This window comes from Polypterus senegalus, chromosome 1 (genome assembly GCF_016835505.1).
Source record: "Polypterus senegalus isolate Bchr_013 chromosome 1, ASM1683550v1, whole genome shotgun sequence".
Classification (NCBI taxonomy): Eukaryota; Metazoa; Chordata; class Cladistia; order Polypteriformes; family Polypteridae; genus Polypterus; species Polypterus senegalus.
In genome coordinates, this window is record NC_053154.1 from 110,159,165 (window position 1) to 110,303,343 (window position 144,179).

Consider the following 144,179-nt stretch of genomic DNA (forward strand, 5'->3'; position numbering starts at 1 on the left):
TTCAAGACCAGAGAATGATTTTTACACTACAGCTCAGAATTAACCACTGTAGCCTGAAGTCATGTCAAGGTCAGTTGTATCATTAGAATACTTTAATAAATAAAGTGAAATATATCTATCTATCTATCTATCTATCTATCTATCTATCTATCTATCTATCTATCTATCTATCTATCTATCTATCTATCTATCTATCTATCTATCTATCATATAGTGTCTTAATCTATCTATCTATCTATCTATCTATCTATCTATCTATCTATCTATCTATCTATCTATCTATCTATCATATAGTGTCTTAATCTATCTATCTATCTATCTATCTATCTATCTATCTATCTATCTATCTATCTATCTATCATATAGTGTCTTAATCTATCTATCTATCTATCTATCTATCTATCTATCTATCTATCTATCTATCTATCTATCTATCTATCTATCTATCTATTTACTGTATCTAAACAGGAATATCTATAATTATCTGTGTGAAAGATATAGAGACCAAGGAATTAGCTTAAGACTAAGCCTTTTTACCTTTGAAGTAATTTAACTCTTATACCAGTTGATTATATTAAGTCAGAATATTAAACAAGGGAGATGTAATAATTTGCTTAATAGTATGTATTAAGTACATGTAGATCAGTCAGGGTCAGATGTGAAGAACAAATGTTTACATACTTTTCATATATATATATATAGTCACAAAAACGAAACATAGACAGATAAAGGTTTGGGGAAGCCACCCGTGTAATATGGGATCCTGGCTGCGAAAGTCATTTTTATTACAATAACCAGCACTGAAATGCATACAACGGAGTCCAAAACAAGACTGAGGGAAAAGGGAAAAGGGGCAGGTTTTTAAAGGGGGAGACAGGAAGTGAGGTCATAAGGATTGAGCACGTGGTCTTCAACCATTGGATCACAGCCGGACATGACATCAGAGGGGCCGGAGCTGGTGAGCTCGACTTTCATTGGCTCGGTCCCGGAAGTGATGTCAATGAAGCCAGGTGGAATCCCCCGGGAATGGTCTACAGGCAAGGGAGAAAAACAGTCAGTGTACTCTGCCACATTCTGGCATACCTCCGAACTGCCTTCACTCAAGCCCTTTAGCTGCCTCCAATGAGCACGTGTGTGACAGTGGTTTTATATATATATATATATATATATATATATATATATATATATATATATATATATATATATATATATATATGTGTGTGTGTGTGTGTGTGTGTGTGTAAATAAATAAATACATAATTCCTAGCAAACCAGAGGTGGCACAAGTTAAATTAAAGACCACATTAACTCATGGTGAAAAATGTCAAGGGAGACCTGTGTTTTCCTTTAGAATTTTGCTAATGATTTGTAGAAGGTGGTCACCACTGACCCTAAAAATTCTCCACAAGTTGAAAATCATTAGAAAAAGCTACATTTTAATATGATTAAGATTTAATGTTTACCTTGTACTTGTAACTAAACAAATATACTGTGGTTTCAGCCAAAATTGCAAGATAGGCAAAAGGGAGCGTAATATGAATTGTAGCTTTTCAGTACTATTACTGTACATCCCTACTTTTGCACCTTCATCCCAAAGACATATACCGTAGCCTTCGAGGTAGCCTGGCATGAGTAAGTGTTCCCTGCAACGGAGTTGCCTTTGCCTGGCTCCTACCTTTTACATAATAGTGGTACTTCCTGAGACCCTTGTATTAGAGAAATGTGTTATATGATTGTGTCCCCCATGGATGTGTGTTTGTTTAGCCCACTTCTGTTCACTTTGCCAAAAAATTATTGTACTGTGATGTAAAGCTCTACCAGCATTATCAAGTTTGCTGACAGAACAATAGTAGTGGGTCTCATCAACAATGATAATGAGACAACATGCAGAATGGAAGTGGAGCAGCTGGTGCAAGTGTAACAACCTATCTCTCAGTGTTGATGATCATGGAGGAAGGCCCACTTTGCTCACACTCCACTTTAAATCAAGAGTTCTGTGGTAGAAAGAGTGACAATCATTAAATTCCTTGGTGTACATCTAGCAGCAGACCTGACATGGTCTATTAATACCTCCTCCTTGACCAGGAAATCACAGCAGTGAGTTCACTTTTATGCTGGCTCAAGATGGCAAGCCTTCTATGCCAAGTGTTCTCCATATTCTATACCGCTGAAGGCATCATGAGCAGTTGGATTACTGTCTGATATCCAGTCACGAGTTCATACAACAGATAGTATGCCCTGCGGAGACTATCATTGGGACTTCTCTTCCTTTCATCATGGATATGTTCACAAGTCACTCTATCCATGAGGCCTCCATCCCTCCCACAAAGAAGATATCAGAGTCTATTGACCAGCAATACAGGAGTGAACTACAGCCTCTTCCCATAGGCAGTCAGGCTTCTGAAGACAATGTTACGCCCTGTCCCTGCATGTGCCCCCTCATCATTGGCTCTTATCTAATTACTGCTCTGTTCTGCTATCCTTTGTATCCCTTGTCCACTGTACATCTCTTGTCATCAATGATTGCTGTTTGTCATGATGTCGATCTGTGCAGATGTTGTTCCTTGTTCTATATCCTCTTATGTAAAATTGCCCACCCTCTGTATTGTTATATTGTCATATTTAATGTTTAAATATTGCACTTTTGTAACTTCATACTACTTTGTAATACATCATGGTGTGTGTGTGTGTGGAAGGTTTGACAATAATGCCCACTTGACTTATAAATCACCACACACAATTTTATACAACTACTTTATTAGGAACGTAGTTGTCCACAATCTTTATTTAACTATTATTTAACAATTTGTAAACTAGGTAAAAAAGACCATAAATAAATTACATAAGTTATATGTACCTACAATTAAAAAATAAAATAAAAAATGAAGGTATGTCTAGCTTCTATGTAGCAAACCACAACAAAAAGAAACAAAAAAACAAAACAGTTTGTTAGGAACCAGTGTTAACCCAGAATTAAAAGCAGTCATACAGTACATTCTATTTTTTATTTCATAGTCTTTGCATATTACAATCACATTGGTAAAGAAGTGTTGGGACTAAAAAAAAACAGCTGTGACCTGGCGTTCAGGACAGGCAACGTTTAAAAATGTGAAAATGAACGCATCAATGTGACGGTCAGGTTGGAAGGTGACTTTGAAGACATTTGGCTTAAACACAAGCAACACCCGAGGTTTCTCCCTGATCCCCCCAGTCCACTTGAAGTGGTTTACTTGAGCACCCTGTCCTCCCAGCCTCCCTGTTCCCCAGCCATCTTGCTAATCCTGGCGCTTTGTCTGCCTACCAGCTGTATAAAACAAGTAGGCACTGTAGGTGCTTTCCATGAAGAGTTGGCACACAAAGGGAAGGAGGCAGGGAAGCTTTAGATCCATTCCAATTGAATCAGTCTGAAGGCAGATGAAGCACTAATAATGTTGTATTGATCCACACACACATCAAGGCTTCGTTTTTATTTAATAATGGCACAAACTGACTTGATAATTCCAAGGAAGGTTTTATCAATGCAGCATAAATGACTGTTTTCTTTTCCTTGAAACTAACAGTCATGACACATCTTCAAAAAAAAAAAAAGGCGCATTGACATGCAAAGAAACTGACACAAGAGAAAAACCAGTGAAGTTTGCAATGTTTTCTTTCTTTTGTGTTACATTCCTCTGGTGCAATTTCTAAAATAGACACTGAACTTTAGATACAATTTTTTCTTTCTTTTTTTTTTTTTTTAGTTTCTTTCCTGAACTTTGGCTCTTTGGGGATTCTTGCTGTTAGCTTGCTAGTGCCGCCCCAGGATCCAAAAGTCAAGCTGGCTCCTTTGGGGTAAGACATGCTTTGCTTTTATCATTTTGCTCTTGATTTATATATTCCCTTTAAGAAAAAGGAAAAAAAAAGAAAAAAAAAAAAAGAAAACTGCATCAAATGGGGGGCTCTGGAGTCGATAGGCCCAGGCAGTTGGATTAGTGTTCCTGCAAGAAAAGAAGCAGAAGACAAAAGAATCCATTAGGCCTTACTGTACAGAAAGTCAAGCGTTGGAATGATTTCTACAACAGAAGGACGAGGAAGAAACCGGACACTGGAAAGCAATAAGCGCTTTGAACGAGTGGCATAATTCAGGTCAGAACCTCAGTGCTAGAGGGCTGTGCGGGTTTTCGATGCTATCAGACTCTTAATCATGTCTCTGTATGAGCTGCCTTTGCTTTTTTGTTGCTTCAAGATCACCAGACAGTGTGGGTTTTCTTTTTAAGGTATTTTAGCACCTCTTAAGAAATACATGGCAATTAGTGGAATTTAGTGGTTCTATGCTAAAAGGAGCAGATAAGATGGTGAAAACACACCAGTAAGAACAGCAGTGGATTCATTTGATGTGCCTAGGGTTTCAAATTATGTGAGGGCACGTTATCACTTGTATGTGCCATTTTTATTGTGGACACCACAGGTTAGGTGTCCTTTCTGTCCTGGAGATAAAGTGTGACGGCTTTATATTTTTACAGTAAATGGATATGGGACAAAGCTTCCTGTCTAGTAAATGTGCAGCATTTGCCAAGATCAGAGGCTGATGCTGTAAAAGGACCACCAGTTTTAGCATAAAACAATTCCTTATTACTGTAATAGTAGTAGATGTTAACTTTTCTAATTTCATTATCCATCCATAGCCCTCTTTCACTCATTTCCTAACCTGCTTATCCAGTTCAGGTCTCTAGGGAGCTGATGACTACTCTGCCAGCGCTAAGCTGGGCACAAACTGTGGATTCTGTGCAAATCTCTCATAATTTAAACACACACACACACACATTCAGATCATAAGTAATGATAGTAGCACTTTCAATTATAATATCAAAATAGAGTTTAACATCCTTGTGTGATGCTCATTGCACCCTTCGCTGCTACACCCCTGTTAAGAAGTGGGAATCTTTTTTGCCAGCAACTGCCAGCGGTTTTTATGGTAAACCAAATGAGCATTTAAAGATATCTCATAATGTATTTTAAGAAATGCATTAAATTAATTTTAAGATGTCTTTAAATTAATTACAGATATGAGATAATACATCTTAAATGGTTTTTTAGAGATATATTTCTAGAGATCTTAAAATGACACTCTGCTCATTTTGAGGCATGTCAAATGCAGTTTAAGATATCTCAAAAAATATCCTGAAAAAAAAAAAAAACCCAGTGAATTTTGAAATATCTCAGTCTGATTGGAAGACATCTTAAAATAAATCCAAGTCAAGAGAACTCCTCTAAAAGAGGGCTGCATGGTGGCATTGGCATGTTCTCCTCATGTCTGTGTGGGTCTCCTCCAGATGCTTTGATTTCCTCCCACAGTCTTAAGACATGCAGGTTAAGTGGATTGCTGATACTAAATTTCCCCTAGTGTGTGTTTGTGTGTGTGTGAGTGTGTTCACCCTGCAATGGACTGGCACCCTGTCCAGGGTTTGCACCCTATGATGGATGGGATAGGCTCCAACACCCTCTGCGACCTTGTTCTGGACTAAGCAGGTTAGGAAATGACTGACTGACTGGCATCTTGTAAATGTCCTGTGTTTTTAAATAAGATTTCCTGTAATTTAAAGATATTATGAATTACATTTGTGATAACTTAAATACACAGAATGTTACTGTATTTAAGATATATCAAAATGAAATTTCTAGATATCTAGAAATGTAATCAAGATATCTTAACATACGAGGTATGTCTATTAAATAACGAGACTGTGATACCACCGAGTAAACAAAGCAGTCAGAACCGGTTATAACTGCATGCGTGGTGACCTTGTCACATGTCTGAACCTGCATGACAACTCTATGACATTCAGTTGATTTTGAGTCGCCATTTAGTTTGGTTGTGTTTTCTGTAGTGTGCCAAAAAATACTAAGTTTAAAAAGTCAATGCACTGGAAAACACCATCATCACCAAGAATGAAAAGAGCTTGTCAAAGCGAGTCAAAATTCAAAGCAATGCTCATTGTGCTTTTCGATATCAAGGGTGTAATTTTGGAAGAATGGGTTCCAGAAGGCACAACAGTTAACCAGCATTATTATAAGGAAGTTTTGATAACGCTGAGAGAAAAAGTCAGAAAAAAATGGGAAAATGAATTCTTCACCAGGACAATGCGCCTGCTCACACAGCACTTTCTGTAAAGCAGATTTTGACCGGCAAGCACATTACTACACTTGAACATCCTCCATATTCGGCCGATTTAGCACCGTGTGACTTTTATCTTCTCCCAAAAGTTAAATCAGTGCTTAAAGGGACACGTTTTGAGTCAGTTGATGCTGTAAAGAAGAAAATGGCGGATGTGTTAAAACAGCTGACAGAAATTGATTTGCTCCATGCCTTCAACCAGTGGAAAACAAGACTGCAGCAATGCATTAGTGCAAATGGGGAGTATATTGAAGGGGACAAGCATTACATTTGTAATACACATAAATAAAAGTGAGTTATTTAATCAGTCTCGTTATTTAATAGACACAACTCATACATTTGCGATATGTTCAAATTGACTCATGTTTGATCTAAAGGGTACATTTCCTCAAAAACACCTTCTGCTATCTTAAAATGAACTTCTCCTCTACTGAATATACTTTAAAAATGTATTTCATGATATTTCAAATTTGATTTCAAGATATCAGAACTACATTTTGAGATATCTTTAAAAAGACAGGAAGTTATTTCAAGGTGTCTGAATTTCATTTTAACAAAGGGTTTCAGAATGCTCACAAACAGCTTCATGTCTGTTCAAGAAATCTTAAAGCCAATTCCAGGTGTCAAAAGCCATTAAGAAGGCTAACAGAATGTTACGATGTGTGGAGTACAAGTCCAAGGAGGTTATGCTCAACCTTTATAATGCACTGGTGAGGCCTCATCTTGAGTACTGTGTGCAGTTTTGGTCTCCAGGCTACAAAAAGGACATAGCAGCGCTAGAAAAGGTCCAGAGAAGAGCGACTAGGCTGATTCCAGGGCTACAGGGGATGAATTATGAGGAAAGATTAAAAGAGCTGAGCCTTTACAGTTTAAACAAAAGAAGATTAAGAGGTGACATGATTGAAGTGTTTAAAATTATGAAGGGAATTAGTACAGTGGATCGAGACTGTTACTTTAAAATGAGTTCAACAACAACATGGAGACACAGATGGAAATTTGTTAATGGTAAACTTTGCAAAAACATTAGGATTTTTTTCCTTACACAAAGAACCACAGATACATGGAATAAGCTACCAAGTAATATTGAAGACAGTCTTTTAAAACTGGACTTGATGTTTTTTTAGAAGAATTAACTGGATAGAACTAGTGAGCTTTGTTGGGCTGAATGGCCTGTTCTCGTGGAGTATAAACAAATGTTCTACAATGGCACTTTGCTTTACTGGGTTGTGTGTTCCCACACAAAACCACTGCTTGACCAAAGACCATTTCATTTAGGGAAGGGGTGTTTGCATATGAAATTGGTTCTTTTGACTTTGAAAATGTCCCTAATATGTTGAAAAGTAAGAAATATATAATGTATTGTGGGTTTCCACCAGGATACTGATAGATCAAGAAGACCTGAACTTAACCTCTGTTATTGTATGCTGGACGAGTCCTTTGATAAATCAGGAACCCGTTGGTATTTCTCAAATATTTTATAATCCATTCATTGTTAAATACTGAACCTGTTACAGATCTAAATACATAAAGGTTCTTTCTGGATCTTTCATGTGGTTCCTGTATGGCGTTACTCTGAAGAATCACTTTATTTTTTAGAGAGTACAGCCATTGTTTCAAAGTATAGTCCCGGGGGGCCACTTTGCCTGCAAGTTATTTATTTCACCAATTTCACAAACACCACATCATTCTTTGTTTTTATTGATCTCATTGTTCAGTCAACTGTCCATTTGTATTCCCTTATTTTACAAAAATAAGAAATATTTTTTTATTTTTGTCAAAACTTGAAATAATAAGAGTCCATTCCCATTTTGTGTACAATTTGCCCTTTCTGCAAAATTTTCTCCCTAAACTGGGTTCAAATTCTGATAATCCTGAATGCTGAAGAGGAGCGACTACTTTAGTGGCACATTCACTTGTCTGCTCATTTGGAAGACATGTTTTGTGAAGTAATTGCTGCCCTATCACATTTAATTTTATCATTACCTGTATCTGCTGTGCTTATTGCTAATGATTAGCACTTGAGTACAATTAAAGGAACAAACTACAGAAAAAGATAATTCAAAAGATAAAAGCAAAAGAAACTTTAGCACTTAAAGCTACGACAAACGAATATTTATGAAAGTTGTAGAAATAATTCAGGCTAGGTAACAATGAAATCAATAGAAAGAAAAAATGATTGACTAATTGTGAAATTTGTTTTTAGTGAAAACCTGCAGCCTTAGGAGTTTGAAAACAACTGCATTACAAATATCTCAACAAGTTTGCAGATATATGACTGGCTTATTTAGAGATAACAAGAAAGCTGAACGGCATTTTAAGTTCTCTGAAATTCTTAATCCAGCTTGACATATTATCCACTTAAGTTTATTTATTTATTGCACTCTTATGCTCTATGGTTCTTAAATGGCACTTTCCTGGGTTGTGTGATTCCTCATATACCCACTTCATTCTGTTAAGGGTTCATTGCATATGAAATTGGGGCTTTCAAATAGTTCTTACTATGTGGAGAAAACAGTAACCTTTAACACATAGTAGGGAACGTAGAAGGGTATGACAGATCATAAAAACCTAAACTTAGCCTCTGCTACTATATGCCACAAGAGTCCTTTTAAAATCAGGAACATATGAGTATTTCACAAATCTGTTGTTTTCAATCCGTGATTATTTATTGAACCTGTTACAATTCTAAGTAAACAAAGGTTCTTTCTAGAACCTTCAAGTGGATGACTCGCATTGAAGAACCACTCTGGCACCTTTATTTTTAGAAATGTAGAAGGCACTTAAATGTGAACAGCAGCTCCTGATGCTGCCTGCTTCATGCAATATTATATTGCTAGTCATTCATTAGTTTACTAAACAAGCAAATCTATAGTTTAGAATATCAAGAAGCCATACCCTTATTAGAGTACAGCATCAGGATCAAAGTGTCTCAGTATTGCTTACATATTTCTATTCACATTAAAAAAAACATACAGCACACCTCTAAAATGGACAAAGTGGGCATATACTACTAGCAGAGCTAAGCCGAAAGCGGTAGAAAGTGTAAAATCCTCTGTGGGCTCGGTTTCCCACAACACATCCTGTGAAAATCTGTCTTGATGACAGTGATTGGATGCATGTCATGTATTTTTATGTATCTAATTTTCTTTGAAATCTGTGGATGACAGTTTCAACAATCCACGTCCGTCAATGGATCTTACGATTTGTAAAAAATACACATGAAAAGGCGATTATTCTGACTCAAAATTATGAAAGGCAGTACAACCTAGGGAGAAGAAAATCTCGAGACAACACAGTGTCCTTTTTAGGATATTGTTTTATTTATTTTTTTTTTCCCAATTCCCCAGTTGTCGATTACCTGTATTGATTCATATAACCCATCATTTCCACATCTCATTCATCTCCTCAAAGTACTGAATCCACTAAGCTACTGACCAGTAGATGAAATCCTGCTGCCATAGCGGTTCACCCAGTTGTATACCATTTTAGTGGCATATTTAGTGGGTAATTTTAATCTCGAAAGAACTGCCTGATGTGAAATTTAATGCCAGTTGTGAACATCAAAAATGTGCTGGAAACTCTTTACAAAACTGAAACAGATGACGTATAACAAAGCAACACCCTAGTTAACAGAGTATGCATTTAAACGATTAAACCTAACTGATCAATGGGATTCTGAAGCTGCCTCGTTCGGTACTGCGAGGAGTGGTCTAGCTTGGAATTCATTTAAGACAATGGCAATAACACTAAATAAATTTAGCTCTGGATCAGAAGGTATTTAACTGAGAATTCTAGCCATTAAGAGCTTCTTGGTTGATCTTCCCTGTCAAGTTACTAAACCAACTTTAAACACCACTCCCTACGCCCAGTCTTAATGGATCTCTCAGCTGTAATCCATTCAAGGAGCCTGCGCTGGTTCACCGCAGTCAGTATATTTATTTTTAATTATTTGGCTGACAATTTTATCCAAGGTGACTTACAACATTTGAAATACAACTGGTTACATTTGCTTTGTTTTCCAATTATAGCACAAGTGGGTGAAGTGAATGGCTAATGACCACACAGTGTCAGTAGTGGGATTTGAGCCCACAAATTCAACCTTATTTATTATGTCACATTGCCATTGAAATACAGAAAATGAAGACGCATGGAAAAAAAAAAAAAATCACATCTTTCAAGTAAAAGTTTGTCTTCTACATTTTGTAAAGTGCCTTGTGCCAGAATATGTATGGCACTATTTAATAGAGAATGAGCAATCAAAATATTTTGGATAAATTAGCTCTTGGTAGTTTTGTAGGTTGCCTGCTGTAATGAGTGGTAAACAGAATTAAAAATGGTTAACAGTTTGTCTAATTTGCTTCTAGATATTCTCTCATGAAATTATGCAATAGATTTTCTACTAAAGGCACTATAATAATAATACATTTTATTTATATAGCACCCCGTCTCATGCTCAAAGTACTTACTATATAAAATACAATTTGAATTAAAGTATATTATTCAATGTATTTGTTCATTTCTGTTAACTGGTTGTGTAGAAACACTCTATTAGCAGCCAAATCATCCGCGCTTCAGAACTGGTCAACCACCTGCTGCTAAGAGTGATCAGGCCCGGCCAGTACTTGGATGGGGGATCATGTACGAAAGCTAGGGTCACTGCTGGAAGAGGTGTTAGTGATGCCGCTAGGGGGTGCTTACCCTGTGATCTGTGTGTGGATCCCAATGCCCCAGTGCAGTAATGGAGACACTGTGCTTTACATTTGGCACAGTCCTTTGGACAAGTTTCATAATCGACATCCTGACTCTCTGTGGTCATAAAAGATGCCTGGGCATCATTCAAAAAGAATAGGGTTTCCAACAATGTCCTGGCTACACTGGCCATTGTCTATTCTGGCCCCCTAATCATCCCTTGTCTCTACTTTGCTCTCTTTAATCCCTTCATCATCCAGTAGACAATGTGTGGTGAATGTATTAGTGGATTAATGGCTGCTGTTGCTGTATCATCCAAGTGGTGCTGCACACTTGCGGTAGTTGAAATGATTACCCTATCTATATAAAACGCTTTGAGAAGCAAGGAAAGTGCCATATAAATGCAATTAATAATAATTATTATTATTAATAAATAATGCAAAAGAGTGCTCTTTTGGTTGACATTCATTAATCACCATAATAATGCACCAAAATAATGATATTGCATGGACTGTGAAAGGTGCTATAAAAAATAAAGGCCTTTTAAAATAATTTGATTGAATTTTTCTTTTTGGAAAAAAACATGATGTTGCTTACTGTGAAAAGCATTATATAAAACAGAGTTTGAGTAATTTGGTTTCTAGTGCATTTGCAACCATCTGTCTTTTCCTCTTAAAATTATCATTTATGCCGTGTGTTTATTACTCTCTACTTTAAATAAACAAAATGCATATAAAAAAACCAAAAACATCTAAATAAAGGACTCCAACTCTTTATTCATCTGTTTTTAAAAAATAACAGACTCAATGGCTGTCGTACATTTTTTTTTTTTTACACTTCATGAACGAGAGCCTTGGTGTAAATGAAATTATGGACCTGTACAAAAAATAATAAAATAATAAAATACATGTATCGCTTTCTGTAAAAAGAACCAAACATTTTTTTCTTCATTCTGTACCATTACTCAAATGCAAAGACAAGTGTTGTCAAAGAATAAATAAACTTTTTGCTTTTGAATTCCACAAAACAATATAACAAAAGAATGTACATTACATGATATCAAATATTATTCATTATTGGCTTCTCTGGAGATTGTGTATTAAACACTGCATAAATATTAATGGTTCCAGTAAAAATAATCAGTAATTCAAAAATCTATTCTGTACACACTACTTTACAAACGTATTTCTCATGGAAACTGCTCTAACGCACCCTCATCACTTGCAGCCTTTTCCCAACATCCCTCGGGATGTGAAGTAGGGGGTACTCCATCCAATGAGGAATCCTGACAAGTCCCAGTTTTAGTAGACAATGTGCTGAAGACCTTTGAGTTTCTGTGGCCTTCAGTGTGTGTACTGCAAAAACAAAGTGGGAAGCCCGTCGAAAACAGAATCAGTATAAGATGCACTCTTTGAGTGCAAACTGTTCTGAGGTTAAAGGGACAGTCAAAGAAGAGTTACTGACTGGACAGCAGATCAGAGAAGTGACCAACCCACTAAATGCAGTCTGTTAGAGCAGGTGTTCATTCCCGTACCTATCAGTTACCTGACATAAACTCACCATTCACATATTTTAGAGATTCTTGAAAAAAATCAAATCGAGAAAGACAATTTTAACAGTTAACATTTCATCTGACCTCCGAGGTCAAGATGCTGGGTGTGGCTACCACCACTAATTTCCTAGGGAGTTTTCTTTTTCAAAATAGGTGTACTTCACCTAAATGTTGGGTGTACCTTCTCTCCGTATGCCTATGGTGTGCGTGAAAAGTGTACAGGATGCCCTAGAGCTCACCTTCTCATCTTATAATAAGGACGGTACTTTGCGATTTCAGTGCCAAGCTATCCAGTCAGCAGGGGTTTGAACGTGCAGGCCACAAGCAGATGGATGGCTTTGACCTTTGTGATGTCCAACAAATGTTCTTTCACAAAGGGTACCCGGCTGCTTCCCACATGTTTCAAGCTTCTCTTTCTGTCTATAAAGAGTTTTTTTTTTTTGTTTTATTACATTCCATAAGCCAAGTTAATCCAACTCCACCACAGGGAAAACGGCAAAGGACTTGAAGCCAGGCGGTAAGACTTTTCTGAATGTCCTGAGGAAATGCTTTTCATTCTAGAAACGTGCTGGAGCTTCTGTTCCAAATAAGAAAAATAAAAAAAATCAATCGTGTTTTAAAGTTCTGTGAAACACAACGTATGGCAGCAAAGCAGAAATAAACATTTACAAATAATGTTCATGGTTGGTTCACCAAAACACAACGACAAGCTGACGAGAATGCTGTCCCTGCTTCCACCATTAAGCTGTAGGTTCACCCAGCGCTGTGGCCCTTGAAGGAGAAACCTCCATTTGCTTGCCCATCAGGCAGAGAGATTAAAAAAAAATCCTCGTAATTCAAAGGGCCAAGGTGAAGAGTTAAAAGTGCCATATCCTTTCTTTTGATATTCAATTTAAAGTGCATGGATGAGGTAAACTAATTTTTTTTCTTTTTAATATTATTATTTTCTTGAGAGAGTTTTGAGTTTTTTCAGCAGCAGTTCAAACAGGAACCATCCGGCCTTGCATCTGTTGCATTTGGCTCCTCATTCCTTGAACGCTATTCAGAATCATGCTCTGTTGTGTTGCCGCCGTGATTCCAATTCTGGCCAGGTCACTAAAGAGTAAAAGAAAAAAAAAATAGCAGTTAAAACTCTGTGAAGGATTCTACCTCACCCCATCCACTGCTTTCAAGTACAACTTCATACTGACTGAAATAATAAACAGGTCTAAATGACATTTGTAAGCAGGGCTAACACCAGACTAAACAGGGACTGCAATACTTACTCTTGGTTCATTAGCACCACAGCCTCTAGACTAGTGTACCCGGCTGCCGTGAAGTTGTCTTGATACCTTTCCATGCTGATAGCCTGCAGCCATTCTGCCACAGTGCCTACTGAAGAAAATTCAGGACTGCTGGGGTCGAGAAGAGTTGTGTTCGGCCTGCAAAGAGAATAATAACAAAACAATAAAACACCAAATTTCACCACATCAGCATTAGCCCGATAATCAACTTCACTGACTCACTACTATAGCCACTTTTCAAATCTGTTTATTCCAGTGTAGAGTCATGCATCTGTTCAGGCATCACCAGGCTCAAGGCAGAGATACATTTACACAACCTTGCACTTCACACAGCAAGAACACAGAGTCACCAGTCAATCTGGCCTTCTTGCCTTTAGAATGTGGAGAAAATTGGAGCTCCTGGTAGAATCCTGCACATGCAAACTTTAAAGAGACCAGTAACCAGACCGGAACCTGAATTCACATATGTATTGTTGTGAAGCTATAGCACTAACTATGTTGCAAGAATGCCAACCCAATTTACTACAGTATTAGTAATATATAATCCCTTCTGCTACCAGCTGATCTTTAAATGCTTTCCAAAATTTTTGGACTTCCCTTTTATGTTCCCCTCTATTCCATTATAACAAATAATTATGATATAGACCTGGTATTTACATAAAGATTGGTGTTTATGAGGGGAAATTAGTCACCTGGTGTTTTCCATCAGCGACTTCTGTCTAAAGGCGTCTAGCTTGTATCTAATCCCCTGAAACAACGGAAAGCAACTGCTCCAATGTTTTGGCTTCAATGCTGGCCTGATAGCTTCTGTTTATTGTCAGGAGTCTTTTATTTACATTGAAGTCAAGTCTCAGAGGCTGGCTTGGAACCAGACCTTCCTTGGATCCGGTTTCTATTTCTGAACACTAGCTGGTCTTTTTTCAAGTTACATCAATCTGTATACTTTTTATTTTACTCATGACTTGTCTTGCATGTAATTGCAATAGCTAGCTACTGACTGAATAACAAAACAATGGGCAGTTGTTACCTGGGATATACAGTAGTAATGTTAACACAGACAGACACACAGACAGATAGATAGACTTATTTTGTCCCCAAGTGAAAATTTGGCCTTTTACAGAAGCTCATTAAATAAATATACACACACAATATGGTATAAATACACATAACAGAGACAAAATGGAAGAAAATTAAAAAAGAAAGGAAAATGTCTGACTTGGCAGTCACGGTGAGGCATTACACAGGTATATTGCTGTTCATATAAAGGAGTCCCAGTAGTTTCCTGACACACCTATGCTGAATAATTCATTGGCTGAAAGTACTCGGTATTAGTATATCAGAAAGAGGATGTGCAGCTTGTTTGTAGTTACACTCAGTTTTTTTCTTTTATTCACACCTTCACTACTACCTCCAGGGAGTCCAGAGAACATCCCACAGCTGAGCCTGCCCTTTCAAATAGCTTGTTGATTCGGTAGGCCTCTTTTGAGGCGATGTTATCAGCCCAGTATTGAACTAGTAAATTATTTCTGCAATTATATAAAATTCCAAAGGGCAGGCAAAGATTCCAAATAGTTACCCATCCTCCCAATGTTTCAATTTGCTATCTCCACTCCAGGGTCATGAGCAGGATGTGCCCATCCCAGAAGAAATGGGGGGCAAAGCAGTAACTAGGTTAAATTGTTCCAAGTGAACCTAATATGTACATGCTTGCGATGTGACTGGAAAGCAGTCTCATGGACAGAACATTCTCACCACACACTGAACCTAGGAACCTACAGCTGTGAGGCAATGGTACTAAATACTCGGCCAATGTGCTGTCTGCTAAACATCCAAGTTGCTACTAAATGCAAACTGCTAAAATATCTTCAACAGCAATTCCAAGTTAAATTGCATTGTAAGCACTAATTTATTAAAAAAAATACATATACTGTAACTATATAAAAAATATAGTAGTACATAAAAAAATAAAAAGACTTCTTTGATCTATAATGAGGGTAGGGTAATGTCATCACTAAGACATTTCAATTTGAAGTCTGAAGGTTTAAGGTGCTACATTTGAGTGATCTGCTTGTCCTTCAAGTTAACAAAAAGGAATTTAAACAACAGTAACACCTCTTGATCTTGTAAGTTGCCTTCAATAAAGCTAACAGCTAAATACACAATAGTAAAAAGATATCAAAAGAAAAACATCTTTAGAAAACCTTTAGAGAAGAAAAACCCACTATATACAGTAGATCCTTTTTTGGGATTACAGAGACAGAGAGAAGCAGCCTGTCTAAATAAGACGTACAGTTAACAACATTGTCCTCAAATGAAACAAAACCCACTTCACTGTGGAACTCCAGAACTAGCACTGCCTACACTGATTCAGTTATTAAAGTGCTTAAGATATGATTTTGTATCTTCGCCTTCATGTTCATGTTGTTACTGTGGTACGTAGGTCCTTGCCTTGTACAAGAATACTATAAGGATAGCATTCAGTCCCTCAAATATAAATCTGGATTAAATACGTTCAGTAATTTGGTTGGATTGATGAAATGTATTAAAAAAAAACTATTAAGTAGTCACACCCTGCGGTTGGCTGGCGCCCTGCCCGGGGTTTGTTTCCTGCCTTGCACCCTTTGTTGGCTGGGATTGGCTCTAGCAGACCCCCGTGACCCTATAGTTAGGATATAGCGGGTTGGATAATGGATGGATGGATGGATTAAGTAGATACTATGGCAACATATCAGACAGCCCAGCACAGATTTTACTGTAGAATGCCCAGGAGGGTTGGAGAGCCAGTTGGCCAAGACCTCCTGGATTATAAATTTGTCTGACTTTGTCTTCTGCATATGATGGAGAAAGCATGTTCAAATAATGGATAAATGATTGATTAGCAGTACCCACTAAAAGGCCCAGAACTGGGCAAATACTGGATACATAAATCAGCTTTAAAAAGTGCAAACTATTTATTTTCAATGGTTTTGTGATTGTACACTGCTGACTTTCCTTTAGCCCATCATTGCTTTGTCTCCATTACCTCAGCACTCATTGGTTTGGACCAGAAGACAGAATGTTCTCAATCAGAATTGATAAATTACTGTTTTTATTATTGTGACTGTATCTAAGAGTGATAGTCTGGCAGCTATTGCTCTTTTTATGGTCTATCTCCTGTTGACTCTATTGGCTAAAGAATTTTGAAAAGGGATCGATAGCTTAGATTCTCATTATTAGGAGTGGTTATTATATTAATTAATTAACTCTTATTTGAAAATTGTTTAAAAACAGATATATTCTAGTTGAATATCTAAGAATTAAAATAAGTGTGCCATATTTAAAAATAATTACAATGGAAATTGAGGCAAACAGGCTGATTTATGGAGCCTTAAAGCATCTTATGTTTTTTTCTTTTTATTCTCACTAAATGTCCCAATTACTTTCATTGATCAGATTTTTTCCCCAGCCTTTTTTTCTGGCAGGCTTACAAAAGTAAACCATTTCTCAAACTGATCAAGTATTCCTTGATCTGATATGAATTTATTTTTTTTAATGTCAGGCATTCTGTCACAAGGGCGCGTTTTTTATGTATGTTTACAATGATTATTTCTCATACAACAAGTAATTTATTTTTCCAACATAACAAACATAAATCCAGTATCTGACTAGAGTGGTCTTTACATTTACATCAATAAAATGCAATTTATTTAATTAACTGAATAGAAAAGTCCAAGAGCAGATAGCCTCAGCAAAACCTGTGTACTGCCTGGGCATTGGTAAGGAATCAATGCAATGTTTTCTCTGGTCAAGTTAACTGCGGCTTTCAGACACTATAACTTACTTAATCTCACAAATAATGTCTCAGCTACAGATCTGTTGATGCCTGTTTTATTGATGGGGTCTGATCTGGCTCAACAGTTCTTAGTTACAATGTAAAAGTACTTTACAACACATAATGTATCACTCCATTAAATATTTAGAATAAGTACAGTTCACAGGGCAGTGGGAGCATCTGACAGGGTCAAGCTATGTGACTTTCTCTTTAACGATTTAACAAACTCAATGCATATTTAGTAATCTAAAATTCCTGTTCTGTTATAAAGACACTAAAAAAAATTGGTACTTTCCTGGATCCATTTGTGCTGCAAACAGTCAAAACCAAGTTGTATAGAAGTACAACTGACATTAGTGTCTGGTTATTACAATTAAAATTAACCCTACAGTGTAAAGCACTAGACCTCAAACCTTACAATTACCAGATCATATCACACTGTCAGATATAAAAAATATATTTAAAATTTGTATTATAGTTCAGCAAATTTCTAATGTGTTGTGAATTTACATTTTCTACTATAATGCACGGGCGGCACGGTGGCGCAGTGGTAGCTTGGAGAGGTAGTTAGGAGACCCGGGTTCGCTTCCCGTGTCCTCCCTACGTGGAGTTTGCATGTTCTCCCCGTGTCTGCGTGGGTTTCCTCTGGGCACTCCTGTTTCCTCCCACAGTCCAAAGACATGCAGGTTAGGTGGATTGGTGATTCTAAATTGGCCCTAGTGTGTGCTTGGTGTGTGGGTGTGTTTGTGTGTGTCCTGCGGTGGGTTGGCACCCTGCCCAGGATTGGTTCCTGCCTTGTGCCCTGTGTTGGCTGGGATTGGCTCCAGCAGACACCCATGACCCTGTGTTCAGATTCAGCGGGTTGGAAACTGGATGGATGGACTATAATGCACTACATCGATTGTTTCAATGTATAAGAAAATTACTTTTTTTTAAATAAAATATAGCCATAAAGTTTTGTTTACATAACAACATTTTATATAAAAAACTATGTTTTAACAGTATTTATTTAACTTCTTTCAAACTTGCAGGGAAGGTTTGGGGGTTGGGTTGACACTCCGTAAAGAAAAAACCTGTGTTCCAGTGTGGTGCTGAGGTGTCACCCACTGCACTCAGGTCCCAATCCAGGTTGTTTGTTGTGTGGTGGGTGTGGCAATGCGCTATCAGCGCATGCTCATAACCTCTCTTCCAAATACTAACTGAGCAACATAATGATCTGTAGTTATTGCTGCTTCAGGGATCAACGTTCAGTTCTCTTTGGAGTCTGCATATTGTTCCCATGGCTCTCCTCTGGGTAATCCTGTTTCCTTCCACATTTCAAAGATATTTCTGCTGGCTTAAATGGTCACTCTAAATTGTAATCATATGAGTGAAAGTATGTGTATGCTTGTCTGCATGTGAGGATGCTTGACTATACCTTGTGGTAAAATCCATGTGGGCTCCCAGTTTTGTTCTAATGCCCCAAAACCCTATACAAGGAATAGATTGTTTCAGAAAATAAAGAGGTGATACAAAAATAAATAAATAAATAAATAAACTATAACAAAGTTCTTGGAGGGTTTTCAAAAAGCATTCTTGAACTAGTAGCTTCCCCTTTTAGGAATCATATCTAAAACTGGGTGCAACTTTGCAATCTGGTAAGTAATGCAACAGATTTTATAAACAGAGCAATTTAGAAACATTGTCACATCTCATCCACACTCTAATACATCACAGTTAGCACACTGTCCTGATAGTGACCTTGTGTTCTCGGCACCCGTCCTCTTCAGGCTATTAGGGTTGCGGATCAGTTTGTCCAGCATGTTGACAATTTGCCCAAACTTAGGTCTATCACTTCGCTCCTTCTGCCAGCAATCCAACATCAGTTGATGTAAAGCCACGGGGCAGTCCATGGGGGGAGGGAGACGGTAGCCTTCCTCTATTGCTTTAATTACCTGTGGGCAAAATAAATAAACAGCCTCAGACACATATTCTCAGTACAACAGTTAGCAATGTGCACTGCATTAAAAATTAGACATTGAAAGCAACTCTCATTACAAGTGGTATTATTAACAGAACATCTGATGTATGCTTCCTTCTTGGCAGCACAAAAACAAAACTCTTGATAAATCCTGCAGTGCTTTTTAATTTCCTAATTTGTGAAGAGGCAAGAAAAAGGGCTAAAACAACGAAAATTTTACTTAACAACCAATAATCAAGCACACACGTCTCTTTTTCTCTTCCATTCAAATATACTGAACAAGTGTTAATAAACAGTCACAGGCATTAAAACTTAAAAATATTATTGTGGCTTTCTGTTCATGTTTCCTCATTATTACCTGTGCCTTTATGCATATGTTTTAAGTTTTCTTTAATTGTCACTTCTACAGTATGTAGTACTAAGCCTCTCATTCATTTTCTTATTAGCTTTACCCTAACATTTCCTTTCACCCTCAAAATCTTTCCTAATTATTATTTTTCCAAAAATATAGTCACCAGTATCATACTAGCCTGTTCTAGCTATATAACCTGTTTAAACATGCATCCACTTAAAGATATCAAATGGTAGAATTTATAAAGAATACTTGATTGAATGAATCATTGTTATTTATAGTAGTTTACACAATGAACATCACAAAGCAAACACAAGCACAACATAGTGAGGTATATTATACAATCATTCAAACACTTCCACAAAACCCTTCACTGACTAGCTGTAAATTTCATATTTCTTTAATAATTCTCCTGTTTTTGTACTTCTTCCCTCATGACTACTCCTTTTCACTCTTAGCTACAAGACTAAGGCTCCATAGTAGTGCAGTAAATGTGTGCTTAGTGTATGCTGGGACTAGCAAACTATATTAAACAAGGACCATTCATAACATTGAGCAAATCATTAGCATCCAGGCAAGTCAAATGGCAATATTTTTCTAAGAAAGTAGGCACAACAAAGAACACAAAAAGGCTACCAAAAAAGCTGCATTACTACTATATACATTTACTGTATGTAAATGTGTATTCTGATGTAAGTATTTCAATATAAACAAAATTAAACAGAAAGCTAGAAAGATCTATGACCCAGAGTTTATGGCGCTCTCTTTTAGAGAACTTGTAGTTTTAGAATGGGTGGGTGGAAATAAATGGAAAAAAAATGGGTGTGATTTTTTTTTTATTTGTTTGAATGAGGTTTGGTGGATAGAGCAGGCTTGTGAAGAGAATGTTGTGTAGTATACTGTAACCTGAAGGGTGCTGGGTGAGCCTTTGGCAGATGTGTGAAGGGCACAGTGGCAGGATTGGGTATTTACAGAGAGTTTTGTGTTGTACGTTAATAAGTGGTGAATGAATCTGTATGTAAGCATGTATAGGCAGGTGTGGCTGGATGAAGTAGAGCTGGAGGTAGAGTGAGAGGGAAGAAGCTGTCAGTGGTGGGTTAGCCTTTGGTGGATATTTATAGATCCTAGGGACTTGCTGATATGGCATCAGGTACTGTAAGTGTAGAGGGTTTTCTGGAAAGAATGTTATGGGGATGGTGAAAACAACCACATCTCTACAACTCATTTTTTTGTTTTGCAATCCCATCTTGTAAACCCATTAAACTTATAAAAAGGTGGTCATCAAGAGGGTAAAAAAAAACTTCAATATCTAATGTTAATGGATAAGATCATGAACTTTAAATCTCAATATGTGAGCCTGAGCAAATTCCCTAATCTGCCTGTAATACAAATTTAAAGAAAGAAATAAAGAAAAAAAATTCTACCATTACTGTACCTTGTAAAACAATGTCAACCAGTCATAATAATAATAAGTACAGAAAACACATTGTGTAGAATCCATCATACCATAAAGCAGCAACAAACTTACGTCTTGATTGGACATATCCCAGTACGGCCTCTCCCCATAGGACATCACCTCCCACATCACAATTCCATAACTCCAAACGTCACTCGAGGAAGTAAATTTACGATAGGCAATGGCTTCAGGTGCAGTCCATCGAATTGGAATTTTGCCACCCTACAATTTAAACATGTGTTACCAGAAATGATTGTGTCTCAAAGAACTACATAAAAATGTGCACCAGAAATATTAAAATTAGCAAAAATAAGCAAATAGCAAAATTACTTAGAGTAATTAAAAATATACATTCATACATTTATATGTCCATGTATCCATCATTAAACCCTCTTAAACAAGCTGGAGACTGTAGGAGGCCGGAGCTAATCCTGAAAGCATCAGGCATAATGCAGGAACTAGCCATCGATTGAGTGGCAATTCATAAAAGCACATTCACAAAATTACCCACACTCACTCACATGAGTCATCAATTTACCTAAGACACTGTAAACATTTATAGTAATTTAATCTTTTCAGAAAAGCAATTTATAGTCCTAAAATAAGATGCGGTCACTGAAGGAAGGCCGAAAGCAAGTAAAAAAAACACTCAAGGGGCATATTTCAGTAATTTCCTGTTGCTGAATTTTTCAGTCAATGAATCTGTTATGGTTTACACAGAATGAGTACTAATATTTTACAGCTCTGGAGACAGTTTCCATTATTAATGCAGTTACAACTCGTTTAGAGTTTACCTGTTCTCCTTGTGTTCACAATGATTTTTTTCTGGCAGTCAAGTGTTCTCTCATATCTCAAAGAAATTCATACTAGATTAACTGGACGTTCTAAATTGGCCTGGTGTCAGTGTAGGTGTGTACATGTGAATGTGGTCTGTGCTGGCAGCTGCCTATTGTTGTCTTTATTGTAAAAGATGCCAGTATTCAATATTGGAAATAGCTGGTTCAAAAAATGGATTGATGGATCTATGATTTTATAAAGTGCCATGAGGACAACATAATTATATAATGAAAAACACAATAAAAATCTTAACAACTGTCAGGATTATAGGGTAGATGTAAACATAATTAATCAAAAATAACTGCAATTCATAATTCATTTTCTAATAAAACTTGTACTTGGGCATGGTTGTAAGGATTCAGAATCTCAGGAGCAGTAACAGGATGTAGATGGTGCCCCTTACTTTCTCAAATCAATTGAGAGATTGCAGCTAACCAGACAGTATTTATGGAGTGTGATGGTAATCCCGAATAAAATAAATGGAGACCATGCAGACTTCACAGGCAGCTAGGATCTAGCCAATGCAGGTGATACAAGATGGAAATATTATTCATTGTGCTGTTTTGCCACTACAAACTAATTACAACAGGAGATAAATTGATGTAAAATATTAAGGGGGTTTGAGAGGAGCTGTCAAAACCCCTAAACTTTGTGAACAAACTGTCAATTGTGAAAAAGAGCTGACTGATCGTACAGGATGACTGGCAGCACAGTAAAGCTGGCATGAGCACTATAATGTAAGTTAGGTGTGAGCTCAGGAACAATGCAGTGGTCACTTGCCACATTGATAATTGTGTTGCCTTTGGTTTGCACCACGTTGTTCTTTAGCCACTTTTTAGCTTTCTCGGAGCCCAGTGACATCACCAGCTTTATGCCTCGCTGATCTATGACACTTTCTATTCACCTCAAGGGAATGTCTTGCCAGCCACAGGACACATAGCCATCCACCCTCCTACTCCTCTGGACCCCAGCTCCAGTCAACTGGACGCTGCACGTGGATTTGAAAGATTAAAATGCTCTACCCTTGTTTGAAAAGGGCTCTTGAATGTATTATAAAAGATATTTGGCATAGATTTCTAAACATTTTAAGATCACTAGATGTATGTGTAGATGCGTGCATTGCTCTCATTTAGCTCACTTCACTTTAAAGCTAGATTTATTGAGAGTTGGCTCACACCTCTGTTTATATTGCCTAAGATTTATTCTGCTGGGTACATCTCATATCACAGATGCACCCATTCTACTGTAGCTCCATTTTCCACTGCCAGCTCAGTTTCAGTATTTCGTTGCTTCTGCAGAGCATTAATATTTTTCAGTTTAGTGAGCTGTAGCTGTGAAATGTTCACAAAGACGATGTTTACGTGAATTGCCAACTTGCTGTCGCCTCTTTCTTTTTGGCAGGGAGGTAGTAGAAGAGTACATTTCTTGTATATGAAAGCCAGTTTTGCTCATCTCACCCAAGTTGGTCCTTTTTTTTTTTTTACTGTGTTACGCCTCTCATATTTGACATTCAGTGTGAATAATAGCTCACATCACAAGTCTGTATTTGTTTGGTTACAGCAGAATGTCTGTTTTTGTACACTTTGATGCACTGCTTGTGAATCTGAATCCACAAAGCATATAATTAAATCTGCTTTGCCCAAGATGTTTGGTAATAGTCACAGCATTACCTATTGGTACCACCAGGAATCCATCCATTTTCTCTATTCAAACTCTTAGGTTGCCCCAGGAGCAGTCAGACCAAAGTGGGTGCCTAACAACTGTAGTATACACACTCAACCACAACAGACCTATATAGAATGAAACAGCGATCTTTGGAATCAAACACAAGGAGGGCAAGCAAACTACACACAGATGTCCCAGCTCACCTTGCTCATATATAAAACCTTTTTCATATATGCATAAGATCACAGTCTATCTGAGAAGCACTGGAAGCAAATCAGAAAATAACACTGAGCAGGGTACAAGTCTATGGGAATGCACATACAACTCCACACATTCATATTTATTTGGAACAATTTAGACTTGTCAATTCACCGACTACACGTATCTTTGGGGATGTCCCTGGTGGAAAACCAATGATGACATGGGGAGAACATGCAAAAACCACGAGGAAAATGACTGGGTGGAGAATTTGAGCCCAGAACAATAAGATCTATTGCTAATCACTATGTGACCATGTTGTCCTCTGCCCGTGAGCCTAATACTTAATGACATTAGTGCATAAAAAATGAACAAAATAAGGGTAGTGCTATATTAACTAAAACAGAAAGAGGATGTCATCAAGTCAGAAAGAAAAGACAATATATAATTGCCAGCTGTTACTTACTGAAATTACTTAAGTTTTAAGGTTGCAGGGATCTGGAGCCTATCCATGGAACAGAATATAACCCTGGACAGGCCACCATTCCTTCACCTAGTCATGTCAATCTTATAAGTGCTAAATCAATGTAACCTTGATGTCTTTGGAATTCAGCAAGAAAACTGGAGGGCTTAGAGTAAAACCAGAATTTAAAAAAACAATATACCACTTTATTTAAATGATTAGCAGCATCTGTGGCACCAATTTGTTACTCAAACCAACTGACTTGGCTTACAGTACAGCATAAGACTATGTAGCAATTCCAGAAAAATGTACATTGTAGAAAACAAAGAGTGAGACAATGACTTACCCGAGTGGTATATGCTGCTTCTGGATCATCCTCTAGCACTCTGGACATCCCAAAATCAGAAACTTTGCAAACTAAGTTACTGTTAACAAGAATATTTCTAGCAGCAAGATCCCGGTGGACATAGCTCATGTCTGAGAGATACTTCATTCCTGATGCAATTCCACGTAGGATTCCAACGAGCTGGATGACAGTGAACCTTCCATCATTTTTCTAAAAAAGAAATGAAACACATGTAGGTCACAGAACACCAACCCTTATTTTGTATCCTCATGCAAAATGTTCAGTGCCACCTCGAACAAAGGGTAGAGCCAAAGACAAAGTTGATATTTTTATTCCCATCATTGTTCTCCTTCTTTTAACTTAATTACATGAAGCAATGTTTTTACGTATGACTAACTAATGAACACCGTATGAAAAGACGAGTGTCAATTTTCAGCTTTTAGGCACATGGTTGCAACAAACTCTGAACTGGACCCCAGACTATTTTATTTATTTATATTATATATATATATATATATATATATATATATATATATATATATATATATATATATATATGTGGCCCCGCCGGGCTGGAGCCCGCGGACGCCAGGAGGACATGAGGAGGGCTTGTGCCTCCTCCAGACCGCGAGGGCGTCCGTCCTGGTTCTATTGGGAGCCACGGGTCGAGGGCATGGAAGCCCTACCCTGTAGGGGCCGTGGTTGCCGCCAGGCGGCGCCGATGCCGGTTGATCCCATGCAGTCGCCGCCGGAGCTGGAGCCCGGCCGGGACGCCTTGGAGGACGAGAGGAGGGCTTGTGCCTCCTCCACACCGCGAGGGGGCGTCCGTCCTGGTTCTGTTGGGGGCCACGGGTTGAGGGCATGGAAGCCCTTCCCTGTAGGGGCCCGTGGTCACCGCCAGGCGGCGCTCCGATGCCGGTTTATCCCGCACGGTCCGCGGCTGGGGCTGGAGCCCGGCCGGGACGCCTTGGAGGACAAGAGGAGGGCGAGTGCCTCCTCCAGACAGAGTGGGGGCGTCCGTCCTGGGTACGCAGGGGCCTCGGGTACAGGGCATGGAAGCCCAGCCCCTAGGGACCCGTGGCCACCGCCAGGCGGCGCCCCTGTGCCTAATTATCCCGGGAGCCCGGCACTTCCGCCACACCAGGAAGTGCCGGGGAAGACTTTATGTGGCGCCCGGAGAGCTGCCAGGAAGGCAGCCAGCACTTCCGCCACGCTGGGCGTGGCAAGGAACAGGTGCCGGAAACACCTGGGGCTCATCCGGGAGCCTTATTTAAGGGGCCGCCTCCCTCCAGTCGGTGGTGGAAGTCGGGAGGCAGAAGGACTGAGCTGGAGAGCGGACAGGAGGCGGCCAGGAAGAAAGGCACAGAGACTGTGGGCCCTGGACTTTGGGGGATTCGGTGCAAGAGGCACTGGGGTTCGTGAGTGCACGTGACTTTGTATATTTGATAATATTGTAAATAAACGGTGTGTGGGGAGCAAAATATGATGTCCGTCTGTCTGTGCCGGGGCCAGCGTTCACAATATATATATATATACAGTATATATATATATATAAGCCTAAAGATGCAACGATTTTATGACGTTTTTTCTCACACTTAAATCGGGCTTATTGTAAAACCTACATATATATGTTTGGTATCATTCTTTTCAGAATTTATTGAATTTTAATGTAATGTTGTTAGATTTTCAGATTCTTATTCCGTTTTTTTTAAATTCTAAACTAAAAAATATCAAGTACTCACGTCCCGCAAGATGAGACTTTGTGCCAAAAGATGTAACCACGCCCGGGGCCGGAAATAAAAGACAAAGAGTAGGACAGCTACTGTACAAGCTTTTAAATGTTCGAAGTGTCATGCGAGATGCAGATCACATGGCACGGCAACAGCAGCAAGCTAGCAGCTGATCGAGCAAAGAGGAGGTAAAAAAAAAACTATTTGTTTCCCATTGCTTCACCATTTAAGAGAGGGTTTCGGAGGAGCGACCGCATATCCTTGGGGCGCGTTCAGCCCCCCTCTTCACAACACGATTGGCAGAGATGAGAACTGGCTGGCGCACTGTGCAGGCCGGGGGAGTTGGCGAGCAAAGCGAGCAGGGGGAACCCCCTAGTATATATTATATATATACTTTATATATACAACATATATAAATGTATAGGTCACTATTAGTATCTGCTTGTGTCTGTTTTTCTAAAGGTAACTTTTCCTTCTAAATCCCAAAAATGTGTAGGTATGGTCAATTGCTGACCAAATAGCATTGTATGAGTGAGTCTGCCAAGAATGGTTTGGCATTTGATGATGTTGCACTGCCTATTGACCCTTAATTATACTAAGAGATTCTAAAAAAACTGATATATATTTTACATTTTATGCATTCATTTTTCCTCAATCCATTCATTCACTCAACTCAATCCAATTTTTGAGTTCCATTGAACCAGAGTCTATCCAGGAACATACTTCACAAGATGCAAAGCAGGGCACACTAAAGTACAGAGAGTGTTGAAAATCTACATAACCTGCAAGGCTTTGGGATGTTTGAAAAAACCAATTACTTAGTGAAAACCAGCATTTTGTATGGGGAGAACATGCTAACTCCACAAAGACAGTGCTTGTGCTAAAAAGATATGTAGCTGAAAGGCAGGAAGAGTTCTTCATGCTGGATTTGTTCCAAGCCAAACAAAAAAACCTTCTAACACCATGCCTCACATGTTCCCTTCAATAGTTTTTTGAACTACTGTATATTACAATCCTCTTTGTACTTTCTGGTACCCCTATCCAAAAACAAGTCTGCTTGAAGTAAGAATTTAAACTGTAAGGGCCACTGAGACTTTTAGAATTGTGAGATTGGGCTTTCTAAATGCAAATGAACCCTTACTGACAAGCTTCATTACCTCTAGATTCAATCTTAAATAGATTCCAAATACAACATAGTTTGTGTTTATTTTTGACACACTATTCGCAATGTGCAAATCCTTTATAGGTGTTTTGTGAAAGCAGTTGTATATAGAATATGAGCCTGTAGTCAAACTGAAATGTCCATCCTTTTGTTCAATTCCGTGGGCACTGGAAGTTTCAGGTACTGTAAAAGTAGTAATGTTTTTGAGATAAGCAGTGATGGAGAATACATGGAAAATAAAACCCATTACCCAAATCTTTATGATATATGTTCTTTAAGGAAACGAAGAGAGACTTTACTCATTTACTTACTCTGAGAAATGCATCCAAAGAGCCATTCTCCATGTATTCTGTTATAATCATTACAGGTTTACCTGGAGTTGGAGAAAAGAGATGACACAATTATATTGCAAACAGCCTAATCTAATGAGATGAAACTGTAAGACTTCTATTACATCAGTCTTGCATAATTTAATTTAATTAAATATGTCAATGTTGCACCTCAGTAGGATATGAATTATTAAAGGCAATGTTTGCATCCATCTGGATGATTAACCCTTGGTGTTTTATTCTTGAAAATTTACTTGCTACATGGATTTGGACTGCACTTGGTTTACATGCACCCCATTCCTTTGTATAGTGCTTTTATAGCAAGAACTATAATAGAGCTTTTTACAAAACACCCTGCCATTTATCAGGTTTCTTTACCCATTACTTAAATATTAGAGAGGGTCATTTCATTGATGTGCTATTTTAGAGCACCTTTCTAAATAGGCACTATATCACAATGATTTTTCAGCTGCATTACAAAGTATTGACTTTTATAATTTACTTTCTATGACATTACAAGTAACACAGCCTACTTAGAAACCCTAGCAACCTCTTCACATAGACAGATGGATATACTGTCTGATAGCTCACCAGAAAATAACAGATCTATCTATCTAGCAGGCATATTGATAATGTAAGGTATTTGCTGGATATAGAAGGTATGCTTTGGTAAGGAATTAACAGTTTGTTCTTATACATGTATTTCTTTTATTTATGATTCAATTTCACATGTGTAGTGCATGTTGCTATCTCTGAGGATTTCCTACAGATCATACACCTAATCTAATTTAATTTCAATTGGACTTTTGTATAGACATCAAGAATTACAAAAAGAGGTTCTGAACTTTCTCAACAACTTCAGAAACCATGAGAAGTTTTGTAAATGCACAATTTTGGCAACTAAAAAGCAGTGTAATATCAATCACCCAAAACAGAACTGACTGACTGATAATGCCACCACATAAAAGTCCAACGAGACTGTCATCGATAGCTAGAAAGCTGAATTTTATCCAACAAAGTTCCTCAGCTCTGCAGAACAATCTGGTGTGCTGCTGCACAACACAACTTAAAAAACTGAAACATCCATAATGTTACTTCACAGTCTTCACCTGTATAAACTGTGAAACGGAAAAGGACTATGTGTGACGAAATTTATGCCAAACGTTAAAGAAGCAAAATATTAACAAGCTGTGCCAGAGGAGAAGATGTGTTCATTCCACACATTCTTCTGATACCCTCCAAAACGCTTTTCTGTTTCAAGCAACTGCAATATCCTGTGTGAACTGCATTTGCTATGACTATAAACAAGGCTGAATGGCAGTCACTTAAGGTAGCAGGCATTAACTCACAAAGACAACTATATATTGTTTGGTTACTCAACAGTGGGAACACCAAGGAAATGTATTCATTTTCGCACCTCATGGTAAAAACAACAAATGCTGTTTACCAAAATTCACTGGAACACTAACTATACTGGGTCTGTGGCAAATGTAGAAATAATAAGTATATATTAAACAATGTAATCAATTATATGAATTTTAACTTATGTGAACAAAATGAATATACACTTTGAATTATTCATAATAGTGTAACATGAGTCTTTAATCTGAAGAAATCTATATGGTCTAAGCTTCTATAAACTGTTATTATAAAATGAAACAATTGTGGGTACTTCAAGGTGGTAGAACATAAAACCCTATTAAAACACATAAAAACAAACTGCAAACTGTTACAGGTGAAGTACATGCAGGACATACTATAAATCAAGCAGCGGGATCTGGTATTATTTCACAAACTGCTTTGCAAAAATAAATCAATGTGGGTTCAATTTATTTTTTATGATGTGCCCTTCTTTGTCCAGCAGATTATAGATCCACACAGAAACTAAACAATTAAAAACTAGATATTTATATTAAATGAAAAAATACACAGTGTTCAATGGCTCTTTGGGACAGTTAACGTGACACACTTCTCTTACTATACTACCGCTTTCTAGGTAGCTGTCAAGACATTCGCTGCACAAAGTCTTTTTTTAAATTGGGGGCAACGACAAGGCTATCTGTAAAGGAGGAACCTAGACGATTTGCATTAAAGCCACAATGGCCTGTGAACTGTGGACACACGAAACATCTGTCATTTGTAAATGAACATTTTTATGCTTTCAGAATTTTAGGTTGACTATAAAAAAATTAAAAGATGCCATTGTTTCATTGTAAAAGGAAATTTTCCATCCTTCTTTTATTCCCTAATAGTGCATCCATCTTCTTGAATGATTTACTGGCAACATATGTAAACAAGTCAACCCATACTTTTCAAAAAAAAAAATACACCACACAAAATATTAAGCAACACATCAATTTCTACCCCCTTTCTAAAGATCATGAGGACTGTAATGCAAGAACAACTTATAGAAAGCATTCCTGCAGAGACAGTTTGTAGCAGTGTTTACTTGGTCGACATTTTAGACATGCACACACACACACGCCTCTAATTTGCATTTAAATTTTTTTGTTTGCTAAATATATCAATTTTCTTGGATATCCAGAGGCAGCCAAGGAGAAAGGAGACGTAAGTCTTATTACCCAGCTGTGAGTGGGAGATGCATAGCGGTCCATGCCTATTAGGGCTCGCTACTGCCTGCTGTGCAGCATACAATGGCCCGCAACAGGTCTGCCCCCTGATATTGGAAATTTAAATGATAATTTTAATTTAGCGGCTTCTACATTATGCAAATGAGCCAAGTCATTTATCACAAGAATCTCAGACAGCGCTTACAGTTGTTTTTTTAATGGTTCTTTGGGACGGTGAAAACACTGCACTGCTCTGTTTCCTCTGCCTCTATATTTGAAGATTATCAAACATTATTAATAATTAAACAGGTTGCACAGAGAAACATTTTAAAGGGTACAACCCAGGTATTTTAATTCTGCATGACCATTTTTTTAAGCACAATAATGGCATCCTAACAGATTCCACCTATAAATGTGACTGCAATGGACTAATTTACGTGCTTAAATAAATATCAAACACACAGACAAGCCCTTAAGAAAAGAATTTAAAAAAGGCAAAGACAACACCAAGTAAGAAAAGCAAACACACGGCAAAGACCAGAGTGCCCACAGGAACATGCTTTCTTCCAGCTTATTTATTTATTTAGCTATCTTAAATAATTCATTCTTGTGACCGCATAGTACTGCCAACATACAGACTGTATAGTCTGTGCGACTGCAGACCTCAACACTAACCATTGCCACAGACCTGTGTACCACAGCGCTGCTCTTTTTAGGTAAATTAGGCAAACTTGCAAAATGTTGACTGTTTCTAAGAAACGGAAAAAAGAGCTACGCTGATTCAGCCATCTGCTCCCACCTTTCTCGAGAGAATCAATCAGATTTCTCACATGGGAGAACATGGCTGGCACGTATACAGTCATCGGGTATTCATTTCATGACCATGAGAAAAAAATAAATGCAGCACAAGCTGCTTTGCAGATAGAATATCCCTTTAAACCATAAACTCATTTAAAGCTGACAACAAGATTAATGACTGGTACTACATGTAGATTTCTACATATTAGTTATCAATAGATCCACTCCATCTGTCATTCCACAGAGGAAAACCATCATAGAGTAGCTTATGTGTTGGCACCTTGAGTAGTTAACCATGTCGCAGCTGCCAGTTTCACTTACATTTTGTCACTACACCCTCCAGGTGGATTATATTTGGATGATCAAATTGCCCCATGATGCTGGCCTCACTCAAGAAGTCACGCCTCTGCTTTTCTGTGTAGCCAGCCTTTAGCGTCTTGATGGCCACACATATCTCTCTTTTGCCTGGCATCTTCAGCCGTCCACTGCATACTTCTCCAAATTCACCTGTTACAAGGAAACACACCTCTGTCAGCTCTATCTGTTCCCAGAGACTACTGACTTACCCAGAATACTTAAACTTCTGATGACAGGATTTCACATATAATAGAAGCATGTGTTTTTACTCTTTCCACTGAATAAGTGATTGGCACCACCTCCAGAAACAGGCTTTAAAACAATATTTTGGAATACTCCCAGAACCACACCAAAGAAAAACAGACAAGATTTGAAGGTCTTCTTAAGGACATCTTCTGAATAAGGGAAAAGGGGTGGTGAATGGTGGTAAAAGGCCTGGTAGCAGGTTGTATTTACTAGATGTTGCACAATAAAAAGAAGGTCTCTCCCGCAGTGTAAAAGGGTATGTAAGTGGCAGCTTCCACACCCACTGTGACTCATTGACTTAGCCATAGTATTCATAATGTAACAACTCAGCATAGGTGAACTGATTCTTTCAACATGGAGTTATATACTATGGTCACATTAAACCTCAAACCATGGTTATATAAATATTTTAATGTAACAAATGCTGTTCCATTTTGCTCCATTTTATCACAAACACATTGAATTTCAGCCAGATTTTGTCTTTTCTCTTTATGTGTTCTAAAAAGTAACACCTGTGCAGGAATTAAAAGGGAAGCAGTTTTCTTTTTAACCCTGCATCATGTCCACAGCACACAAAAGCATTCACCAGGTCGGGGATGTCAGTTTTACTAGCTCAAAGAGATTTTTTCCCAGTGAACAGCATGGCACCACTGACATGATAAAATGGTATCAGACATGAGGACCAAGTACTTGGATCACAAAAAAAATTAACCATTATAAGGCTGTTTTGCTGCCACTCCTTTCAGTGAGTATGTAGATGAGGAAAACAACGACAAGAAAGATGCAGGGACCCTTAACTTGCCTTGCTGCTGAAATCTATGAAACTGTGACTTCTAAATATGATACTGAAAGCAAGAAATCACTTCCAAAAGTCTGTTGTATTTCAATAGTAGTAAAACTGGGATATCTACTATTAGCCAACGATGATGCCCACAATATCTCTTCCTGCCATCAATATTCAAATCCTCCTTAGCAGGTTTACTGGCTGTTTTTTATTTGCTTTTCAGCAAAAAAGGAGACATATTATATTTTTCAAATGTGACTGATTATGTTTGTTTAGCTGCACAGAACATGTGCATGAACACTAAATATTTGAGGAAAAATAAAACAAAAGAACACTTACCCACACCTATTACTTTTTCAATCTTTATGCAAGAAGCATCAATTTCCTTGGCAAACTCACGGACAGCCTGGTTGGGGTCTTCATAGGTGAAGGGATCTACATACGTTCTCACACCTGCTCACAAACATATTCAGTTACTGGGTAACATCAACTAATGTCAAATACTATTGTTTGTGCAGTCAATCTGCAAGCCGACATGTTTCAGTAAATCAGATTTTTTTTTTTCAGCATCAAGATAATTGAATATTTTTATTTCACCCTACCCCCCTTTAAGGTATTCTGATGAATTGCTTTGCTTTAACATCTTTGATGTTGACTTTGCCTGCAGAAAGCTCTACATCGAGCGAAATCAAATTTTTCAGTCATTTACCTTGGTGCAAATGCTTCTCTTCATCAGATTCTTGCTTTGCTTTGCTGTATTTGCTGCGTCTAGGGTGAAATAAAATGAAAAAAAAAATTTCATGAATATTGATGATAATGATGAAATGTAAAATGTTGAGCTTGAAAATGCACACTGTGCTTAAATGCATTGCCAATGGGTTTTGCAAAGGCTAGAAATGAGTCCAAAGGGATTTAATGCAGATTTCTGGATCTTTTGTGTTTTGGCTACTGGCTGGTAACTGGAAGGTTAATTGAGCGCCCCCTTCCCTCAAGCAAATATATAGCTGGGGATACTATTTTGTTCATTCTATTGAAACATCTCCTCTTTTTCATCTCTTTGAAAGCTACAACTTTTTAAAAGAATAGTGCTTTGAGGGTACCAACTTGCTTTTGTTTGCCCATTACTACATACAGACGTCTACTGCTTGCAATCCAGTAAACAAACAAAATACTGTATGATCTGCATCCTACATCACTGACTGCAATAGTCTATAGCCTGGACAAATTTATTTTTATAAAAAGTCTTTTAAGTGTTTAAACTGACATGATGAAGTAATAAAAATAAAATTCTGTTGCTCATATATTGCTTTTTAATTGGCATTGTTATGTTCAGTAATATGTGTCTGATGAACTATATCACTGCACTATATACTGTATTTGTATTTGATATTTCTGTAACAGCAAAATTAGCAAGCTAAACATTTCACATTTCTATAAGGTATAATTACAATTCATTGAATTGAACAGTAACATTAATCTTTATTATAATGACAAAATTATAAAATAATCACCTTGCTCACTTTTCCCACACTTATTTTCTTTAAGGCAGCACAGTGGTGCAGTTGTTAGCCCTGTTGACTATTAGCTCCCAGCCAAGTTACTAAGAATGGAGTTTGCTCATTTCTTTCCCATCCCTGTAAATGTTCTCCATGTACTTCCCACATGCCAAAGATGTGTGCAAAATTATTCAGTGACTCTAAACTTAATAGCACAAATAAGCATGCCCTGCAAGTGACCTATCTGAGGTGTGTTTTTCTTTTTGCCTGATGCTGCATGGACACACATAAGCTTCTGGTAATGCTATATTGCATAAAGGAATGGATGGATGTATGAAGTCTAATCACTGGAAAGATATATCTGATCTGCTGTGACTTCTCCTGTTTGTCCTATAAGACCACTACTTCTTAATTTATGGTCAGAGCTCAGTCCCTTCACTTCACTGACTTAGCAGGAATGGTGATCTGCCAAATTTCTATGAGCTTTGGAGACAATTTTGGGACACATACAAGATGTTTTTTCTAATTATCTTTCTATTATTAATGCAAAATTAACTTTGTTTACTTTCCTGATTGTGCACTGTTGGAGGTCTACATTCCCTTATACAAACTGGGTTCACCTTAAGTAGGTGGTCACCACAGACACTGAAAATAAATTACATACACTAATTCCCTAGAAAAAAAAAAACTGAAATTGATCAAAATAAGTCAAAGCAAACTTCCTTTAATTTGGAAACTAAAATCTTACTAATGCTATATGGACTACATCGCTTATATTTTGTTTTTTTCAAGTGCTTTTACCACTATGTTTCGGTGTCAGATTGCTTTGGCAACACACATACACCCGTTTACACTGGCCTGTGCAGACATTCCTCAGTATACGTATAACAAGCTGTTTTTTTTTTTAAGAAATACTCCTCAGATCTAACCTTTCCATTGTGCTAAGGCTGTATATATTGTCTGTTAATAACAGACCTGGTTCTTCCCTTCCTGTTCTCCCTGTCATCTAGCCTTGCAACTCTCCTACCCCCAACCCAATGCCTAAGGCTACACTCTATTGTCAAAAACAAAGAAAAAGAAAAAAGAAAGGAAAAAATCAGTTTCCAGTGTCCACCATAGTGCACAGAAGAGTTCAATGAAACATGCAGTTAAAGAGGGTCAGGAAAGGTCAGAGGAGGTCCTGGAAGTGAATGGACCTCCAAAAGGTAATCCACCTGGTGGGACTGAAGATGCTTTTGAATGTCATTATGAAAGGCCTTGGCACCCACAGATTTAGTGACAGAGCATGTGTTGGTGCGGTGCACTAGACTTAGGTGAGATCTGTCTGAAATCCCCAAGATCATCCAAATGACCCACAGGTGAGACCCTGGGGGTTCAAAGCTCTAAAATGCCGCTGTGTGAGTTAAAAAAGGGATCAGCAGGTATGATGCAGAGAAAGAAAATTTCATAAACCTATGCTTTATTCACTCAGGTTTAAATCATTCGTCACAATCAAATGGAAACTGCACAAGTTTTAAGAGCTTTCTAACTGTTAACATTTTGTATACTATAATGGTCTTTGTCCTCCTACTCCTAGGAGTCTGCAGGGGGCCCAAGTAAATATGCAGGTTTTCTGCTTGCATACCCTTTTTAGTAATAGAAAAACAATCTTACAGAATTAAAAAAAGAATATAGAGTTGCACCTCAAATTCTTTGCACTATTGCTTACACGCTAGCACTATCTTCACAAAATGCATAACTCTTAGTAGCAGCAGAAACTCAAGCTACTTTAACAGAGCAGAAAGAGAAAAAAATTTTGAAAAGCACATTAAAGGCTGAGGCTTCATAGAAAAGATGAATACACAGTTTCTAACTTTATATAAGACAGCAAGGCAGTAACAGATTTATGCAAACAAGTGTGCACGCCTGCCAGCAAATGCAGGATCACTAAATTCTCTGGGTACACATGTAAAAATAGTCCACTCCGCTGCCATATAAATCAAATGAAATATATGGGAATAAAAACACACTGCTGCTCTAGTCTGATAGACCATGGACCTGCCCAAATGTGACTAGGTGGCTCGTACAACACAAATGTATGCAGCTGAATAGAGTGATGTGATATACTGTACAGAGAATTCTCATGAGTACATGTGTATCCTTTTGGATCAGCCTGGGTATGTTGAGCTGTAGTATACCCTGGGACCCTCACACACAAAAAGGATCCATCACAAAAAAAAAAAAAAAATCTCTATGGAAACAGAAAAGACCTGGTTGATGGCTTCCTAAGCATTAATTTAAAACAGCAGGATAACTGGCCAGTGTGGTAAAGAGGCCTTAGTGTTATTAGAGTTGAATCCCTTACAATGCAATACACATTTCTCCTTTCTTCTGGGTTTCTATTAGATATACCTCTGAAATAAAGCAGTTATATTTTTTTATTCACACCATCAGAGACAACCATCACTAACATCAGCACTCAGCACTAAATACTGCAGCAGGCATGACCTCCATTTAAAAGGCTTTATCTTTTTCTTTTGTACGCAATTGTGTCATCCCCTTGTGTGCTATCGCTCTGTGCATTCAGTGTACACCTAATGCAACTGAAGCAGGACTTCACCTTCCAAATGCAGATAACCAAACAACAACAAGAAAATCCCAAAGCACACAATGCAGGCACTCTTGTCAGATACCTGGCTTCCTGCCAGTTGCATTTTGACAGGTTTATGGCTGATACTTAAAGACAATCAATATGAGGCTAAGAGGTTGACATTTCATTTTCTAAAAAGTGATGCATGAAGGTCCAATCAGCTTACTCCGATTATCACCCTCTCACAAACGATTTTATTTATCACTGGCCAAAATCATAATACCCTGACACCTAGTCCTGTTAAATTCTCAAAAGAAAAAAAATGAGCCACAATTAAAAACACCAAGTTATCTGACAATCAGTCTCATCTCAAGCACAAAGCTGTCACTAAGGAAAGAAGGAGAACAGTGGTAGTGACTCTGGCATTGCTTTTTCCCCTAACAATGCATTTTCATTAAAAGTTGTCTTCTTGCGCCATGTTTTTGTTGTGTTAAGCAACATAATTGTGGGTTCTGGCAGTGCTGTCAGTTTAGGAATTTAAAAAAGAAACGGTAAAACTGTAAACTTACTGCGGAAATTCAAAGTCTGTCTGTTGGAACAATACACCTATTTGCATTCCAGCTTCTCTCATCTAAAATCTTATCCTCTTTTACAGAATGCCCTGAGCCACCAATAGATCTTATAGAGCAGAAAATAGAAGCACATCTTGACTCTTAACTAATGACATTACATGATTGATTTTATACTCAATATTCTTTTCAAACACTCACTCAAGTGGAGTTTTAAGGGAAAGTATTTACACAATGACACTTTATACAGGTCAGAGATTGAACCTAAAACATGGTGCTTTAGATGCCAGCTCCTTCCTCATGAGGATGGAACACTGCCTGCAGGTAGCTTGCATACGGTCATGAAACAAAACTTTTACCTAAAATTACAGGCCCTTAATTAGGGCCTTTACCATTAATGGGGCTTGACAGGCACTGAGCCTCTTCCATTTAAAAGATTTTGTGCATCACTGCTCAGAATTAGGAAGGGCATACTAAAATCACGTTTGACGCTTTTTACATGCGGCACCATGATTGCTATATAGAGGATATAGCCACTAAATTTTGTTTTAATCTCCACACAGAAACACTTTTTATTTAGTATGAATAAAATAGAGGCAGATATGGTGCCATGAGTTACACAGCATGGCAGCACAAGCAGAGGCCCCCTGGTGAATGGCACGTTGACTTGTGGAAGAAGTTCAGCCATACTAGAATGGTGGCATTTTGATGCTCTTTTCTCATGCAAATCACTGATTTGAACAGGAAAACTTTTCATTGCTCAAAGGAATGAAAAAGTGCATACATGGGGAAGAAGAACGAGGAGGAGAAGGAAAAAGAGGAGGAGGCAGGATTTACCTTCTGCTGATTATAAAAGCGGCAATGAGAATGACTAGCAATGCAGCACTTCCAGCAACTGAAACCAACAGCACTGTGGGATTGGCACCATCTCCAATGATTGCAGAGGGCACTAGAAAAAAAAGAACAAAAGCAATTCCAAGTTTAGTTTTAGAATAATTACTCAGATTACCTTCATTAATTATTAGCTGTACAAGAATTTTATAAATAAACTGGATAGTAACAAATTACTTAGAATTAAAATTGTAGAATTTACATGGAGTATTAACTGGCAGATTAAAGAATAATTTCCTAAAGTACATTACAACTTCACTGTAAAGCACACTGTAAATGAGTGTTTGCTAAGTCACTGTACATGAGTAAAATACATAAAGCATTGAGTATAAGCTGTGAAAAGAAAATAAATTTTAAATTGATTCATTTACTGTTCGTCTTCAGAGAAGAAGGGAGAAGAAAAGAGGTTTTTTATTAAAACATAACTCTTAACTGTGCTTGCTTTTCACAACGCACATTCAATAAAAGGCACTTCTGCCAGTCTCATGGTCATTGGCATTGGCTGAAGGGGGGAGTTAGAGCAGTGTGTGATGTTGGGATAATCCCTTCTCAAAAAAAGTCAAAACAATGATTCTGTATCTTCATATGATGACCATTGACATTTATCCAGAAAGCATGGTCAAAAAGTTGTGAAGCTTGGTTATGTACTTATTTGCTTTCATTGCTGATTAATGCAGCTCCATTCTTTTCATTGTACTCTATGTTGTGTTTATATATGAAATAGAAATTTTTTTTTCAACGTAAACATATAATATGTATATATACATATACATGTATAAATTTAATGAAGAATGAAAAAGGGTAGCATGATGGCATAGCACTGTTACCACACAGATCTAATAAATAAACCGACACTCCTTGTGCACTACTTGTGTATTCACCACATGCCTACATGTGGTTTTCTGAAGATGCACCAGTTTTATTCCTGTATCTAAAATGATGTGTGCACTAGGTTAGATAACTATATCTTTCCCAAATGTGAATGATTTGGTGTGTGTGAATGTGCTCTATAACAAAACAGACCTGATTGCAAGGTTTCTGCCTTGAGCTCGAGACTACCATTTTCTAGCCCACAATGCTAACATTTGATTAAGCAGATTCATAAAAAGAAATTGGTGAGTTGAAATACGATTTAGATAGATAGATAGATAGATAGATAGATAGATAGATAGATAGATAGATAGATAGATAGATAGATAGATAGATAGATAGATAGATAGATAGATAGATAGATCCTAACTACAGGGTCACAGGGGTCTGCTAGAGTCAATCCCAGCCAACACAGGGCGCAAACCCTAGGCAGGGCGCCAGCCCACTGCAGAGGCAGTATTTTATAATTATTATTTTACAGGTTCTACACAACCATCTTTTGCAAGTATTTTTGTAATTCTATTTGAACACTGATATGTAGTTTGTTTCTTTAGCAAAAGAGATCAAAGCACATAAACCAAAAGCGCTGCTTTCTGTTTCTATAATATCATATTACCTGAGTTGGTCATAAATTCAAATGGCCCGCTGAACTCTCCGTAGCCTGCTGCAGTTCGAGCACGAACGTGAAACATGTAAGAGGTCAGGGGATTGAGACCTTTTATGTCAGTACTCCGCAATGAAGTTTTGATGATTCGATAGCTGCGCTCATTCTGATCCTGTTGGGGATTTTAATGACAATATTTTAAAAAACATTTTAGCATACAACCATTTTAAAAGATTACCAAAACTTAAAATGTAACATCACAAAATCAAGGTAACACTTCACATACAAATCAACATGAAAATAGAGGTAGAAGAGTAAAGAATAATTATTGACATTTTTTTTCATTGGAGCAATAAATATATTTCTGTATGTAATATATAAAGACTAGTCTTTTTTAAAGAGTAAAGTGTTCAGTAATTATATCTCGGGTTACCATTTTGTTTGCCACATCTCACCCTCACAATCAACTAAACAAGCAACATATTATACTACATTTTAGACAGTTAAGCAAGTATTTGTATTATATCTGCAATTGCTTATTCCAACACAGATCAAATAATAGAGGATTTTACACAATTCAGAGCCTTTTGTTGAGGTTCTTTTACACTTCTCATTGTGCCTTACCTTTTCATAATACTTGACTTCATATTCTAGGATGACACCATTAGGCCTCTCAGGCTCAGGCCAGATAAGTGAAACGGTATGCCTTGTTATGTCTTTGGCTTGAATATTACTGATCGTGGATGGAGCTGGAGAAGGAAAGAAGAATAACTCATTAACGGAAGGTCAAAATAAGCCTCAGTGAATCTAGGGATACAGGATATCAACCACTTTGGACATACTACCACTGCTACTCTTCTAGCTACTCAATACTACAGGGGACAATTCTCAGCATTTTACAAAGTTCTCCAGTTCATCTGTTGAATATGTGTATATGTATTGGTCATAAGTTTATATTTGTAAAGAGGCTGTAACAGAAAGTATTCCTGTGACATGTTTCTTTCAGATTTCAAAGCTGGTATTATATATTATTTCGCTATACTGTAACCTTTACTTTGCAAAATGACATGTGGATTTGCTTCTGATTTATTGATTCACTGACTAATTGCTTAATTGATGGACTGATTAGGAAAAACCTAAAAAAAAACATGAGTGTTAAATAAACAAGTATTAAGTAAGCATTAAGCTATCCTGATAAGAATAAGGCTCAGCTCCACTGGTCAAGGCATATCGGTTGTTTTATTTTCCTGGTAATTTTACCCAGTTCTTGTGTGTACACATGACATTCACATTAAAAATGACAAAAATGTTTAACCTCATTGAGTCAAATGAACAGAACTCTTTTTAGATATTGTTGCCATTTTACTTTTAACATCGGAAAGGCAAAGATGAATACATTCAATTTAGCAGTAAACTGAAATAATTAATGACTTGAGGGAACTAATCTTGGTCATCCCATAGAATGACATGATGTCTTGTATAGGTGTATAGGCCTGTGGGATCAACTTCTACACAAAACATATTTGCTGCTAAGTTAAGAAATTAAATCATTGACTTCTTCTTTTGAACTTTGCACACAGATAACCAGAGAAACAAAGAAAAAAAAAACAACAGTAGGCACATACTTTCTCACAACCTAGTTATTGGTTGTGAAATGATTTACTCTACTTAACAAAGAAAAGGTAGTGGTCAGTAGTTGTTTGTTACTAGGGATTAGAAACTAACAGTAAGTTATCCTGTCCTTAAATAAAAGGCTCCAAATAAAAATTACTTCACTTCAGGTTGAACTGGGAAAGAAACAGTAGTTCTCTTAAGTTATCCTGATGTGAGAAAGCACCAGCAATCCTTGAGAAAAACAGTGAAATACTATACAGTTGAGCTCAGGTAGTCATTCTTTCTGGTCAGTTGAATGAAAGACCACCTCATTTTATGCTAAGTGCCTTTTCTTTAAGTAATTATTCTGTAATTAAGTTATTTTTCATGCAATTCATTTTTCGCACAGACAGATTTAATTGTAAATACTTAAACTGGCTTGGCCTGTGTTTCTTTTGGCTACATTGCTAGAGCTTATGTATTGAATAGAGATTTTCTAATGGTGACCCAGTTATTCCTGAGCTTTTCCCAAAGTATTAACATTTTCTTCTCATTTATTTTATATTCTGCCATGTTATCTTGTATATACAAATACTATCGTTTTCTGGTGGCATATAAAAAATGTCTTTTTGAACTGAGCGAGCCAAAACACTCAAAGTGCAACACTAGCATTACAACCTTCTCTGATCACGAGGCTTGAACAAAAGTCCCAATAATGAAAACCAAAGTTACACGCCACCCAACATAAACATTAAAACCTTGAAAAAGGAGACTGTTGAACACATCATGGCTAAAGAGAGCCAAAAGGGAATCTAAATAAAAATGGAGATGTCAGTTAATACCTTCATCAGCCAGAGGATAAGGCAAACCATTTCATTATGTCTGCTTGAAAATCAACAAGGGGTGAAATGAAGGCATTTTAAAATATTTACAGAGGCTTCTGCAATACTTGGACTACACAATTGCAATGTAGGAATCACCAGGCAGTTTGCCTTCCATGTATTTTTCAAATATTTGTGGCTGTGCTAGGACTTGCTGACAGCTTAAATGAAGACAGACTTGCTGTTCTAAAACGAATCAAGCCATATAGTCTTTGGTGTCAAGAAAGTGACAGGTCTTCTAGTAGTAAAAAGAAGTGGCATATTTAATCCCACCCCCACACATGGAACAAACAGTATTCCATTTGCTCACTTCCTGAAGCTGCAGCAATTAAACACCTTGTAGAGATTTATGAGCATCGAGACACTCTAAGCCAGCAGCACTAACATGGCAAAGACTGAAAAGCCTATGCGGCAACTTATTGTAAGACACCTTCTTAATCACTGGGGGTGGGGATTCAGAACTGTTTTTACAAATGTCCTGCTTCATTAAGTCAACTTAAAACTAAGATAGCAAGAGGAAATAAAGAGAGATAATTAGGGCAGCCAAGAGTGGAATGGATTCAGAAAATCACCAAGCACCTGTCTTAATGAAGGATCCCATTTCAAAGGTAATCATTTGCTAAAAATTAACTGAGCCATTATGTTAGAAGAAAAAAAAAGAAATACAAAAAACAAAACAAAAACAGAAAAACATGTCTCTTAACATTTATCACTGGCGGTCCCATTACGCAAAGCCATTTATTACACTTAATAAAGAAGCTATTTGATTTTGTGCTCATATAGACCGAAGTATGCAAAAAATTAAAACATAAAATTGCTTTGATTAATTGTTCTACAATGAAGGAAAAAAAAACCCTGACAGACTTCTTGTTTTATAAGATATTTTCCCTGTAAGCATTTATGGCAGAATGTTATAAAGTGGAAACTATCCATCATATATATGTCCTTTGGGAAGGAGGGCACGATGCTGCTACTGCCTAACAGCTGTACGAGTCTTAAGCTCAATTCCTAACTGAGTTAGCTGGAATGTGGCTTTTAATGTGCAGAACAAGTCTGCTTTCCTTCTCCAATCCTTGGACAAGCTGTCATTGAGACATGAAGTGTGTGCTCTGTCATAACCCTGCCCAAGGAGTAGAGTCCTCTTTGACATAGACTGTGCATTTGGAAGAGTGAATTTCTGTTTAATTTTTTAGTGAATTGCAAGATTATTTTCTTAAAGATACAAGGCTTCATGCATAACATGTAAATTATACAAAGATAAAAACTGATATGATTTGCACTAATAACTGTGATATTTAATAACAAATGAAATCTTGAATGTTAGCATGCCTGAAACACTGCCAGGAACAATAGTGTTTCAGTGACTAGACTAAAATCTTCTTTAATCTGCATGGGATTCTTTTGGATGTTCTAGTTTCCCTCCGAATTTCAAAGGTGTGTGTGTGTGTGTGTGTGTGTGTGTGTGTGTGCGCGTTACGTTAACTGATATCTCTCAATTGATATTATGTGAGTATGAGCGCAAGTCAGTGTGTTTGTGCACTTGGGTAGACTGGAAGCCTCCTATGGTTTGCATCTGCTTTCTGCCTAATGCTACTGGGACAGACTCATCTCCCCACAACCCAATAATGAATATATCAGGTACAGGAAATGAATGGGTAATTTTATGCAATACATTATAATGTACTAGTAAGCCCAAGATCCAATTACCTATTACTATGAACAGGAAAGAGTGAGTTTTAAAATGTGGCAGGAAAATATACTAAAGTTTCAAGAAATAAAAACAGTGATTCCAAACTACTTGCTTTTTTTGGCATGGATCAAATTTCACCAACATTTGAAAGTTATTATGGTGTTATTTCATTGTTATATGCTAGGACGCTTGTGACTTAAGTTTTTTCACTTAAGGTAGTTAACAAAAAAACTACAGGAGTGTTTAGTGATTTTAAATTGGCCACATCTATAGCTTGTTAATAGGAATTTTAAATCCTCTCTATTGATTATGTTCAGGATGACAAATTCCAAGTGTTCTATTGTAAGAGTCATACATTCAGCATTGGTAAAAAAAATCTTACAAATATTTGCAAAGTGGTAACAAGTGTCCAAAAGTAGGCAGATTAGATGATAGGAGATGATGGGAGGCAAGCGGATATGAAGCTTTCTAGGGCTAGCATTCCACTGTCCTTACACCATGGGGAATACACACATTGCTTTGTTTAATTTCTGTATATTGACTGAGAGGTTCATGACCTGCTTGGTTGTTCTCTTTTTTCCTTTTATAGGCCATACATTTGTGTTTTACTAACAAGGCAATATAAGTACCGCTCCACCTGTATAGGTCATCAGTATAGTGTAAGACACATCAATATTGGTTCACGCAATACAGTCATAAAAATAAAAGTTGCCTTGTCAAATTGTCAGTCCATTCATTCTATCAGTTTCAAAGTTGTCTGAGACTCCACTTGTAAAACTTCCAACATTCCATATAACAAAGAAAGACTGAAAACGCAATTTACCAATTTAAGAAATATCTTGCACACTTACTGACATCCTCTTGCAGCCAGTTCCTTAACTAAAGACATACACCTGACATAAATCCCAAATGTCACCCCTCTGTGGTGGCATACATGTGTTGCCTTTCCTTAGCTCCATACCCAAGTTCAGCGTCATAATGTCCTGTCACTCCCAGTGTGCTGTAATTAAGAAGCATTCCTGTCAGGTCTAATTAGGGTAAAGTGACACACATTTGCAAAAAGCAGCTTTTAAAGGAGGGAATTTGCCTAAAATGCTTTCAGGCTCACCAACAGGCAATTGATCATCCTGTTGAAGACACCTTTGGAGTGACAGTAACCGGATTAACTCAATATCAGTCCCTTTGGCTCCTGTTGTGTAATGGCCATGTTAAATAATAAGATTGCGCTGTATGTGCTCCACATATCAATCACATCATTACAAATCAGCCAAAAAATGAATCTGAGAAGCTCTGGGGAGGTTGATGATACAATCATATTGTGAAGCATTAATTTATCATTATTTAACAAAATATAAGTGTTCTATGATTCCCAAATAGCAGCAGTAATTGAGTCTACTTGTTACTGGTGTCTACTATTACATCCATCATTACATAACAATATGCATTCAGAAACAATAGATGGCAAATCTGCTATATTCTATATAGTCAACCAGTATCAACAAAGAACATTTCATTTACATGTGCATTACACTCAAACATATATGTCGATATATTTGTGGGTGACCATATATATATTGTCACACACGTGCGCATGGAAGGCAGCTAAAGGGCTTGAGTGAAGGCAGTTCGGAGGCATGCCGGGATGTGGCAGAGTGCACTGACTCTTTTTCTCCCTTGCCTGTAGACCATTCCCGGGAGTTTCCACCTGGCTCTCTTGACGTCACTTTCGGGACTGAGCCAATGGAAGTAGACCTTACCAGCTCCGGCCCCTCTGATGTCACGTCCGGGTGTGATCCAATGATTGAAGACCACGTGCCCGATCCTTATGACCTCACTTCCTGTCTTCCCCTTTAAAAACCTGCCCCTTTTCCCTCAGTCTTGTTTTGGACTCAATGGTATGCAAATCAGTGCAGTTTTCTGTAAGAGATAACGACTTTTACAGCCAGGATACCAGAATATACGGGTGGCTGCCTCAAACCTTTGTCTGAGTATGTCTCATCTTTGTGACAATATATATATATATATATATATATATATATATATATATATATATATATATATATATATATATATATATATATATACATATACACAGTATAAACAAACACAAGTTTTCATCATGATGTATTTCAAGTAACAGTGAATATTACACTCATAACTAAGTTGTAAAGAATGATTTTTTTTCAGTTACTCTTCACTTGAAGGGCATGAAATAAAAGCGATAGTCACTTTAATAGGCCCTTTGTAGCACTCTCAAGAGAAGCTGTCCAGAAAACCCTTGCTATCATCTCTAAGGCCCGAGCCAGAGATGTAAATGGATTGAAGAGTGAAAAGCATGAATTTGAATTTCCAATTGAAATCCCCAAACAGTTCTTCCAACCTGAATTCCTAGAAGAGTTTTGTTCTCAGCATTTAAGCCCTCAGACAAGTAACACAAAGTGCTTCCACCATTAATAATTTAGAGAAGTGTGCTGCCTTCCACAGCAATAAGGCGTTAAAAAAAAAAAATCCACCAAATAAGTACACCCATCTTGAGCAGCAATGAAAAAAAGTAGATCAAGACAAAGTTAATTTGTGCCAGCAGACTGAAAAACAGGTACCAAGCAGTTGAATATTTTTCTATAGTTCTGAACCTACTTGTTTATCAGTGTATAGCCAGTATGAGATAATACACTTATCAACATAAAAAAAATACAGGAGCATTTTGAAGTCAAGTATGAATAAAACTTGGTAATATATGCAAATATAAACACCAAGGAGCAATATATATTTGTTTCTTTCCAAAAAAAAGATGTGATTTTTTTAAATTAAAGGTAGGTTTCATCATCTGACCATCCATCCATCCATTATCCAACCCGCTATATCCTAACTACAGTGTCACGGGGGTCTGCTGGAGCCAATTCCAGCCAACACAGGGCGCAAGGCAGGAAAAAAACCTCAGGCAGGGTGCCAGCCCACCACAGTCATCTGACCAGAACATGATCAAATTTTCTTTGCTGGAATGTTTCTCACGAGGACAGTGAAATCAAAGTGGAGTCTCTAGAATAAGTACAACAGAGCAGTGAAGGAAAACCTGGTCCTCTGGCTTTGGTGTCTGTCTTCTGTAAAGATGAGCTCTTACCCCTCTTTTTTCTTGAATGACCATTAAACCTTGGCATTGAGAACAGAAAAAAAGCAATCTAAATCCAGTTTTATTGAAATGACGACAGGATATGATGAAGCCCTGTAGCTTTAGACCACCAGCTGAAATTTAGTTAAGGTAAACTGTGTTTAAAAGGCAGCTGTATGCCAGTGCGCAAGAAAATACATCTAGGAAGAGCAATAAGGCCAGCTTAAAGTACCATAGGTACTATCACTTGCTACTCAACGTCTGCGCAGCTACTCCATCCTTTCACACCCCCAAAAAAGATTGGTTAACATCTGGACACACACAGTGCCTTTAAGGAGCTAACAAGGTTCAGTTACAGAAGACATAATGAAAAGTTTTCGTCATCAATTTTCAAACTATAAATCTGCCAAAAAAAAAAAAAGGGAAACAAGATCTCTGATTTCTGCATTTCTAAAATCAGGCTTTAGTGTACTGTATACAGGCCTTTTAATACTAAGCCACTATAGGAGACAAATTAAAACACAATACAAAGCAATTCAATATAAGGAAGCAATAAACTGTTTATCCTTCAAAATACTGAGACACCAAGTTAAATAAGTTTGAAACACAGGCAGGAAAAATAAGAAATAACATGAGAAATAAGTTTCAAACTTTCAAAGCCAAAGCCTGCTTTGTTAAAATAACACTTTTCAAATTGTCCTAAAAGCACAAATTATACAGCACAGCAAGCATCTCTGCATGTAAAGTTTAGAACCACACCTTTTTGCACAAAGAACAACAGCCTAAACCTATATTGAGTAAAGGACAGGTTACACTCAAGATAGAATAACACTCAATTGGCAGGAAACACAAAAACCAGAAAGTCTACAAATTTTTCCTTTACTGAAAAAAAGTTCTTAAATATTTGAAGCCCTTGGTAGCTCACAAAGAAAATGCTAAAGCACTTTACTCTTGTCTAACCCCTCTCCTTCAGGAAAGTCTAGCAAGTCCAATAAACACTTTTTTTTTACTTCTACAAAATAGAAAACATATCAGTTGTACTTGAGAAATTGAGGTAAACACACAGGAAGAAACATGACTCTCTTATGAACATTCCCCCTGGCAAAACATAAAAGGATGTGTTTCCGTGCACCAGGCAGAAAAAGGGGGCAAATACTCCCTACTGGTAGTTTCATTCAGAGGTAGACAACATTTTGATTCAGACAAATGGGGTGTCCATTTTGTTCCCTTTTCCAGTGTTCTTTTTTCCACTTTTACAATGCCATTGCATTCCAGAAGGCAATCTGATTAGCTGCCATAAACCGCTGGTAGGCAGGCCCATTGTTGCAGAATGGGTGGGGATGAAAGAGACTTGACTTGGCATTCTATTACACACAAACAGTAGGGGCTTACAGCTTAAAAAAAAAAAATCACTAGTAACAGAAAAGAAGCACACACACAGAGTACTTACATATACTATAGCGGGATTGGCTAAGGCCCACTGTACTCAAATAAACGGGTTTGTTAAATTAATATGTATAAAAATGAGTATGTGGATGAACGAAAATTGCATACAATATACTGCATACACAGTACTGCTACATGCCTCCACATAACATTCACATACAGCATTGGGCAACATACATGGGATGCACAATGATGCAATTGCTGCACCTAACAACTCCAGCGATCTCATTTATAGAACTATGCCAAAAAACACATATAAAAAACAGTCATATTTATAAAACATGGTTGCCACCCTGATACAACCATATATGGACTATTCTAATCAACACTGTACATTTGAAATCACGATGCCGCAGAACTGTACTTGCTGGGTGAGCAGCCTCCTTCCTGACACATCAAGACCCTGCCACCTGCATTCATGAGTATCTATCTGTGCTCTACAACTGAGTAAGCAAGATCATGCGCTCATTAAAGTGCCGCTCCTCTGCATTCTGGGGTCTGAGAAAGGCAAGGCTCCAGCATCTAAGCAGGTAGCCGCTATTACCAGGCACATGTAAAGGCATGATTGCTATTAGAATGGATAGCTCAAGACATGTGAAAAACTGAGGTTTCAGATAGTAACCCTTACCAACAACTCATCCATTATACACAGTACCATATCTGTCAAACCTATTTTACCTCAAAATGTAAGATTCATGTGCCTGACCTAGGCCACCAAGCTACGGCACTTGTCAGTCTCATCTTGGCATCACAGGTGTCTTGTGTATTAATGAAATGTAACAGCTTGCGGTTAACAAAAGCAGCTTTACTCTTGCTAGGTTGCCATATTGCAATATTAGTTAAGTTAATTGCTCTGATTATATTAGAAAAACCAGACACTGCTGCAAATTGACTTTGTTGGCAAAAACAATGTATGCTTTATTGACTTTTTATGTTGGCAAAAACAAATTATGCTTTATGTATTTGCACTTATAACCATACAAAAACCGTAGCACCTCACAAGTCCACTAATGGCTTCCAGCACAGTGGGTACGACGGAGTGAAGCTTGGCTGAGATACTCCTCACCTGTCGGCTGATTCCCTGAGAAGTGACAACTGATGAAAAACCAAAGGTATCCTTCAGTGCAAATACACAGCATTGCCCATTTTATAAGGGAACTAAAATACAGTCTGAACATCATAATTAATACTTTGTTTGTCACATCAACACACTTTCTAATAACGGCTCCATGATATGAATTATTATACAAACGAGTCATCATTTACCTGGTTTGACTGCATTTCCCTACTTGATCAAGGGTGTCATAATTCCCCACTTTCTCCAAAATGTTGTATACAGATGGGTCAGAGATTCCCAATTTTTGTGTGGAAAACTGCATATTTACATTTTAAGGTCTTGTGTGAATGCAAGTTTTATAACTCTGGCCCCAGGAGACTAGATATAAATCCTTGTGTGTGTGGCCTGCACATATTCTCTCAGTACCTGTGCGCATTTTCCTGATATTCTGGTTTTCATCCCACATCCTATAAAGTTCAGGTTAGGCTAATTAGTGTCTCTATATTTGTACGGAATAAGTGGATTTGAGTGTGTACATGTGTGAATGTGCTCTGAAATAAATTTGCTCCACCCAAGGTTAGTTCTTTTTTTTCCCTATTCAACCAAAATGTATATTTTAAATATGAATAAAATACATTAACAGGAAGAAAGAGATTATGTCCTCATACTGACATACTCACACATTATTGATCCATCTACTGCTCGTGCTTGATATCTTCATCGTAAGGACATGAGGCCTATGTTGACAGTATCAGGCACAGGGCAGGACCTAAACATGTATGTGATTTTGTGATGTCAATTAACCAAACACAGGCACTTTGAGGAGGCGGGAAGAAGATAGAGTATTTTGAGAAAGCAAAGTTGTACACAGGGGAATTGTGCAATGTTTATGCAATGTGAGTGATCAGGCTGGGCATTAAACACAGCAAACTGGCGTTTAAATTCAGCTGTGCTAATTACTCTGCCGCAGTTGTCATATATATACTTTATATTATTGACATAAACATATATTTTGCTCACATACAACTGTCATCTTTCTGTAATGGCTGGCATGTGTATGATGCTGTTAATGTAGGCTCTGGCACTCTATAATACTGTAAATTTATAAGTGTGCTCAGAAAATTGTTAGATTCATTCAGTTTATCTAGGTAATATAGAGCTTAATTGACTTAATTGATTGATGAAGGACACTATACACAGTAAAAAACAGTTCTGGCTAAATTAAGTATGTATCTCTATTACATGCAGGAGACATTTTTTTTAATCCTTACAAGACTACGGTAAATCCATTATTCTGTGGCTGTTAAGCACAAGACATACTATACTTTATAGCAGTTACACCTCTTTAAATGTGGCACTTTTAAGTCTGAAGTAAATTAATTCCAGAATAGAAATAAAACACAGTTTTGTAACTCTGAAAAAGGATAACAGCAGAAGGTGGAGACATTGCAATAAAATGTTACTATTTTGGTTTATTTTTTGGTCTTTGTCAATTAAGCTTCCACTAAAGGAATAGTTTTGTTCAAACTACGTATAAGCAAATGTGAGGTCACCTGGCAATTGGTATTACACATAACAAAAACCATATTTGCAACTTGTCTCTTTTCAAAGAGAAAAACTAGAGTTTTCTAGAATTTTTTTAGCCAGTATATGCAGAAGGCATGTAATTTGTAGGTGGCACTGTTCACGGTGGAATATGGTATTTCCATAAATCCTTTTTCTCTTGTCAATTATCTCATAATTGTATCCTTGATCAAGGTTTTCAAAAATCAGGTCTTACAATACAGGACCTTGTCATGTGTTGCTTGGAATGCTGATGAGGTACAAAAAGCTGATAAACTGACCCTATTATGAAAAAAAAAAACATATTGGAAAAAACAGTATATTCCCTGACAAGCTGGAAAAAAATCAAGTTGTGACTGGTATATCCCAGCATCCCTAGACTATGTGATGGTCTGTTTAAAGCTCACATTTCAGAAGAGTGATTCAGAAATAAAGACAACAGCTCCTGGCTCCATCTTTCTCTCGATGTTACAGTGCCAGACAGTATTGGTCAGGATATCCACTTCCACCCAAACTTCTGCCCTTATTTAACTGTCCAAAGGTTTTCATCATTTACAGAGCAAAACAGAAAGCAGCTAATAATTTACCACCATTACAAATGAAGCTGTGAAATCTGAAAATGCAGGGCAGTGATCCTCTGTGACCAACTGCATTCTTTTATGCTAGTTTCTCCTCCATGGGCAAGCTGTTAATTGTTACACCAAATGTAGCTTTGTGCGTAACGTAATGGACAGTTTTTCTCTCTATAATTAGATGGCAATTGAAATTGCAAAAGATAATTATCATGTCAGGACTCAGGCAGGTTTGTTTCTGGGCTTAAGCTAATTTTCTTTTGTTGAAGCTTAGGAGGACTTACAAAAAAGAAGTTATTCATTTTACTTATTTAAAAATGAGATGGGCTCATGCTAGCTAAACAAGGTAACTGATTTTAGCAGGATTCCTGCTGTGCCACATATCAAAATGAAAAACAGTTCAACAGTTACCTGTGTGGTTTTTCACTAGAACAAAGAGTGGCAATTTACATTACTACCATCTGGTACCATAACACTGTATTTCAGGTACATAAAAGTTTAAAGTTAAAAAGAATACCACCATACAATACTGTCTTGAGTGTCACATTTTCTTTGTGTAATGGAGTAACTGAAGGAATCTGGTTCAAAACCTGTAAAATCCAATGTAAATCTGCCTAGCTTCCTATCTTATTTATTCTGCTACAGAAATATCAGGGTCTGGATCCCCCACTGGAAGCATAAGATATTAAACAGAAAACAATCATGAACAGAAAGATTTTTCACATTCAGGCACACATTGAATTAAATGTGTAAAGTTTAGAATCAACACCATTGGGAACTGGGAGAAAAACAGTAATGTGTAAGAGAGTTCAGAGAGTGACTGGGCTTTCGATTTTATCATCGTCTCAACCAACAAAATATAATAACTGCATAACTACACAAAAGTATACAAGGACTACTTTTATATATATAGATATATATATACAGAAAAATTAAAATATATTTATTATATATATTATATACATATATATATATAGTATACATGTATGTATGCATATTTATTATGAGCTGCATTTATAATTTAAACTTTATAAATAGCATTGACTCATCACTAATGTGAAATAAAACAATACATGGTGAAAGGTAAGGATACCTTTTGCTTTTGTTTTAAAAGAAAAAAAGCTGAATCTGCCCATTTTGAAACATTACATCTCTACCTTTTTCTTATAAAAATCTTCTGCCTAGTAAAATTAGAAATTCCCTAAGGATGACCACTATTAAAATTAGTCTGTGACAGGAAATTTTACTGAAAGTAATTATCTCATTGTAAGACCCCTCATCAAGTGGCCGATCAACTTAGGAGCTCCATAGGTCTAATTGGAGCTCTCCGTCTTTCTTCCCAGTTGAATTACTTTTCTGAGGCATGTGTTGGCTCAGATCTATACAGCTTCTGGCAGCTTTATTCTCTAGCTATTTAAATGGCAATAAATGAGTAAAGGTCACATGTCTTAGTAATATCTCTGATTTGATATAGGTGCTTAAAAGCAGAATACAAGCAAAGCCTAATCACCTATCAGGCATGTGAAGCAACAAACTGATTTTACATATAGAACTGCAATAAGGTCCTAGCTTTACATGTATTCATGCATGGTTGTTGTAATCTCCAGCTGCTGATGATGCTTGTGATGATAGTCTTTTATCTTTTGTTAGTTGACAATCCTTGCAATTCTGTACCTAAAAATTTTTCCAGTAAAATTAACAGAGCTTCGCATAAAATTTGTGCATACTTGATCGTTTTCAGGTGGCAGGATAGGATTGGTCTCAGTCAACATTGACAAGAGAAAGCATTCCTAGGAATAGTAGTGTTAGTTCTTTCAGAGGATATCACCAATGATTAACTATCAGGGATCACAATCATTTTTTCGTCTCATGATTATGACTGGATTATAAGCCGAATTAGACATACAAGATGGGTGTGTGTAAGCGTGAACTGGCTGACAATTGGAAATCTTGCAGTCATCAGTGAGGCGTGTCACTCCCTCTAAATAGGATGGTATAATCAAGAAGCCATCCAGATATAGAAGGTTATCTATACAACTGAGTGCATAAATGTTGTTATAAAGTCACCATCACAAAATAAATTTGCTTTAGTAAACAGAAAGCACTTTAATTCGGTTAATATACTACTAATATATAATGCTCAAATGCGTTTGACTGACTTTGCTGCGAGTTGGCCCATCAGAACCTATAATTCCTTTATTTTATCAAATAGTAATGTGGGAAACAGACTTCAAGATCATATTATGTGTGATGGGTGACTTCTTGGCAAGTATGCCTAATTGTTAGGATTGCAGTTTTGTTTAGTAAATTACATACAACTTAAATAATCTTTCTTTCAGATGATAGTGGGTACATCACAAGAGATGTGATATAATGAAAGGTAATCCCGCACATGACCGGTGATAGAAACAATATATATAAGTTAAAATATATAAATATATATATAGTATATACTAGGGGCAAGCCCCGTCTCTTCGCACCCAACCCCCAGTTGTGGCCAGGATTTTAGTAAAATCTATAAATGTACAAAAGAAAAATTATTATTTATTGGAGTCAAAATCATAAAAATCTATAAATATGTAAAAGAAAAACGAATTATTATTTAATGGGGTAAAAATGATGAAATGAGAATAAAATATTTACTCTCTTACCGATTGGAGTATTTCTGTTAAACTGAGGTCTACTATGCTTGATAAGCATATATTTGACATGATATTTACAGTATAAGAAACTAAATAAATGATTCATTCGTTTTAACTGAAACCACGACTTTCTTGGTATTTTAGTTTATTATTTAAAAACGAAATAAGGACCTGAAAATCTAACAACATCACATTAAACAAAAACATATATATATATATATATATATATATATATATATATATATATATATATATATTGTGGTCCCGGCGGCTCCAGCAACAATCATAACAGTGACAAAACAATTACATTGACGATCATGTTACGTTATTTTCAAGATGTTTCCTTTTCTTTTCATTACTTCTTTCACACTACTCTCCTCAAGGTATTTTGCTATATATATATATATATATATATATATATATATATATATATATATATATATATATATATATATATATATATATATATATATATATATATATATACCTCTCAAAAAATTAAAGGAACACTTTTTAATCAGAGTACAGCATTAAGTCAATGAACCTTCTGGGGTATTGATTTGGTCAGTTAAGTAGCACAGGGGGTTGTTAATCAGTTTCAGCTGCTTTGCTGTTAATGAAATTAACAACAGGTGCACTAGAGGGGCAACAATGAGATGACCCCTAAAACAGGAATGGTTTAACAGGCGGAAGCCACTGACATTTTTCCCTCCTCATCTTTTCTGACTGTTTTTTTCACTAGTTTCGCATTTCGCTATGGTCAGTGTAACTACTGGTAGCATGAGGCGAGACCTGGACCCTACAGAGGTTGCACAGGAAATCCAACTTCTCCAGGATGGCACATCAATGTGTGTCATTGCCAGAAGGTTTGCAGTGTCTCCCAGCACTGTCTCAAGGGCATGGAGGAGATTCCAGGAGACAGGCAGTTAGTCTAGGAGAGCTGGACAGGACCATAGAAGGTCCTTAACCCATCAGCAGGACTGGTATCTGCTCCTTTGGACAAGGACAAACAGGATGAGCATTTCCAGAGCTCTACAAAATGACCTCCAGCAGGCCACTGGTGTGAATGTCTCTGACCAAACAATTAGAAACAGACTTCTTGAGGATGGTCTGAGGGCCCAACGTCCTCTAGTGGGCCCTGTGCTCACAACCCAGCACAGTGGAGCTCGATCGGCATTTACCATAGAATACCAGAATTGTCAGGTCCACCAATTGCACCCTGTGTTTTTCACAGATGAGAGCAGGTTCACCCTGAGCACATGTGACAGACGTTGAAGGGTCTGCAGAAGCCATGGAGAATGTTATGCTGTCTGTAACATCATTCGGCATGACCAGTTTGGTGGTGGGTCAGTGATGGTTTGGGGAGGCATATCCATGGAGGGACGCACAGACTTCTACAAGCTAGACAAAGACACCTTGACTGCCATTAGGTATCAGGATGAAATCCTTGGACCCACTGTCAGACCCTACGCTGGTGCAGTAGGTCCTGGTTTTCTCCTAATGCACGACAATGCCCGGCGTCATGTGGCAAGAGTATGCAGGCAGTACCTGGAGGATGAAGGAATTAAAACAATTGAATGGCCTTCACGATCCCCTGACTTAAACCCAATAGAACATCTGTGGGACATTATGTTTCGGTCCATTAAGCGCCACCAGGTTGCTCCTCAGACTGTACAACAGCTCAGGGATGCCCTCATACAGATCTGGGAGGAAATGCCACAAGACACCATCCATCGTCTCATTAGGAGCATGCCCGACGTTGTCAAGCATGCATACAAGCTCGTGGGGGCCACACATGATACTGAAAAGCATTTTGAGTAGGAGATATTAAGTTTTTGAAAAAATGGACTAGCCTGCCACATCTTCATTTCACTCTGATTTTAGGGTGTCTACACAATTGAGCCCTCTGTAGGCAGAAAACTTTTATTTCCATTAAAAGACTTGGCATCCTTTTGTTCCTAAGACATTGCCCTGTCGTTATTTGTATAGATATTCAACTTCATATTGAGATCTGATGTATCTAATGTGTTTCTTTAAAGTGTTCCTTTAATTTTTGTGAGCAGTGTATATATATGTAGGTTTTAAAATAAGCCCGATTTAAAGTGTGACGAAAAACATGACATGAAATCGTAGACCTTCAGGGCATCAATGCAATGACAATTCAAAGACATTTGGATGTTATATGTTGAAAGTGAAGAGACTTGTATGTATTACAACATTGACATATACTTGGAAAATTGCATTCAATAAGAATTTTGTTAACATCATGCAGTTCTGCACATACAGCCTACATCAATTCATGCTGTTTACCTGTGGCAGTCTGAGCACTGCATAACAGCATGTTGCTATTGCTCTCTCCACTCAGCTGCTCCCACTCTTGTTTTTTTCTTTCATTTCTGACTCCCACAGTGGGACCCATCAAAAAGTATGTTTTGGCAGTTCTCTACTTCAGTCAGTAATTTCAATAGATATACAAGCCATAATATCCTCAGTAATCAATGTAAAAGTAAGACAGTATCAGTAGAATAATGGAAATATGCCGTTTGTGTCAGTCTAAAAAGGCAGAGATACATAAAAGGTAAATAGATTGGGCAAGTGAATCACTGAGGCAACAAACTCCAAAATTAACTGCAGAGTCTACCTGCTGTCTCTAATGTGATAGATCTAGTAGTTTGTGGAGGACCTATCCTGGCATCCCATTGATATTAATGCTGTAAAAGACCAGCAGAAGCATAAACAGTCAAAACCAGATGGAAAGAAAAACATGCCGTAAGGAGACTGAAAAAGTGAAGAGAAAGTAAATGACCTCGAAATGCACCTTTCTCAAAGTGTCTTCTTTCTGCCTGCTTTGTTTCATGCCTCTGACTTTTTTGTGGCTTTACTTTTTATTCGTCATTCTTTCTGTGACTTGTCTTCTTGCTATTGCCACTCTCTTAACTTGCGTGAAAGGCACTCTATGAAGCAACCTTTTTTGATCTTACACTTCTAAAGCAGCTCAGAGAGAAACAGAAGAGAAATGCAGTCTGCAGCAAAAAGAAAAAAGCTTTCTTTTGAAAGTGGCAACTCTATGAGCTAGTTACTTCAATAATTACATGGCACCACCATGATGATCTGGATTTTCCATCAAACAGCTATGTTTCCCTTTCTAATATGTAATTTAAAATTTAGCAATCAGCTGATGGAATTGGCAGATGTGAGTATCAAACATTCTTTTGCACAATTATTAGATTCAGCTTCTGTGGCATTACAGTCACGGCCATGCGCACATGACTGAATGACAGCATACTGACTTGAATTAAAGTTAAACCAAACCAGCTCTTGATGACATGTTTACCCTAAGTAAAAGAAAATTAAACAGTACAACTATGCCTTTAAATAACTACCTCCTCAGATGACTACCATTCTCTTTAAGAATTTAGATGGAGGTCTGCCCTATCAGGCAGTGACTCACCAGCTTGGTTAGTTGTGACAGTAACAGAGACAGCTTGCTCAGGGCTGGGATTTTGCTTGGAGACACCATTCACTGCCCAAATTTCAAAGGTGTAGTTGGTATGGGCTTGAAGATCTGTGATGGAGACCTTAGTGTTCTTGAGGCCAGCCTGCTGAGGAATAAACTGAACACCACTCCCACAAGGACGGCAGCGAGATTGGTCTGGACCACAGCGCTTGCAGACCACATTGTAGGTCACATCAGGACGGCCACCAGTGTACTGAGGGGTGCTCCACTCCAAGTTGACTGAGGTCTCATTAACATTTGAGATAAGGTTCAGTGGTGCAGAAGGAGGCCCTGGGTAAGAAAACAAAAACATGAGTTGCTGTTAACAACGACATTCCATAAACCCAGAAAATCTCACTCAAACATTTGGTTATTTAAAAAAAAACTACACCAGAAATCATCATTTTCTGTTTCTTAGATGAGAGGTAGTGATTTAGAATTTAGACTATGGAGACAGTTGTATTGCCCTCCATTGTTTCACGCTGCACAACAGACATTTAGAATTTAAGCTGTTGATTACTGTCTACCACATACCTAAGTACTCCTGTTTCCTGGTGAGGTCAAAGTGCACAACAATGTAATAGGGTACTTCTTCAAGACAACATAAATATGAACAGTGCAAAGAGGTTCATGGAAATCAGATCCAGAATAAGCATGAAAATGTTTTAGCTAGTAAGATATCAGGCTACAGATTTTTTCCCCAGGTTCTAGTAGCATTACCTATGTCCTTTTACAGGAACACATTTTAAAGTAATAACATTTTTTCATTCAATTTCTTTACTAACTGAATCCATTACTGGGCTGTGGAGATGTAGGGCCAATGCCAGCAGCAAGCTAAGAACCAATACTTGATGAGATTTTAGTAAATCAGAAGGCTCATGCACTCTATGCAATTTATAAATATTTTAAAAACTAACATGTATTTTTGAGTGGTGCTGCCAGTAATTGTAATGCCAAAAAATCCACATGCACATAAGAAGAACATGCAAACATTAAGCTGATGAAGTACCTGATGAAGTACCAAACACAGATAACTGAAACTAAGAAGCTGTGGCACTAACCACTCTCACTATACATTCCTGCACTTATCTGTTCTATTCTCTCTCTACTCTCAGTCTCTTTCAGCCTGTTCTGATCACTCAAGACACTTTAGTCATTTTTACTCTTCTGCAGACTGTCTATAGCAGTGTTGTATCCATGTTTTGATAAGGACATCAAAGCTGTTCTTGGCATTCCTGATATGACCTCAGCAGTGCATTTTGTACTGTCAGTATACCTTTATATAGTAAGATATAAAATCAAGATCCTATTAATTTCCAATCAATTAATCAATAAAAGGTTGTTTAAGACGTCATAACCAAACAATGTCATAAGGAGCTTTACAAAAAAGAAACCCACAAGAATGAAGTATAGTATCATATATACAGTATAAATTAATCACCTATCCATTTTTTAATCTTAATATTCACTTCTGCATTGCTAGTAGATGGATTCTTTCTTAGTGACACTAGGTACAAGGTGACAACCAACCCTGGGAAAAGTACCAGTATCCATTGCAAGACACACTCACACATATACGGACACTCATCTACGTAACACTGAGGTAATTTACATTTGCCAAGGAATCTATTTGGAATGTCTTTGGAATGTCTGAGGAAAACCTGAATACTAAGAGAAAAAAAATCCAGACTCAGGAAAAGCAATGACAACTCCACACAAACAGATGACAAATGACAAATTTTTTGAACTATGAGGTAGCCGCTCTAACCACTGCATCTCCACAACCACCCACAAACTAATTTGTACAATAAACATTAAAATGCCAAGCATAAAAATGTATTACTGATAGATTGCAAGGGCACATATTACCCTTCTTGCAAACATTTTAATAGGCACTTGAAGAAGAACAAGAACTACATGCATTTAAAAATAAAAACAAAATCTTGAAGTCAGATGCACGGCAAAAATGTGGCAGACCAAGTAACAATGATCTATGCATTTTTTAAATCTGCCTATTTCAATAAACTCACAGTGGATCCAGCAACAGAACAGGACATATACATTTTATGTTGAGTTATATTCTCAATTAATAATTCACAGAAAGAATACTATTCAGTTATTCAAGCAATACATACTCTTTTTCAGCATGTACAGAACATGCTATAATTCAGTTTAAAACTGTGAATCACATACATTTTTCAAGATAATATTGTCTAAAATCTATCAAGGACAGAATCCTAACAGTAAATGATGTCACCAGCCTAACTGGGCCATACATTTGAAAATGTATTGAATGAAATATTTATTTATTTATCTCAATTTCTTCTGTTCTCCTCATAGTATTACTTGGATTACCATTTCTTAGAACAGTAGTTCACATAACATTATACAACATTAAAAATGTGTTCATCTGCACTATAGTGTGTGAGAATCAATTCATTTATTTACTTGGAGAATCCTAACCCACCCTCTGTAAGTCAATGGTACAACGCTTTGTGATATTTAAAACATTAAAATAGATTCATTGCAAGGAGGGAAGCAAACCTTTATTCATTATTTGCCAATAATGTATTCATTTTATTTTAAAACAGCCTGCCAAGCCACTGCCTGTTTTGCTACCTTTATAAAGTGTATTAAATATAAGGTTTTTGGACTATATGGCTCTCTGAACTGGTTAGATACAGGTTGTGAACTTTTGACTACGGTTTTAACAAATGTTAATTTTGAGGGAATCTTATACTGTGCATTCTTGACTGATTATTGTTTATTTGATGATTTTTAGGCACAATCTACTTTTTAGAAATGTCCATTGATAACAGACCAAGTTAGCCTAAACCATGGTGAAGTTATAATTATTATGGTGAATAAAAGGTTTCAAATTTGTAAATGAAGGGCCAGGAATTTAAAGGCCAAGCAAAACAGGTGGGTGGTTTAAATAGCTCAGTGGATATGAGATATAAAAGATGTTTCAGATACTAAAGAGCCACAGCACAGTACTCAATTCTATACTTTCTGCTCACATGTGTTGAGAAAAATGATGAGGACCTTTCAACCATCTTCAGCTTTTCTTGATGCCTTGATTTCCAATGATTAACAGGTGAAAATCCCAATTTCTTACTGATGCAGCCAGCTCACTATGTTCTCTCAGGTTTGTACAGGTGGGCAAATTTCTATCATGTACTATTTGTTCCTCAGTATAAAAGGATGACTGGATTAATTTATTAAAGTAAAGACCCATACTATGCATGCTATTTTTTAAAGTGCCACGATTCAGGTCTTTCATTTTAAAAAATGGATGAAAAAGTTAATTTGGTGCTCTCCACTTAAGTACTGTTGAGGATTATCTACCTAATCTCAGTCTCAGTCCATCGTGGTTGTTCACGTGGGAAAATGACGTCCAGTGTTGAGACAAAATTCAGCACAGCACTGTCAAAACAGCTAACAGTAAAAGTGAAAAAATGGGGATGACTGATGAGAGAACTGGGGGTAGTTGGAGGCGCGGGTACAAAGAAATCTGCGGAAGGAGAACTAGCGAATAGGGGAAAAGTGAAAAGAGGTAATGGAAAAACGGTACCTGCATGCATCAGAGGACTGATATCTTAAAGTCATTAAGTGCAGAATGGTGTTAACTATGAAAAACATGTCCATAAAAGCTTTTATGAATTTTTCTGAACAACTTTCGCCTATCAACTTTTTTAATTTACTAATGTTATAGTAAGTAATGAAGGCGTGGGAATCCTTCTACAATATTCTCCAGTTAAATTAAAGTCACGCTTGATAGAAATGCCGTTCAATTTTCCCCAAGGTCATGCGGCTAGGTGATTTACTCGAGATGCGGTGTTAATTTAATCACGAGGAAGAGGCAAAAAAAAAGATGAATTAAAAACATTTCTCAGTGTTTCTTAAATGCGTCCCACTGTTTACGCTCGTATAAATCAACCGACCAGCCGTAGCAGTTAAGCTCTCCCTACTTCTATCTATGAGACGTGACTTGCTGCGAAAGAAGCCTTTTTTTGACGCATATAAATCACGCGTATTCCTGCTGGGCGCTGACGAGCGCATCGATGCTGCCGGTTTAACTTTCGTTAATTACAACTTCGGCGCGGTGTTACTCACTTACGGGATGTAGGAAATGCCAGCCAAGCACAAGCTTTCCATCCAAAGTGGAAACAATGCATTAAGCAGCCATTCACATCCGTGTAAATCTATCCATCGTTGCCTTTTGTGAGCTCCTAAATGAAATATTACCTGCAGTGTTGCACACGGATACAATCCTGCAATATTGCAAAAGAAGAGAGGGGATTAAAAAAAGTTTTCGGTTCAGACGCCAGGTAATTTACTAAGGATGAATTGATTTGCCTGCCTTTCATATTTGAATACTGGGTGGATACCTCCTGCTTTTCTTCTGTTCTCACAAAGAGATTTACCATGCATAAAGTTGGCAGAGAACGGGATGTTGGACTCGAGATATTTTCAGGTTAAGCTTTCTTCCGCGCTGGCTTTGCTGCCTAATTGTTTCGCGTGCATTCATTTGTGCCGTCTGATTGTTTTGTGGTCCTTATGTCTAAAGCTACAACAGTATTGTAGATGAAACTGCAGCAAAATCATGAAAAACGATCAAGCGACACCAGCAATGGTGTATCTGGGATCTCAAGGTAAATTTGGTGGACATTGATTGACAGTTGCAAAGACTTAAAACATTGAGTTATGTCTGAAAGTGTTTACTTTAGTTACGCTTTAAATATTAGGTATGCTAACAACTTTTTTTGAAACAGAAAGGTACCTGTTTTCTAAGCAAACACTCAACAGACCAATGTTTATTTTATACAGAACCATTCACAGAATACACAAGGCCCTTCACAAAAAAGGATACATTTCATAATAAACAGCAATTACAAGAGCTGTAACTTATTGCCAGCTATACGAAATGTACATGATTATTCCAGTGTACTGTACAAAACAAGGTGTTAATAATTTGACCATTTAAATTTGTAAGCTAACAATAGACAGCTAATAAAGTAGTGCTACATCTCAGATGTTCAACTAACAATAAACTATAACATTCTAACAATAAATTTTAAACTTATTTTAAATGACCACGTTGCTCATTAACTATTAGTAAACACTAACAAATAAAAATCAATGGCTACATATACATAAATAAGCATAAACATTAATATCCAAGCCTCATTAAGGGATGTTCTCTGCCTTGTCCAAGATTTGATAATAGCAAATACTAAACACTTATGTCTGAATTCTGCACTTTACAGATACTGTCCATATTTGTATTGATTTCCTCCATGGGTTTGGGTTTTTCCTTCCAAATCTCAATAAGGTGCCTTGAATCTAAACTGACCTAGTAGTGACTGTGTACAAGTGAGTGTACTCTTATGCACTGACATCAATTTCAGGATTGGTTCCTGCCTTGTGCCCAATGCTGTTATGATGTCCTGTGGCCTCCCACCACCCAGAACTGGTTTAAGCTGGTTATGAAAATTAAAGAATGAATGGACACACAACTAATTAATTAATTAGTATTCTTAAAAACTGTAAATATTTGTTAACTTCATTGCCAAACTGACCCATCCCTAACTTCGAAATGCATAATTTGTTTTAATATTTGAACAATTTTCAACATTAATTTATATTATCAATCTAATGTTCTGTTGAAAATGTGTAACAAATACAGGGCTATCCATAGGATCATTTCTTGGATACTTTTACGATCACAAGGGAACAGAATGTATGCCAACAATATTAGGCTATAGGCCACATACAATATAAAACCTGGATTGGTGCCAAAATACAGTATTAAGAATGAATAAATATCCTACCAGGTTATAAACAATTAATATTTTCATTGTTACATCAGCCCTTTATTAATTATGAACAGTTATGATTATAGTTCTATGTATCAACTTTGTTAATTCTAAACATTTAACTTCCAAGGCCACAGGGGCCTGCGATTAATAAATATGTAATATAGAGCTAAGTGTTAATAATTATCCTTTTACATCACACACTGTTAATAATTTCATGGTTCTAAAGGTGATGGTAACTTCTTAAAAACCAAAGCAAACAAAGGACTATATTAATGAATGGTTATAGACTGCTACTATGTACCAACAAACTATAACACTATTAACAGTTAATAAACACAACTAAAATTATATAACATTATAATGAGAGTGATTTGCATACTTTTAACAGAGCATAATAGTAATCATTTTGTAAGTTATAATTTCAATAATTGCATACTGTGAACTATTATAGATATGTAACAGAGACAAATTAAAGTATTAATGAACTTACTAGTATTTGTTAACTAGTGTTCAATTTTTCATTTTTTTAATTTATACTATTTTATTTGTTTTTATATAGCTTTTACATCCTTACAAATCTCAGTAGACAGGTTCCTTTTTTTGCTTATAGATTGTTTTGTGTTAGTTTCTTTTTTAAAAGTATTTATTTCAAAATCCCCTCAATATTAGTGCCTACCTGTACCTATATTCAAATTACTAGCACTGTCTCCTTTTAAAAAAATTAAGAACCATATTTAAAAATCCAAAACGTAAGACAATTTTGCATTGGCGCCATATTCAAGGTTTGCTGCAATGTAAAAGACACGTTGTTTGATAGTGTGTTTCTAGTTGGTCAGCCAAGTTTCAGAAAAGTCAGCTTTTTAAATTTGCTTCATATATGATTCACACAGTATCAGGTTCCTTACTACTAAAATATAAAATATCTTCTGTACACTTCTGTTGAAAAGATGGTATTTACACACATATATGAAGCCCCCTACAAGAGCAAATAAGAGGAGGCAAATGAAAGGTCATCTTTATTGTGAAGGAAAAGCTCAAGATCACCAGAATGGAGCCTGAGAAGCCAGTCTGAAACATAATACAAGGGCTGCAGAGTGGAGATGTCACAGGATGACAAACAACAGCTAAAGTTAACCAAGAGGTCAATTTCCAAAAATATATTTTTGACACTCTTTCCATGAGTAAAATGTAATGCACATAATTTATAAGAACAATTATTATTTTTTCCTACTTAACTCTACTAGTATATATGTATTATGAGAGACACACAGGAACAAAAATTGCTGAGAAATTCCAGTAAATCTATGAGGTATAATTTAAAAAATGCTGTTGTGTTTTTAATTTTATAAACTATATGCAGTTGAACTGTGCTCTGAAGTTGAGCAAGGTACAGTGAAGATGAATCACTTAACATACATAACAAAAAAGAAAGAATTCATGCTTTAAAGTGGACTATTCCTTACTCTTGTGACAGTTTTGGATAATCTAAAGAAGACAAAGGCACCATAATTGTCTTTCAGCACTGGCCGATATAACTACAAACTTTAAAATTTTGTGCTGTTCTCCATAAATGAGTTTTCTAGTGGCAATGAAATCCAGTTTACCAGCATCATCAGGACACTGTTATGGTTACTTTCCAAATATGTAATAAAGGAAGGAACAACCCACGGTTATTTGGAATGGAGATGTGTGAATTTTACTCTGGAAGCCTCTTTTCTTTGAACTTGAAATTTCCTCCCTTTGTAAGTATGTGGCACCACGCTGTACATCAGCCAGCTTTATCATGCCCAAAGCAATCTCAGCCTCAAAATCAACCATTTCGGCCAGCACACATTTGAGTTTATTGCATTCTGCCTGTCGCTTCTATACTCCAAAAAAAGGAAGCTTTATTACCCAAATGTGAATGAACAATATTGCAGGATTATCAGCCAAATAAAACTGCAGATCTACTGGCTGCCTTCAAATAGCGATGTTCCAACTATCCATTCAGTGTGTTGTAATCACTGACCTGAGAAAAATCCAACCAGCAGGATACAACATTTTTAATTGCAGAGACAGTTCTAGGATTTGACCTTGAAACAAGTTAAGGATAAAGCTGCTGCAATGTCTGCATGGGAATTTTCATAAATGAGTCATGCAGAGAACAGGAAAAGAAGAAAGAAAAAGAAAGAATGAGCAAGAGAACAGGGCTGCTTTGTGGTATATGGAGCTGTCTAGGGAAATTGTAGTACTGTATCATCGTGCACAGATGATCAGACCAGTTTTTCTGCTTCTGTACATATTTAGGATTTGTTTTACCTAATCACAGATTGTTCAGCATCTCTTATTTTCTTTAGTTTTCCAAACATCCTGTTTTTACTACTATTTTCACTTTTGGTAAGGTAGATGGACATCATGTTGGAGACTTTCTGGGGTGTCACAATTACTTATTGCTTAGTCTTTTAATTTTTCATTTGCATTTAGGATTATGCATTACATTTTCTCTACCTGTTATTTAACATGAAAGTTTTGTAAAAGGTACCCATTTTTAGAATACATACATTTTGAGACGAAAAGTGAATGAGTGACCTTGGGGATGAGTAAGGCACAGAGAGGTTCCCTATCTTTGCTACTTCTAATACGGTGCCGTTCATTACCGTTCACTGGTCTGCTGGGAAATGAAACATAAGTTGTTGGAGGTCACAGGAAGGGGGCGAAAAGATTATCTAAAAAGCTGCATGGCTCCTATAATAGCATGCTGTGTCTTTTTAAAGAGATTTTAGCAAACTAAAGCAAAGAATAAGGTCCAAAACTATTGTTTTGCAACCACTTTAGTATTATTATCTAACAAGCAGCTAGTAAGTGAACAAATTATTAAAGTTTAAGTCAGAAGTCGTCTTCTGGAGGATGGGCTTCAGGGATCCCTGCAGAGTTCAAAGTAAATCAGAATTTTACAGTATTACATTCTCTTCTGCCTTGGAGCTGGTCATTTCTCTGTATTCTCCTCAAGCAAAATAATTAACAACAAGACAATACAGAGAACTCTCAACCCAGAGTGCCACAAAATTCTTAGAGTTATGAATCCCTTAGTTAAGAAAACTGCTTAATAACAGATTTTGATCTGACCTGTTTTTATTGTGGTTTATGCATTTTTACTTCATTTAGACACAGATTAGTATATGGAGAAATAATGTTAAAACGAGTTATCCTGGCAGTAGAGTTAAAATCACTGATTTGGCAGAGGTGGAAATATTTAAGAAGACGTACATTTTCCACAGCAAAAATCAGTATTATGCAAGTGCAAGTGCACATTTTAAAATCATGTTTTTTCACAAATGGTGTACCCTTCAATGTCTGGGACACTGTTGTCTATTTAAATGTGGATCCCATGCTAGTTTCTTTACACTTGTACTTTTTCATGTTCAAAAGTTCACTTTTTTATAACAGTTTAACCTAACTCACTCAATCTCACCAGTTAATTAAAGACAGTGGTTATTAAAAATACAAAAATGTTTTGGGTATTTCTTATTTGCCCATTGGATTTTCTCTAAATATCTTATGGCACCAAGTGTAATTTGCCAAAATGTAAAGAATCAACATTCTCATGACACTCCAGTAAATAGTATCAGGCTATATACTGTATTAGTCTGACTTGTATCTTTGCCTTTTTCTTAAGTTGTTCTATTATGTGTTTGTCAGTAGTTTTTAACATTTTATATTCAATTAAATCCTGCAGCTATCCTATTTTATTATATTATACTAAACATAATTATTACATTTTATTCTATTTTCAGGACTTATTAAAAAAGGAAATTTTCATGAGTATTGGTGAGTTATTGGAAACACATGTCAAATATAAATTTAGAAAATATACTTTTTGTGTTTTCATGTACTGTTTATTTTTGTATAACTAATTTTTGTGAATTTTCACTAAGCATTATTGATATTTTATATTTTCATCTGAGTTTTATTTCTTCATGGTGGACTGTTGTGTGTTCCATATGGTGTAAAAATTGGTGCAACTTATAATTTTTATTGTTATAGACTAATTCACTTTGTTGCTTGGGGTTTTCATTTAATGTTTATTGCCATGCAGTAATTAGGTTTTCAAGCTGAGGCATTTTTTGTTAATTTTTTACTGCTGTGAACTAATTTGGTTTGTGTGCTCAGGAGTTATTTGTTAATTTTCATATTTGATCATTAATTTGATTAGTGGGCAGAAGTTAGTATATTTTCATCATTTTTAGCTGATTTCTTTTTTGGGATGACAAGTCTTTTTTTTAAATTTCCATCCATGTGTATTGATTTGTTTCTGTACTGAAGAAATATTTACTTTTTGGTCAGATGTTGTGGACTAATGCAGTTTATATTAGAAGAATTGTTCATTTCTATTGTCAGGCAGGCAATAATTCCGTTTATTTGTAAAGGTGTTAACCTGAGAATTTAGCATTCTGTACAGAAATGCAACCTAAAAGGTTCCTTTTTTTAAAATATTTTGATAGTGTAGCATATAATACTGTACATTATGCACTATTTGGTTTCAGAGATTGTAAAAATGCTTTAGTGCAGCTTTCTTAGCTTTTAATAAATTTCAGTGATTTTCATTACTGTTGTCATGTAAATCAGTTGTTGTGATTAAAATACATCTATCCGTCTATTTAATGAATACTAACACTACAAATCAGGAATATACATAAAAGAGGCTCTAACTCTGGATGGAGAATCAGTGTCAAAAACATGCCTACACTATGTCACTCACACTAGGCTCAAATTAGAGTCACCAATTTATGTAATTTTTTTTTTTTTGCAGTATAGGAAGAACACTGGAATACTTAGAGAAACCCTTAAGTGAAACAAAAGGAACAAGCAACTTCTGCACAGAAATTACCTAGGCCAGGTTCAGATTCATTTTCATTTTTACAGAGCTATGAGGCAAAAATCTTAATGACAGTGCCACCATGCCAACTGCAATTGAAAACATAATATTATTTTCACACTCGTAGCCTTTTACACATAGCATCCGGTTGTATTTTACAGTCTCAAAACATTGTGTGTCCTTCCAAACCACCATTTCACAATTCAGCCACATCTCTCTCAAAAGCTTACAATCAGAAAGATAAAAGCTCAGTATTTTTTAACTCACTGAAGCATAGTTGCTTTCTGAATCTGTCCTGCAGAGTTTTACTTCTTCATTAGCCTCCTGTCACACTAAGTGATTTATAAGTGCCACTCTTAGCACACAAATTTGAAAGTTAAAAAGATGGTAAACAACAGAAAAAGTGCTTTATTACCAGGGCTAAAGAAAGGTAACAATTCTCACAAGTGGGAACCTTTTTTAAAACTGACTTAGCTATCACTGATTAGCAGCTGCAGGTTACAACCCACCTGTCCTCCCTTGGAGGCCATAACCCTAAAAACACCAGAAGAAGCTTTATGCCAAACTTGTTCTGACATTCCTTAATCAGTCCTCGTAAGGACTGTGCAATTTAACATTAATCCTTACAACACTTAATGGACAATTATTAGGTATGCTAAATTGAGGTAATTTCTTTTACAATTATGTTCTTTATGATGTTTTAAACCACTTTGTGGTAGTTTGAAAGATGCTCAGTATAATTGTGTTATAATTTCTACAGGCAGTTTGTTTTTAGTGGTGGAATAAATAGATGGCTTTTAAATTTAAATTTAAACATTAACTTTAATTATATTTTTAATTTAAAGTACATTTTTTATTTGCACTTCATGTTGTTACACTGTGGACCCTGAGCTTCGCAATTTTGTCTATCTGTATACTTGTATATGGTTGAGATGACAATAAAGTTTGCTTTGACTTTGACTTGAGTTAGTGAAGGAAACATTGAAGCCCCATTTTATGTGACTTTTGGTACAAAACATGAAAAGTGCATCAAGTCAGAGGGTCTTAAAGATGTAGATGAGTCAAATGATAATAATATTAAACCATATACTGCAGCAACAATATACTGTATAAAGGGACTTTTCCATGTAGATACACTAAGAACACTAATTGAGTGGTGCAAATACATTGAACACTGAAAAGATAATTCCATTCATGTCAACCATTGTCATTTGCATAATCTGCAGTTTTAATGTGATAAACATGTTATTTCTTTCTCATTTACAACTTCAGTGATAACACTGGGGAATCTGCTTTCCAGTCATCTATAGACTGCTCCAGAAGAATGAGCACATTGTGGAAATGAACATGAAAACACCAGCTTGTGGCTGACGGACATCTTATGTTGAATGTAGGATTCTAGCAATTACTTGCCAGCTTTTTCCTACAAAAGCTTATTGAAGGTAGCATGGATGTTAAATATCATTTCAAAGTGAAATAGATACCTGCTGTTACTTCAGTTATTAGATGGGGATATGAAATGTCATCTTGAGGAAACCACCGAAAAACTGTATATGAGACAAGGTCCTTGTAGATGCAGTACAGGCTTCCCCCAGATTACGAACAATCACTATATAAAAATTTGGGTGTACAAAAAAGTCTTTTAATACCTTTTTCATGGTTACGAGGACCAATTCTAGGATGATTTTGAAACACATGCCACTAATGCTAATACCCAATCTTGTCCACAGTCAATCCATACAAACTTTGCTGTAGCCTTCAGAATGGATCAAGGTTAGATGTTTGGGGTGTGGCTTAATGTTTGAAGTGGGATTAGAATTGATTACATTAAGTATCAGTCATTTTCACAGCTAAGTGCAGTCAAATAGTCACATGCGTTGTTCTTGTGTCTTTGAGCATCACAGCTCCCAAAATGGTAGTGAAATATTTGGGATTGCCCAAGAAAGTTTGAAAGACTATATCTTTTAAGGTGAGGCACACTGCAATTTTAATAGTTAGTGTATACTCTCTTACTGTATCAAGAAAAAGTGCTAAAAACGTTAAGAAGACAATTTCAAGTAATGCAATAAAAATGCATTATTTGGATAGTCAACTGTGGAAAGACAGAAGAAAAAAGAAATAAGTACAATAAAAGTGGCATTTGTTAAAGGTTAATTAAATGTTCTCTTTACTATTTTAAGCAAACAAAAAACCCCAGTGGCTGAATGGTGCTTTATAGATTTTGCAGCTGCAGGCCAATCACATAATATTTAGAAAAGGAACCTTGCTAAAGCCCTGTTGATCTATGAATATTGTTTTCAAAAATGCTTATGCCTGATCACAGAGCCTTATCATTAACACACCATATAAGCCCAGTGAGATGAAAGGAATAGTTTAAGCAGTCAATCAATACCAATACCAATGAATGGAGCCCTGGAACCTAAAACAGATGTCACTTACAATACCTGAGCACCAATGGCTATGACAACCTGGACAAAACTTAATTTCAGAAGATCAGAGGAAGTACTTACTAGTGCAGGGCATGGATGCAGGGTCACTTTCCGCCCTGAAGAAGCCCTTGTCACAAGTGCATGCTGTAGATCCTTCTCGAATAGAATAACTGTGCAATGGACACTTTGAACAGCCAGAGTCGGTGGACAGGGCTCGGTAGTATCCACTTTTACAGGCTGAAAAAAAAATAGGTAGAGTAGGGTTAACTGCTGTATTAGTTTCGATGATATAAAATGACTGTTTTGAACAACAAAACCACAGATGTTTGCAAACAACCTGATATTCTCCCTCTTAGTTGCTGAATTGATATAACCCTTTATAAATATCCATTTGATGTGCTAGAAAGTATTTTGCTAGGATAAAACTCTCACCTATAAATACTTAATCAGGTAATTTTAGTTGAATATAAACTAGCACCACACCTGAATAGCTTGCTGAAATCCCTGGATGGAGGCTGCACACTTTGCTTCTAGGTCTTGCCTTAAAAAAAGAGAATGTTTGCAGATACTCTCTGCAGCTTTAATACAACATCTTCATTGACCAAGAGGAGCATCACAACAAATTCTGAAAATGCACACATTTTCCCAAAGTGAAAACTCTTGTGTTTTTTTTTTCTACTTTTAAATTCAGTTTTCTATTCTCAATAGGTTCATTCAAGTAGACAGATTTATAAAGGTTTTTTTTATCCCTAAACACTACAACTCCAAGGTTTTCAAGGCTACATAATTATATTAGGTGTAGCTTTCAAGCATTGGAAATGGCACAAGAGCCCAGAGGGCATGTTTTAGTATTATAATCAAGCCAAAAAAGTAAAGAAAAGAAACACGCATGCAAATGCAAAGACATGCTCCACTGATGTAAAGACGAATAGGACTTGGGGCAAAAAGAGCTAAGTTAGGTGCGTGATACTAAACAAAAACAAGTTTTTCCGTAAAACACTTTGAACAATGTCAATAAGGAAGATATGTTAATTTCTTTCCCTTTGGCAGCAGCAATTATCTTGCTCTGTAGCACTCAGTGTCTCATCTGTTTATCTCATATAACTATTTCAACTCTCCCTCATTTTAACCAAAGCCCTGTCTCTGGTGCTACTGTAAAATGCCAGAATAAAAGGGTCTCATTGAACCCTAGTTTACTAAAGGAACTACACTTGTGGATTTAAACCCAACTCTTTTCTCTCCAGCACATGCTTCCATCAGATAAGTACATTAAATTATAAATAAACACTTTCCCAAAAAAGAGTTTCAACATACAACACAAAAAACACCTTCACTTTGTAAGCACATTATCAGAGTAAAATCAGATGATCTAATGTGGTGTTTCAAGGTGGGCAGACAAGTAATGTTACAAGTGAACAAGCTAGACCAAAAAAGGCATTCATCAGATCACAGTCTTAAGCCTTGGGTTAAATTCAATAAAATGTACTTATTACAGATAAAGTGACATGCAGATAAAAATCCTGTAATAGTGTACTGGTAGTCTAGGCATAGTGATTATGCACCTAACCTAGTTTTTTGGAGCTAGAACCTAATAAAGTGATTTACTAGATATTATATAAACAATGGGAGGCAACTTTCACCTTCATCACGGATTGCGTGGAATCTAAACATTCCCCTTTACCTGCAAAGGATTTACAGATACTTCAGTTTTCTCCCAAAACCAAAGATATGTTTGATTATTTGGAGAGTTTGGAGAAAGTTACCTGCTGTGAATGACTGTATAAAGTGCATGGGAGTATGACTTATGATTAACTAATGTATCCTCTCGAGTACTTTAGATTCCAGTGACAGTGACAATGGGCTGAGCTGACATATACAGTATATATTTGCCCATTGTACTTATACTATACAAAATATGTATACAAGAGTTAACTCTGAACCAATTGTGCGGATGGCATCCCAACGACACTAACACAAATGTCTCAATATTCTGCTCTAGAAGGCAGATCAACAGTTAACTACCTGTAACAGAGAAATAAAAAAACAGATTTCTTAGTTGTAATTAAATAAAAATAAAATCATAAAGAAAACCAATGTAAAAGTGATACTAGATCTGAAGGGGTCATTGTTTAAATTTTAAACTATAAGAAACTCTTGAAACTATAAGAAGCTCTTGAAAAGTTCATGAAACTAGAAAATATGTAACACCAAGTGATTTACACTTACACATTTATTAGCAGATATGGATGTGATGTGACAATCATTGGTCAGGAGCACTGGAGCTTTCTTTGCTTTTGAACAATTAGTTGGATACAAGTACTCTGTGCTAATGTGTAAAGGAGAGGATATAACCAGGCATAGTGGTTCTTTTTTGTGTTATGAAAGCACATCAAGAAACAAAGTTCTCCATATGAGTCCTTAAGTCAGTCTCATCCCCCTTGTCAATACTTCCTATCAGTGCAGAATCATCTGAGAATTTCAGCAAGCAGCATAACCTGCTGTATACTATATATATATATATATATATATATATATATATATATATATATATATATATATATATATCCTGTATGTGTGTATATATATTTCTTTATTACCTTTACAGACTGAGAACTGTCTGTACTGATTGTTCCTCCACTTCAGTACTATAGCCTGTGTTAATATTCATGCATTATCTTTCAGCATCTCTTTAGGTGTTTAAATGCAGCCTGTATATCAATATGTCTTTCCCTTCGACTCACTGATTGACATCCGTCTGCATTTAAATTCTTCCTGCGCACAGGAATCATTTGTTGCCTCTTGTCTATATGTATGCAAATTTGGCAAAAAGGACAGAGAGAATGAGAGAGTAGGAAATGGGAGATGTGCTGGGCTGCCGTCCAGACTTTTTTTTTGGGGGGGTTCAATCAAACGATGTTTTTAATATGCCAAACCAAAGGAACTGTAGGATTTCACTGTAAAAGAAAGAAAAATACTCCCTTCTTTGTTCCACATTAGAGTTCCCTTGCTTTTTTTTCTCTCCCCACAGTTTATCACATAAGATGCAGTTTAAGCTTCTGATATATAATCTTCTCCAGCACTTTCCACTTTTAAGTAGGACAGATTTTTTTCTCAATGTTTTACTTAGACAATAAGAACCTATCCCTTTATTTAAAAATACTGGGCTATGACCTTTATCGGCCCTGTCCCATTGTATTGCAGACCCCCTCACTGTTCTGATAATTTCTTTGGCCTGGAGATTTTCTGTGCAAGTTAATTGTGGACCCTGTTTGTCTTGGCAACCTCCTTTGATTATCTCTCAGTACCACAGTGTGAACCCCTCTGAGGAGATGTGTGATTGTACAGCTGTCCACGGGCCTAAATGTGCAGCCAGGCTTGATAATTGTCCAGCTGTCCCAGTGGCAAGCACTTTTGACCAACATATCGTTCACCCTGGTCCTCCTTGTCATGAATAGAAAAGACCCACCAGTAGTCGCCGTAATACCTGTGGGACAATGCTTTCATGGGTCGCTGACAGTGCAGCAAGAAATGCTTTCTATTGGAAGTGTGATGAAGGGGGCTGTGTCTGAAATAAACTGATCAGTCCCTTTGAAAATTAAGCCATTCTCGCCTCATGTAATTACTTTCTCCTCTAATGTTATTCAAGGCAATTAATCCCAAGCCTGCTGGCAACAAAAGACACAGTGTATTTTTGAGGCCTCTATACCATTTTCTGATTTCTTCAATCTCCTTTTGGATGATGTTCAAAAAAAGACGTTAATCTTTTCTAGACAATTAAAAAACAAATCTTTAAAATCTCTTAAAAAATGAAGCATTATAAATGTCTCCTCCCCCCTCAACCAGTTCAATCCCCATTTTTCAGCTTTTTGTTTCATATAAGATTTTTATTGTCACTGCACATGCACTCATCTAATGTCTGTCATGTTTGAGTCATTTAAACTTTTTTTCTCTTTTTGTTGAACTGAGCATAATGATGTGTTCACTATACATATTATGTAATATAATGAGTGGCCCAGTGAAACTTTCATTTTTTTCTGTTTACAACCATGTAACGCATCACATTACATTCGGTGCTTTTTTTCAGTTGCTCATTCAAAAACATTTTTAATGCAAGGCACTATATAAACTAATTGAATTAGCAAGTGATCTATTTATTTTTTCTGTAGGAAGGAAGATGGAGAGCTATAGAAACAAATAGATTATAAAGCCACAGGTAGCTGGCTGAAACACATATTGGGATCTTCATACATTGGGCTATTTTCTGGGGCGCAAGAGGTTAAGGTTTTTGGAAACAGTAATTCAGATTGAATATTTCCATTTGTTCAAATGGATTTGAAAGCAAGGTTTCTAACTTCATATCTCCCTCATAACTGTAAGTATCTATACACCTGCCTAGTACCATAAACTAACTGGAATAATTTGTGTACAACAAAAAGAATACTTTGAAATACACATAAAACACACATATAACACAAGTTGTTGAACAAAAGTAGCAGAGTGTCAATGTACAGTAACCCCTTGTTTATTTATTTGTACATTAAAAGACTCCAGCTGGAGGATTTTTAGTCTGATAAAAAATATTACCACACTTTGGCATTTTTGTTATGTTACAGTACCACTCCTTATTGCAGACCAGGATCCTAGCACAGTATCCCAACCATGATCATTTTCCTGTGAAGATGGGCAAGTTTATAATACCAACACACAACGGGAAAGGAAAATGAAATTGTCTTGTAATGGTACAAAACTAATAATGCATACTTACTCTAAACAAGCCTGACTAGGATATACAGGTAGGTGTCATAGCTATCCTTAATGCTCCATTCAGTAATTATCTAGAATTATTTACTTATCAAAATCTGACCTCCCTACAATCATTTATTTATTTACTTTTTATTTCTCTCTAGGGTTATGGTAGTAATAAAACAGTGTTTATTGCTACTGATTGCCTAGCAAAATGTAACCCCTAAATATTACCTTCAAGTTACAGAGGCAGGCACCTACAATTGCTTCCTGGCTGCCTGATCCATGCTCTTAACAGAAAATTTTCACTTTACAGTGAACCTACTGTAGTGACTGTAATAACTTAGGCTAAGCACATAGGGACTTTTGCTGTAACTAGCAAGGAACAGAAGATGTGGTCCATGGTGACTCATACCATAGACCAGGTAAAAAAAATATGCAACTTTTGCTTAATTTGGAAAGTGACCACAACTACTAATGCATGTTTCGCATGGTTCAATTAATTAAAAGACTTTATTTACAGTGTATAGTGTATGTAAATTAGTTAACAGTAATCTTTACTGTGTAGCAGGTCAATAAAAAATATGTGGAATAAAGGAGGAAACTTTGCAAGAGACTTTTTCCTTTAAAGATTGACAGGTATAGTCATCAATTTCTATCCATCCATCCATTTTCCTAACCCAGATATCTAGGGTAGGATCATTGTTCACATATATCTCATTTGTGCCTAGGATGATATAATTATAATCAAAGGTGTGCCAGTATTCAGTATACACTTGCTCTAAATAAAATGACAAATTAAAAAATTCTGGTCTTTCCTATTTTACTGGGTTTTGTTTTACTTAAAAAAAAATAGTATGTAGGCATTTGTTTTTCACCAGGTCCCATAGCCCAGAACAGACTTCATAAAACAGTGAATGAAAGATATAGCAATAAAATCCAACAAAATAAAAAAGTAATAAACTGTTTTTGACCTTGAAAACTGTCCAGCAAAGCGCAGTGGATGGCATAATGCACAGCCTGGACTGTGGGACAGAAACATAAGCAGATCAGATGGAAAGAAATAACAGCATCTAACAGTGAGCTCACACACTCTGATCCATTATAGCCACAAGAATTCAGCAAGTACTTAAAATACTTTGATTTTTTTTATTTGAAATACTGCACTTAATGTTTTAATATTATACTATGTACCCTGATTGCTCACAGTCCATATCCAGTCAATTATTAATTTTTAAAACTTTTATAATACATAAAATTAACAATATATGATCCTTTATTTTTTTCTTTTTCCATCATAGGGGTTACAAAAACAAAATACAGAACATCTAGGTTGAAACTAACATCTGTAACAAGAACCCCAATTTACAGGGTCCCTCTTTTTTTTCTTATCAAACCATTCCGTCCAGGTCAATCCAATACCCAAGAATGCTTCACTCAACCTAGTAAATTTCATTTATTCTTCCTCAGATTGTGTTCTTAGTTTCCTGTTAAAATGGCACTTTTCGAAAGCAGTTCAGTGTATTGTACTGTAGAATCCAGAGAAAAAAAGTCAATGTCAGAATGGAGTTTCTCTAAGGAAATGCTGTAAATGTTTATTACTGCCAAATTATCTTGGTGTAATTGTGCCTGTAATGGATTGGTGTTAACACCTCCCTAACATTCTCAATACTCTTGAGATATGGTTTAGCAATTGGTAAACTTGACATAGGGATAGCTGGTTCAAAAAATGAAACGGTGGATAATCATAAAAAAGAATTTCCGGTGGTAACTTAGTCAACAAATAAATGTATTTGGAAAATTTTATGATGCAAAATGTCAAAGGTCACTAAAATACTATATAGTGCAGCTTGTGTCATCTCCAGCAGTACTTGTGCATGAACAACAAGGCCAGACAACCTCAATTTATTTTGCTACTTAAGAGTACTTAAGTAAGCGCTCCTTATTTGCTGTAATCCTGAAACTGAAATCTGGTGACGCTCAGGTTCTAGTGCCAAGTGCAAAGGTTATCTCATGACACTGAGGAAAAATTCAACCTCACTTCATAGGGACTATATTTCTGAGTCCAGAGAAGTCCAGAAACCCGAGTCTTAAAAGCCACCCAATGGGAAACCCTATGATGTTGCTGAATGACAATTAGCGATCTTTACAATTTCCTTTGCATCTTTTGCCTTGAGCAAAGAGGGCAACTCAGCTATTGCTTTTTTACCTTCCTGTTACAACTGTTTGGCTCTATGAGAAGACACCCAGTGCCAGAAATGCTTGCAGGTGAATTCCTGAGTGCTTTAATGTTCAGATGATTTATACTGATGAGCAGCAAAACTCCATTCAACATACTGTTTTGCAAAGAATAAATGAGCATGGCAAATATCTTCAATGATTCCTGACAGATCTCTCACTAAATCACAAGTCCTGCTATAAAGATTCCATTGACAAAATTATTACAGCTTGGAAGTTGCTACAGATTTACAGTAGCCATTGTCAGAGATGGCTGGGGTGGTGACCCGGCCGGGACGCCCGGGAGGACCGGAGGAGGGCTGGTGCCTCCCCCAGACCATGTGGGGGCGCCCCTATGCCTTTGGAGCCCTGGACCTCAGCACTTCCGCCACACCCGGAAGTGCTGGGGGGAAGAACAGCAGGGACACCCGGAGTGCTTCCGGGGATGCAGCCGGCCTTTCCGCCACACTGGGTCGTGTCGGTGGAAGATTGCCGGAAAACACTTAGAGCACATCCGGGTGATTATAAAAGGGGCCGCCTCCCTTCATTCAGGGCTGGAGTCAGGTGAGGAGAGGACCAGAACTTGGAGAAGAGAGTGGAGGCAGCCTGAAGAGTGAGGCAAAGAGTGTGAAAAGCCTGGACTTTGGGGTAAAGTGGATTGTGTGACACTTTATTATTTGACTTTGTACATAGTGTAAATAAATGTGTGGTGGTAATACAGCATGTCTGCTTGTCTGTGTCCGGGGCTTAGTCCACATTATGAGGGCAGTCCCTCAGTTTTAACTAATGATAAAAAGCACAAGTGTAAAAGTGTGAGAATTGCCTGTGGCCACATTGAATGGAAGATTTAATTAGCACTTATATGTGTAACATCCTTCCATCAATACTTATAGCACCTTCCACTGTATTTAGAGCATTTGGCAATAACGATCAAAAGCAATAGTACATATGCAAAGACATAAAACACAATACTGACACTCCCTGATTTTGTTTATGCTACCATACTAGAAGCTTTAGGCATCTTCATTTTCTTACTGTCTTTTTTTAAATACTGTATAGTACAGTAACAGTTTCTATACATCATTACAATACCTCTAGCTTTGCATTAAATATTCACATGCCTGGCATATACAGTAAATGTATGAAAACATTTCTTGGATACCACGTACTCATCACATAAACACATTAGAGGAGCACAGCAGACAGAAGATGCCAATACATAGGCTCATAGACATGTACCAGTGCTCTGTCATATTTTCCATGTACTGGACTAAGCCAGTTTGTTAAATATATGGAGATTTTTCTTACTTTTCTCAATCACGCAGCAAAGATATATCCTCCTTATATTATATAAATTATTATATTATATAAATATAAATATGTAGATTTATACAGTGCACTGCCAATTAAAAAAAATGTAACCTATCTGTGTGAATATGTTTGACATTTTATTGTGAAGCCATGTATTGGATAAATAGTTGATGAAAATACATTTGTCCTTCCATCTACCCATATTTACTCATAATTTCAAGTCATAGGATGTATGCGCCCATTTTGACAAAATCTTGTTTATTGTTACAAAAAACCTGACTGGGACTCCAGCCTGTCACATGGTGCACTTATGCAAAAAGCCATAACTGTAATTCTAGGACAATTAATAGATACCAATTTACCTGAAATGCAAATGTTTGGATTTTGAGAAAAAGGAATATCTGCAATATTCCAAAGCACGTAAGGAGAAGTAAATGAACTAAAATGAAGCAATAACCACTATGTCACTTTGGCACCTATGAAATGTTATATATTAGCATGCTACAAATCCATCCATTCATTTTCCATACCTGCTTACTGAAGTACAGGGTCATAGAGTACCAATACCTATCCTAGCAGCACACTGTGCAAGTCAAGAACTGACCCTTGTTGGGATGCCATTTCACTTCAAGATGTGCACACATCTACAATATGGGTCAAATATAGAATTGCAAATGAATATGAAATACATGTCTTTATAATGTGAGAGGAAACACAAGTGCCCAAAGAAGAGCCGGAATAGTCAACTCTATCAAACTGAGATTTAAACCAGGTCCCTGTATCTATGTAGAAAAGGTACTGAACCATCATGTACATTTTATATGACAAGACCCTTAACTGAACTGAGAGTATATGAAAACTGATTATTGAAACATAACATAACTGATGAATTGTCCAGTTTTACTGCTACTGGCACTGCTCAAAGATGTGCCTGTGAGGTTGACTTGCCAAAACTAAATTGGCCCGACCAAGTTAATGTGCCATATAATAAGTCTGTGTCTTGTATACATGTGGTTCATGTAGTGTACATACAAACATCATGTCATCTTCTAATTGAAAGAAGTAGAATGATTAAATCAGAATCAGTGTTCAAAGGTTATAAAATCACAAGAAAAGGTGCAACTTCACTTTAGTATTAAAAGCTCATCTAAAACTAAAGACCCAAAACACATTTGTTTTGAACTCAGCTTAATGAGAATAGAAAAAGAAAAAACTTCTATTCTTTCAACTGTTGAGGTTTCAATTGTCCTCTTCACTGGCATCTTCAATCATGAGCCTCAAAGAAAGTCACACTCTCGGTGGCTGATTAAATTGTGATAAGATGCAAAAGAACCCTTCTCGGCCAATCAGAGTGGTGAGATCATTAGCACAAGGATACATCTTATCCATCAAGGAGGGCCTCTTGAAATGGCCTAATGATTCTAGCTTTCTCAAAGATATAATTAGTGATTTGTAATGGCTTGCTTATGACACAGAAGCAGACCTCCTGAGAAAATTTTGCCTTGAAATGTTCATTTACGAAAGCTTTTCTTTTTTGTAAAAGTGCTACAAAAATAATGGGAAATCTCTTGAACTGATTCCAGATCTGCATAATTTAAAAACACTAAAATGCAGATTACTACACTTCCTCACATTGTTTAGCACTTTAAACAACTAAAACGTTTGTGCAGTTTTTAAATGAATGTAAAAAATGCTTGTTGTGACTTTGTGAGCTCAATGAGAGCGCCCATCCTCATTCGTATTCTCTGTGAGTTTTCTCTCAATAGCATATATTTAACTTTAATTTATTAGGGCTACCAGGACAATGAAACCACAAAGGTGCCTTTTGTATCTTTGTAGGTTGACACTGCATAGCCCTGGGATATCAGTAGCAGGGTTAATCTTACATGTCATAAAATAAACAGAATCATCTTTGTTTGCCAAAGAATTGCTCATGGGAGAGCAGATTCCAGTCCTGTGCCCTTGCCAGGATTACAAGGTACTACCTATTAGCAGTATTTAGCACAGAAGGCCACAGAGAGCTGTTTTGAAACATGACTGAGATGATGAAGAGAGGGGGAGATCAATTGAAAATTAGCTATGGATTTACACAATGTGACTAGGCTCATAAGGATGTTAGAAGTTTTGCAAGCTGATGTGAATTGGATGCGGGCTAACCACCATTACAGTTGGGCCACTCTAACTGCATCTTCAGTGCTCTTGAAAAATTTGAACTCTACACCTGATGGGCCAAAATATGCATTCTGCTTTGCTTGCACTCTGGGACTGTGAGTTACCACCATAGAGACTGTTGGAGGAGCATGAGAGAGACTGAGCTGGAAAAACACTGAAACACTGGAACTTTGGTGAGAAACAAGTAGTGGTGTGTGCTTTATCAAGCACAGTTACTCCAATAGTAAGTGGCACTGGGCATTCTTCACAGCATGCACCACCACAAGATACTTTATAGACCAAATACATTTACACTATAGTATTTAATTCTTTAAATTGACTAAATGTACCTGGATATCTATTAGCAATCAAGTGGAAGGCCAAGATATAGAAACTTGCTTAGAAATTTTATTACAGTCAACTTATACATGGCATTTCAACTAAAGTCCCAGGCTACTAATGGAAAACTGAAATCCAACTGTGCACAGGCCCAATGTCCACTTCCAACAAAATTTTTACTTTTTCTTCTTAGTTTAGAAGATACTATATAAATGCTATTACTAGGCACTATTTTATTTGTCTTCCAGGACATGCTGCAAGAGATATCGTGTCATTGCCATGACTCACCGTCTCATGCAGGAAATGATTCTGGAATGATATAATATTCTCCTTCTGATGAGGACCATGAATGTCATGTCTGGCCAGGTTGAACTATTACAGCTGTTCAAAACAAAGGCTTTGTTCTCCTTGCTTGTTTACCAGGCTGTTATCTCTTAACTTGAAAAGCAGTGTTGTTTTGTCTGTGATAACAGTTACCACAGAGAGCAGAAAAGACACAAAGCATTCCCTACCATGGCCAAGAGATGAAAGCATTGCCCCACAGGTCAGTAAGCAAATCTCATTGCACCCTGCCTGAATCAAGGATTTTGCTTGTCTGCACAGGCATGCAGAAGGATACACAACATCGAGCTCAGCCTCTAATCCAATGGGAACTACTTTCACTATGGAGCATGGCCTCTTTCCACCTGTCAAAGCACTTGCTCAGATTCAGAAATACTGAACAATCTATCAGCTGCCTTTGCCTAATTTGAAAAGTTCAGAGACAAAGCTTGAAAGTTATTCTAATAATGAATGTTGCCATGTGTGGGTTATGATCAGGAAACATGCAGATATTTAAATACAAAAAAATATTTTAGTAAAACATTTAACTGTTCTTTTCAGAAGGCTTGCACTGTTAAAGAGAAGTGATGCTACAAATCCCCATATCACAGTGACCTACCTCATAATTGTTTCCACAGTTTTTTATGTCCTCGTACCATCACAATGAGAGTGCCCAAGTCATTTCAAAACACGGTAATCTTGCTGATTAAAAAAGGAAGTACAGTCAATGGAGCAACAAGACAAAAGGAATGTAGCCGAGGGCCACATTTCAGTCCCCAGAAAATTCCTACCATAAAGCAACTGCTTGACAGGCAATGTGAAAATCCCGGTTAAACAGGTGCCCTCATGACACTGCGGAAGAAAATGATTTGTATCTGTGACAGATGTAGAGGAGCCCCCTAACTCCCTCCGCCCCCATGCCGAGCCTCAGGCATGCCTCTGCAGACTGACTCATGGGACTTTATAGATTGATATTCGGATAAAAGTCACCTTGTTCTACACACTTAAACTAACCAAAAATTTAAAAAGAACAATAATGAAGGACTATATGATAGATAGATAGATAGATAGATAGATAGATAGATAGATAGATAGATAGATAGATAGATAGATAGATAGATAGATAGATAGATAAGAAATGTGGAACTGCAAAAAAATGATGGAACACTTCTCTGTAAACAGCTAATTTGTGATCTTCAATTCCAGAGACTATGAATTGAGGCTGTGGGTGTAGTCAGGTGAAACATTATTTTCGAACCCTGTTAATTATGAATGTGTGACCATGTTTGCCCAATAATGGATAGGCATCTCCTGTAGTCTGGTTACTACTCACATGTACATCATTGTATAGGCATTCCCTCAATGTCACACATCTTTAAACAAATCTACACGTTATACTGTCACAGTATTTCAGGAGGTAAACTGGTGAAACTAAGTACTACATTCATGAGCTTTGGGCAACCATAATATCTGTTCATGTAATTCAAACTTAATTCAGTCATATTTCTATACGGATATGACTTTTGATTACTTTAAAATGGCTCATCTGTATTCTGAAATTCTGAAATAATAACCTACAAGAATGTGGGAGCCCATCCTATAACAATGGACATGAGGCAGGCAATAACTTAAATAAGATGCAAGTCCAGGAATCAAACAAATAAACCTTGCTTATTTGGTGTTAAAATGAAGTTTATTTGCATGTTTCTAGCATGTAGGACAAAACCTGAATATGAGGGAAAAAAACATGCTTAGATACTCAGAAGAATGTGTCATAGCTTGCCAGGGAAATAAACCCATGTTTGCAGTGCTAGCTCTTATAAGATATGATTCAAATAAAAGCAAGCTGTTTCCATGTTATAACTTGGTCAAGTGTTATAACATTTTTTGAGGGCATTTTCCCTTTGTACTGACACGCCAGATTAGGCCCTTTTGCACACCATGATTGTAAAATGTACTGTATATTTAGGTACAGTATTCTCTTCTTTACTGTAACTGCGGCTCAGATGAGGCACAGTTCTCCCTAAAGGCACAGTAATAGGCCACATACACTATATATGTTGTTTTTCTTTGTCACAAATTTGACCATAATGATACACAGAATGTTAATGTTGCAATACGTGTACATTCCTTTCATGTTCATTCAGAAAAAAAGATGAAACACTGTGAATGGCAGGCACTCCCATCATCTCTCTAGTCCATATTATTTTATGTAACATTTAGACACAAGCAGTATCAAAAACTCAAAACACAAGAAGGTTACTCGACTAGTGAATCTTTCCATTACTTCACCTATTGGTGAAACCTGAAGCAGCTCCTGCCTAGGAATGATGTTTATTTTTTTTTTTTAACTAATTTTATTATTAGAATGAAGATATTGCTGCTGCCTTACAGCACCATAATCAGATGGCTTTGAAACCAGCACAGGCATAACCTTCTTACAGGTTTCATGTTCTCCTCATGCTTATGAAAGATGTACTTCACAGATCCTGTTTACCTATCATATATTATAGTCCTGTGTGTGTTCTTAATTGGTTATTAAAAATTGCTGGGGTATGAGCGAGTGTGGGGGTATGCCTGAGTTTGTCCTGCGATTGACTGATGCCCTCACCAAGGAAGGTAAACAGATAAATAGAATAATTACCACTTGTTAACATTTTTCTGTCAAGCCATGCTGAAGTTGCTTCAGCTTCTTTTTTTTGTCTGAAATCAATAGGGGTCGTTTGCGGCTGCTCTTTTTTACTGCTTTACTAATGGAAAGACAATCCATGTTTTACCCTCCTTTTTTTATCAGAAACCCTTTGGTTTCTTTTAATTTGCCATAAATGCACCTGATTGTATGGGTTGCAATTCTATAAAATTCTGAAAGATGCTGTAAAAAATACAGTTGCTTCAAATGGATGAAATAAACTATTTTTATACTTTCAAATTAACACACACATATAGCCATTCTACTTTTGAGTAAAAGTTTAATTAAAGATAAATATGTCATTCAGTAGACTAGTTGAACTGCCACTGCTTAAGGACAAATTTTCTTATTTTTGCTTACCCATGAACCTCACAGTGTGTTTGCTCTCTAGTGAATACTAAACTGCATAAAAGATAGACTGTCACTAGAAGGTCAGCATAGCAAGCAAGGCACAGACATAACTATACAATATAACTTTTTCTAGGAGATGTCACATCCCAAATCAGAACACAAGATCAGCAGACATTCTTGATTGTAGGTTTATTTACCAACAGAGCTCTTAGGTGAGCCTTTCAACCTCTTAATTGCATTAGAAGGTTGAATGTTTAGGCACACCTCCATGATTTATGCAGTTTCTGTCTACAGCTTTCTCTGGCATGGTTGCATCACATTAACACTGCCCTCAACAACATCACATTTGAGAAGATAAAAAAATGAAAAGGTTACACTGGAGCAAAGTGATGTTTTATATTGGTATGAATTATTCAGTGATTGAGTACTCTATGGCAGCAAACAGTAGAGTCCATCCCAGATCACCTGTAGGTGCACCTAAAGCTCAGTGGTGCTATAAACAGGCACACCCCTAGCAGTCTTCCTGACGAAGGGGGATGGGGCACAGTGAATAGTCCAGGACTAGACTGATATTGCCAATGGGATATTAATTAAGACTAAAACAAGCAGTGCTGTCGAAGTGTAATAATCCCACATGGCAGCTGGCAGTACGAGTGCTAAGAAACCACATTATATATCCGCAATGGAGATTAATCACAGTGTGTGATTTGGCAGCAGCTCAATAGACCCGTAAGCTGTTCACAAGCGGGTTTGTAATGCTGCCTCTTTTTGATTTGAAATGGCCTTAAATATGTTCTTCTACCTGATACACAGCTGAAATGTGACATTCTTCCATTTTCATACATTCTGTTTACTCTGAGATATGGCAAAGCAGTGTTTATTATAGAGTTATCCGATTTTGGGCTTAACTGTTGCCATTAATCTTTGCCCCTTCCCTGTCCTTTTCTGTTCAGTGCAGCATACCAATAAATATTACTTGGTATCCACCACATATTTATATTATTTTTCTTGATCTTGAACATAAACATCACAGAACAAGCCAAAAACAAGATGTAAAGCCTCTCTTAATCACAAGTATAAAACAAAGCAAAACATGAAAAACACTGCACACACAGCAACATATCCCAATGATGATGCTGTTAAACCGCTGCCCTTGGGAAATCACTGTACATTGATTCCTCTTCAAAAAGGTTATGACTTACAAGGTAAATGTTTGGTACAGACACCATGGGCCAGCAAACTAAAACTTTACTGTCATCTCCAGAAGAACAAATTACTTCTATGAAAAAAGATATTCAGACGGTACTCTTCATAATAAAAAAAAAAAAATTGTTGGCTAAACCAATGATTAATTGGACAAAAATAATTTTTAAACACTAAGAATATAACTTAGGAACACACATTTTCATTGCAAGATAACACTAAAGAAAAGGAGTGTTATTCTCACCTCAACAATATGAGAGTATAATACTCCATTTACCTCACCTATCTATTGAATCAAAGTGTCATTTTACCTTCTGCATCTTCCTTATTTTCCCACAGTCTGGCAGTTGCGTTTATTACTACAACCACAACTACTTACTTGTCATAAGGACCCAGTTACATATAAAACTCTCTAGCCAGCCTGACCAGTTAACAAGCAGACAGAATCACATTTAGTCTCAGACAGCATCCTAACAAAAATTTTAAAAGTTAAAAATTGTCCAAAATGTATCCAGGGCAACATTGCAATTTAGCTCCAGCCTCACTGGGCCACATGTTTTGGGCATGCACCACATTAATGTAATTTTGGACAAAAATCTTTGAATACCTATCACACAGACTTGGTGCCACAATCACTCCTAACCCTTTAACAGCTGTGTTTGGTGTACTCCCAGATGAGCTCAAAGTACAGAAGAACAAATTGATTGTAATTGCTTTAGGGCTGCAATGATTAGTCGATGTAATCGACGATGTCGACTGCAAAAAATCATTGACACAGATTTTTTTTTGTCGACGCGTCATAAATAGAACCTTCAATACAGGCTCCAGTCAGAAAGAACCACATTGGTTTTTGTAACTGCAATGCACTACATGAATGTCTGGGGAAGGTATTGTTTGTTATTGCTTGTCAAGACTGCACACAGTCCTACCAATGCAAGCATCCTGGGGCTGTGATGCCGCCGTCTCTTGAGAGGTAAGCTTTAGCGAGTAAAGATAGTGTCACATGTTAACGTTGATGTTTGTACTATAATGTGTATATCAAGGTTTCAACAATGATAGTTAATCCTTAAACCAATACATACTTGGGTTAATGCACTTCTGGACGCCAAATATTTTTTAGCTGCACTTTTTAAGTAAATATCACAATTCACAAAGAAAATGTGAAATTTTAATGGAACACGTATTTTTTTTTCACGCAAAGAGCATCACAATTACTGCAACACTGATCATTTTACACACTGCAAATAAACTGTAAAAACTATAAAAAAAAACTACTGCAACAATCTATTATTGTATGTACAAGGTGCAACTGAAGCCATTGATGAAATTCAGTAAATCACCAAGCCAACTGCACTTGAAGTGGCTGCACACAAACACACAGAGGTAAACGCTGATGATTGCAGGCTCGTCTAGTGCAAATCCCAAAGACAGTGGTGCTGCAGTTCTGCCGGGGCCGGTAGTGGTCATGAGCTGGCTGCTCAACGAATATACAGCACTGACTAATCAGCTCTGGCGTGCTGGCAAATTGCTCTGTGAAGCAAATATAGCCGGTTGTGGTGTTCAATAAATGTACATCGCCGAATATACTTGTCCCCTGCATGCTGGCAAATTGTACTGAGACACGACTATAGCTGGTTGCGGAGTTCAATGAATGTACGTCGCCACATATACTCTGCTTCGGCGTGCTTCCAAATTGCACTGGAAACCGACTCTAGCCGGTTGTGGCGTTCAACAAATGTACTTTTCCGAATATACTCGGCTCCAGTGTGCTGGCAGTAATTAGCTTGTTACATATGTTATTCCGTCTTTTTTTTTATTCTGGCATAATATAGTACATGATGTGATAAACTACAAAACTTTTCCTTCAGAGTGTGGTGATTAAAACATCTTTCTCTGTCTGCAAAATCATTCTTGTGTATTCCTGCTACCTCTACTCCCTCTGAGTGTCTCTTCTGAGCAGCTGGGAACATTGTCTCAAAACATAGAGCCAGCATCACACCAGAGCATGTCGGAATGCTCACGTTCCTGCACCGTAATCAGGAATATATCTTTTATAAACTGTACATTATTATTTTATTTGAATTGAAGCTTTATTTAAACTTTTGGACTTTAAGAGACATCAGTGGACATTTTTGGTTAAGTTAAATGCACTTTTTTTGTTTAAAGACTATGTGCACTTTAGTTTGTATTGTTTAATGTATTTCTTTTTTATTGTGATGGTCACACTAATATAAAACATCTGATTATTTTCAAATTCATATGTTTCACTGGTTATTTTAATTTGATTATTATTATTTTTAATCGTGTTAATGCAGAGACATCAGGGTGACATTCACAGGTGGACAGACATGAGCAGATGAGGTAAGACATACACTAGAGCCCAGAACAGGATATACAGTACAACCACAGGTCGCAGGCATTAAAATAGTCATGAAATAATCTTGACTAATCAAAAAAAAAAAAAATTGAACGATTAGTCGACTACCAAAATAATCATTAGATGCAGCCCTAAATGGCTTATACAACATCACTAGCACGTAGATGTATCTTGCTCAAATGAAAGAATCCCATCAGTTCCCATTTACCCAGTCAGTGGGTAAATTATATTTTATACTATTTGAAACTGGAAAAAAAAAATTCTCACCTTAAAGGATCTGGTCAAAACTTTTTTTAAAATATGGCAAAATCGAATTAATCAAATATTAGAATACGCATTTATATTAGAAAAACTGTTTGTTGTTTTTAAAGATTTGCTCATGTTGTAGTCTCTCCTCTCTTTCTCTCGGGCGGGGCTGAATTTTGGTTTGTTAATTTGACATGGTTGTATGGAATGGTTGTTTCCACAAAAAAATCAATAAAAAAGACACATATAGCTGACCCCAATATTGCTTATTCTCATAAACTGTACACATTGTGGATATTACTTCCCAGGGATCCTTTGGATGGATGGATTAAAAGGAAGAAGTCTACGTGACCATCATCATCATCAAGCCCTTCCGTGAGAATCCTAAATCCAAAGAGGACTGTTTCATTTATGTTAGGTAGAATGCCCAGAGGGGACTGGGCGGTCTCATGCTCTGGAATCCCTACAGATTTTATTTTTCTCCAGCCGTCTGGAGTTTTTTTGTTTTTTCTGTCCCCCTGGCCATTGAACCTTACTCTTATTCGATGTTAATTAATTTTGATTTATTTTGTTTTATAATTGTGTCTTTCATTTTTCTATTCTTTAATATGTAAAGCACTTTGAGCTACTGTTTGTATGAAAATGTGCTATATAAATAAATGTTGTTGTTGTTCTTTGGATGTATACAATGGGTCCTTCTTGTGTCGATCTGTCCACACACACCTTTCTTACTGTCTAGACACAGTTTGATATTATACGTGCATTTTCAACTGGCTTCTCCTAAATGGCACAATCCACCCTAAAAAATTCATCTTTCTTTCTGTCACTGCTTCATCCCACCATATAAATGTTAACAGTTTAAGTCAGATATAATTGTCAAGATATCGTATTTACCCAAGTACACTATGCAGCCAGGCTGGGCCAGGTTCCCCCGATTAAAGTCTTTTATTATTAAAATGTGCATCCAGTTGAAACGTTAGCCGATCAGATTAGGATTTTTTTTTCTCTTTTTTTCATAAACCAGAGACTGATTTACGGCAAAGCCTTTGATTCCTGAGGGATTTCATGGCATGAAAGACCACCTACAGCCTTGCAGGATTTATGCAGCTTTGATACAATCTGCACAGATGAAACAGAGCCACTTGTTAACTGGTTTGCAATCAGCATCCCCTGTTAGAAGAGGTGGACTAAGCGACCCATAGATGAGGATGCCATACAAGTGGCACATCTTTGCACCTGCAGGCCTGGACATACTGTAAATAAGACACACACAGAATAAATGCCTGGGCACCTGAAGAAGAGATGAGTGGTAAAAGGCCCATGAACGTGCAGGTCTTTTAAAATGCACTGAAAACACGGCTTACTCAGAACAGCTACAATAAAACAGTGGCCATGTGCCTTCAGAATCTTTAGGGAATGTCCAGCTGAGATCTACTATGTAGACATTTCAGGCTTTTGCTGTTAGTTTTGGGAAAACTCCAAAGGGACTTAAGTCACCCAGCATGAGGCACATCTGAAGTCTAACAAAGTGAAATATAAGTGGTGTGACTTCCATTTCCTACCAGAGGCAATAAAAAGAGATTCTACCTAGACCACCCTACTGTGAATTCATTCAAGTGTGCATCCCAAAAAATACTAGAACCTACCTGAAAATAAAATCTAAATATGAGTACCCATATGCTCATGACCCTAAAGCTGAATTAGAAAAGGCCTCAGGCAATGAATGGGTGAAAGGAATAAGAATAAACTGCAACAAACCCATTTGTCTTTTCAATTCAAATTATCTAGTTCTTTCAAATACATGTAACATATTTAAAATTGTATACATATGAAAAATGTAGCCTTATGAATACTGAACCCCATTCACACTGTATTAAACTGACAGCAAAGCTGCACTAATTTATTGACACCTCTCTAGTTTTTGAAGTACCTTAAGCATGACAGCCCAAGTCTGTTTTTCTGGATTGTTATGAGATACTCTATATATGTGACAATACTCCAGCGATAAGCTACATACTCTCACTGATTGTTCCACATACTGAAGGAAAAGCAAGGTTCCTGCTGCTTTTTTCCTATCCATATAGCTTTTTTATAATGCTTTGAATACACTTGGACGATAGCCTTCTTACTATTATCTGCCATCATGAAAAAAAAGCCATTTACTTTTATATAGCTCATTTTATCATAAGATTCTTAACAAAATTACAAAACAAATCACTCTGATTCCATATTCATATTATTCAGCACTTTTATCTTGTAAAGAAACAACAAAAAAGGAACACTCTACCTTTTGCAGTGCATAAAGGTGCATGTGGACCATTATATACTGTTGACACACTTGAAGTGTGCCAGAGAGACAACATGTTGAGCATCATCCACAAATCTTTTGAAACTGCATAGTTTGTTACCAGGTTACAGAAAGCCAACACCTATATTGTTAGCATTGGGTGCAAAGGAGAATAAAGGACACCAGTCCACTTCAGAACATCCACCCAAGCATGGATCAATCAATTCAGTGACACCAAATAACTTTATAAACACATATTTGGGATGTAGGAGAAAAGCAAAGTAACTGGCTAACATCATGAGGAGAATGTGCAAAATCCATCCACAAATCCCCAGTAAATTTAGAGATACCTGTTACCTTAATACACATATATTTTGGACATGGACAGGCATTCTGTACTAGTCAACACAGAAAGAAAGTACAAAATCCTCACACAAAGTGCCAGGGCTGGCATTTTACCCCAAATTTCTGTTGGTGTGAGGCAGCAGCACTAAGCACTGGGGCACCACTCTGTTAAACTTGGAATATGCTGTGTGCCAGACTATACAGAGTGAAATAAAAGACTAAGCGCCCAAAAAATCATTCTATAAATAAAAACACCTAAAGCTAGTACATGGTGAAATTATAGTAATGAAATTAAGTGCATTGACTTGAGAAGGTTTTGTATTTTATTTAAATCTTCAGCATTTCAAACTGACTTACGCAACACCAGACCCTTCTTCTTAACTGAAAATGTGAATGTATGAATACATTTACCAGTAAGGTATACAGAGATGCCGTGGTGGTTATCACTGCTGCTTCACAAACCCAGGTAACTGGCTCCAAGTCCCTGCCTGGTTAGTTTATGCACAATTTGCACATGTTTCCATGTGTCTTGGTTCATGCCTTTGTGCCTGATAGTTTCAGCCCAAAGTAAAACTATATTTTAAGTGGATTTGAAAATGAATGATTACATATTTCTTGCTTTTATATTAATTACTTAGAGTTATGTTTTCTTGGCAGAGCATTACAGGAAATGATAATAGTAGAAGTGAACTTTGGAAGTCTTGAATTTCATTTTGCTTCAAATAAAAATCCTGGAGATACTATTAATATCAGTGGAACTTCTGCCCTCTCCTTACATTCTGCTCACGCCAGGGTGTATTTCCACCTAATCATCTCTATAAGTGTAGAGATGACCCTCACTCTTTTGTAGGGATCATTTCCTTTTAAGTCACTTTCAAACAAACTACTCCAGCCTCGCCGGGATTAGCACTTTGCAGCTTGATCAAGCCGTCTGTGTTTTGTGCTGCTATTGATAGAACCCATTCCCCGCACAAAGCCCCCCATCCCACCCCACCTCCCAGCCTTCACTCTCTCTCTCTCTCTGCCCATTGGCTCCACTTCGTGAAGACTCAAGGCCCACTGAAACCAGTGTACAGAGAAAAGGGAGAGGAAAAAAAAGACAAAAAGGGGCCATTGATTTGGAGCTTTTGACATGCTAATTTGCCTGGTGGCTATCTCAGCATTGCTTCAAAGGAGTGCCGCTTTCAAGGTGGGAATGCGGGTTTTTCAGATGCAGAGCACACTGATTTATCAATGAGGCACACCAAAGCTATCCAAAGGCTGAAAATCTGAAAAGTGAATACTTTTAGCCAGAACTGTTTTCATGTGGATCCACTATAAAACAGACTTCAGCGAATAGACATAAAATTCAATTATGATCCTCAATTTGTAATTGTGTCTATTTTGCAAATATCCTGAAAATGGTGAATGCTTTTCAAGGTGTTACAAAAAAATAATAATTTATTTATTGCTTGATTGATTGATTTATTGGCAACTTAATGGACAAGTCTCATTCAATAGAAATCACCTGAAACTGAAGCATCTGAATTACCACTTATAAAATAACACATACTATTGTCTGAAAATTGATTGTGGCCATCAAAGTGAAATCCTGCAAATCCTTCACCTTAATAAAAGAGCTGTGCTCATCTCAAAAATGCAGAATGGGCCAATCATTCAATATCAGAAGCAACAGGGAAACACACACAAAGAATGGCACTAAAGAGGTAAATTTACTTCAGTGATTAATATAAAGACGGCTTATGGCTTAAGGCTATCTTTTGTCTATGATGTTGGGAATTTCACAAATAGTAATACTCCTTAAGGACAGAGACTTCAAATAATTAGCCTTTTGAACTTTCTATTATAAAATTTACAATTGAAAATGCTGGTCCTAATCTCATTACCAACAGTGTTGAAGAAGATAAGACCACAAGATAATGTAAAGAAATTAATAAATTTGGATTATTTTATTAATCCTTTATAAAAATGAATACATTAATATAAAAGACAGGAAATCAGTATTAACTATTTTTTAGGCAATACCATGATAATTTTGCACTTTCTTCTGTAACTTTATGCAATTAACAGGAAAAAGTGGAAGGACATTTTATGGATTCTCCTAACCTTCTAACATTGTGTAATATAACAAAGAAATTCAAGTATGCTATCTCAGAGTACTTAGTTTCCAAGACTTCATTCCTTTCTGTTTGGCATTTCCAGATTTTCCAGTGCTTTCTGCCAGTATTTTGTATTCCGTTCACACTCAAAGCATGTTTTGTCATTTATGACAAGCTTTGAGGAGTGCTTGATGTAGCTTGTGCTTCATATGAGGTGTAAGTCAAACAACTAATAATTCTGAACTAAATAAACAGGCCCATAGCTCAGGAGAACAGTATACCATTGAACTGTACCATCAGTTCACACTTGGCATTGTCAGAATTTGTTCACATTAAATTGCACTTTTTTTTTTTTTTAAATCCCAGCCTTGTTTCCAAAGATACTATGATTTGGGAATATTATGTGGCTGATTTCAATAAACAAATATAAAATATATGCATTTGATCTTCTTGATACATAATAATAATAATACATTTTATTTATATAGCGCCTTTCCCATGCTCAAGGCACTTACATGGGTGGTATACTGACACACTGCTTTGCACTAACTGTTCCAGGAGACTGGATTCAGATCACACCATGGGTTTTTCTCCAAGTGTTCCACCTATACTCTAAAATTAGATTAACTACCATCCCAATTTGGTCTTTTAGGAGTAAAGAGGGCTTTGCAGTGGACTAGGGCATCACCCAGGGTCAGTTCCTGTCTTGCATTCAATGCTAGGTGCATATTAAAAACCATCCATCCATTATCCAACCCACTATATCCTAACTACAGGGTCAAGGGGGTCTGCTGGAGCCAATCCCAGCCAACACAGGGCGCAAGGCAAGAAACAAACCCTGGTCAGGGTGCCAGCCCACCACATATTAAAAACCAGATTTATTTATTTATTTATTTATAGTATGGCAGTAATATAAGATTACACGTTTTAGTTCTTTATCATAATTCCACACTGTGGAATCTGACTTGACTTGAATTTTGTTCATCCATTGTAACCAGAAATATCAAAGTATCTTTTTGATTTTCCTGATACTACGTAAAGTAACCCTATAAAGCAGTTGATAGCTTCTAATCAGAAAGAATGCACGTCAGTGTACATAATAAACAAGATGTGGAAGGTTACCTGAAATAACTTTTGTGCGTGGCCACAAGCACAAATGAATGAGTGCTGATAAGTTAGACCATCATTAACAGGAAATCCTGTGACACTATTGTGTCGTGCAGTAACTTTCTATTAGCTGTAATAACCATTTGTCTGTTGTTATAATTATTGTCAAGCGTACCATTTGTCTTCTGTGGGGGCCAATAATTAACAGGCGAGCTGGTGTGGGGTTTCATCTAAGACTGACGTACAAACCACAAAGACAAATAGGATTAGATGGGTCATTTAAATAAACAGACAATGAGTGAGGAGACAGCTGCCACATAGCCCACTTGTTTTCTGGCACCTGAAACTCTACAAGGAAGGAAGTACACCTAGATGTGGAAAGAACAATGTTTGCAGTTTCTCCTGGGATGTTTTAGACCCATAACACTTTAACAAACACTTTATACAGATCAGTGTTGTCACAATAGCATGTGTGGGGATTGGGATATGCATGCTTAAGAAAAAGATATGAGCGATTCACCAAAATGCAACATGACAGACATTAGGCAAGACTCTTTGGGGCTCCACGAAGTATAGCAAATGGGATGCTGCCAGAAATATGCATCTTTTAAACAAAGCAGTTCAATCAGAGCAGAATTCATTTGCATGCAATCCAAATCAGACTCTGCATAAATAACAACCCAAGAGCGGGGAGGCGATGCTTTCCAAAAGGAAGCTCTTATCTTCTTTGTGAAAGTGGAGATGGGCGTGCTCGTTTGCATGCGGGGATACACAGCCGATGCAAATGAGGAATCTGCAAGGACTGAAGGGCAAAACTTTTCCAGACAGCTGACAATCCCCATTCAGAGCAAAAGTCTCATAAGCAGAAACGGAGGGAATCGTGAGGGGAATCAACATCTCCTGTTCCCATGGAGCATAAAAACGGGGGTTTGAATATTCATAGCGTGGCACGTTTTGGCAGAGAAGGATGATTGTTTCAATGGAACAAAAGAGGATGAATGAAAAAATAAAGATATGTATAAAGTAAAATATGTATATGCTTAATTTTGAATATTATATATTAGTAAGCAAGAGTCACCATTGACAATTTTAAGAAGCTATAGCAAATGCATTTATCATCTGTATAATTAAAAGAATGCACCGCAGACATAACAAGTGGGGTAATGTCTGTATAACTGATTATCAAATAGAAAGTTACGAATAGCCTCAAAGCTTAAAGTCTGTTGCTTCATTTTGATTTAAACCATATTTCACCTAGATGTGCAAATTGAAACATTAATAAAAATACATTTTACAGTCATTTGTATTTTTATTATACAGCACCTCATACAGCAAGTATATCACAAAGCCTTTACGAATGAGACTAAACTCCTTAGACTTGCAGCCTTCTGTTTGGTATTGCAACACCATTTGCAGTTTGCCTTGTAATGTAATGTACACCTTCATCTTCAGGAGTACATTCTAAAAAGAAAACTACATCTTGCACTATCAAATGCAACTTTCAAACATTTCTTCATGTATGTATTGCGACCACCATTAAAACGATTCCAGTTAAAACTCACAGATCTACAGTATATGGCTCCACTTTTTACACATCCCAGATCTACATGCTAAACTTCATTTTTTTAATTCTTGAGTCTAAATGACCATCTCTGTCATATTTCCCATTAAACTTTGGAAAAAAGAAAAAAAAAATCTAATCACACACCAACCATAATTAAACTGTGTTCTTCTGGTAAAAATGAATTACTCCTCTCAATGATCACAGTCACACTTCAAAGCATCCAAGATAAAAGCAATCACATCGTTCAAGTGATTATTTTGTAAGGAAGCCCTTATCAAAAGGTACGAAGGAGCTCCTTCCCTGAAAAGAAATGCTGTATGAACACATTGTTTAAACAGCTCTGTGCCACACTCCAAAAAACTAACAAGCCCATTGTGCCAGAGACAAGTGCAAGTAGCCTTCAGCACATTGCTAGTGCTGATCAATCAGGAAAGGCCCAAAACCATGAACAGTTATACTAAGCAGCTGCTGAAAGACCCTATTTTTTGCAAGACATGTTTGCAAACTGCACAGTTACTTGTAAAAACCTGACTCCTTGGACTGTGTTAAGAGAAAGTGCTTCTAGAGACATAACGTGTTGCAAATACTTAGCACTATCCCACTGGAACAATGGAGTCTGCCACCTTGGACAAGTTGACACGTCTCCCAATTCTTTGCAGTCATTAACACGTCCGGCTGGAGGTGACGACTATGAAAGGAAGTGCCATTCTCCGGCTCGAGGTCCCAACGACCCCAGCAGATGACCAGCGCTAGTGGCGGCTAGTGGAGCCTCGCCTCCTCTTGCAAACCCCTGTCTCTCCAGCCTGCCAGGTCTTTGTCAGGCGTTGAGATCTTAATCAATCTTCTTTCTGACCTCTTCTGACAGGAGAAAGATGGATGAGGAAGTGCCACACCTTTGACCTTCTTCTCTGTTTGTCCTGTTAGACCTCTCCTATTCGCAAACAATAGATGCAGGACCTATTCAGAGCTGTTGGAGCCTGGGCTAGGACCTTTCTCAAAAGGCTTGGCAGGCACTGGGGGCTCCCTGCTGTGCAGCCATGTCACTTGCAGTGCATTGAAGGTGAACTCGTTCTTGTACACCGACACTCTATAGATGAGCCACACATGGAAATATTAAATAAAAGAATAAAAAGTCACCGCTTTTCAAGCTGAGATAAAACAATGTTTGCTTTGAGAACATAACACTCTATGAAAGCAGCCAAAGTTTTGATACTCGATGGAGAGAACAATGCATACAGTTGCTTTGAAAAGTTGTTTTACTTCTACAAAGGATCAACATAATGCATCAGCAATTTGTCACAGCCAATTCTGCTTTTTGGCCAATTGCAATCAAATTCTTCAGTGTAGAATTTGGCTTCATAAAACTGAACTTACAAATTACAGTATTATAACACAAACCATTCTCCCATGCAGTCTTTGTGGGTCAATCCTATTAAGTCACTTTGTTTTCAGTCACTGTGACATTTTTTACAAAAAGTTAACATATCTTAGAATACCACAGTATGTACATTACTCATGTAATTATGTAAATACCACCTGAACAGATCTCCTGTGATCCATCCATCCATTTCCTGAACCCACCTTTTCTACAGTAGGTTCACAGACTCAGTATAGAATATTTATCATATACCCACAACCAATCTCACACTGGGCCAATTTTGAGACACCAGTCAATCCAATCTACACATTTCTGAGAAAATGAATGGTCACTTACACGGTATGATATCAACATGCAAACTAAGCACAAACAGCAGCGAAGACTGGAATGGAGCTCATACCCCAAATGCCTTGAGGTTCTAAAGCACCACCCTGTTAAACAAGTTAACAGATGAATAAAAGTTAAATATTCATGATGTTAAGAAAAGTCTTGCAAAGCATTGGCATTTCCTGGGCATTATTTAAGGAGCAATTACCACTCTGTGACCTCTCATTACTAATAAGACATGTCACTTTTGCCAAAAGTATGGAATTCTACTGTTCTCGTAGTTAAAGAACATTCCTCTCAATATTTTTTAATTGTTCTATAATTCCAGTGAAGTTGCCTCATGAAAAAAGGTTAATTTTCTGATCTTTCTCTACTTACGAATTACCTTATAATTTTTTAAAGTTATTTTCTTTTAAGGACGTTTTTGAAAAGCTGTCCTATTTGCCATATATGCACAGGAACATATACAAGCCCACAGTGGAGTCTTTCATTTCTGAAGATGTACACAGAACTGAAAGAAGAATGATCGATGAAGCAAGTTAAAAGCCACCCTGCTGTCTGTAAAATCCAACCAGCAAGAAAGTAAAAAAGAAAGAAGTTAAACTCACTAATTTTCACCCCTGAATGACATTGCATTTGCCATGTAATTAGCCTTCCAGGTTAGGGAAGCCCCCCAAAGAAGTAGAGTGGGTCTATAAATCAGAATGGCCAAAAACTGACCCCCAAGCAATACTGCCTATTTAAAAACAAAAGAGGAAGGCAAGACCCCACCAAGACAAGCATCATAAAATATTTTTGCACAATAGCATTAATCGTCCAATCACACTGAAAATGTGGGCGGTGAACATTCAAAGCCAAAAGTTTTAGCAACTGTTACGACCCAGTATGCTAAATGGTGTGAACTTTTTGGATGATAAGAAAGTCCTTTTTTCAGCTGGGGATGGAAGGGTAATATATTAGCCATCCTTTGAAAAGCAATAGCATCTTTATGGCTGTAATGAAAATTTCTTCAGCAGTAAATGCCATACTGTGCACTTCATTACCAACTTTCATTTGATCCTACTATTTTTTTTTTAATTCTGACATTATAAGAAAAATAGAGCTTAAACATGTTAAATTATACTTATTTTCTGGAGGGTGCTGATGTCATTAATATTTTTTTGGGGTGGCAAATCTTAAAAATGCCAACCAAATACAGATAAACAATAAAGCATTTAATTACTGGAGGTTACCAGTTGTTTTAGGATAAAGCGTACATAAAGCCAGTAGCTGAAAACAACTGAAAACACAGATGGCTCAGCCCTTGGTAGCAGAACATCATTTTAATCTTACCTGTGTTAAACCAATCATCTCTATAAACTTAATTTCATGGAAATTATATTCTGGCTCTAACTTTATACATCCCAGACCCTTTGCATTGCATATATTTTATACTCTTAAAATTCATCACAATAAGAAACAGGCTATTGGTGGCACCAACTGTTGGCTACAATTTAGCATTTGTACTGTCAGGATCAGACAGGCTTTGCATAAGCCACCTGGAGCTTTTGGAATTGTTTATTGCACTTCTCTATCTCATTTCTTTATCCCAGAGGAGCCACAAACAATTTGGCTTCAGTCTATTTAGCCTCATTGTGGATTCAATTAATTACAACATTCAACAAAATCAAAAATAAATAAGCCATTAATAAAATGTAACCTTACCCTGGCACTCTCCATTGCGTTCCTCGTAGCCAGGATTACACAAACAATTTCCGATAGGAACTAGCCATTCGCCATCTGCACCACAGTACATCTTTGGCACGTCTTTTTCCTCGGAGTTGTTAACACAGGAGCCACGCACTTCCACCAATGAGGAAGTGTCAGCTCCAGTGATGGTGTCAGGGAATTGAGCCAAGTTTCGGACAGTCAGAGGGCACTTCTTGTAAAACACCCGAACAGAGACCAAGGCGATGCAAGCTCCCACATCTTGAAAGGCCAAATAAAAACCCTTCCTGGTCAGTGGTCCTACATCTCGCACTTCAGTGTTCAACTTCATGATCCTGTCTCCAATATCCACCTGGGTGAAGCTCTCATCTGCAGCAATGGTGTCAATCTTTCCAAATTGGTTCTCCCGGATGTAACGTTCTTTGTCATTATTGGACTCATAATAATAAAGGTTAAAGGTCTCCTTGCAGGTTCCCATGACACCGGGCAAACTGTTACAGTCCCGAAGTGTAAACTTTATTTCAATATACACTCTCTGTGCCCCACCTCGGGGTATCCAGTCAGTTCGAAGCCAGTTATTCTGATTGGGTTCCATAACATTGCACACTTGGTACGTTCGAATGGGTGTGTTTTTCTCATCCATGATGCTTACTTCTTCCCACTGAAACCAATGAACAAAAACAACAGTTATAAAAGATGCTCATCTTGATGACATTAACATGCTAGAAAACAGAAAGAGGATTTAGAGTAAAAGTGCCAAATGATTACAAAGTGTTCCTCACTTAAACCAATTTTATTGCTGCCCTAAGACATTCAGGCAGCTGTATTCACTTAGATGCTGTTGCATTTAATACATTCAAACCTCTAACCTGTGGTCTACCTCAGATGATGGATCGAATCACTTATATATTCTGAGATAGCTAACACCACAAAGTTTGGCCTTCAAGAAGATGGTGCTGTGGTGATTGCTTAGTGATACTAGGGAATATAAAAATCAATACTCAACATGCCAAGCTATATTTCTGGAAGCTTAAACAGCAGAGTCTCATTAATCAGCCCAGAACAACAGCTTGTTTTCAGAAAATAACTTAAAGGCTCCCTTGAATATTTACAACAGCATCATGCCATCAATCCTAATAGGATACGCCACAGTCTAGCAGGTACTTTAATATACCGCAAAGACAATGCAATGGCATTTTTCTAAATTTTTAACCAGGAAGAGTGAGTGAACAACTGTATCAGACTACTTGGCCTGATTATCTCATTTCAGCTTCCTAAATTAAAAGAATTCAACTGTCAAAGTAAAATAAGTCACGATTGTGGGTAAATTTGGCTGATGCACTTGAAATTTGTTCACGCCAGCATACTTGTACAAATATTTAAATGCAATGCATTTCAATGAAACTAGCTACATCTACCCAACATCCTACAAGAAAGACATTCATGAGCTGTAAATTAAGCTGATAGCTTGACTTTACACATTAGCAATGCAACAGTTTATTCTTTGGAACCACTCATTAGATCATTTGACAATTAACACACTTATAAAAATTTTATAGTGGTTTCATTGAGGAAAAAGTAGAGAATGGGAGAAACAAATTCATTCATTACTCGATAAATAAAAGGCCCAGTTTAAATCAACAGCCTTTTGTGACTGCACCCCTGATAGGAGCATGCTATTTAACAAGTTAAAGCTGTACCTTTCCCAATTGTCATCAAATAAGGGCAACTGCTTGCAATCAACCCTGAATGTTGGCCGTCCATATTGCCAGAGATCCGTCAATCAATTCAGAAACAGATAAAAGAGCTCAGGAGATGGTCGAGTGTGCACAGACAGAACACAAACTGGAACTACGGCCAAGTTCATGAAGGCATAACAAAAGGCACAGACAAAGCTCTGTTTTCAGCTTTGCTACTAATTCAACCACTGTACAAAATGCTGAATGCATAAAAAAAGTATTATATCTTTTCCCACTTTATTTATTTATCTGTAATGCCTTTTCTATAATTGTTAATGTGTTCAAAATGCAGAGGACACTTAAATGGAAAGAAAACGACTTTTACTATTCACTGTTCTAAACTACCTGCTTACAAGTCCCATGCAAAGAAACAATATCTACTGTATAAGCTGCTTCTTCCAATTAGATTACTTTTTGTTTTCATTAAACAGTATATTAAATTCTGTTTCAGTATTCCACAGAGTTCCATATAATGTGGGCATATAGACGTTACATCTTTGGGACACATTTTAGAACACCCATATACTGTAAACCTTGTGTCGCTCTGTTGGAAGCCAAGTGCAATTTGACAATATCTTTACAATACCTACATAATTAGATATTACTTATAAATCAAGGTAATAATATTTAATTTGTCATGTTTTGAGCAATGTTACAAAAATAATTCTCTTACTACTTAGATTCTGTATGGATTCTAAGCTGATACAAAATGAAAGCTCCATAGGATTGGACCAAAGGCTTACAAAGTACTGCCATACAGGTATACCATTAAGGACTGTGTGCAGGCCAGAAATTTACAATCAGAATATATTTCCAAATATAAAAAAACAGCAAGCTCTAGTTGCAAATACTAATGCTAGCAAAAAAAGTTTCATTTTGCATGTGGTTGTATTTACAGTTGCATTGTAATGAATCAAAGCTTTGATTTTAAATGATGTCTAATGATTTCTGGTAAGAGTTGAAATACGTCAATCTGTACACATGAAAAACACTCTCCTTACATATACATACACATATACATATAATGTATGCGTGTGTGTTTATGAGTGTTTGAGCGTGACCATTCGTAAAAGTACATTCATTCTTTTAATAAAACACAAGCCCACTTGGATTGCAAACTGGTAAAATGTATGTCGGTCGGTCATTATAATATACTCTAATGTAATTCTTTACGACCTGACCACAAATTGCAGGGCTGACAAATGATATACATTTCAGTTACTTAACGACTGTTTTCCATTTGCTTCCGGTATTTTCAAGGCATTTTTAACTACTAATTACACCTTAAATATTAACGCAGCGAACAACGACTGTCTTCAATCAGCACACACCTCGCAGCGCCTCTCCTTTTAGACACATTTCCTGGGAATCCAAGAGCGGAACAGTCGTACTATGTTGCTTATCGCGTCTTTTGTGGATATACTAATTAGACGATCAGATAGCCGATGTTTCTCTCCGCTCCTATTTCACATTGCTATCTTAATCACCTCTGAAAAACGTCCTTCGCGATACATTTAAAGTAAATACGTGCTTTCTTAGGCATTCTTTCTTGGATGCGCGAGGGAAAAAGTGCATCGGCTTCTCGGATATCGCCGGAGACCAGAAACACCGTCCATTTTAATTTTGCCAGTGTATATGAAGTGCACAACATGTAACATTTACTCGTTTACTGTACAAATAGCCTACTTACCCCTCCTTCTGTAGGACTTGCTACCCATCCTAGTTCCCCTTGTACAGATCTGGAGTCCAGTAACGTAACTGCCAAAACAGACAAAAACAGGCAAAATTAATGAGACAACATCACTTTGAAGCAGAAATATTTCGCGTCTTACTTGTACTACACAATAACACAAATAGCACAGCTTTAAAAATATTCTTATGGTTTTATCTTCCACTGAAAAGCTTTACTGTTCAGATGTTGGTTGTTAAATTTAAAAGTATTCTGTCCCGTTTCCTTCTTTTACTTACGTTTTTAAAAAGCAAATCTACATTACTAAAGCCTACTATTTTCTATTATGGTTGTTCCTGTTCATCAGGGTTCTAAATATGGTCAAATCCAGGAATTTCACCATCTTATGAACGGACTTGTGGTCATCCGCAAGGGTCTGTTTCTGCGTTTATGTGGTTAAGTGTATCTGTGCTTGCGCTGGCGATCTGAAAGGCACTCGAATCACTGACGGGGTGTTTAATTGTGCATTTAATGACTTTACGAAACTGATGCACTAGTATAATTTTAATATGGTTTGGTAAAACAGTTTTTAACACTTTAAACTCATGATGTTAAACAAGCTGCAACAGTAATAGCCAAGATAAGGAACCGACTATTTAAAAGTTTAATGATAGGATTCATTAGTTGACTAAATCGCGTAACTGCTACTGCGAATTTATTTTTGGCAGCACTAAAATTTTTAGTCTCCCGAACTACTAAAACAACGGCGGGATCTATGTGCTAAAAGCACAGTTTGTCTAAGAGTCCATAACCCGATATTATGCGAAAATCATAGGTCACTGGCGCCGATGAACATTAACCGCCTTTGTATTACAGGATACATAACATAATATAATTATACTATTAATTTAAACAAAAAAACTAATTAATGTCTATTCTTTGAATCAGACCAACATTAACAGGCCATCATCCGCCACTTTACATGAGCCGATAGTCTGCTGTGCCAACATTTTAATGATTTCTGAAAATGTATATAATTGTGAAAACCATAAATAAGCAAAATATAGTGTCCCTCAAATAAATATTTGTGATTGACATGTTTTTCTGACTCATTAATGAATTGTTAAGAGTAAAATTAATTTTTTAACTTTTGCATTGATTAGTTTAACGGATTGCTGTTTATTCATATTGCACTCATCTGACAAAAGCGGTTCGATACTTTGCATATGACAGTATTAACTTATTATGACCCTGTTTTTAAACATTTCAAGGATTTCATAATAAAGTTCTCATATTCCATGTGCGTTGCTTTAGTTGCTCGTTAACTGGTAGCTTCTGTAATTGAACAAAAATATTAATTTGACTTCACTCACTTCACAATGAATCCAGTAGTCAAAGCCGACCACTAATTACTGCGGCGTATTAATATAAATTAGGCTGCACTATTTATGCCGATAAAGCTAATAAAACACATAAAACGGAGATCTGCTTTGTCACCTGTGAAAGTTGCTCTGACCCATTGCGCACTCACTAGGCATACAGCAGCAATATATCTTTCTTGAGTCTTATCTTTAGGTGCGACATAATGATCTTAAATAATTTTGAATAAAAATATACGTGAGGTATTAGTGAGCACAAACAAAAAATAACAGGAAAATACTGGAAGTTTGTTCAGCATCGCCTATATCCGTGCTTTCCGGCGTGATCTTGCTTCTCTTTTTGCTTGGTAAACTGCACGTCTTTCTGGACGAAATGCACCTGAATTGAAGTATATAGGCAATGCTAAACTTTGCCACAGTTAATAGAAATATGTGTCGTTTCGTGCTTATGGACGTTTTTTTTTAAACATCCGCCTAATGCAGGCAAAGGACAGGTGGAGTACAGGCTTCTCCGCAAGTTCCGCGAAGCGATAGTCACCAGATGTATACATGTCTTGCCGGCAGTGCCCAAGCGCGAAGCCTCCGATGGAGAAGTCATGACTATATCAAGGATTTTTTCTCACTAATTTTGAGATACCACTAGTTTGCCGTGTAAAGGCGAAGAGCCAAGCGTCGTAAAATATTTCCCTTGTGAACTTTTCAGCACTCCGTCCTCCGATATTCTTCGGGAAGTCTCTGTTTTCTTTAGCCATATCGTTAAGACTAAATAAAATTGGCCACATGCTGTAACAATTACATCAAGGAACCTTAATCCATTTTTGCACCGACTTCCCAGAATTAATATTACAGTGTTGGTTTCCCTTTTACTGTGAGAGATCTGCGCGTACGTCCGGGCGCTGAAGTCAGCAAACTCCTTAATTCAAGCTTCTTACCTTCGTTAGACGGATAAATCCGCGCCGTAGAAGTCAAAGTGACAATTCCAAAGAGAACAGACGCTGTATAGTATAAAATCCAAGCCATTATTTTGGTTCCGTGGGTCCGTGTTGCTCCTGCTTGCGTTGCTTTTGATATACAGCTCCAGCTCCGTCTTTCCCAATGGAATAAGTGATTGAGGCTGTAAGAGAAGGCAGGCAGCAAGACATTGCCAAGGGGCGTTTCTTAGACCAATGACGTAGTTATCGAAAAAAAGCCAAAATAATCATTAACAACCCCCTCCCCCGACCCAACAACCCTCGGCTACCACCAATTGTCTAGCCCCTTGATCGGGCGCAATAAACATTACCAAACCGATGTATTTCAGATACGTTATCATCATTAAGCTGCATCTACGAAAGACTGCAAAGCCATCTAATGACGGTTAATTTATGGCTTTTCGGTCTGAATTAAAACCAATTTTTTTACGCACATGCCAGTTAGAGTTTGACCTGTAAAAGACGAAGAAAATACAGGCAGTTTCGAATGCTTGAACTTCGGATTTTGTTTGCACCAGTTCCCATATATATTTATAGGACCCTAATTTGAATATCTGGATCCAGAAAACGAAAGAATACCGAGATATATACACCAAAACACACGTATACATGTCTTTATCTAGGTATAACTTCATTTAATCTATTAACAATTGATAGTGTATGTTTATTATATAGTCGCACTTAATCTCACGCACCATACAGTATACGTCCACGATTAGTGAAATATTCTTCAAAATATCCTATCACACGCACGAATGTGCCCGTGTTTTATGACATGTGCATATACATTTTCTGAAGCAATAAGCTGAACGCGGGCTTAACAAGAACTGAACATGCTGTTGCGGGACATCTCATTTAAGTTTGCTCCTGAGGAAGACAGCATAAAAAATATGCCAGACGCGTAGTCTTTACCCACTGTGCTGCTCGATTTAAAACATGTATAAACTCAGCCGTAGTCCTAAATCTCAAACGCCTGTGGCATCAGATAGGCTGCACTTAAGTGAGACTGTTTAGTCTATCCTATATTATACCTTATAACCCGCAATATGAGGAATGCAGTTTAGAGCTTTTTAAAATTTGCAAAATGTAAGTTTTGAATGCGCATTACTCAGAATGATCAAGGCTACAGACTTTAAACGAGTATAGTAAATAGAAAAACTGAGTGAATTTAGGGAGAAGATGCCAACGATTTTGCTTTAAAGACTTGAAACATAGTTTTACTCTTTTATGAATTGAATCATTCTCTGTGAAGCTGGTTTTAAAAATGGATTAATAGTGGGATGTATGAGATGGTATTAAAATGTACTTAATATTTTGCGTTCAAAAAATATACAATATTGTGTTTTAGTACTTGCATTTGAGTAAACCTGTATTGGAAACGATTTGCCATTATTGACAGTTCAACTCCTGATATCTTAGAGTAATAAGAATTATATATCTAATTTTATTTAGTATAAATTTAAGTCTGTTAGTAAAAGCAGATTACAAATTTTGTATCCAGATCCTGGATTAAAAAAACGTCCAGAATTTAAAAGGGTTGGGGGTAAATTTAATGAGGAAAGTTACTTATTTTGGTTTTTAGGCGGTAAGTCTTTAGACAATATCTCCACCTAGTGGACACGAATGACAGAACTATGGAATATGCAGACACGTCGCCTGTTTAAAAAATAATGCTATGAACTAGGCTGACTTGGTGCTAATTATTATTATTATTATTATTATTATTATTATTATTATTATTATTATTATTATTAATACTACAAGACAAATATATGGTTGCGAGACAGGGACGTTTATCCAGTGACCTGAGACGAAGACAGGACTCCTTTGGTACTGTGTTTTTCCGGAAAATCTTTGGGTACCGTTGGTTTGACTTTGTGTCCAATGAGCGGTTACTCATGGAGTCTCAAATGAGGTACATTACCTGCATTGCAAGGGAGCGTCACTTACGGCACCACGGCCATGTGGCGCGATTCCCCGAGAGTGGCTGGACCAGGCCAAGGGGTCGCCCACGTAACACCTGGTTGTGGCAGATAGATGGTAATTTCCGGAGGGTGGGACTGGACCGCGTGTCAGCCTGGTATGGTTGCCAACCGGGATCCCAAACTGTTTCGTCGTGTGGTGGGTGCGGCATGCTCCCCAACTTCACTACTACTAGTAGTGGTAGTAGTAGTAGTAATGTTAGCAGTAGTCGCAGTAGTATTTAAGGTATTCAACGGAAAAATAACTATGCTATTAAAATAAAATACATGTGCAGAGTGAAAAAGTTACCTTTTTCTTATTTATGATCACACAGATAGAGCCACAGAAAAGATAAAGCGCACGTTACAGTGCAATGCATTGTCTACTCCAATACATAAAATATACGTAGGACTTAAGTAACTAAAGTACAAGAAATGAGGTGTCTTCTGACGTCAGTATGGTCACTCTTCGTTATGTGATACATTATTATTTTAGAATTTGGCTATTAGTATTTAATGTAAACTTCAAGCTACAGTATCAGTCATTGTTCCCATTATTTCAAGCCACATATAAATTCATTAATTATAATTAAAAAAAATTCTAATATGTTCTCTCTTCACCCTTTTGATCTTAACAATCAAAACAAACAAATCATGTAGAAAATGAATACTTGTGTAAATAAAGTCAAACACATACAGTACATTTCATTGATGTATTCTGTGGACTAATGTATGGACATGCGAATATTAGATTATTAGGACAATTATGATGAGAAAGGTTAGTTTATTCACCTATAGGTTCTTGAGAATAGCTTCCAGTCCAAATATGAAGGTAAAGTTCTACTCTGCACCCACTATTTGGTAATTTATTCCACATGTCTGTTATTTTGTGTGAAGAAAAACCTAACATTTGTAAGAAGCTTGCCCTCAATACATTGCATATGAAGTCAACTTTTTCTGCTTAAAGAGTTTATTTTAAATGAACTGCTGGGGACAACTGTACTAATTTTGTTAATAATTTGAAACACTTTAATGAAATAATCTCAATCTCGTTTTGAGTAAATTGAAATGGTTCAACTCCCTTAATCTCTCCTCACAGCTCATTTATACCTCTCAGACTGACGAAACAGTACTCCAGGTGAGGCTAGATAGTGACAAGTATAATCTAGATCTTTTTCATAAGATGTACAGTCAAGTTTCAGAGCTCCCATTGCACATTCAAAAAATGATTTGTTGGAGAAGCTTCATTGAGTCACATATAAAAAATCCATATGAATAAAATGATTAATTATTGGCCACAAATGAACCCAAAGCCACTCCATAACCACACAAATATTTGGTACTTTATTTCTAGACGTTGTCATTCTCATTACATTAGACAAATGGGTGAAAATTTTTGAAATTAAACCAACTCATTTTTGTTTTATAGTAATCTTCCATAATATAAAACAAATTGCATATAATTACCAAAACAAAAGCAAAGGTTTTTACTGGAAGGTGAATCTTGCAGAAAAAAAGTTGTTATAGTATAAGTACTCATAAAACGGATTATATTGTGTAGTCCTTTAAAAAGTATCCCATAGTCATTACGTAAGTAGGATCCTAATCATATCAAATTTTTCTTTTTGTGATTTCCTGAATTTTGTCAAACGGCTATTTGCGTAATTTATAGCGTAACAAAGCAGAAGGAGGCTATTGCGGCATAAATGATAAAAATAGTAAATGTTATTTTGCCTTGAAAGTAAAAATCCTCGGTATAAAACGTACACACGTGTTATTGGTGTAAGGTGTTTTTCCAAAGTGCATAAAGCCGGTAAATCAGTGACACTAGCTAAGCAGAAACTTTAATTAAGATAAACGTCTAGGACTGAACAGACAATTTAACGGCAGAGCAAGGTTCTCTACTAGTTGGATTATTACCTAGTCTTTTGCTTTTACGGAGATTCTGGTAAAACTAAACATTTTTTGTATTTAACGGCCCTATAGGCACGTCTGAAAGTTTTCAGTTAACTGTTATTTACATGCTCGGATATGTATAAGCAACCTCAGGCCCCAGCATTCCTACGAGAGACTAAACAGATTTAGGAAAAGGACTGCTGGGTGGATGGATATCCTATTTGCTTTAGTTTTCTAAGCAGATGTTTCATTAGGGAATCACCGTTTTCAGTGGTTCATCCACCTACTCATGATTGTGTTGTCATAAGGTGCAGATTTTTTTTTTTTTTTGAAAGACTTTAAACTGTTCACGGAGTTGAAAAGGGAAAGTCCGTGGGAGGCGGTTTACTTCATCCCACACTGTAAAATCCAGAAGCTCTGCAGAAAATCACAAAACCGAATCATTTATAAAATACCCCAATGGCTACACATTCGACTCCCACATATTGCGCACCATACCGATGTGGTTAAAAAAAGTTTTTACCAGCCTGTCATTCCAAAGAGCTGTACATGAATCGAGCTTGCTGACACTAACGAAGTGCTTTCAACCCGTGTTGACTGCCCAGTTTGCCAGCACGTAACGCAAGTAACTTTTTAAAACTTTCAAGCCTTTGCATGGTATTGTTTTTAAGTCGGTCGTACACCGACTACTCCTGGACTTTCTAATAATAGTAAGTACAAAATATAATTAACTGTCGTGGTAGTTTATTTTATACGGTATGTTAAAAATGCACCTGTCCGAGTCGCCTGTGTGATTTGCTAGATTTGCAATATCGAGCGGAAAGCGTTTTGTTCGACGTATTTTTATTTCTCGAAAAGTGCATTTACATTTTGAAAAAATCGACAAATGAGACAACATGTATTATATTTATAGCACGCTTGCAATGTTCGTTTTTACTTTTCCGTATTTCAAAAAGTGCCGAGTAAATAATAATTAAAGCGCGCACGCTGTGCAAATAGGCCTTCACAATGACACATCAATCTGTTTGGGATATGAAAGTCAGAATATGTTAGGAGTAATCGTTTTTCAGCTACCTGGGACCCCTAAGTAACCACACGAGATCTGAGGGTGGGGCTCACTGTATGACACTTTCGGGATGAACACACTTTTCAGTTAACAGGGAACATACATACATACCTGTAGTACATTCAGAATGACACTTGGAAGTACAGATTTGCAGACTATTTGCTCTTTGGTAAACTCATCGTAAAACCTACAAACATCGTACCCAATACAAACTGTTTACAGACAAACCGCTTACAGTGTAAACAGTAGAAACTTCTATATCATTTATGCATGTATGCACGTTGAAAGATAAACATTTCATATTTTTTTCACTCCACACACACCCACATATATTGTTTGTGTATGTATTTATTTGCACATACACACACATACACAAATATGTATACAGTATTTGAGTTTGTTAGCTTGCATACGTATGTGGTCACATACACAGAGATGCACACATATACAAGTAGGCCTAATTCATTCAACCATTCTCTGAGTTAGCTTTTTTTTTGCAGAATGCAAAATTAAAATTTAAATATGTAGTTTTCATTTTGTCTTTATATTTAATTATAGTTAATCTTTATTCTAATATATATTTATAAAATAAAACATACATAATTGTACAAACAATGTTTTGGGTTTATGAAATTCACAGAATGTTATCAACTTACCGACTTCATTGAAATATGCAAGACTGATATGTATCATTTTTCAAAGTACTACGTTGTGAAAAATAATACTGATAACATAAACTTTAAACCAGTGTCGATTAAGTGTTTTTTTCCTAAAAGCATATGAGAAATGGCTTGATAGTTTTAATAAGTAACAATGATAGATTTTTTTTTATTTTAAAGCATGTTTACTCAGATTTTCTTTGATTTTATGGAAAATATCAGAAAATGTCAAATAATACAAAATGTCAATTACATTACATTAAAGTTTTTCAATAAATGTTCAAATTAAGCAATAATGTATATGAGTTAATATGGGATTTGTATGTGTACAGTATACTGTATATTGTGTATGGGTGGAAGAGAGACAAAGTAATTGTGTGATGTTGCAAAGTGACTTTATAATTGAAGCAATAGTTCAAAGTGTGATATTAAAGCAAAAGAAAAATAATATGTTCCTGTAATCATGTTATGATAGTCACAGCACAGCAGCTTTGTTCTGCGCCACAAGAATATGATTATGCCAAATTCTGCAATAAAGATAAATAACATGTTTTAACTCAGACAAAAAGTTAATTTAATTCAAACTAAAACATTTTATTTGCAGTTTATGATATTGGTCATGAATATATGTCATTAAAGTATTTTTCTATTCTTACATTCTTAGTCAATTTTTGATAAAAGGATGTTAGAGATAGTAATATTTCTAAGATTCATTGTCTAATTGGAACAGAATATGATGTTTCATAGATAATGTTTTCAGCATCAAAAATCCTACTTTGGTTATCACTAAATTAAAAAATAGCAACTGTTTCAATTATATTAATTGACTCAAATTACAATTCATATTGACTTTTTGCATTTGGACAAACAATACAAAATTTTATTATTTTTATGATGTGATCTTTTCTATAATAAGTTTTGTTTTATTTTGCTACATATTCGTTATAGGTACACAATGTGACATAGTTTTACAGCTGAATAATTTCTTGAAATATATTATTTTTAAAACAATTGTAAATAATTTCATCAATGATAAAGAAGAAGCTTCACATTTTGTTTTGTTCATAGTTGATTTAAAGTGAATACTAAAATAATTTTTAGTTATTTTGTGTATATTATATACTAAACATATATACATATATAAATATATACACATATATATGTATATATATGGGAAGAAATGTAGCAAAAGTTATAGTTTTACTTTTAGTATAAACATCTTTTCAGAGTTTTTTTGCAAACAAATTCCAATTCATTTGAAGAGTCAGTGACCAAATCTGTGAGGCATTGTCACAGAGATTTGACTTTATTGTTACCGTACGGTTGCTGAGATAATGCAATTCTGTCTTAAATATAAGATCACACAGCATATGGCAAACTACTGAATTTCCCTTACCATTGACTGTCAGGCTGCTTCAATTGATGAATGCGCTTTACGTATACGATAGGTTGCGCAATAATAATGCCCACATTAACGTCAAATGAAGTCGCTGTGAAGCGGTGTTGCAACAACCAATAGGAGCTGAATAGGAGGCGAGAATCGATGGCAAGCCCTGTTAAGTGAGGGTACCCAGAGGAGTGACACGCTGCAGGCGGTGATGACATTTAGGGCGCCAGCCATATCAAGGCTGTTGTTTTTGGTTATTTGTGTCACCCTTTTGATTGATTACATTCAGATAATCTCTATTCTATCATATATTTGAGAAATTTCCATCGACCATCCTTTTTGTTTCTTGAAAGCCCAAGCGCAGATGGCATCTACCCACACATCTACATTGTATGGTGCTAACAGAGGCCCCTACTGTTTAAAGGTGTGGGCGCTTCTTTGCTTCTGTCAGTGGCATTCAATTAAGCTGTGAAAAGTTGATCGCTTTAAACATTTCAGTAACCTTTTTGTTTTTTACTTTGTTTTGTTCGCTTTCTATTCCAATGGATTGTTACTTTTTGCTGCTTTTAACTGACACCTTTAATTGTGCCGTTTTTTGAAGCTTTCATTCTGACTGAGCCATTTTAGATTAGTTTCTTAAGATAACAAAGAAACGGTACCCTATAGCCCATAGTTTTATGGATGACTTAATGTGGCACAGATCTTTTGTCATTGTTGAGATTATATGGAATTTCGGTATTTTGTTTAAAATAGAGACCATATAAACTTACCAGTGAGGTTGAAAATATTTTAAAACGAGCTTTAGGAATCCACACAACGTTTGCTTTAAATTTGGTTTCTCTGTTATATTGTTTTATTTTTGTTTATAATTTTTCATTATGAAATATAAATTCATTATAGAATTACACAAATGTAGCAATTATTGAATGTCTTAAAAAAATCAAGTTTAAAACCGAAGAATAGAGAGGAATTTTCAAGTTTATTCAGCAGTCTCTTAGGAGAAAAGACTTCATCTTATTTCTTATGTGTTTTCTGTAAGCTTTATTTATAAAGTTTACATGCCATTTTCCTTTTTACTTTACTCTTCTCAGGTTCCAGTGCTGTTTATTCTTGTACATTTTTTTCCTGATATTTTCTTCATTTAGCATCCTCCTAAGATTATGTACTTGTGTTGCCTTGTTATTTCACTGTATTTCTTCTAATTGCCTAGTCTTTGCTGTCTTCTAATATCCAGGTTTGTAATTCTCTGATATGTCCTGTTTTATAAGTTTGGAAACAATAAATATTTATTGTAGAATGTGTGATAAATACTTTTCCACAGTGTAAAGCAAGATAAAATGTTTAGAGTTTATATACTGTAGTTATTTATTTTGTACAGGTACTCCAGTTGAGGAATAGGTACATCCTTTTGCCTATGTTGGTGTAAATAATGAACATTTTTAATTTAATAGTATACCACATAGGCTGGTGACTGGCTGGAAAACTGTATCCCTAATGGTAATCAAAGCCGTAAAGGGTAAGTAACTAATGAGTGAAACAATGAAAATTCAGATGTTCAGGCTTTGATGTGACTTGTAAAAGTGTTATCTGTTAACAGTGTAAACTTTAATAAAAACAGTGTGTCTGAAAGCATAAACTGCACCATTAGAGATGTACAAAGAATGAAAATAAATTTTATAAGTGAAATTAATTTGCTGTGTCATTCTACTTCCAAAAAAGGAGCTGGGTGAACAAGCACAAATATGCAGTTGAAAATATTCTTTATTTAAGCAATACACAATAAAGTAGCAAGAAGAAATCAATTTGTGAAATATGTTTTTTTCCAATACGGGGTTACGTGGAGCTAGAACCTGTACCAATCAAAACAAGACAACAAGCATGAATTCTCTTTAGACAAGATATCTGTTCATCAAAGAGCTAATTCATGAACATCTAAGAACTCTTACACAACAGGCTGATCTAAAATACACAATACTCTTAAAATCATCACCAATCAGAAGAAGCTGGAGTCAACAATGAATCTTTACAAATAAAGGAGAACATGCAGACTTCACAAATGGCTCACCCTATCTAAGAAATAGATGACAGAGGTGCTGAGGCGCCATGCATAGTCAATAATACTTTATTCAGCATTTATGTAATCAATCGATTAATCACTCATTCATTTGTTAAATCTGTTTTTCCTGTAGTGGGCCACAGCAACCTGGATCCTGTATTGTTAACAATGTGTGCCTTGGAGAAAGTTACCTTGAATGAGGCTTCAGATCACACAGAGTGATATCAAGTCACTTTAGAGTAGTAAATGTAACAAAATTTATTTTTTTCACTAAGTTAAAATAGGGTTTGACATCTTTTCAAACTCCAGAAATGCATGGCCACATCCAAAAAAACACCATAGTAAGATTTCTGTAAGGAGATGACAGTATCTACATACTGTGTTTTTTCAGTCAAAATAATTTTACAAGGATAAAAAACTAGAATTCCTTGTACAAATTATAATGGAATTATGTTAACATATGATATCACTACATTAGTAGGTAAATAACTTTGTGAACTGAATTCCTTTATATAAGTAGTTCTAGTATAAATGTGACTTTCAGAAGTAGGTAATCAATCATTTTCATAAAAATGTGAAAAAGTCAGAACAGGAGAAGCAAAGTGTAGTATTCAAAGAGTTAATTTCAAAAATGATTCATCTTGAACAATACAGTGGTAAATGTAAAATCCATTTGGGTGCATTTGAGAAGTAGATCTAGATCATATGGCCAAGGAAAGGTGCTTGTTCACATTTCTCACAAATTGTCTTAACCGCCTGTATACATTTTAGATGTAGTTTGAATTGAATATATTGTCTAAATTGACTTGCCTTAGCTTAGCGTAAATTAAATTGAAATGCATTCTTTGGATGTAAGTGTTGTTTCACAAAATTTTTGAAGTAGTTGCCTGGCTGAAGATTGCTCCATTATTATAACAGCTTTTTTATAATTGTAATTGTATAGTTGATAGAGGGAGCAGAATTGCAAATTTAGGTATATTGCAAAAAACAAGGTCTCTGATATGTAGGTACCAAATATCTGTTAATGTTATCAATCTAAAAGTGGTTATACTTCATATTTATGTATTTATCCATGAGCAGCCTGAAGGGGCAGTGATTAGTGAGGGAGAATCACAGTTGCAGCAGACTACTTCAGTGTGAAGATTATATTTTCTTCCCTAATTGGCCCATCACTGTTGGTGTAGTTTACATACTCTTCCCATACTTGGTGGATTATTCTCCAGGTCCTCCTGCTTTCAACCTTCATCCTAATAGTATATATGTAAAGCTAATTACTAATTATAGACAAATCCTTGTTTGAATGTGTGTATGTTGTGTTTAAGTGTGTCATACAGTAAATAGGCACTTCACACAGGGCACGTTCACAATCCTTCTGTGTACCCAATGCTGTATATGTAAATGTAATAAAAAGAGAAAAGGAAAGTTGAAAACAATTTTGGGGATTTAAAGATAGACATTCAACATTTAGACATTCAACTGGAGTTATTTTGATATATCACTGTAAAAAGAGATAATGAAGTGAATTAAAATGTTGGGGTTCCCACCAGGAAATTCTGTTTAATTGTTGTGAAGATTTAAGCAAATAGTCTATGAAAATAATAAAGTACAATGAAGTGAGAATGGTTGCTCTCACATATTTTCATATGAGGGTACATTACCTGACTGTAATGAGAATATTATGAAAAAGCTTGAACTCAGGAGTTGCAAAGAAACACCAGATGTCCCAAAAATGTATGCACACTTTTAATGATTATAAAAAAAGGGTTATTAAGATACATCTAAGTTTTATAATTCAAATTAAAGAAGACAAATGTAGAATCAGTTATCATAAGTGGTTGAACCTCTGGCTGCTCTTGTCCAGGCACTGCTGATAGCATGGACCAGTGGATCTGCAAACATTGCAAATCTTTTAATTTGGTATTTGGGTGCATTATTTTTCATTTACTGTTTTCAATTTAACAATTGTTACAGTTTTCTGAGATAAACCATATCTTTGACATGACCCTATTAAAAATAAAGTCCATTGCCATGAGGTCTGGTAAATGTGAGGGCTACCTCTTCACCCAATCCATTTATTTGGCATATTTTCATCAAGATAGGCCCTCAGATCATTAGGGTAGTTGGGAGGTGCTCCATCCTGCTGGAAATTAAACTGGTCCTCATGGTCCTCATCCCCAAACACTTCTCACTTGTGTGGGCATGTCGGATTCCTGCAGCAAGTTCAAATAAACTGAACCATTTGCAGTGTTGTCTTAATAAATATTGTATTTATATTCATTCAAAGTGTGTATAAATTTTTTGGGACACCCTGTATAAAGGATTCTGTGTATCATGGACTTTGAGTATAATTTTCTCTCAGGTAGTTGGCATGCTGCATCACAGCTCAGATTACAGTAATCATTCCAGCATAATTCACACACAGGTGATTCCCTAGCCCTCAGAGAAACTTTAAAGACCATTGCAGCAATTATAATCCTCTCAAAAATAGTTCAGATTCTCCTTACCCATTGACTTCATTGTATTTCACCAAAATTACCATTTTTACCAAACTGGAGCTGTAGCAAATTTAGTGGGGTTCATGCATCACTAAAGAGCAGCTACTGTATATTAAGGCCAGACTCAATGAAAGCAAGGAGTCATCAGCCTAAATTTAAGTGCTGACACTGAATTCATATCCCTTAAACTGGTAGACCATTCTAGAGTGTATGGGTTCTGTAGTAAATAGCTGCAACCTCTACAGTAGTTTTATTTATTCTATGTAGAAGATAGGCTCCAGTTTTCTGTTATTCTGACTCAGATACATAGATTAAAAAATGAATGGATGGTTAGATTTTTGAACACCAGCACTTTGCAATCATAATGTAAGTGATAATACTTAAGATACCTAAAGAGTACTAGTTAAACAAAGCTCATAATTTGAAAATCATGATTATTCCTGGTGGTGAATAACTGAAGTTTATGGTCTTATTATGCCAGTGACCCCTAACCTCAAATTGTTCGGTAAGAAAAGAAGATTCTTATATAATAATTATGTTATATTAAAAAAAAAACAAGGAATGCACCGAGAGCAAAATTATAATGCGAAAATGAAACTGATCCTCTTCTAATTACCTTCTTGAATTTGCCTGTACTGAAATTAGGTGAGTAGTATTTGCAATGTGAACATGATATCTGTTCTAAAGGTTTTTGAAAGAACTAAATACAGTCATCTTGTGGTATCCTAATGTTCCCCAAATACAATGCTTCATATTTCAGTAGGCCAATTTTATAAACCCTAATCTTTCATTTAACATCAGTGAACAGATGTTATCAATTGAACATGTGAATGATTCTTGACTCATATACAAATGGGAAACACTTTACATGCAAATAAAAGAAATTAATTTAAAGAGTTAAGAAAATAAAATTTAGCTGTGTTTGTATATGCTATATGTACTAAATTTTAAAAAGTTTTAACACACAGTATCCCTACATTTGAACAACAATCTATACTAATAAAAGGCAAAGCCCTCACTCACTGACTGACTCACTCACTCACTGACTCATCACTAATTCTCCAACTTCCCGTGTAGCTAGAAGGCTGAAATTTGGCAGGCTCATTCCTTACAGCTTACTTACAAAAGTTGGGCAGGTTTCATTTTGAAATTCTACGCGTAATGGTCATAACTGGAAGCTATTTTTCTCCATATACTGTAATAGAATTGAGCTCGAAAGCCGTGAGGGGCGGAGTTTCGTGTGACATCATCACGCCTCCCACATAATCACGTGAACTAACTGTCAGCGCAGTACAATTGTATAGTATAAGTATAATTGAGAAGGCAGCGAAACAATAAGAAGTGAGCAAGTGACATATACAACCATATTCATGAGTTCTGCTACTACGGAAACAAAGCACGGTGTAAACCTAAAGTTTAAATTAAGTTCATAGACAGGCTGCCGCTGGCGTTTGTCATGCCCACGGTTAATGCAGGATACAAGTTTAATGAGAGGACGCAGGATATAAACGAGAGTTTTGATCACTTTGTAACTAAGTTAAAAATGCAGGTGAAGGGCTGTGCTTATGCAAATTCCGAGACTGTGTTTGTGGGGATTGACAGTTAAGGCGGGTGGGGAGTCACGTCATCATCTCCCCTCCCATTCACCTCATTTCGCTCTGAGCTGAGCTCCGCAGCTAACGCAGTGTTACGGAAGCGACTTTGTGACGCTGCCACCAAATACTCACAGAAAAATCCACAAGTTAATACACACGCTGTCTCTACAGTTTCTCCACACTGAATCCTCCAGGCACTACTTACGGAAGGTTACATTGACAATCATGTTACGTTATTTTTAAATGTTTCCTTTTCTTAGCACAAGCACAGCTGAGAAGCTTCGATGCATGTGCTCCATAATGCGTTAAAAAATCACGCATTTAATCACACTTCTGGAACTTCTGTCAATGCATGATTTCCTGGTACACCGATTACATTGATCAGCGTTTCCCGATTTATTTTACCCTTGCACCCCCTTGGTTTGAGAAGAAGTATGAAAAAATATGAGGTTAACACAGAAAAACAGATCACCAATTGAAGCTTTATGAATAATCGATTCGCCATCAATAGTTGTTTTGGTAAAGCAATACTCAGTGTAATCCTCCTTCCATTTTCTAATTTTTCCGCCACTAGCCATGATTAAATGAACCGTAAAAAAGTAAGAGCGAAGCAAGGGTGACTTATTTAGGCAGGCAGGCGACAGCTCAATAGCTCGAATTTGGATATAAGTAGGTTCTATTTAGTCGCCAGAAATATCTTTGTTAGGAATGGAAGTTGAATTTAGTCTTTAAATTTCTATGGTAAAGAAAAAGTTATGCAATGATGACTAAATTTAACTATATAAAGTCAAAACTTGTATATATAAAGTCATTCCCGAATATATAAAGTCAAAACTTGATTATATAAAGTCACTGTCGGAATAAATAAAGTCAAAACTTGGAATATATAAAGTCAGCGTCGGTATATATAAAGTCAAAACTTGTTTCTGAATATATAAAGTCAAAACTTGAATATATAAAGTCAGCGCTGGAATATATAAAGTCAAAACTTAAATATATAAAGTCAGCGTCGGAAAATATATAAAGTAAGCGCTGCAATATATAAAGTCAAAACTTCAATATATAAAGTCAGCGTCGGAATATACAAAGTCAGCGCTGGAATATCCATCCATTTCCCAACCTGTTGAATCCGACCACAGGGTCACGGGGGTCTGCTGGAGCCAATCCCAGCCAACACTGGGCGCAAGGCAGGAACCAATCCTGGGCAGGGCACATGCATCATTTTCAAAACATTAACCGAACAGTGTTTTTTTAATTTATTTTTCTGAATACGTTTTTGTTAACTTAGTTCAGTTCAGAGTCGTTTCAATCAATAGATTTTGACTTTCACTTTATATATTCAGTAGTGAGTTTATATACTCCGATGTTGACTTTATATAATCAGGAATGACTTTATAAATTCCGACGCTGACTTTATATATTCAGGTTTTGACTTTATATATTCTAGCGCTGACTTTATATATTCCGACGATGACTTTATATATTCAGATTTTGACTTTATATATTCCAGCGATGACTTTATATATTCAACTTTTGACTTTATATATTCAGAAACAAGTTTTGACTTTATGTATACCGACGCTGACTTTATATATTCACAAAATCAATGTATTTGTGTATATATGTACACATGTATGTGTATTTATGTATATATATATATTGTGGTCCCAGGAGGACCAGAGGAGGGCTTCTGCCTCCTCCAGACCGCAAGGGGGCGTCCGTCCTGGTTATGTTGGGGGCCTTGGGTACAGGGCTTGGAAGCCCAGCCCTGTAGGGACCCGTGGCCACCGCTAGGCGGTGCCCAGGTGCCTGAGGAACCCTGGAGCCCAGCACTTCCGCCACACCAGGAAGTGCTGGGGGAAGAGAAGAGGAGACACCCGGACGGCTTCCGGGTGCACAGCCGGCACTTCCGCCACACAGGGGTGTGTCCAAAGGAGAGTACCGGGAAGCAGCTGGAGCCCATCCAGGTTCCCATTTAAGGGGACCCGGACACAGGCAGACGGACAATATAGTTCCACCACACTCCGTTTATTATACAATATTTACAAATTATGCTCACGTTTAGTCGTGAGGTGGCAATGGAACAAAATGTAGCCTTGCGTACATTTCTGCAACCAAAATTTTCATTAACACAGGTCAGGATGTAAAACTGAATTTAGACACAATTGTTAAAAACCTACACCACTTCAACATGTATAACTTTACAAGCATTATTAATTAAATAAAGTAATAATCTGAAAATCCTGGTATTGTGTTATAAAATGTCAGCAGTTTGACTTAATGACTAATGTCTTGAATAGTTAATCACAAGGTTGCCAGTTAATTCCCCATTAATGACCCCCATGTGACCCCAAATGAGTCATTTAACCTGTCAATACTCCAGTAGGTGAAATACTGGATTAAAATATTTGTAATGGACCCTAGTTTTTTGTGAGATTATTTCATACAAAATTCAGTCTAAACTAATAATATAAATAATATGTTTGAACTTATAAAAAGAAAGAAAACTTTATTATAATGAACAAACTATGATGGGTCAAAATCTCAGTACAGTAGTATTAAAATACTTTAAATTGTTTGGTACTAATGCACTTATTCAAAGCGTACTGGAAAATGCTTATTAGATATATCCTTCTTGAACAAAGTGAGACAAGGTAAAAAATGCATGATATTGGCATTCAAAATAAAAATAATAAATACTGAAATAACACACTAAGGCTTACATCTTCTGAAATTAATCTTATCAAAAATATATAATTTGCAGAAGAACCTAATCCTGAGCATGAAGGTCTAGTAAGTACCATTCTCATGAACATTCTTGTTGTGACATTTTGGCAACATTATTAGTCTTGTTAAATCTAAAATGTTAGCAATGAGTAGCAAACAGAGTGTGACATAAATTATATAAGTATTTATATACTTACTTTGTAATATCATAAAAATTGTCTTTAATACATAATGAGATGTTGGGTTTAGCAGTTTCTGCCTAATGTTAATTCACCCCTTTGATATATGAGCTTCATTGTAATGCCAGGATCAGTACTGCATAGTGTTTTATAGATAGATAGATAGATAGATAGATAGATAGATAGATAGATAGATAGATAGATAGATAGATAGATAGATAGATAGATAGATAGATAGATAGATAGATAATTCAAAGAAAATAAGTATTTCAAATCATACTCCCTGTTCAGATTTAATTTTAAAATAATGCTAGGTTTAATGGAAAACATAAATGCTTTAACAACATAGAAAGACATATGTAGAAGATGGTAGCCAAGTCACAGATTCAAGGCTTTTATCATTTATAAACACACCATGTTCCTGATACAGGAAAATTCCGTTTGTTTGGTGTTTTTTTTTGGCATTTCATAATTTTGGGAAAATGTAATGTTAGTATTTGACACACTGCTAATACAAAGAATAATGTAAGGATTTTTATCTTATTTCAAAAAAGAGCATTTTGAAGAACTATATTAAAATCTCAACTACCCCTTAAATAATGATGTGGGATTTCAATGCAAGTATTATTAAATACAATAGTGTTTTTTATATGCAAAGTCTTGAAATTACCCTTTATGATTCAAATTCTTAATAATTAAGATTAAGCAACAAAATGATAAATGAATCAGATTTATTTTACTAATGACTTTATAACTCATACTGTGCGCTACTAACCTCCAACCCCCAAAGCTTTGAACTGGATTAAATGGTTTCAATAATGGATGGAGGTTGAATACTGGCAACTTTATACACCAAATGCAAAATAAGTACTCCAATTAAAGAAGTAGTTCGATAAACCATAAAAATTTGTCTCTAGGTGTCATAAGAATTAGTTGAAACAAAAGGCTTCAGTCCCATGGGATTTGAGGCATCAGCCACATGGGATATGAGTGATGAAAAATCTGTAGTTTTCCCAGGATTGAGTTGTGTAAAGAGAAGTGCTTATATTAATGAGCTGTGTTTTTTTGTGATACTCTGTGTATATAAATACACTTTCTTGTGCAAATGCATAAAAGAAAGTGCTTACTTTTCACTTACATACATTTCCTACAATAACATAATTAGATTATTTTTTTCCTGAATCATAAAGGTTTGCACCTTAACCCCAACAGATGTGGGCTTGTAGGCAGGAATTCATTCTAGACAGATTAGCTGTCCATTACTGGGAGCCAGTAACCCTGCAGAGGCCATTTTAGCAATGCCAATTAACCTTAACAGTTTGCCTTTGGGGTGTTGGAGAAAATATATAATATTCATTACTATTAGAGGTTGCATGCCATGTAAAAATTACATGATCGATTTACATTTTAGAAAAATGAGGCACTTAAGAAATAGTGTTTTGTACTGAATGAGTATTATGGTATTTTTTATCTGCATATTTAAAAATGTAAAATAGGTTCACAATTTAAAATTGCAAAAATGTTTCTAACCTTGTTGTTATTGAAAGTTGTTCACCAACATCTATCTATCTATCTATCTATCTATCTATCTATCTATCTATCTATCTATCTATCTATCTATCTATCTATCTATCTATCTATCTATCTATCTATCTAAGATTGTCCATTATACATAAATTTATCCACCTGCATATCTCTCTGTTTACCCTTTAATAGGGGATGGCTAGATGGTATTGAAAGCACTGGAGAAATCAAAATACATAATCCTCACAGTGCTGCCAGCTTTGTCAAAGTGAGAGTAAACCTTGCGAAGCAGGTTTCCATTAATATGAGGCATAAGTGCATGGGCGTCATAGTCAAGTCAAGTGAAGTTGTGGAGCATGCACTGGTACAGTGAGTTGCTGCACCCAGTACATGGTGAAACAACTTGGGATCCCGGTTTGCAACCCCCCAGGCAGACACACGGTCTAGTCCCACCTCCGGAAATGACCCTCTATCTGCCGAGGCCAGGTGTTACGTGGGCGACCCCTTGGCCTGGTCCAGCCACTCGGGTCCCCAACAATGAGGATCTTACGAGCCGAATCACCCTTGGGGAAACGCGCCACATGGCTGCAGTGCCGTAACTGATGCTCCCTCACAATGCAGGTAATGTGCCTTATTCAGGACTCCATTAGCAACCGCTCATTCAACACAAAGTCAAACCAACAGTACCTAAGGATTTTCCGGAGAGACACAGTACCAAAGGAGTCCAGTCTTCATCTCAGGTCACTGGATAGCGTCCATGTCTCGCAACCATATAGCAAGACAGGAAGCACCAGGACCTTCGTCCTTTTGCATAGATATCGGGAGCGCCACACACCCCTTTCCAGCAACCTCATGACCCCCCATGCTGTCCTAATCAGTCTACAGACTTCACAGGAAGAGTCACTAGAGACATGAATGACACTGCCAAGGTAAGTAAACCTCTCAACAACGTCAACACTCTCTCTGCAAACAGACACACTGCTGATGGGTGTGCCCAAGAGGTCATTAAAGGCCCAGACACTCAGACTCCTCACTTAGCCTCTCGAGCGCACCAATCAGAGCCTCCATTGACTCCGCAAAGATCACAGCATCAGCAAAGTCAAGATCCATGAATCTTTCTTCATGAACAGATACCCCACAGCCGCTGGACCCCACAACCTTGCCCAACACCCAGTCCATACAAGCATTGAACAGAGTAGGAGCAAGAACACACCCCTAAATCCAAAGAGGACTGTTTCATTTATGTTAGGTAGAATGCCCAGAGGGGACTGGGCAGTCTAATGGTCTGGAATCCCTACAGATTTTATTTTTTTCTCCAGCCGTCTGGAGTTTTTTGTTTTTTCTGTCCCCCCTGGCCATTGGACGCTACTCTTATTCTATGTTAATTAATGTTGACTTATTTTGTTTTCTTATTGTGTCTTTTATTTTTCCATTCTTTATTATGTAAAGCACTTTGAGCTACTGTTTGTATGAAAATGTGCTATATAAATAAATGTTGTTATTGTTTTTGCTGACGAACCCTAGAGTCAACTGGGAAAAATGCAGAGGTCCTGCCTCCTCTCTGCACAGCACTCACAGTACCAGTGTACAGGCCAGCCATGATATCCAGCAACCTCGAGGGGATCCTGCGAACCTTCAGAATGTCCCACAGGGCAGCTTGATCAACTGAGTCGAACGCTTTGCGAAAATCAACAAAGGCTTCAAAGAAACTCTGTAGTTATTCGCGTTTGCATTCTATGAGAACCCTCAGTGCCAGGATGCAGTTGATGGTAGACTTCTTAGGCATAAAACCAGACTGTACTGGTCGCTGGTAGATGAGCAAATGATCATGGATCCTATTGGGGACGACCCTAGCAAGGATCTACCACCTTCCCCGGCACCGTGAGCAGTGTAGTTGCTGCAATCCAGGTGATCACCCTTCCCTTTCCAGATAGGGAGAATAAGTCCTATTTTCCAGTCAGTTGGGATGATGCCAGTCTCCCAAATGGAAGCAAAGATTGCTTGCAGTGCCAGAAGGACAGCCTTACCACCAGCCTGGAGTAGTTCATCCCGGATACCATAGATCCCTGCAGCCTTTCCCCACTTCAGCTGGTTCATCACCTGTGCAATCTCAGTGAGATTAGGTGGTTCACAGCTAATTGGAGGATTTGCCTCAACAACCGTTGACCCAGAGATATCCAACGTCCTAGCCGGAGGATCAGCTTTGAACAACTGCTCAAAGTAGCCAGCCCAGCGGGTCACAACTGCAGTCTCATCCGTAAGGACTGTTCCATCAGCTGCCCTGACTGTGACTGTCTGAGGAACAGATTCAGATGTGTGTAATGCTTTGATTACTCTGTAAGCATGATGTGGGTCACTAGACCACAGATGGTGTGTCACTTGCTCACAGATCCCTCTAACAAATGCCTCATTATCTGCCCTCAGAGCCCACACTGCCATCCTTCTCAGTTCCTGGTACAGACCAGAGTTGCCATTGAGCCATGCCTTGTGACTCCTCTCGATGATATCCAGGGTGCCCTGCGAGATGAAACACCTCCTTCTGGGAACACTGGTAACACCAACACAACCCTCAGCAACCTTCAGGGTCTTGTCACAAAAAGTCTCCTACGTCACATTAGGATCAGCAGTCATACCCAAATCTGATAGTTCCTCACACAAACTGCGTGCAAACTCATTAGAAACAGCCTGGTCTTGGAGTCTGGCCAAGTCCAGGCTCATTTTCCTAGTAGGTGGTAACCTACTGGACCTAAGCTGGATCCCAAGAGTAGCAACAACAAGTCTGTGCTCAGAATTCACAAACTATGCACTTCTGTAGACCCTGCAGTTTTACAAGAGCCTCCAGTGGCTGCCCACGAAGGATGTGATCGATATCCTTCACTGCACCACCAGTTTTGGAGTACCAAGTCCAACGATGCGGTTCAGAGAATACACTGAGACAACAGACAAGGCACCCAGAGAGTGCTGTAATCTGAGTCCCATAATATGCTCGTTGAAAGGAGTGACATTGGACACCATCAGAAGAAGCCAATCCGCTACAGCAACAGCTACTCCCCGAGTATGACAGCCATCAGACCGACTAGACCAATAAAAGGTGTATCCACCTACAGAGATCTGGCCAGTCTGCAGTCTGCGCACCTCAGAGAGTGCCACCACTGAAATGCGGAGTTTACGCAGCTCCTCCGAAAGCAGAGGAAGATGATCATCTTGCCAGAGAGACAAGACGTTCCATGTGCCTACCCGTATGGGCTGCCTCAAATTGGGACCCAAGTGCTGCCGTGCAGCAAGTGATGCTTCAGCACCACACCAATTCCAATCCCCAACAGACCTGACCCTATTGGCTCTCCAACGGTTTCAACTCTTCTGGGGATGGGGCTCCCAAGGGCTTTCCCACATCCCCTTCATGATGCGAGCAGCCTTCCTATGGGCGGCTACACCAGAGCTAAAAGGAGTCCTTTCTGTAGTCTCTGAGCTTTGTGAAGTTTTTTTACAGTGGCTGGAGTGCCAATCCTGCCACCAACCCCCATGATTTCCCTGCAAGTTGGAGGATCACTTGCAGGGCCGGATGCAGCTTAACATCATATCCAGGACATAACGTCATACTCATGGGCGTCATAGTGGGGGGAAAACGAGTAATGATTATCCAGGGCCAGTTAGAATGGGGTGAGATGGTTGGGAGTTTTTGCCTCAAAGCCTGGAAAAGGATGTGTGACAGACATGGATCGAGAGGAAAGGGCCCACAGAGACTGCTTAGCTATAGGGCCCAGAGTTCTGCACTAGACCCCTGTGCATAAATAATTTGGGCTGTTAGTTTTAGAGGCACCAGCCTTCTTTGCAACAGAAACAATGCAGGATGTTTTCCACTGCAGTGGCACTTTCTGATGCCTTAGGGATTGAGGTGACAGAGGAGACCACAAAAGTGGTCAGCACAGGCCCTAAGAACTCGAGACCTGACTCCATATGGTACTGTAGCTTTTCTTGTGTGTAGCTTCCTCATTTGCTTTCTTCCTTGGTCTTCAATTATGGACAGCCCACACTGATGGTCAGAAGTGAACTCGTCACTGGCCATTCCAGGTGATGTGGTAGGAGTTCTATATGTAGTAGGGGTGGTGTGTGGAGAGTGTTCATTGGAAGAAGGTGGCAGTGGGAAGAAATATCTATTAAAAATTGGTTCAGGGCTTTGGCTTTGTCAATGTCCTCTTCTAGCACCTGGCCTGTGGATTGTTTGAGTCCAGTAAGTATACCCAGACCATTCCAGACATCCTTGTTATTCTGAATGAGTTTGTTTTCTATTTTAGGTTTCTAAGCTTCCTTTCCTTCATTCAGTTTTTTTCTTTAGCACACGCTGTACGTCTTTCAGAGCCTCTTTGTCACCAGATTTGAATGCTCTCTTTTTCTCATTCAGGAAACCCCTTAGCTCCTTAGTAATCCAAGGCTTGTGGTTTGGAAAGCAATGCACTGTCTTTGAGGATACCACTGTGTTGACACAGAAGTTAATATAGTCTGTGATGCAGTGATTGAGTGCCTCAGTGTTATTTATTTATATATAAATAAAACATTAGAACTTCCAGTCCAGGAAAAATCCACACAGTAGAGGTGCAGACTGTACATAGACAATGACCAGGAGCTGAACCTGAGTCCCAGAAGCTTTTAGGCAGATACTGTATGTGTTTAATTTATTTAACAATATCACAACAAAAGGAAAGCAAACTAAAAAATAAATTAATGTTAATTATAAAGGACAAATGCACACAAACATCAGGCATCTTAAAACAAATTATTAACATGAACATTAAAATATTTACAAAGAAAATAGCACTCATTGGCTCAGTATTTCTAGTGGATTAATGTAGACCAAAGAGTTTTTAAAATCACCTTAAAATCATCCTAACTGCACATAAATTAGAAAACAAATAATCCTTAACAACAAAACCATTAGTCTTGTTTTATGTTTTCCTCATTTTGCTGTTTTGTTCTGCCCAGTAATAAAATGTGCATTTTGTTTTTGTTATCCTAGGTTATACTAACAGGAATTGTGCCTCTGTGAACCTCATATAATGAACAGGTAGTTTGTGCATGTAATGCAGGTTTTTTTTAATGCATTGCAAGATGGATAGATATCAAACATTTTACAAGTAGTAACAGACACAAAGAAATTCAAAACCAGGATGCCATGCAATAGCCTACATTGTAAATCTCCAACTCTCATAGTTACTGATGTACAAGAGACTTTATCATGGCCTTAATCCTCTTGTCTGCTTATTTTCCTTTGTCAGGGGAGTCTTGTATATTATAGGTGAAAATATTAGAAGTCCCTGTAGAACACAATGTCAATCTAATGAGATCTTAAATAAAGACTGCATCAATAAAAAATTGACATAGATTTTTTCTAAGCCTTTGGCTGCTGACCATTTTCTTAAGGATGTGCCTAATAAATTGATATTTTAGAACCATTGTGAGCAAGAGAAATATTTATAAGAAAAGTTTACATTTCCCATCTAATCACTAGATGCAGTATAAAAGTTGGCTGTTATGCCTATTTAATTATCTTGTAGTTAAGTTTCATATTTTTAGAGAAAACACTTATTCATCAACTCATTTCGAGTAATGCTCTTTGGCAACTGACAATGCTAATAGCAAGGACAACAGTATGGGAACAGCAGTTCATCAAAGTCACACATTCAGTCATGCAGATAGATAGATAGATAGATAGATAGATAGATAGATAGATAGATAGATAGATAGATAGATAGATAGATAGATAGATAGATAGATAGATAGATAGATAGATAGTCTAAAACAAAATTAAATGAGCTGCTTATAATCCATCTTCTTTTGAATATTGCAAGGTATATACACTGCTCGCAAAAATTAAAGGAACACTTTAAAGAAACACATTAGATACATCAGATCTCAATATGAAGTTGGATATCTATACAAATAACGACAGGGCAATGTCTTAGGAACAAAAGGATGCCAAGTCTTTTAATGGAAATAAAAGTTTTCTGCCTACAGAGGGCTCAATTGTGTAGACACCCTAAAATCAGAGTGAAATGAAGATGTGGCAGGCTAGTCCATTTTTTCAAAAACTTAATTTCTGCTACTCAAAATGCTTTTCAGTATCTTGTGTGCCCCCCCCCGAGCTTGTATGCATGCTTGACAACGTCGGGGCATGCTCCTAATGAGATGACGGATGGTGTCTTGTGGCATTTCCTCCCAGATCTGTATGAGGGCATCCGTGAGCTGTTGTACAGTCTGAGGAGCAACCTGGCGGCGCCTAATGGACCGAAACATAATGTCCCACAGATGTTCTATTGGGTTTAAGTCAGGGGATCGTGAAGGCCATTCAATTGTTTCAATTCCTTCATCCTCCAGGTACTGCCTGCATACTCTTGCCACATGAGGCCGGGCATTGTTGAGCATTAGGAGGAAACCAGGACCTACTGCACCAGCGTAGGGTCTGACAATGGGTTCAAGGATTTCATCTCGATACCTTATGGCAGTCAGAGCACCATTTCCTACGCAGTAGATGTCTGTGCGTCCCTCCATGGATATGCCTCCCCAGACCATCACTGACCCACCACCAAACCTGTCATGTTGAAGACGTTGCAGGCAGCATATCGTTCTCCTTGTCTTCTCCAGACTCTTTCACGCCTATCACAGCTGCTCAGGGTGAACCTGCTCGTCTGTAAAAGTACAGGGCCAGTGGCGGACTTGCCAATTCTGGTGTTCTTGAGCAAATGCCAGTCGAGCTCCACGGTGCTGGGCAGTGAGCACAGGGCCCACTACAGGACGTCGGGCCCTCAGGCCATCTTCATGAAGTCTGTTCCTGATTGTTTGGGTAGAGACATTCACACCAGTGGCCCTCTGGAGGTCATTCTGTAGGGCACGAGCAGTGCTCAGCCTGTTCCGCCTTGCACAAAGGAGCAGGTATCGGTCCTGCTGATGGGTTGAGGACCTTCTACGGCCCTGTCCAGCTCTCCGAGAATAACAGCCAGTCTCCTGAAATCTCCTCCATGTTCTGGAGATTGTGCTGGGAGACACATTAAACCTTCTTGCTGCAGCACGTGTGGATGTGCCATCCTGGAGAAGTTGGACAACCTGTGCAACTTCTGTAGGGTTAAGGAATCGCCTCATACTGCCAGTAGAGATAATTACTCAAGCCAAAACTAGCACGAGTGGAAAACCAGCCAAAAAAGATCAAGAGGGAGAAACTTGAAATGACCTCCACATGTAAAACCAGTCCTGTTCTGAGGGTTTTCTAATTGTTACCACTTTAGTGCACCTGTCGTTAAGTCCATGAAAACCAATACAGCTGAAAGTGATTAACAATGACCTCAGCTGCTTAACCAACCAGAAAATTATCAGACAGGTTTAATTGATTTCATGCCAGGCCCAATAAAAAAGTGTTCCTTTAATTTTTGTGAGCAGTGTATATGATGTTTCTCATTAAACAAAATTGTTAATACTATATTGTAATTTTTTTTTTCAGTTTCTTCATAACTTTTTAATATATCATATATGTTGTAGTGAACAACTTAAGACATTTTAATATATTAATGATAATGCATTTTAGTGAAATCTTGTAAATCATTATTTAGAATCTCATTTTAACCATGTGCATAAAGATCTCTGATACATACTGTATACACTCATTCATGCAAATGCACGTTTTCACAATTTTTAGGTAATAATTCTTTTTGTCATCTCGTGAAACACAAAGGTGCATATACAGTGGTGTGAAAAACTATTTGCCCCCTTCCTGATTTCTTATTCTTTTGCATGTTTGTCACACAAAATGTTTCTTATCATCAAACACATTTAACCATTAGTCACATATAACACAAGTAAACACAAAATGCAGTTTTTAAATGATGGTTTTTATTGTTTAGGGAGAAAAAAAATCCAAACCTACTTGGCCCTGTGTGAAAAAGTAATTGCCCCCTTGTTAAAAAATAACCTAACTGTGGTGTATCACACCTGAGTTCAATTTCCGTAGCCACCCCCAGGCCTGATTACTGCCACACCTGTTTCAATCAAGAAATCACTTAAATAGGAGCTGCCTGACACAGAGAAGTAGACCAAAAGCACCTCAAAAGCTAGACATCATGCCAAGATCCAAAGAAATTCAGGAACAAATGAGAACAGAAGTAACTGAGATCTATCAGTCTGGTAAAGGTTATAAAGCCATTTCTAAAGCTTTGGGACTCCAGCGAACCACAGTGAGAGCCATTATCCACAAATGGCTAAAACATGGAACAGTGGTGAACCTTCCCAGGAGTGGCCGGCCGACCAAAATTACCCCAAGAGCGCAGAGACGAGTCATCCGAGAGGTCACAAAAGACCCCAGGACAACGTCTAAAGAACTGCAGGCCTCAATTAAGGTCAGTGTTCACGACTCCACCATAAGAAAGAGACTGGGCAAAAACGGCCTGCATGGCAGATTTCCAAGACGCAAACCACTGTTAAGCAAAAAGAACATTAGGGCTTGTCTCAATTTTGCTAAGAAACATCTCAATGATTGCCAAGAGTTTTGGGAAAATACCTTGTGGACTGATGAGACAAAAGTTGAACTTTTTGGAAGGCAAATGTCCCATTACATCTGGCGTAAAAGGAACACAGCATTTCAGAAAAAGAACATCATACCAACAGTCAAATATGGTGGTGATAGTGTGATGGTCTGGGGTTGTTTTGCTGCTTCAGGACCTGGAAGGCTTGCTGTGATAGATGGAACCATGAATTCTACTGTCTACCAAAAAATCCTGAAGGAGAATGTCCGGCCATCTGTTCGTCAACTCAAGCTGAAGCGATCTTGGGTGCTGCAACAAGACAATGACCCAAAACACACCAGCAAATCCACCTATGAATGGCTGAAGAAAAACAAAATGAAGACTTTGGAGTGGCCTAGTCAAAGTCCTGACCTGAATCCAATTGAGATGCTATGGCATGACCTTAAAAAGGCGGTTCATGCTAGAAAACCCTCAAATAAAGCTGAATTACAACAATTCTGCAAAGATGAGTGGGCCAAAATTCCTCCAGAGCGCTGTAAAAGACTCATTGCAAGTTATCGCAAAAGCTTGATTGCAGTTATTGCTGCTAAGGGTGGCCCAACCAGTTATTAGGTTCAGGGGCAATTACTTTTTCACACAGGGCCATGTAGGTTTGGATTTTTTCTCCCTAAATAATAAAAACCATCATTTAAAAACTGCATTTTGTGTTTACTTGTGTTATATTTGACTAATGGTTAAATGTGTTTGATGATCAGAAACATTTTGTGTGACAAACATGCAAAAGAATAAGAAAGCTGGAAGGGGGCAAATAGTTTTTCACACCACTGTACTATAACAATTTCATCAGATTAACTCTTAAAGCAGAACACTAAAGAAAAACAGAAGAGGGCCTTGCTATGTTTCAGATTTATATTCAGCCCTGCTGGTTTATTTAAAAAACAAGAAACAGGAAAGCCTGTAAGGTACATAGACTGCTTGTGAACACAACTATATCTTCTCAATAGGAGGGCACTTTTTTCCCAGCATGCAATTAATGGCTCAGCTCTTAAATTTCCAACTATGAAAGCAGTCTGCTCCATCAAATTGACCCCTTTTCCCAGCAGAAGCAAAGCATGTAATCAACATTTGCACAAGATTCAGCATTACAGTATTTTTACGATAAGATATTTTGCCTGTTCTGTAAGATACAGTAAGGAGGATGCTGCTTTTGTCCTACTTGATTTATAAGATCATTAATAGAATATAGTTCTTCTATTTTGCTGAATACAGATGTCAGAAACTAGGATTCTATACCTAGTTTCTTTTCTTATGAAATGCATCTATATGTGTAAATTCTGATGCTGACACTCTGATCTCCTCCTATTTAATCAGGTGGTGCTTTCAAGGGAAACTCATACCCTGTTATGAAAAAGTAGAATAGATTTTATTTGGGCCTATTCATGATGTTACATATTTGTGAGATTAACAAGGTAATCAACAGAATTTGAAACCTAATATACTGTAACGTCAAATGCTGGTTTAGCAGTTCATTTGTTGTGTAGCCTTATGGAACAAATGTTGCCCCTACTCCCCTTTTGTTTGTTCATCTCCAGGATACTTTGAAGAATTGTGTTCTTATGAGGACAACTGTTGTTCAGATTTTTAGAAAAAATGTATTTTAACAGCGCAGCATTATTTTACATTCTATTTGTTTTAAGAGTTTTAATCAGAACTTCAGTCTACAAGTTAAAACAAAATCTCTATTGTGAGGCATTTTAAAATAAGCACATATAGTGCATTATCTAATGTGTTTCAAAACCTAGTCCTAGAAACATAGAACACCTAAGTGGTTACACATTGAATATGGTAGGGCCATTACAGCAACACAAACCTCTGCATTTTGGACACAATTCATATACTGTAAATCATGATTTTATAGTCAATACCCAAAGGACTAAAGTGACTGCTCATTTATGTACTAATTCTAATTAAACTCCTTTCCTATTATTTATTTGTTTTTTAATTCAGAATGTGTGATTAAACACAGGCTATGTGTCTTTACAGTTTTCTATTCAGCAGATATATTTGTATTGTGTTTTCAGTGATCTTGCTTTGAAGACAGTTTTCATGATTCCAGTAAAATGCTACCACAATTAGTTGGATTAAGCATGTTTAAGAATGAATGTATAGTATGTACTATATATGTTTCATACAATTCTTTAATAGTAATGTGTGCATACTAAGATATACTGATAATCAACACCTGAGAAGACAACATGTGCAATGCCCCTTAATTCATCTTATTTAGAACTATTTTACTTTGTGTAAGAAACTCTTCACTGCCAAGGAAGGCACAAGACATAGTATATCACACTATGACTGTGAATATGTACTGAAATATCAAGGTATCTTTTTAAGAAATTAAACAGAAGTACAAATATAACAGGTATTGTGTATCTACTGATACTGTGTAAAAGAACAGTCTAACCTATTTCAGTGAAGATTGAAAGGCCTTTCTGTAGTTGGTGGCAATATTGAAAAATAATCAATTGGACACCAATTTACTATGTTTACATGCAGAGAAATAGAACTAGAAAGAATTGTAATTAAAATTATAATTAACCTTTGAATTAAAGATGAAAAAAACTGTAGCTACCGTGGCCCTACTAAAGCCATGTTAGAATTTAAATGATTGTAATGCGTATTTATACTCTTGTAACTAAACATATAGTTATATTAGGATTCAAACTGACTGCTTGGCCAGAATGCAAGGTTTTTCTAGCCTAGATTAAGCATTTCCTGAGCTAAATCAATTTAGGAGATAGATAGTGTCACACACATGCACATGGGAGGGACAATGCTCCTCTCATTCCTATTCCCTTTATTGATGTCCCATTTGAAAGAATTGGGGTTGACTTGGTAGGATCCCTGGAACCCTCAGCTAGAGGGCATAAATATATATTAGTCCTAGTGGATTGTGCTACCTGGTATTATTCTGTAGCTGTTCTGTTGCACTCAGCAACTACTAATGCCATCACACAGAAATTGGTCCGGGTCTTTGTTTAAGTTGACATCCCTAAAGAAATTCTTACAGACCAAGAGGATGCCTTTTAACCTTGAAACATTCAGGGAAACAACCAAGTTACTTAAAGCATCTAAAGACAACAGTGTATCATCCTCAAACCAATGGTCTAGTGAAGAGGTTTGATCAGATTCTCAAACAAATGCTTCGCAAGGTGGTCAGCGAGGATAGAAGGAACTGGGATCAGCTCCTCCCCCTCATCCTTTTTGCATATCGAGTAGTCCCACAAGCTTCTACGGGCTTCAACCCTGGTTCAACCCTGGTTGTATATTGGATATTTTAAAAGAAGGATGGGCGAAAGAGGCTCTCCTCTCCACATATATATTAGAATATATTGCACAATTACGTGATATATTTGAAAATATTCGTCCCATGCTCAAAAGTCACATGGAAGAGGCATAAGCAACTCAAGCCCGATATTTTCGAATGGGGCACATCTCTCCAGGAGTTCCGCCAAGGGGATCATGTCATGGTCCTTGTCCCTACCTCACAATCTAAATAGCTAACCCAATCGTCGACCAAGCGAGTGGGTCTATCATGTAAACCTGCTGAAGCTGTGGAGGGACAGGCTCACAAAAATGACCTTAACTTCAGTTCGGATTTGAGTCCCAAACAAAGACGGGAACTGGAAGTATTTATCCTATCTGTTCCAGAGGTAGTGAGTGAAACATCTGGAATGACCTCTCTGATTGCGCATGATATTGTGACAGAACCCAGGGTTTTAGTTTGAGAACTCTCGTATCACCTTCCCGAGGCAAAAAGAGCCAAATATAAATATTTGACCACTCTTGATATGATAAAGTGGTACTGGCAGGTTCCTTTAACAAACTCCACAAAGGCTAAGACTGCTTTTAGTACCCCTAGTGGTCACTGGTAGTTTTGTGTCCTTCCATTTGGGTTACATGGGGCACCTGTGACTTTCCAGTGCCTGGTGGATAAAGTGCCCTTGGCTCAAAACTTATATAATGTTGCTTACCTGGATGATGTGGTCATCTATTCCAGCATATGGGAGTAACATCTACAGCAGGTCCAAACAGCATTACGGACACTTGGTGAGCCTGGACTTCTGATTAGCCCAAAGAAATGTTTTTTTGGATTGGATTAAGCCAAATATTTAGGCTACCTAGTGGGCCAGTATACCATTAAGCCACATTGCTCCAGAGTGGATGCCATATTGAAATGGCCCGATTCGAAAACCAAGGGGCAAGTCCAAACCTTTCTCTGCTTAGCAATTTACTACCGCTGATTTGTACTCTGATTTTCTCAGAGTGGGGCCTTTGTCTGCTTGATAAAGAAGATGGCCCTGAGCAATGTGGTATGGACTGATAAAGCAGACACTGCATTTGGTGACTTGAAGAAGGTGCTTACGTCAGCACCAGTCTTGAAAGCTCCTAACTTTTCATTACCATTCATTCTCCAGACGAATGCTTCAGAAACAGGTCTTGGTGCCGTGCTGAGCCAGAGCGTTGATGGTGTTGAACACTCAGTCATGTTCCTGAGTCAGAAACTGCTGGAACAAGAAATCAGGTATGCAGTGGTGGAGAGGGTGGCCTTGGTGATCAAATGGGTAATTACACAGATGAGGTACTACCTCTTGAGCTGGGAGTGCACCCTTGTTATGGATCATGTACTTTTACAGTTGATGGTCACCAGCTGGTTTCTTGACCTACAGCATTAAACGTTTTTGCTTGTTCATCGATGAGGATCCCTCCACACTCTTTCTCAGGTTCACAATCTCTCACTCAGGAACACCCAACTCAATCTGGTCTGGGCTAAGGGGGGGGCCTTGTGACACACGTGCGCATGGGAGACAGCTAAAGGTCTCGATTAAGGGTAATTCCTCGCCAGACCGGGAGTGGCGGAATGTGCTAATCCTTTCTCTCTTTCCACTGCAGACCAGTTACGGGAAATTCCTCCTCTTCGATGATGTTACTTCCGGTCCCTGGCCCGATGATGTCACGTCCAGTCCCGGGCTCGATGACATTACTTCCGGTCCTGGACCCGATGATGTCACTTCTGGTTCTGGCCTCGATAACATCACTTCCTCTGCTTTCCTTTAAAACTACCATCTTTGCCTCGTTCTGCAGTTCTGTTCTGAACTTGAATCTGTACTATTGTGCAATCAATTTTCAAATTTGCAGCCAGGCTTCAAGTATACAGAAGGTTGCCCCAAACCTTTTACTGGCTCTTGTCTATTCATTTGACAATAGATAGATAGATAGATAGATAGATAGATAGATAGATAGATAGATAGATAGATAGATAGATAGATAGATTACTGTTTGACTGTAATGAAATTGCATAGAGGAAGCAACAGAGTAAATTAAGAGCTTGAATTAAAAAGTGAGTGTCAAGATTTCAGTTAATTTTGTTCTGTTTGCTTTTATTTTTAATTTTTATTTATTCTTCTCAACAAGATCTAGGTAATGTTTGTTTGTATTTATTATTTTGTAACCATGTTTTCAGTAACATTTAATCAAGCCCAAAGCCACAATACATGTGCATAGTGCAGCGTGTGACATCATGGCAGCCATGTTATAAGATTAGCTCAGGGGCTTCTTTTTACAACTATGGATGTCACTATGACTTGAACTGTCCCTTTTAATTTGTTAATTGGTGGTTCATCCTTTCTGACTATTGTTGTGGATATTCCCAAATAAATACTTAGAAATACATTATCTGTAAAATAAATAATTACTCTTCTGAGCATTAATTCCACTTTTGTTCAGACTTTTAATAATCAATAAATCGTTTGATCTAACTACTGGAAAGAAAACAATTTTTTATTGTGTTTACAAACCTTCATTTAATTTTGCTTTATTCTGTGCTTTGTAGTTACAATCAGTATTAAAGATTTTATATTTAGTCAAGTCTTACTGATAAACAATATCTGTCATTTATTAATTGGAGAAGTAGGAGTATGAGTACTAGTAGCATTGTCTCATGTACAGAGTATAGTGAATGGATAGGTAGAAATGTGGACAAATGTACATGATTATATTCTTGCTTAGCTCTGTTTAGGGAAGTGGGAAGTCAAAGACTATCATTACAGCAGTTGTTTTTAGGATGAATCTGTCAGACCACTCCTTGTAAGGATCCTGGCCCACATTTACAAACAGAGACACACGCACAAGCAATCATCATTTACAAATCAGATTTTACCATACTGTTGCACTGTGAGGTGGAAATTGGGTGCCCTTGAAATGAATGCAGGGAGAATAAAGAAATTCAAGTTCAAAGACAGTCCTGTCTGTATTCAACCTTAGGTCCCTAGAAATATAATATGGTTCTATGCAAGGTTTTTTACTAGAATGGAAAAGCAATGACAGCAATAAAAGCAATTTGCGGCACATCCAACACAAAGTAGCAGCTTTGATGCTTTAGCAATAAACTGGATGTTATCTCTCAGTGTTGCAATATGTTTTGGGAACAATGGGACAAGGTTTCAGGGAGTGATGTTTTGTCAAACATCTGGTGCCTTAGATGCTAATGACTTTATATCATAATTTTTCAGGATAGAAAATGTATGAGTGGCACTCTGGACGTTTAAAAAAAATAATAAATAAATAACTGCCAACTGCTCTGAATGATATTTAATGGAGCAATGCAGAGGATTACTTTGGGAGGAAGCTTTAACAGCATTTAAAGGAACTTCATTTGACTGTTGTTAAAAAAATCTGGCTACCTTCCATAGTAAAGCTTCATAGAGATCTGTAATGAAATGAAGAAGTGGCAAAGCATTTGTGGTACAGACTCCATGCAGTGTGTGAAAGCACTCACTCACACTGAGCGCCAGCTGTAGATTTATTTCTAATTCTTTATTTCTTGTTCCTTATTTGCTGGTAGTTACATTTTTAGAGAGGTCTTCAACTCTTTTATATTTTCGCTTGGCCTTTAACTGTCTCATATATATTGCTTGTGGAGCTTGTTGGCAGGCAGTGTAGCCCCACTTGGTGGACTTTTATCCACACTTAACTATTCCATTCTGACTCGTTTTTAGAAATTTATAATCAGCTATTCTTGTAAACCACCTTTCAGTGATGTTTACTTTTGAAGGCATTATATGAAGTAAGATTTTTCATTTGATGGTCTGACCCAATGACTCCATGACCCAGAGAAAGCATATGACAGGGTGCATCAGGAGTAGTTGTGATATTGTATGAGAAAGTCAGGAGTGGCAGAGAAGTATGTAGGAGTTGTACAGGATATGTACGAGGGAAGTGTAACAGTGGTAAGGTCTGTGGTAGGAGTGACAAATGCATTCAACGTCGAGGTGAGATTACATCAGGGATCAGCTCTGAATAGATCTGTGTAAATTAGAGGGAGGTCAGTGGAATGGTGAGGATGCAGGGAGTAGAGTTTAAATACTTGGGATCAACAGTACAAAGTAATGGGGATTGTGGAAGAGAGGTGAAAAAGAGAGTGCAGGCAGTGTGGAATGGGTGGAGAAGAGTGTCAGGAGTAATTTGTCACAGACGGGTATTAGTAAGAGTGAAAGGGAAGGTCTTACAAGACAGCAGTGAGACCAGCTATGTTATGTGCGCTGGAGACAGTGGCACTCAAAAAACAGGAGACAGAACTGGAGGTGGCGGAGTTAAAGATGTTAAGATTTTCATTGAATGTGACAAGGATGGACAAGATTAGATATGAGTACATTAGAGGGATGCCTCAGGTTAGACAGTTGGGAGACAAAGCCAGAGAGGTGAGATTGTGTTGGTTTGGACATGTGCAAAGGAGGGATTCTGGGCATATTGGGAAAAGGATGTTAAAGATAGAGCATCCAGGCAAGAGGAAAAGAGGAAGGCATAGGAGAAGATTTATGGATGTAGTGAGAGGACATGCAGGTGATGGGTGTGACAGAGCAAGACGCAACATACAGGAAGACATGGAATAATGATCCGCTGTGGCAAACCCTAATGGGAGAAGAATGTATATTACTCTGTACATTACGGAATAATGTTCAAAGCAAAATTGTTACTTGCTATAACCTCTCTTGAAAAAAACACATTTTGCCTGATGGCCAATAAGTTCTTGTTGGACACCCACTTAAAACAGGACTGTGGTCTATAAGGTACTGTATATATTGTATACTGTAGTTTTTTCCTTCATTAAATGTCTCTGCTAAAATGAGTGACCTATTGTACATGTGTGCTAATAATAGAATTATTATAACATTTTTATTGTATACCTGCAGCTTGTTTTGAAATTTTGGATTAAAGCATTAAACCAGATAAAAGTAAATTTATGTTATTGTTTAAATTACACATGAGAAAAATAAACTTTCATGTACTATAGTCATAACCTGATTTTCAGGTAAAGGCAGCCTTTACAGTATATCCTTATATATTTATTATTTTTATAATTTCTTTGTAATCTAATGTATAATAAAACACTAAGGCCTGAGTGTCCAGTCCCTCAGAGCAATCTGATTGGTCAGTTTAGCTTTGGTGATGTGAAGAAAGAGGAAGGAGGAGTAAAGGCACATGCTTCAAAGACAGGAAATCAAAAATTAGACAAGGGCCTTAAAAATAATAGTAGAGTCTGTGGAGGAAGCAGTCTTTACAAGAACACGCTCGGAAAAGAGAGCACTGGTGTCGAGAGGTTCAGACAAATGTGAATACAGTGGAAACATAGTGAAAGTATACTTAAGGCAAGAGACAGCAAATATTTTTAAATTATTCTGTTACCTGTTATTGACAGGTACTGTGACTAGTAATCCTATTATACGAAGGATGTTCAAAAAGTTTCCACACTTTTATATTTTCGTTGGAAATGGTGAAGGCAGGAGGAGTAGTAATTGGTCGTGTCTGAGAGTATCATGTAACTGGGAAAACTGTATCGCAAAGGAATATGATGTAATTTTTTTTTAAATTCTTAATAAATAGAGTTAAAAAAGTGTGGAAATGTATTGAACATACCTCGTATTTATATTTATATTGCGTTTTTAACATTATTTTATTTGCTCTTGTTGTTTTTGTCATTTTACTAATCACATGGTCTCTTTCACATCAAACAATATCTAACAAAACATTACAAAACAAACAAGATGCGGTAGTAAGCTTCTTAATATACTTAAATAGATAGTTCAACCACACTACACCAAGATACAGTAGCACCCAGTCTAACTCTAGGCTCCAGGCCCTATTATTATCAACTGCATTAAGCAGGTTTTGGAAATAGACCAGTGGATAGCCAAAAGAAAGAAAATTATCAATGAACTGAACATAGTCTGTAAATGGTCAAGCCACAATCTGGATATTTGACATTAAGCAGTCCATTTGTGATTATCAAACAGCAATCACAAATCTCATTGTGAAAAACATTGCTTTCTGTTTATGACACATCAGCCATAATATTTAGAGGGACTGATAAAAACTTTGGACACCAAGGGCAGGTTGCCATGGCAAGACAGAAAGAGTGAAGTTACCAACGTTTTTTCTGCACATAATATGCAGAAGTGGGCCTAGACAAGTAAGTGGATTACTTTACACACATTGCAGGCCATCTGGCTGCAGCAGGATTGTGCTGGTAGCTTCACTCGGCATGTGAAAGCACATTTTTTTGTTATGATTCCATTTTCATTTACGGGTTGTTAAAGGTCTTTGTCAACATATCAAAACAGTTTACATCTCAAAAGAGCTACAGATGAAGTATTTTCTTCTCCTGTGAATGTTCTCAGTTTCGTTCTCCAATGAATCGGTCTTGGTTATGGTATGTGGTAAAATAGTTTTATTGGGAGAGCTTGGGGGAGTTATAGCAGAGGAATATCAATAAGGGCCAACAGATGATAAGTGTGATCCTTAGTTTTCCCCAAGAAACACAGGGAGTGTAATGTTATTTGCATGAATAATTGCCCAGCTGTAAATTCATCTGAAACCAAGTTATCCTCACCATTTTGAGATATTTTGCATTCTTGTGCACCTGGCTTACAGCCCTCAGTAGAATTATTAAGTCAAACGTTTTAATGTTCATATATATCCTATTTTTTCTGTTTGTGACAAGGTAGACCAATTCTAAAAATGGTGATTTTATGTAAATTAAAATGTGCTCCAAAGCAAAGGGATTAGGTGATGAAGTTGAAGTGATTCAAAAGCTATTTAGCTGAAGGTTGATGCTGAACCTTCAATTAGCACGCTCAAAATTTTCCACCAGGGAGCTTTTTTATTCTGCATACACAGCTTAAACAAAATCTGCTTCTCTGTGTTGTTTTTACATTCCTGCCATTGCAAGACTGAACAGCCCCAGCATTCATGGTTTCTTCAACCTCACATCTGGAAAGCCTCATGAAGATGGCAGAAGGATTGTGGCAATTGTTCAGCTTGACCATGTTCATGCATATGCCAATTTGATCAGAAGGTTGTCTAGACATTTGCTTAGCTTCTCTTTTTGTCTGATGTGGGTTGTTGCAGTTCTTCCTTTTTCTCATACCATTTAGTTTATGATATAGATAAGTTTTCACTCCTATTACCTTTTTGTAAAGACCACAAGTAGAAGGCAACAACATTCTGGCTCACCTATAAAGTCACTGCTCGATGTGGTAACCAGAGTGTATCTCTCCTGTCCTTCTGTTCCAAAAGCCCTTTTTGGCCTTGGTATGAATGTAGGGTTTTTCAAATTTTCTTTCCCAAGTGAGTGATCAGACTGACCTGGTGAAGGTGTAGTTGCAATAAAAGTTTTTTTGTTGACTCCCCTCAAATATGGCATGACGGATTAAGCTTGCAAAACGTGAAAGGTTCCTTTATTCCCATTGTTCTCCAGCTACCTAGTGTGCTAGTCTGGGCATCAAATAGCAGAAATATTATTCCTTTTTTCCATTTTTTTAGTTGGACTGGTTCATAAAGAAAAAAAAATAGTACCTTATATATTACTCCTAAACCCAGTTCTAAGCAATGTATATGTGGAAAAAGCTGCTGCCCTTGTTCACTTTATATTACAGGTTAGCTGGATAGTTTGTCTAGGTAAGAAAGGAATTTGTTTCTTGATGAGCTCAGTTTGACATGAGACTGATTTACCAGCAAAAATGCAGCTGAAGTTAACCATTTGGCACCAAGTGTATTTGTTTTTTGCTTTCCAATATTCATAGTATCATACCCTGTGTAGATAAATTTTCACTCAGCACACCCTGCAAATGTGTGACAAATACAGCATGTTAGGAGTAATTCAAAGGGTCATAGCTTTAGTCAGCTGCAGTGAAAGTGTACCCACATGTATAGTGTCTGAATGATATGTAAAAGTGAGGCATGACTCATCCATTCTACTGTATATAGCTATTCATCCATACATTTGCTTAACATACACAACTGCTAGGGTTAGACTCTTGGAATAGTCCACCTCCCATTTCCATCTGAGGACCTTGGCCATTTAGTCAGTGACCACTGCTAATTAAACTGTTTATCTTCAATCACTTTCTAAATAGCACATTTTAAAACAAGTTAAATCAATGCTGAATTAATATTTGGCCTGGTATGTAAAATAGATTATTCCCAAATTGTGGAGAAGTTGTGCTAAGAGTACTAATGAAAATAATAATTGTCTGTTTTACCATAAAACCTAATGGTTAGTACTGCAACATATTTTGTCACTGATTTATCTGAATATGTTAAATATTTTGAATATAAAGTCAGCTAATTGTAGAGTCTAAACTGGTTGGTTGTAAGTGTAGGTGTATGCGTCAGAGGTCTCTGGTGGACTGATGACCTGTCCAGAGTTTTTTCCGTGTTGCACTCATTGTTGCCATTATAGGCTCTATACCTACAGGGTTGAAAAACTATACACTTTATGTATTTTTCAAATTAAATATAAGATATTAAATAGATTTACCACTAATAAAGTCTATGGGTCATCCATAATATCTACAGTATTTCTATAATATACATTTTAAAAGTAACACCTGTCTTAACACAGATGTCCAAATTCATTGATGGCATTACTGCAGAATGACCAATCCCTTTTATCTCTATTCACCATATTCTGCTTATCAGGCAGAGTTTCAAGTACTTAGTCAGGATTTTTTCCAATGATTTGGCAGAAATGCAGTTGTAATGTGTTTTGTATGCTGTTTCTTCCACAACTAATTTGGCCAAGTATGGAAAATTATACTTCAAAGGAATTTCTTCTTAGTTTCACCTGTACAGGCCATTCTCAATGACAATATAGCTAGAAACAATTTGCTATTCAGTTTTTTCATATACCTGAGCTAAGTGGTTGGGTTGATTATAAATATGTTCCATATTTCAGTTTTGGCCTATCTTAACAAATTTCAGCCAGTGGTCTGTTCGTTTTATATTTTAACTTTCATTACTCCCTTTGGAAAATTGTCTGCCACATAAAAATTTCCTTTTTTATATGTAAACTGGGAAGACAAGAACAGTATATAATGAAACAGAAATGTGGTGGAAGTGTTTAAAGAGTAACTGAACATACTGAGTCTCTGAAGGGAGCAATCAGTAGTTCAAAGTCATCATTCACATTTTAGAGGATGGATATTAAAAACCAAAATGTTAAATAAAAACATAAATAATAAGTTGAAACTGTAAAGAAAATGATATTTACAAATGTGTATGTACTGAATATTTAGACAAAAGCTTTTCTTACCTGTCTATAGACTACAGGAAATACATTGCTTAGGGTGAATTGTTCTTCAAGACACA

The 144,179-nt window shown here is 37.1% G+C and overlaps 1 protein-coding gene across 1 annotated transcript; it reads right to left on the minus strand.

Annotated features, from left to right (window-relative positions):
- Positions 1-10,221: 10,221 nt before the first annotated feature.
- On the minus strand, positions 10,222-105,563 carry epha4l (eph receptor A4, like). The gene is made up of 17 exons (XM_039755851.1): positions 105,378-105,563; positions 103,088-103,155; positions 99,656-100,319; positions 70,978-71,133; positions 57,746-58,081; positions 40,366-40,490; positions 39,754-39,913; positions 38,214-38,325; positions 33,452-33,510; positions 33,082-33,195; positions 31,677-31,862; positions 27,970-28,031; positions 24,767-24,976; positions 21,330-21,479; positions 19,230-19,423; positions 13,661-13,816; positions 10,222-13,490 (listed from the first exon to the last, which is right to left on the minus strand). The coding sequence occupies exons 1-17, from the start codon at positions 105,463-105,465 to the stop codon at positions 13,376-13,378; spliced, it is 2,955 nt and encodes a 984-aa protein (XP_039611785.1). The 5' UTR covers positions 105,466-105,563; the 3' UTR covers positions 10,222-13,375.
- Between the last annotated feature and the right edge of the window lie 38,616 nt (positions 105,564-144,179).

What these genes read in the sequence shown, in the direction of transcription:
- epha4l (XM_039755851.1), bottom strand. Translation starts at nt 105,465, where the DNA reads ATGGCTTGGATTTTATACTATACAGCGTCTGTTCTCTTTGGAATTGTC. An exon ending in AGAGAAGCATTTGCACCAAG is followed by an intron (nt 33,196 to 33,451) that starts GTAAATGACTGA and finishes GTTTGTGAGCAG; the next exon opens with GTGTGAGAACGTATGTAGAT. An exon ending in GGAGGGTGTAGTGACAAAAT is followed by an intron (nt 28,032 to 31,676) that starts GTAAGTGAAACT and finishes CTCCAACTCCAG; the next exon opens with GTAAACCTGTAATGATTATA.